The sequence below is a fragment of the Panicum virgatum genome, chromosome 1K (genome assembly GCF_016808335.1).
Source record: "Panicum virgatum strain AP13 chromosome 1K, P.virgatum_v5, whole genome shotgun sequence".
Lineage (NCBI taxonomy): Eukaryota > Viridiplantae > Streptophyta > Magnoliopsida > Poales > Poaceae > Panicum > Panicum virgatum.
This window is the reverse complement of record NC_053136.1, coordinates 40690923-40828914: the sequence shown is the minus strand read 5'-3', so window position 1 is coordinate 40828914 and position 137992 is coordinate 40690923. Positions and strand designations below refer to the sequence as shown.

Genomic DNA, 137992 nt, shown 5'->3' with positions numbered 1-137992 from the left:
GGAAGCTGCAGGAGGACCAGCGCATGGGGGGCCAGTGAATCATCTACTGGGCGAGCGAAGCAAGCTCAGCTCTGGTGCCACTTGGAATGAGTCCAATCCAAGTGGCGGAGCCGCTAGCTTCAATTGCTAACGCCCTCCCAGTGCTGAACTCTGCTTCAGATAGACACCAGCGCCTAGAGACGATCCTCACTGGCCACCTTGAAGCCGAGGGCCGTGAGCTGTGCCGGATGGTGGCGGACTACATTTTGACCTGCCTCCGGAGCCATGACCCTGCCATCTCGCTAGCCCCCGTCGTCGATGGTCCAGTGGCGGAGATGGAGGCCTCCGCTCGGGAAAGCGTGCGGGAGGTCGTCGACTTTGTAGCTGCTTATTTCTACTGGGAGCCTGCAGATTCCTGAGCTGGACCATCACAACAGTAGAACTTTTGTTTTTTGTGTTATGTAAAAACATTGTACTTGTTGAAATTTTAATAGAAGAAATTTCAACTTAGCTGTTTGTCTATTGCTCTAGTTTACAGTATGCAGCACCCCGGCGCCCTGGCCCCCTGGTAGATAGGTTCAGTTGTTAGAACCTATCTGCCATCCGACCCGAGAAGACGCTTCGGACCCCGCTATGAGGTTGAACAAGTGTTCTTGGGCATAGGTGTAGCACAGATTGTAAGTTGAACGAGCAATTTATTCCCTGAATAGCAGAAAAAACTACAGAGAGGAAAATCAAACTCGCTGGGATGGTAGTAATGATACTGCAACTTAGCTGTTTGACGCATACAGAATCGATCATTGGTGTCTGGCTCAAAGCGAACGCTCCGGGCCCCCTGGGAGACAGGCTCAGTTGTTTTGAGTCTTTCTACCACTGAGACTGGACCTCGATCTGCATGAAGCCTTAAAACGGATGCATGGGCCCACTGGTAGGTAGGCTTAATGGTTTGAGGCTAGCTACCACCAGTCAAGGATTAATCTGCATACCACTCAAAGTCAAAGCTTAGTAGCAGGCCCGCGGGACCTATTCTGAACCGGCCCCCAAGCTAGTATGAGGTCCGGAGCTCCGGATACGCAGGTCCAGGCAGCACGATGCTTGTTATAGAGTGGTGGAGTGTGTAGGCTTAGGGTATGGAACCAGCCTAAGCCGCTGCACAGGGCTCCGGACCACTCCAGGAAACAAGCACAACTTTACCAGACCTGGCTCTGACGTTCCGCACCCCTCCCTGGCAGTGGGTGAGGCCATTCTGTCGTACTCGATCCTTTGAGATATGGAGCTCGACCTGCCGTGTAGGACTTTGGAAGCCAACCCTTGAGCTGAACGAGGTTCGGGCCCCTAATTACCCAGCTCCTGGTACTAGAGCACTCGTTACAGGGTGGTGGAGCGTGTAGGCTTTGGGTACGGAACCGGCTAAGCGGCTACACAGGACTTCGGACCACCCCAGGAAATAAGCATCCCCTCTCCAGAGCAGGTCCCTAGGGGTCCAGACTCCTCTCTCAGCAGCAAGGGGGTCTGGACCTTTACGGCAGTCCGGCAACTCAATACAGCTCTTAGCTGTAGCGACAAGAGTGGAAGTCCGCACGGGGGTTAGAAAGGTAAAAGCTCGGGAATCGAAATGTGAAATAAGATTTTGACATGAAGACAGAACTGAGAGCAAATCTTTCCTTTGCAACTTGATATACATGACTTGCGTGATGGATGCCAGAGGCCGGGTTTATGAGGGCAGACCTCTACTGCTCTGGACCGCGCGTTAATGCTAGCCGATGGTTCGATGGATGCCAGAGGCCGGGTTTACGAGGACGGACACCCACCGCTCTGGACCACACGCTAATTCTATCTTATGACAAAAGATAAATGCATTTCCTGCTCTGTCTAAGTGTAAAACTTACGCAGATGCTCTATGTTCCATGGGTTGGGTAGCGGCACCCCTTCTTCTGTGGCAAAGCGAACGCATCCGGGCCGGCATACTTCTGTAACCTTGAAGGGACCCTCCCAGCTGGGTAGAGTTTGTGGAGCCCCGCTCAGTTCAGGATCTGCCTTAGGACGAGGTCCCCAGCTCGGAGCTCCCTACTATGCACAAACCGTTGATGATAACGCCTGAGCGCCTGGCTGTAGCGTGCATTTTGGATTGCTACTCGCCACCTTCATTCGTCAACGAAGTCCACATCGTCACGCCGCAGTTATTCCTGCATGGATTCGTTAAAAGCCTGGACCCGTGGTGAGCCCAGGAGAATTTGCGGGGGAAGGCACGCTTCAGCCCCGTAGACCAGGAAGAATAGGGTCTCCCCGGTGGCTCGGCTAGGTGTGGTCCGGTTGCCCCATAGTACGCACGGAAGCTCATCAACCCATTTTGCACCATGCTTCTTCAAGCAGTTATAGGTGCGGGTCTTGAGTCCTCTAAGGACCTCTACATTCGCTCTCTCGACCTGTCCATTGCTGCAGGGATGTGCCATGGACGCAAAGCATAGCTGGATGCCGATGTCCTCGCAGTACTCTCGGAAGAGTCTGCTTTTGAATTGGGTCCCGTTGTCCGCGATGATGCGGCTTGGGACGCCAAATCTGCACACAATGGACTTGAGGAATGCGACTGTTGAGTTTTTGGTGATGTTCACCACAGGGGTAACCTCCGGTCATTTTGTGAATTTGTCAATGGCGATGTAGAGGAACCGGTACCCGCCGACGGCCCGGGGGAACGGCCCCCAGGATATCCACGCCCCATACGGCAAATGGCCATGAGGGCGGGATCATTTGCAGAGTTTGAGTCGGTGTGTGTATTTGCTTTGCATGGAGCTGGCATGCTTTGCAGGACCTTACCAACTCAGCTGCATCCTGGAGTGCTGTCGGCCAGTAGAAGCCATGCCGAAAGGCCTTACCAGCAAGCGTGCGAGATGAGGAATGACTTCCACACTCGCCTCCATTGATCTCCACGAGCAACTCGCGGCCCTCTTCCTGGAAAATGCACCGCATGAGGATACCATTGGCGCCACGGTGGTAGAGATCCCCTTCTACCACCGCGTAGCGTTTAGCCAATCGTACTATGCGCTCAGCGGACACATCGTCATCAGAAAAGATATTGTCTTTCAGGTAGTCCCGGATCTCGGAGATCCATGCATCGGGACCTCCCTGAGAAGTTGGCAGTGGCTCTATGAGGTCTCCAGGATCCTCAACAGCGCACACAACCCTGGGGGGCACCACGGATGGAATGCCGCCGGGACCGCTAGCTTCGAGGTGCTAGCTTGATCTCCTTCACCCAGTTCGGCAGGCTGGGCGGTAGGTCTCAGCAACCGTCTTTCGAAGATGCCCTCGGGCACGGGTGCCCAGGTAGATGCTCTCGCGGAGAGATCATCTGCTGCTGAGTTGAATTCGCGGGGAACATGTTGCAGTTCCAAGGCGTCGAAGTCCTTCTCGAGCTTCCTCACATGAATGAGATATGCCACGAGCTGGGAATTGTTGCAGCTGCAATCCCCCTGGACCTGCTTGATGATCAGCTGAGAATCTCCCTTCACCAGGAGCTGCCGGACCCCCAGAGACAGGGCTTGTGTCAGGCCAAAGATCAAAGCTTCGTACTCCGCCATGTTGTTGGTGGCCTTGAACTCAAGGTGCACCATGTACTACAGCTGATCTCCGTTTGGGTCGATGAGGACCACACCAGCTCCAGCCCACTATTTGCGAATGGACCCATCGAAGAAGAGTGTCCAGTGGGGCTCGGTGAAGACTGGTGTCCTGACTTCCGGCTCCGGGGGTCCAGCGTTGAGGTCCGGACCCCCAGAATTGCTTGGGGAAGGAGTCCATTCTGCTATGAAATCAGCCAGGATTTGGCTTTTGACTGCATGACGGGGCTAAAAGTCCAGCTGGAACTCAGCCAACTCTGCTGCCCACTTGGCGATGTTGCCCATGGCGTTGGAGTTGTGCAGGATCGCTCTCAGTGGATAAGAGGTCACTACGACAACTCTGTGTGCTTGAAATTAGTGGCACAGTTTCTTGGACACAATAAGTATGGCATAAATAAGCTTATGCGTCTCAAGATACCTGGCCTTTGCCTCGTGGAGGACTTCGCTGACGTAGTAGACTGGCTTCTGGATGGTCCGGACCCTGGCCACCGGGTCTGGCTCTCCCTTGTCCACCACGTCAGGTCTTTGGGCCCCCAGCAGTTTTGTGTTCCCACTGGGTCGAGGCTCCTCCGGAACCCCTTGTCCGGGGTCCGGACCTTCAGACAGAGGAGTGGTTGCCGGACCCCCCCTGTCCGTGATCCGGCTCACCATCCTTGGCCGGGGAGACCCTGGTGTCCCCCTGGCGAGCTTGCTCCATCCTCTCGGCCACCAGCACCATGCTGACCACCTCTGCAGACGCAGCAATATACAAAAACAACATCTCACCTGGCCCTGGAGCCACCAATACTGGTAGTGAGGTGATGTGTTGCTTTAGTTCCTGGAAGGCTCGTTCAGCCTCTTCAGTCCAAGTGAATGGACCGGACCTCCTCAATAGCTTGAAGAAGGGGAGGGCCCTCTCAGCCAGCCTCGAAATGAAGAGGCTAAGAGCGGCCAGAGATCCAGTAAGCTTCTGGACGTCCTTGATGCGGCCAGGAGGCCTCATCGCCTCGATCGCCTTGATCTTGGCTGGGTTTGCCTCGATGTGAGACAAGGAAACCTAGCAGCTTCCCTGCCGAGACGCCGAAAACGCACTTCTAGGGATTCAGCTTCATGTGCGTGGCGCGAAGTCGGTCGAAGACGAGAGACAGGTCTTCAACTAGTGTTGACCCTACCTTAGTCTTGACTACAATGTCATTGACATACTCCTCAACTATATCTCTAATTAGATTACAGAAAGTTTTGTTCATAGCTCGCACAAACGTGGATAAGATATTCTGCAGACCATATGGCATGACAATATAGCAATAAAGTCCATCCACTGTTACAAAAGCAGTATGTTTCCTATCCTCTCTAGACATCTAAATCTGGTGGAAACCAGAGTATGCATCTAGGAAAGACAAAAGGTCACACCCGGAGGTGGAGTCCACAATCTGATCGATACGTGGAAGAGGATATGGGTCTCTAGGACATGCCTTGTTGAGGCTGGTGTAGTCGATGCACATTCGAAGCTTCCCATTGGCCTTTAGGACGACGACCGGGTTGGCCAACCAATCGGGGTGGTGGACCTCCTCGATGAAGCCAGCGTGTAGCAGCTTGCAGACTTCTTCACGGATGAAGTTCTGCCACTCCACGGACTGCTTTTGAGGTTTCTGCCATACCGGCGTGGCGTCAGGGTAGATCCTCAGATGGTGCTCGATCACTTCCCTGGGGATCCAGGGCATCTGTGACGGTTCCCAGGCGAACACGTCCATATTTGCCCTAAGGAAAGTGATGAGCGTGTCTTCCTATTTCTCCTCCATGTTTCCCGCGATGCGGGTGGTCCTGGAGGAGTCCGCTCCGATCTGCACGGTCTTCACGGGAATATTGTCCGGGTCGGACGGTTGAACCTTATGTGCCCTGGCAGGCACCTTGGCTCGCGAGGTGGATGGGTCCTCCTCGGAACGTGCAGCCTCTGCCGCCAGAGCATGCAGTTTCTCAACTATAGTGACGACAGCTGTGCGGTCACCCTGCACGGTGAGGACACCGGCAGGGGAAGGCATCTTCAGGACCAAATACCCGTAATGGGCAATGGCCATGTGAAAGGATCGGGTGCTCTATCCTAAGAGAGGGAGGGGGTGAATTAGGCACTAATAAAAATTTAGACCTATGGCTCCAACTAATTTGCACAAAACTTAAACTAAAACAATCTATCTAGATGTGCAACTAGGTTGTTCTAGTGTGAAACCCCTATCCCAAAAGAGTTTAGCAACCTATAGCATTTCCTATCAAGAAACTATTCTATGAAAGTAAAGGCACACAAATTGCTAGTATGAAATGCGGAAGCTTAATGAGCGGGATAGGAGATAGCAAACTCTTGACGCGGGTGTTTATCCCGTGGTTTGGTTAGCCACAAAGGCACACCTACATCCACGTTGTTGTAGCACTCACTAAGAGTATTGCTACTCGGCCACCAAGTCTCTTCCGTGAATACAATCACGGTCACCTTGGCCCGGGTTCCACTAAGGAGCTTCTCCACAAAGGATGGGGGTCTCCACGTCCCCTGCACAAACTATCGTCGCCGCTCCACACCAAGTCGGAGGGTCGATGACGTTGCCGGCGAGCTTCAAAGCTCCAAGGTGCCGGCGCACCAAGCTCTTGTTTTGGTTCACTAGAGAACCACAGCACAAAGGCTCAAGGCCTTGCAATCACACTCACTAAGAGCTAATCCTTTACACAACACTCTCAAAGTGTGCTAAGGGCTAAGGATATGATCTTGATGCTCTTGTATGGCTTGAAGGTGTTCTAGAGTATTGTGGGAAGTCCAGCAACTCCAGCAATCTTCAAATGGCCGGGGTGAGGCGTATATATAGGCCACCAAGTCTTGTAGCCGTTGCTCCAAGGGTCAGTAGAAAATCTGTGTATCATCGGATGAACCGATGCCTCTGGCTGGGGTAGAGTCGGTTCATCCGGTCACTCTAAGACTCGAAGTAGCCGTTGAACTCCTGACAGCTGACACAGTGACCACCGGTTGAACCGATGCTTAGCCGTCGGTTAAACCGGTCACTCACAGCACTCAACTAGCCGTAGGCCCTCTTCTCTTCTGCTGACGTCATTAGACCGACGTTATGCACCGATGCTTCACCGGTTCAACCGGTGCTGAAGACATGGCTCTTGCGCGACTTGCATCGTCTCTGGAACACAGTACGTCCAATGCACCGATGCCTCTGACATGCCGCCGTCGGTTCAACCGGTGCTTATATGATCTTTACTTGATCTTCAGACGCGCATAGACTCGTGTCAGAGCCGGACCGTCGGATCATCTGACAACCATCGGATGCACCGATGCAGGGGGCGTCGGTTCATCCGGTGCTACAGTTTTCTGCAGAACTCGTCCATTTCTGCGTTTCTTTGAGTTCATTCTTCGTGTTTTGCTTTGCATGGCCTTTATACTTCATCCCTGGGATCTAGAAATGTTCACTTAATAAAACCATTAGTCCCATTGATTGCGTTGTCATTCGATCACCAAAATCACACGAAATGGCATAAATGGTGCCATGTTCGTTACATCATGAAGCGGTAGAGAGCCGGCCTGCCAATGATGGCATTGAACGGGAGGTTCACCTCCGCAACATCGAACTGGACGCTCTCTGTGCGGAAGTTCTCCTCGGTCCCGAACGTGACCGGCAGAGTGATGCTCCCCAGAGGGAACACCGGATGTGGGCCCACTCCGGAGAATGGGCGAGAGGGAGTCAGCTTGGACTCCGGGATCTGCAGCTGCTTGAACGCTGCATAGCTGATGACGTTGAGGCCAGCCCCACCGTCAATCAGCACGTGATAGTGCCTGATGTTGGCTATGACAGGGGCGGTGACTAGAGGTAGTACACCAGCCCCGGCCATGTTCTCCGGACAGTCAGATGGCTCGAAAGAGATGGTGGTGTTCCTCCACCCGTGGTGCGGCGCCGCCTTCGGGGCCCCGGCTTCGCCGAAAGGACCTCTCGGCGAAGGGTCTTCACGTCCCGCCGGGAGACAAGCTCCCAGGTTCCACCGTACATTACGTACAGCTTCTTGCGGCGCTCCTCGTTGTCAGAGTCGGAGTTGTCGTGGCTGTAAACGCCCTTCAGCTCCCGAGCGGGGGATTGGTACCCCAGCTCCTTCTCCCCGGCAGCGGTCTCACTGTCGGAGGCTTTCTCCTTGCCAGACCGCTAGAGAGGAGGGGGTGAGCCATCCTTGGAGGACTGCTCATGACGCCCACTGACCTGCTTCACGAGTTTCTGGATATCGCGGCAGTCAGCGGCGCTGTGGCGAGCGGTGGGATGAACTAGGCATGAACCTCCGTTGCCACCTTGCGGGCGCGGACGCTTGCCATGTGCATTCTGGCCCCCAGCCGCTGCCGCAGCAGCTGGTGCCGCTGCTGCAGCGACCGGACCGCCGGCTTGTGGCTCCCCGCGACCCCGGTTCTTGTTCTTCTTTTTCTTGCCACCGCCCCGGATGGTAACTCCGGAGCCACCAGCCATGGCGTCTCTGTCTTGGGGGGCTGAGTGCCATGCGTGGCCCTCAGCGGCCCTGGCACACCTGTCAGCTAGGGAGAAAAGCGTGGTAACGCTTTCCACCTCGTGCGTCGCCAGTTTCTCGAGCATCTTCTCATCACGTACCCCCTGACGGAAAGCAGTAATGATAGATGCGTCAGAGATACGAGGAATGGTACCCTGTACCTTGGTGAAGCGCGAGATGAATGCCGGAGCGTCTCTCCGGGTTTCTGCCTCACGGCGTGGTGGGGGAGCCTCCACACCATGCTACTAGTACGCACTGGCGAAGTTCGCAGTGAACCTCACACAGAGCTCCTCCCAGGACTGAATCGTCCCAGGAGTGAGGTTCATGAGCCAAGTCCGGGCTGGCCTAGTCAAGGCTACATGAAAGTAGCTCGCCATGACAGCATCGTTGCCACCAACTGCTGTGATGGAGGTAACGTACACCTGCAGGAATTCCGACGGATTAGTGGTACCGTCGTACTTCTCCGGCAGGTGCGGGCGGAACTTGGACGGCCATGCCACCGCGCGGACGTGATCCGCCAGCGCAGCGCAACCCACCCCAGCCACCAGGGTGCCCGCCTGTATCCGGGCATTTCCCGGAGGCTTGAGTGCCGCTACATCCAAGTCGGCGTTGAGGTTGCGGCCCTCGATGTTGAGGCGGCGATCTCACGCCCTTTCCACGGAAATGCGGGTGTCCTCACCCACGCGCTTGCAGTTGAGCTCCGCCCGCAGGTCTTCTGTTCGTGCACCCCTCACCGTGGGGGAGCGCACGGACGCCGACGCACCGCCTTGGCGCCGGTGGTAGGGTACCACCGCATTGCCAGGCGGAGGTCGTTGCCCAGTTCTTGTAGAACTGGGAGAGGCCTGAGCCAGATGGAGGAGACGGTCAACATCGTCCCGCCACTGCCTCAGGGTGTCTGGTGAGGCTGCAACAGCCGGAGGGTTGCGAAGCAACTCCCTAGCTGCCACCAGCACTCTGCTGCTCGCAGCTTGTGAGGGGGCCCTTGAAGGGCACCCTGACTCTTGCCGATGTGCAGCACGCGCCGCTGCTGACGGTGGCTGCTCCACGGGCACGGTTGTCCCTGGCGCAGGAAAGCGAGAGGCGTGTGGCGCGGATGACGCCACACCCTCCGTCATCTCCACGTCGTGGTGGTGGTGGGAGTGCTCAACCACCCGAACCATGGATATGAGCAAGAGATGAACTAAGACCAGCTAAAGCACCCCTACCTGGTGCGCCAAATGTTGTGGTGTGCAAACCCACAGCCGGCTGGCGTAGTGCACCCGCCTAAACCCAGAGGGTGTGTACTTGGGGGTAGCTAGGATTAGCTCAATCTAGATGCAAGAACACGATGAACACAGCAGGTTTAGAGTGGTTCGGGCCGCCGGAGCGTAATACCCTACGTCCACTGTGTGTTGTATTGCTTGTGCTCTCAAGAGGTTGAGAACGGGATTGTTCGGAGTGAATCCGAGCTTGTGTTTTGAGAGTGTCGAGAGAGTCTTCAGAGAGTCCAGAGTGACCTTCATGTGCAGCGAGCGCCTCCCCTTTATATCTCAAGGGAGGCGCGTACATAGCCGTTGAGTCCCCGATAGGTGGGCCCAACGATATTGTATTTAATACGAATGGCCTAGCGCTATTATGGTGCTACGCCTGGGAAAGATCTTATTCCGGGATTTTCTTGCTTTGCCCGTGGGAATCTTCTGTACAGCATTGCCATGCCCTGTCTTGTCGAAACGGCGCCAAGGCGTAGCTTGCGGCGTAGCCTACCGCGTAGCTGAACAGGCCGTATAGCTTGCGGCGTAGGCGGTATGATGAAAGGGTGTCGTGCCATCGTATCCATTTAATACGGCAAATGGGCTCTGAGCGGGTGCGGCGCATGCGGCTGCACTGTGTACCTCGATAATATGCGTCTACAGCGAGACCTCACAAAAGCTGCTCCACGTGCCGCGGCGGCAGAGCATGCCTCAACCACCCGCATTGAATGTGGTTAGTGGGCGAGTCTTCCAGCGGAAGACTCGCGCCCGCGCCTACACCTGCGGGACACGTGGTGCCCCCGGACCCCGCCCCGGCGGTATATTGGTTCTACGCGCGTGGGAGGTCCGGACGGACGCGGGGAGGTCCCGGACCCATATGGGGGGTCCGGGCCCTCGTCTGTTGGCGCGGAGCTTCCTCTCCTCAGGGACACATGGCGCCACCGGACCCGTCCCAGAGCAGGGAGCGGGTCCGGGGCCGTTGGCCCGGTGAGGTAAGAGCCTGACCCCTGTGGCCCGGCTGCTCCACCCCTTAGCGCGTAGTTATGGATGACCACGTGAGTCCTGCCTTGCTGCAGTAGGAGTGGGTATCCCTGCTACAGGGTACCGACAATCAATATGTTAGATCTACCAAACATCAGCGCTGGTACGTAGTCGATCACTAAGGATTTGTTTGAACGTGGAAAGATTAAAATATATGGACGGTCCTCGAACTTGTCTTGAGATGTCATCTAAGTCCCTAATCTCTCAAAATATATTTTTAAACTCATAAACTTATCCGAAGTTGTATTTGGGTCCCTAAACTCTCAAGATGCATCTTCAAGTCCCCAAACTTGTCTCAATATGTCATTTTGGTTCCTAAACTCTCAAAGTAAATTTTCGTATCTCTAAAAGTTGCCATTAATTAATTATATTCAAAATGGACTGTTTATAGCCGATTCATTAAGAAATCTTACCACTAAGGCCGTTTTAATTCTAAATTAGGTGCCTATTAACTGTACACTATGGGTTAGTCTAGATCGTTTGATATCAATGATAGATATTAGTGCTAACATGGATATCTCGTTTAACATGGAGATATCAATGCTAATTCTGAATATTTTCTAATAATATTTATATTTGAGTTAAATACACCAGCGGTCCTCGAACTTGTCCCTAGGTGCCACTTAGGTCCACAAACTCGCAAAATCAAAATCTGGCACCCTAAACTTGTTAAGATGTGCCACTTAGGTCCATAACCCTTCAAGGGATATGAATATATGCAAAAAAAGCCCTGGAGTTTTATCATCTTCACCGTCCGTACCCCTGCTCCTCCGTGCTCCCACGCGTGCCGCTCCGGCTGCGCGCCGCCCGCTTTGCCCGCCTGCGAATAGGCCATGGCCGCGCCGTGTGCAGGCCCCGACCACCGCCGTGTCGCTCGAGGTGGGGCGGCGGCGACGAGGGGGCCGGTGGAGGTTGAGGCGAGGGGGCCGGTGAAGCTCTAGGCGAGGGGGCCGGGAAGGTCGTGTACGGCCCTTGTCGCCCGTATTCAACGCCGGAGAGGAGGGAGGCGTGCGCAGATCAGCATGCCGGCCGCCGCTCCCGCCGCGTGCTGCCGCCACCCGCGCGGATCCGGCGTGGTGTGGCCGCGTGCGGGGTCGGCAGATGGCAACGAGCGGCGGAGCAGAGCCGGATCTGGCCGCCGCTGTCGTGAGAGAGAGAGAGAGAGGAGGGAGCGAGGCCCCGCCGCTGCTCCGCGCAGGGTACCGAGCAAGGGAAGGAGGAGGAGTGCGCGGTGGGGGAGAGGGAGCGTGGAGGGCCGGCGCGGCGAGGCGGGGAGGAGGGGTGCGCGCCAGCCGCTCGCCGGCAGTGGGGCGGAGGGGGCGCACCGGCGTGTGGCCAATGAGGGAGGGGGCGTGGTGAGTGGAGGGAAAAAAAGAAGGGCTTTTTTGCATATATTCATACCCTTTGAAGGGTTATGGATCTAAATGGCACAACTTAACAAGTTCATGGTACCAGATTTTGATTTTGCGAGTTCGTGGACCTAAGTGGCACTTGAGTACAAGTTCGAGGGCTGCTGGTGTATTTAACTCTTTATATTTTGTATGTGCTTTGTATAAATTTGTTAAGATAATGTGCTCCCATTCTCAATAAAAATCAAAATAGCAATTTTATTAATTTAAAAGTAGCTAAATAATTTTTCATTAATTTAAGTAGCAAAACAATATTTATATTAGATTAAAAATAGCATCTTGAGAGTTTAGGGACCTACACGACACCGCATGACAAGTTTATGGACCTAAAAATGTATTTTGAGAGATTAGTGACCTATGTGCCACCTTGAAACAAATTTAGGAATATAAAAAAATATATTTTAAGAATTTATGGACCTAGAAAACACACCATAATAAGTTTATGGACTGCTAGCGTACTTTACTCATCTGCAAAATACACCCTCTCTCTCCGAAAATCTAAGGAGCCCTGCGTTTTGAAATCCGATCGAACTCTTTACTCTTAATGTTTGATAAACAATTAAGCATCTATGGAGTACAAAGAGAAGAAATGTGACAGCACTATATACGTATTCTAGTTTAGATTCAAAAGATTATGATTGTTTAACCAGCAGTAGTACGTACGTTATAAGAGAAATTTATTGTCGAGGTTCAACTTAGAGGACTGAGTCACATCAAACTACACACCTTGAATTTATTACGGATGAAGTAGTACTGTTTCCATGTGACATGTATTTGGAGGTCAAAGCTTATTATGAAGTTTGATTGTCACTATAAAAAAGTACTTGAGAACTTACTACGGTAGAAATTGTGTACAGATAGAGACATCCAGTTTGTCATGATAGGGCTTGGGAGATCCCCATAGAGGGCAAAGAAACGATTGGGTATTACTTGCTCCGATCCAATGCTAGCACCGCCAAAATCATCGCTCGGCTACCAGAGCAGCATTTTGATCCGCAGATGAAGTCCTACCTCATCTGTGCATGCACGTTACCTCACCAATATTTTTTTCTATTCAGGGAGTGTCGTCGTCCTACCTTAAAGAACACGATCTTCATAAGATCGATCGGCAGCTGTCAAGGGCGCGTGAGCGTGATGTTACAAAAAGCTTCGAAACAAAAAAAAAAAGTAAGCAACTTTAGTACAATACCAGGTCATCATCAGTAGCACTTTTTATCTATCCTGATTGACGAAATTTTTAATCAGCAATGGCAAGTTCTCCGATCAAATTAAACCATAAATTATGACATCGCCGCTGGATTAAACTAGTGGTTTAGCGAGGCTCGGCCAATCCCTGGTCGACAGCTAGGTCCACGGGCTTCGGCCGTGTTCTTTCCTCGAAGCAGCGGGCTTATCTTCTAGGGCAGTACGACATGTGTGGGTCGTACAAGATCGCAGCAGCGTACACAGTATGGCAGTGTGTCCTTTTGTGCGCTCCGAATATGGAGGCATGTGATGCTCGATCGCCATTAGCAACAAACCAAAAAAGGGAAAGCCTAGAGGAAGGGGACGGGTGGGCTTGCCTATTAAGGCTAGCTACTCGAGAGCTGTCAGCTGTGCTCTTGGAAAATTCTGGAGCCACTCGGCCGGCTGTACACTTGTACCAAACAGCGCGTGGATCAAACAGTAGACCATGCTGTAGAGAGTAACTGGCTCGTAATTAGAGCAAACTGTTGGTGGGGTACCCTATTTGAAATTATAAGACATAATTTGTTTGTTGATCAACAATAATAATTTTAAACGGAGTAAGAGTAGTAAGAAGTAAACTATTATTTTGGAAATTGATGTGATTAAAGTAGTAGTAAGTATTTAAGTTGAGCATCCATATGAACATGTACAAATAAAGCAAAGTTACTTATCACAAAAAAATATAGCAAAGTTACAACATTTTGAAACATAATTCATTTTAATATTTTGAGAACTTACGTTTGAAGGCAAATCTAGCCATTAAATCAAAATACTCCAAGAGATATTGGCATTTAAATTTTAAATATATTAATTGTATATGTAACGTAACACACGGCAATTAATTGTGGTTGGAGAGAGAGAGAGAGAGAGAGTAAAAAAGAGTTATATATTAACATAATTCAATGGATAAACTTGGCAAAAGGAATTATATCTTAACATAATTCAAGGGATAAACTCATGATATATGGACCGCTGCATCAAGTTTGAGGTGATTCCCCCATCCAAACTACTCATTAATTTAAATTTATCATCTAGGACGTGCTCCCTCAGTTTATTTTTCTAAGGCATGCATGCATTTTAAAATTCAAACATCATAATTTTCGACCAACAATTAACTTTACAAATAAACTATTATTATATTCCAAGATTTCCCATGACACATCTTATGTCGTTATATGCGTGTTAAAAAAAATTCTTATAGTATGTTTTTTTTTGCATTACACAGATAGACTATTAACAAAGTAATTGTTAGTCAAAGTTTTGTTATAATAAAATGAAGCATGACTGTGTGGTCGTTGGCATCCCCCAATTTGCGACCTACCGTAGGATTTGACAAGTAGTGCATTGATTAGAGAATAGAATATAATGTTTTAGGGAAAATAAGGCCACTCTCATCTCAATGGTCAATTTCATTTTCACTACTTTTAAAATTTTCACATCATCAACAGCGCTGTTTTATCTTGGGGTTCATGGTTTACCACAGCTAGAATTTAATGTTGTAGATGCTGGATGTATCTTTTTCTATAAACTAAGTCAAAATTAGGGAAATACAGTGCCAAAGTGCTAACTAATTTAGAATAATGGACTACCACTTCACAACTTCTGTGGAAGATGGTAAATAACCTCGCATTATTATTTGGCAGCCAGGTTGTACAATCCCACATGTACTAGTACGGAGTACCACCGCACTACAACACCACATGCATCATGCATGTATTAATTTCAGTATAGTGGTATATATACTGTATAAACTTCCTACTTCTTCTCCAATGGCCGTATCACAAGGACCCTGCTCGCTGCCTATAGGAGTACACATGTGGTGCTCAGCATCTCATTTCCACGGCTGTACTAGCTCTCCTCCACTTGGCGCGGACCCGAAGATAAGGGCGGACATTTGTACGAGCCGTGTCAGCTGGCCCGCCCGGGTCACAGCTTTAAGCCCCGGCCGAGACCTCGTCACGCGGCCAGAAAAGGCCACCGCGCGCGCCAGACGGCCGCGAGCATGCGGCAGGATGGAGCAAACAAGTGTGGAGCGGACCCTGGCGCGACGCCTCCACGTTGCCAGGATCACCTGACACGCCACCACCAGCTGCTGCTGCGGCTCGGACGACGCTTGGACGACGACGGCGACCACACCAACCCCCCAGCTTGCCAGGACTGCTACCCCAGTTGCGATGGTCGCAAGAAACCAAGGGGGTGTATGCAGGGGGGCGAGGCGAGATCGATCTCTGGCAGCAAGGGAAGGGAGTCGCGCGTGATGAGAGGGACGGGGCGCCCGGGCTCGCCTCGTGTCGCGCCGGGAGCGAGGGGGCCACTGCCACTGGCATGGCATGGCACCGTACCGGCGCGGCGCGGCGCGGCGCGGTGCGGCTTTAATGCGCGCGGCGTATCGCTTGCCCCTTGCGGGAGAGGACGGGGAGGAGCCCGAGCCCGGCCGGCCGCGGAGGGAGGAGTCGAGTTACCCCCAGCTATAGCCCAACCCACGCATGCCCGATTTTAGAAAGAGCCGAAAATTCTAGCTAGCTAGGGGCCGGGCCGGGGGCCACGCGCGCGCCTGCTGCTGCTGCCCGGTGGGTGGATGGCCGGCGGGGCGGGCGAGCGCGCGAGCGCCTCCCCCTCGATCTGGCACAGCGCAGCGGCGCCGTACCGCATCATTGCACACCGTAGCCCTAGCCAAGCTGCCAGCCCGCCGCGCCCCGCTGCCCTGCCGCCTATATAGCCGGCCCGGCCGGAGCCCCGATCCCTGCGACGACGCCCGCCCATCTCGCCATGGCGCGCCTCCTCGATCGGCTAGCTGCGCTGCTAGCTGCCAGCAGCTCGCGAGACGCGTGCGGTGATCGCGGCGGCGGCGGGGATGCTGCGGGCGGGCGCGGCCGGCTGCCGATCGGCGGGCGGCGCGCGCGGGCGGTGACAGAAGAGAGTGAGCACCCGGCCGGGCGGAACGGCACCGGCGGGATGTGCCGTCGCGGCCGCGTGCTCACTGCTCTATCTGTCATCCTCCACTCTCTCCCCCGCGCCCGCCTTGCCGATCGGAGCTAGCTAGCCGTCGTGGCGCCTCTCCGCAGAAACACTCGCGCCGCCGTCGCGATCACCGCACCGGCGGGAACGCGCGGCGAGCGCGGCCGCCCCCGGCCGGTGATCTCTCCATCTCCTTGCCCGTGTGTCATTGTATGCCGCGGAATTGCCACCACTGCGTCGTGAATTGTCATTGTATGCCGCACGCCAATCACGATTATTGACGATCCCTTGCTTGTTCCCAATAATAGTCTGATTTGGTTTTCATGGGGCGTCGCTTCTCCATCAACGGCAGATTCAGTTCTGGAGTTTCTTCGATTCTGGGCTTCCTTCGGCGTAGGAAGAAGGTAGAGAGAGAGAGAGAGAGGAGGTCAGATCCCTTCTTCTTCTTTTTTATTTCAGGCATCTGGACCACTATACGACACAGTTGCTGACTTTGATTCACACAGGAATTGCATCTTGTCCCGTGCTGTACCTTCTCCGCGCTTATTATTTCGTTAATTAATTGAGCCAATTCATACGGGGATTTAGGAATAATTCTGTTGGGGCCGCACTGCCACTGAAACAGGTACTTAATTATGCTGCGTTAATGGTTGGTATTTTTGTTTTAATTTGCTGTATCAGCCCTACCCCCTACTTATATTGTGGTGTGTAGTACACTACAGTTCATATCATTCTGTATAGGTTTGCTTTCTCGTCTATTCTTGCCATGCACAGCACATCAGGCTCTCAGCATTAATTTGCCAAAATCATCATGTTTGCAATTTCGGGGGAACGGTGAGAATCCGAGGGTGACTCTCTTTATCTGATCAATCAAGCGAAGTCAAGCAGGAAGAAAGGCCGCTTCTTGGGTGTGAGCAATGCCATATATAGGGTGAGAATCTGGGCTAGGGGATGCTTGAAGTGTCATGGTTTTATTTTATTTACAGCTTGTTGGACTGTACCCTTTGGGTTATAGATGTACTAGTTCCTAATCATCACCTTTTATCACTAATTTTGTTTGGCTTATCAATTACATACCAATTTACCGTGCAGTAATGGATGGGTTTGCAACCTCTGCTGGGAGCTTGTGAGCTCGTTTAGATCATGAGCTGTAGTATATATGACTGTATGAGGTAAGTCAAGTCTGTCTTAATGGTGCTGCGGACCCGGACTATGTGATTTAGTGCCAGTGGCCATTATGCTGTCATCGCGATGCGCTTGCAGCACGTTGGAGGTATGGGCAAGTTCCTTTGACCTGAGGTTGCAATGAATCCTGGCATCTGGACTGATGATTCTGTTTATTTATTTTTTTATGAGTGCTTTTCGCAGTGTTTCGTGCGGTTGAGTGCAGTGCATACCGCTGAAATATCAAGCAGCTGCCACCTTGACATTGGTACGTCATTTTTCATCATTTGGTATGTTTGGACGATCCCAACCCCCCTATATGAGACCTGTCCATGGGGGCTGGGCCATGCTGTGCCGTATATGTATGTGATCTGGACTATTTTCATGGTACAAGTGGAAGATTTGCACCATTTATTTGGTACTTGCTTTCTTTACCTTGGGTAGTCGGTTTTTTAGTGGCTCATTAGGTGCTTCCTCCATTCCAAATTATAGATCGTTTTGGCAAATCTAGATGCATAATTTTTACTATGTATCTAGATATAGTATTTGTCTAGTGCATAACAAAATCTATGTATCTAGATTTGCCAAAACGACCTATAATAATTTGAAACGGAGAGATTAGCAGGGGTTAATGTACTCACATCGCTAGAAGTGTACTGTAGTGTGTAGTTTTATCTTTCCAGCATCCCAACTCACAGTCAGATGGACGCTCGCTCTAATAGCCACCCACTCTGTTTTTGGTTAAATTTAACGTATACGTTAGTTAGGCAAATGTTAGATTGGAGCATTGCACTTTCAAACACTTCTATTGCATTTTACTCTCTCACATAAGCATCTTCGATTGGCAGTTTGGTATTGTGTGTCATGTGTTCCCCCCTTTATCACATTTTCGATCATTAACCCAATGCCCCAATCTAGTTGTACCACTTATTGTGTGTGCGTTCATAGAGAAAATGCTCCATGATTTAACTTTGGGCACTTTTGGTTACTAGCTATCTGCTGCCAACCAACTGTATCTAGGTTGTGCATCGTTAATCAGTTCGCATTGTGGCAGCAGGTATCCAGTTTGACGCGACGCTCGTTTGCCGGTCCTGTAACGTGCCGATAGTTCAGAAGAGTTTGATTCCGATTCAACAGGGTAGAGTATGTATGCATGGCGTGCTGGAAACTGGATCATGTTTGTATATGAAGAAGAAATTGAACTGGTGTAATTCTCGGCCATGTTTTTGACTTTGGAAAGTAAGCAACATGTACATCGTACATTCCTATTCATCTTATGGGGTTTCCTCGCACAGGCTCCACACTGATGTTACTTAATCAGCGCGGTACCCGTATGCTGATGATGATGCCTCTCGATTTGATGATTGGCCAGATGGTATATGTGGACTCAGCAAATTGTAACCTTTTGCTCTTCATTTTTACACGTGCAAGCACATTTGTAGCTCCAGCCTTCCAGAGAACGGTAGGGACTAGGTTGCTGTACAAGTGTAGAGACACACTGTTCCATTCATGGTGTCTCGTACTTATCTCTTCAATGAGATATTCCCTATACTTATCTTCAGAGTTCTTCATCTGTGTGTGAACGCTCTTGATAGTTAATAGCTATGTTGTGCAGAAAGTATGTGTTTCACCTCTTAGTTGTGTCTGTATTTTGAACCTTCCATTCCATAGTGCCATTTCCAGGTTCCGTATATCTTCCTTTTCCTTTTTCAAATGGATTCCGGGTTTGCTACGACATTATGAATAGTTATCTGATTCTTCATTGCTGATTAGAGAATTTGATTATGGTGATGTTTGGACATGAAAATATTAACAGTAATCCAGTTGCACTGCATTACCCTCATCACAAGGATTATTTGATTGTTCAAGAGATGGTGTTGTATTTTTTTAGTAGTTAGAACAAGACAGCTGTTGATTAGTTAAGCCGTCATACATACAAGTCAACGCGTATGAAAATTAATGTGATTTATCCTATGTTGTCTTTCTTCCTTGACAAAAAATCTTTGAACTGCAATTCTACCATACATCCATGGAACAAGATAAAGGGTGTCCACTTGGAAGGTGGAGAGTCCTCAATTCGATTTGAACTAATCATGGTTTTCAAGATTAAATTTATCTCTATACAAACATGCCTTAAACTAAATTCTGCACTATGATCAAGTACTTGTTCATTTTTTACCATCTTTTGTTTTTTTTGGGGGGGGGGGGGGGTACGGTGTTGTCATATATGATATTGTATGACTTGTTACTCCAATTCACTTTTAAGGTTCATCAATCTAATGATATATGAATGGCTTCAGCTAACAAACATCAATTTATTTTACATAAAAATCATAATCTGCCATACAAAAGTGTGATATGTCAGCATATAATGTACGTGTATAGCAATTTTCAAAAGTTACATCCATGAATGAATGATTGTCATACCTACTTTTTTGTAGCAGCTTTAACATATAGGCTACATCACTCACTTAAAAATAATTTTGTTGCTTAATCTTTATTGCCTAATAATTCAAACATAAAAATATGATGATTTAGTGCAATTATTTTTTCCTTCGTGTGAATAATGCATTATTGTAAAACTGCACATACATATGCTCGTAGCTGCTAGTATACTAGTTTGATACCACTTCTTGGCCTTCTGTTCATACTAGAGAAGGTGCAAAACTTGACATTAACCTTCCTTTAGATGACTATAAGCCGCACACTCAATAACACCATTCTCTTCCAAATCACAAACATAAAATGAGTAGTTGGTGTATTTGATGCATGTAACACACTTAGAAGTGGCATATGCATTTGAGATAATTAGAGATGAACATAGTGCTCCATGTCAGAATTTAGGATCACCAGTGAATAGATCATTTGGGGTTTCTGTACAACTTTTCTCTTCACGAGTTACAATTGGTCCTAATCTAGGAAAACAAAAACACAGAGAGAGGGACAGAAAAGAAACCCTCGCTGCCACTGGAGCTCGATCCGGCATCTCTGGTTCGGTGGTGAGGATCCGCTCTTTGGCGGCGACGGTCGGTGCAGTGGCGACGGTGAGCCAGTGGCGCTTCCCGTCGCTGCAGCCTCCCTCTCTGATCGGGTTAGGGTTTTGAGGTGAGGAATTGCGGCAACAGGCGAACCTCTTGTCACGAGCCGTCAGTCCCCACCTCCTCTTTATAGGCTGCGCGACGGGGGCCCACCAGCCTCGTCTTGGGCTGGGCCCCCGATCAGGGCGCAAGGTCAAAGGGCCAATTGGCCGTTGGGCCAACTGGTGGAGATCAATTCCAACATTCTCCCCCTTGATCTCCTCTTATACTTTCACCTTCATATCTTTTACTTCTTTTTATATTTCATCACAGATTAATTCATAGAGCAGTTTCATCGTCACAGTCGGTTGCCGATAGATTCAACAGCTACAATACATGTCTTTGTACACACTGGGCGGCAAGCCTTTAATAAGTGGATCCACAAACACATGTTTGTCATTCTTTTACTCAATGCATTTCAACATAATTCCGGACTTTCTCCTTTACAACGTATAACTTTGTGTCAATGTGTTTGGCACCACACTTGACTCGTTGTCATAGGAGCAAACTACTTAAATGGTTATCGCTATTGTCAACCATTATCAAAACTCCGGGTACATGTTCCTTTAACCATTTTGCCTGTCCCTCGGCCTCGTATCATGCTATACTATATCTTTGCATCATATTGATCATAATTGCTTTGTTTTGGAGCTTTTCCACACAAAACCTCCAAATGTGAAAGTTAGCGACAATTGTGGATTTCGCTACACATTTCACAAGCTCTACTTTTGTACTCACAACCTTTTGAGAGTACTTGTTCTTTCCAACTTAGCATGAGGCCGACATTCTCAATTTCATTTCAGTGATCTATATCTGGATTGAACTTTTGCCAAAAGAACCCGGATACACAAAACTATGTCAGGGTAAATTCTTTACTTGCGCGCCTATAAAACTTCCAACAGTTGAAGCATATGGATTCCTGGAACATTAAGGTTCCCAAAATCATTACCCTTGGCGATAGGAACAGGCATAGGTTAACTCCTTTGCATACTTCATTTCTTTAGAATCTTTTCTGAGTATGCCTTTGTGATAATCATAATACCCCTTTCTTTTATCTCAATGAGTCTCAATTCTTAGAACGAAAACCAACCACCGAGATCAAAAACTTGAGGACAAGAATCCTTTATCTATAATGTCAGATTAACACCACCACTAATAAGTAGGGTGTTATCTTCATTTAAGTTGTTGAAATCAAATTCCCCATTTTTTTTTTAACTTCACTTAAAAAACTATTGTCCTCCTTAATCCCTTTAAAAACCCAAACTTTCTCACCATTTCAATGAACTTTAGATACCACTGTCTCAAGGCTTATTTCAATCCATAAATGGATTTCCTTTTGTGGTATCCTGTATATATTCTTTTCTTTTCATGACAAAACGTTAGGTAGTGTCATGTAAACATTTCAGCTATCTGATATAATTCCAAAACATAATGCGCGACCAACGTCATTATGATTCTTAGAATCCTTTGCATGAGACTGGAAAAGTTCTCATCAACTTATTCCCTCTGGAGTCACATTTCTCTTTGTAGGTCCATTACAACCTACTGTGGTGACTCTTTTAGGAATTATTTTCCTTTTCCACGGACTTAGCCCATAGAATTCTCGTGATTTCTTCAAATGAGGTGGAATCAACCTCCATTTCTTTTCTTGGTACATTGTTTTCTATATGGGGCTGTTGTTGCTCTTTGCCAAAAGCAATAGACTCTATAGGCTCTTGCATAACAAGACCCTTCTTTACATTATTCATTTTCTATAACTTATTGCTCCTGAATCATCGAAGTGGACACGCATTTCTACTTCTCTTCAAGGCTTAGGTCTCTACATACCATGCTCCCCCAGATTATTCCATCTTCTGTAAAGATGGCATATCAGTAAATTTCTTGTTTGGGTTCAATCTGTTAAAACTTTATATCTATTAAAAACTTTATATGTGCTCTGTAAGCACCATCTTACTCTCTTGGAGAGTCGTCCAGCATGAATGCCGGAATTTAGCCATTTCTTTACATAGGGGTATCACTATAGTGACCGTTGTACTCCCCCTGACGGTCACATTCATTCTTTAATAGATCATCTTTTGCTTTCAATGCACATTACAGGGGAGTACCTTTCTTAACTGTCTCATATTTCTCCCCCTCGAAATGTGGCTTGAACTTTTCTGCCACAATTTCGAAAACTATTCACAACTTTGTGAATGAGAAACTTTATTACTTCATCCACATGATTATGTCATGCAGAACAAAGTATTTTCTTAATTCGTATGGGAGTACCTTTTATTCACTTTATTTTGATAACTCATTAGAGTCCTTTATTCGATATGACAGTACTTTTTCCTCATTTCACTTCACGAACTCAACAGAGTTTATTACCGGTACTTTAGCAAGTCACGCTCGCAAAACTTTCTTATCTTGAGGTTCATATGTAACTTTCCATTCTTCATTAAACTCAATGAGTGCTTAATCTCTGTGACACAATAGAAGTGCCCGTTCAATTCTAGAATAGCAAAGCTACTCCAAACTTTTCTCCCAGTGTGGGATAAACCAGTACATGAGTCATCACAACTTTCTCTCGACATGCAGGATTAGCACTATGCCAACTTTATCCCGTCATGCGGGTTATTTCATACTTATCCAAACAAAAATGTCAGGATCGGTTCAAATCAAATTCAGAAATAAATCTGAATATTCCATGACACACATACTTAATCCGATGTTGATCAAATTAAACATGTATAACTTATCACAACTTTGAATGAACTCATAATGAATTCTACTTGATAGAGAGTACATAAGAGACATTTCTCAAAACGAACTCTTATTGCTTTATTTACTCTTCTTGGATAAATATCCTGAGTACTTTTCCTGTCAAGCCGTTCTTTACAGAGAATATATTCTCTTATGTAATGACCTTCTTTCTTTCTGAGTCACAAGTACCCAGTTCAATGTATTTAGTCCTTCAAGGACAACATAGAACTCTTTGTCTGAAAAGTCAATAATCAATACTTTAAGTTCTATTCTATATCACCGTTGGGCAGAAATAGAATAATCTTTTACATTAATTCTGTATCACCGTTGGGCAGAAATGGAATTAATGTATGAAAAACTCAATAAACTTTAAAACCATATATCTGCTCCTCAAAATTAAATTCTCCCGTTGGTTCGAATTTAATTAGAGGATAATCAACTTTATTGCAGCGCAAACTAGAAAATACATTTCTCTAGTTTGAGAGCAGTTCTTTAGCTATTCTCTGAAAAATGGTCACTTTGATTCAACATTTACCAGAGACTTTAAACTTTAAGATATGAATCATAAAAACTATAATATTGTTATCATCAACGTTGGTCAGAAAATAACAATACTATAATTAATTTTAAATTTCTCTTCCATGAGAAATATCTTTGTGATTCCCGTAATGCTCAACTTTGAGACTTCAAATGGTAGAATAATGCCAAAAATCAACTTTTACTTTAAACAGCGGAAGCTTTTCTGTCTTTTACCCACAGACAAATCATTTAAGACTTTTCGACTATTCTTCTAATTAAATCTTCTTGTTGGTTCCAACTCAATTGAAAGATAGCATCATTGTAGCAGCGGAAAATCTTTCTTTCTTTTCAGAAACAGTACAATGTACTCATTTTCTCTCTAAACAATTTATCTCGTTGGTTCAAAATTGAATAGAGATAAAACTGTACAAAACTTACTCAAAGTAAGTTCTTTAAAACTGTACAAACCTGTACAAAACTTTCTCTCTAAACAAGATACACGTTGGTGTAAAATTGAACAGAAATTAAATTCATTAAGATGGCCTCTGAATATTGAGAAATTTACTCTTTCTTTACTGTGCATGCGGCCCAGTTCTGGAATTCGGCCCGTGGCCTGCTCAGCAGCGTGGGCTGCTGGCCCAGTAGCAGCCCAAACGGCCCGACGCGCAGTGCCAGCTCCTTGGCTTGGTCGGCCCGGTGGCTTGGCGGCCCAGTAGCCGGCGCACGGCCCGATTAGGGTCGATCGCCCTTGGCCGTTGGATCGAATCCGACGGCCGAGCGCCCTTCTCGCGGAACAAAACCGCCCGACGGCGGTGCTCCCCAAACCCTAGCCTCATTTCTGTCTTCCTCCTCCCCGTTTTTCTCGGTCGAGAGGGAGGCGGCGGCGCCACCGGCGGCTGTCGCCGGCGCGCACGCTCGGTTAGGCCACCGTCGGGCCAGCGACCGCCACGCCATGGTCGCGCGCCGTGCCGTCCTGAGACCTTCTCTGTTCTTTTCTTCCTTCTCCCCGGTCAGAGCCAGCGGCGCCCTCTCGCCGGTGCGGTCGCGAGCTCCGGCCGCCGGCCCCATGACCTGTGACCGCCGAGCATCCATTCTTTCTTTCTCATCTTCTCTGTCTCACAACGCCGCGCAGAGGCGAGCGCCAGAGCGATTGCCGCCCGTGATGGTCGGAGATGCTGACGGCGCAGCCGTAGTGCCTCTCGCCGGCGCGATTGTTCGCCCGTGGGTGAGCGCGCCGCCGTCGAGTGGTCGCACGGTGGTGCTCGAGCTCTCTTTCCCTTTTTCTTTTGGCAACGGATCCGAGCAGCTTACGCGGCCGCCATCGCCTGCGCCCTTGCGGGCCTCCTCGCCGGCACCGCGTGCGGCCAAGTCGTGCACGCGGTCCCATCGAGGAGCTTCGCTGGGGTGCTCTCACGGCGGTCCAAGATGGACGGTGCACAGGTGAGGCTCGCGGCCCTTTCTTTTGCTAGGTTTAGGTTCTCTTTCTTTGTTTGATCCGAGATCAAATTTCCTCTTTTCTTTTGTACTCTTCCCCATCCGATCCTGTTAGGGTTAGAGATTGCTTTCAATATCAACTTCGATTCGAGATCGAGTTGCATCTTGTTCTGTCTCTTTTTCTGTCGATTCGCAAACGAATCCTTCCCCAAAACAAGATCCACTCGCGAGCAAGGCAACTGATACCATTGTCAGAATTTAGGATCACCAGTGAATAGATCATTTGGGGTTTCTGTACAACTTTTCTCTTCACGAGTTACAATTGGTCCTAATCTAGGAAAACAAAAACACAGAGAGAGGGACAGAAAAGAAACCCTCGCTGCCACTGGAGCTCGATCCGGCATCTCTGGTTCGGTGGTGAGGATCCGCTCTTTGGCGGCGACGGTCGGTGCAGTGGCGACGGTGAGCCAGTGGCGCTTCCCGTCGCTGCAGCCTCCCTCTCTGATCGGGTTAGGGTTTTGAGGTGGGGAATTGCGGCAACAGGCGAACCTCTTGTCACGAGCCGTCAGTCCCCACCTCCTCTTTATAGACTGCGCGACGGGGGCCCACCAGCCTCGTCTTGGGCTGGGCCCCCGATCAGGGCGCAAGGTCAAAGGGCCAATTGGCCGTTGGGCCAACTGGTGGAGATCAATTCCAACACTCCAAGGATCCAACTAATAGCTAAGGTTTGTTGACGATCCCTAGCTTCAATCCCAGGAACATCATAAATAGTACATGTGACTCCTACTTTGCACATATTGTTTTGTGTCTATTACAGATTAGAGAGGTATATATCCTAAATTCCCCCTTCGCTACATTCATGGTCCCGCTAATAATGCAGTAATAATTATGGTGGTATATATATAGCCGATGCTTAATATCAATATTAATATATTATGTTGCTTGCATATGTATTTATTGCCCACAACACTTGAGTTGGAGATCGACTTTTGATATTCTCTCTGATCTTTGTTTTTGTTCATATGGTAATGAATATTTGTTGGAGTCTTTGGATATGTTTCTTCATTTTGACTCTAAATAAAAAGTTAGTTACCAATTATTCTTACTTTCATAATGACAGAAAGGTTGTTTATACTTAAAATAAAATATTATACAGTTTTTGTGTACATGTTCGAATGCAACGTGGCTCATGCATCAACAGCTTGCACATATGGCTTTATGTGGGATGTCATGACTGCGAACCATGTAATTTTACATTTTGCAAGCAGAGTAGAATGTGGATTGTACACTAGAATCAGTGTAATATATATGTAACAAGCATAAATGTTACAAATAAAGTTATGTTCTATTGTTGACATACTTCCTGGTAGTTGCATTCAACTGATTGAGATTTTTAACAATTGTTGCAAGATACAGACACTATACTGGTGCCATGAAAAATTCAATACCATCTTGTTTATTTTCTATACGCTCCATGGTAGGATTTACCAAAATGATTTACTTAAAACATTGTTTCAAATTCATGAAATAGTTTAACGGAGAGGGGTTGATAGAATCAAATAATCAAAGACGATGGGAGACTAAAACTGCACAAACAGCAAGCTTCTAACTCCGACAATATCCGTTGCCTATTCCGATGAAAATTGCTCAACCAATTTCACGATGTCGATTTTAATGTGCCTGCATTAAAAGCTTTTAGATCCTTATTGATTCACCTTGGCATGAAGGCTTCTCTCTCTACTTCCATGCTACTACCTTAACGAATGACGTCTTTGCAAACTTGCCTCTATGTCCGCCACTTATGCTGGCCAGTTTGTTGTCACGACCATTCCTTAATGTTCACTGACAACCAACTCCAATATAACGAGCCACAATCTAATTAGAGCTTTTTATTTGATGTGTATTTTCAAATATTAAGCTTTAATATTCGGTTCACCTGTATTAGAGATATCATTCCAATGTATTTTATCTCTTTTCACTTAATTTATTATAACATCTAGCATATTTTTCATACTCTTGCGGTTATGGGTGGACAGAATGCCCGAAACCCGAAACCCATAAAACCCCAGCTCGAAAAGCCCGAACCCTAATTTGGGCTTCAACCTACGGTACCCGAAATTAGTACAGATAATTCGAATATTAGAGACGGTACCCAAAATACCCGAACAACCTAAAAAAACAGCCCAACACAAATATATTTATTCATTGCAGCCCAGTCCACCAAACCAAACCCCTTGACCCTAACACTTAACCAGCCCAACGCCACACCCCCCCTCCCTGGCTCCCCACTCCCCAGCCACCGCCGCCACTACCCCACTGCGCTGTCGCCCGTCGGGACTCGCCCACCGCGCCACCGCCCAGGCGTCCACCGCCTGCCGCCAGTCCGCCACCACTCAGGCGTCCGTCCCCCGCCGCCAGTCTGCCACCGCCAGAGCCCCCTGGGCCATGTTTGGATACATGTCAAATCAAGTTTGCACAAAATGACAAACATCCGCATGGAGTACTAAATGAAGTCTATTTGCAAAACTTTTTCAGCGATGAGTGTAACTTTTCGAGACGAATCTAATGACTCAAGTTTCATCATGATTGGCTACAGTGATGCTACAGTAACCACGCTCAATTATTCACTAATCGTACGGTCAGAGGCCTCATTAGTTAGAGCAACTGCTACAGTACCATAATTGTGGAGTTAATTTTGTAATTAGACTTTATTTAATACTCTTAATTAGTGGTCAAAGTACCAAAAAATTTTCCTCAAAACTTTTTCACACCTCATCCAAACATGGCACTGGCCCCTGGGTAAATTTTAACCCCTACTTTTTACCCCTCTTCTCTGCTCTCTCCAGGTCTCTCCCTCCCGTTGTCCCGACGCTGCCGTGTGGGCCGTGTCTCGTTCCGTTCGCAATTCGCAAAATCGCAAAAAATTCCCCACCTCCGGCCCTTTTCAGTCGAGCGAGCGAACCTAGCACGGCGGCCGCCGCCCCGCTTCCTCCCAATGGCGTCCCTCTTCAAGGTACGGATCCCCGAAACCCTAACTCCTCTCGGACCCGGTTCCCCTCGCGCCGCCGTGCTCACGCGGCTTCCTGCAGGACCCGAGCAAGCTGTCGGCGTACAGGGACCGGCGGTTCCCGGGGACGCAGGAGGAGTACGAGGCGGCGCTGCAGGCGTCGACGACGGTGTACATCGGGAACATGTCCTTCTACACCACGGAGGAGCAGGCCTACGAGCTCTTCTCCCGCGCCGGCGAGATCAAGAAGATCATCATGGGGCTCGAAAAGAACTCCAAGACCCCCTGCGGCTTCTGCTTCGTACTGTGCGCGCCTCTCCCCCCTTCCTTCATACCTTGCGTTTCATTTCCTCTCTGTTCCTGTGCTGGAGCCTGCATGATTGGTTTCGCTGCTATACTGCAATTTAGGGGCCGAAGACCTCGCCCTAGTTTAATTAGAACTGAAGATTGCCTTATGTAATAATCTGAGCTGCTCACTGATGAGTGGTTATAGGACAGTGCCTTATGGAATTTTAGTGCTCTCAGGAACGTGCAAGATGCCCTAGAACTGGAGTAGAGAAGTGCCCTATCTCAGTCTGCTATACCACAGGGTGTTGCAATAGGTTTAATGGAGCTCAGGTGTAGCTCGTCTGCTGGGTACAATATTGCGTGCTTGGTTCTCGGTGACATATTTTCCTATATACAATTGTGTCAAAAAAAATCGTTAATTACCTGTTAATTGTCTGCTTGTTTTGATGTACTCTGTTTTAGTGCAGCGTCAACTTATGCATTGTGTAGGTACAGTGTGATTTACTTTATTAATTTTTATGCGGGTTGGAATTTAGACATATGTTGTGCAGAACTAATGACTTTCGGTGGCTATTTGATATGTATACTGGTGTTTGTTTGTGTCACAGCTATTTTCTTTGCTGGGATGTCAGTTCATGTTCACTGATACATAGCTAGATTTGTTCCCTGTAAGTGGTTGTTGCAAACTTGCAATGGTGTTTGATGGCTTAGTGTGAGGTAACAAGGGTTATGACAAGGAATATGGCATTATGTATATTGAAATCTTGTTAGACTGCTCATATTCTGTATGTGGTTAACATTTTTTTTCTCTGTTGCAAAGTATATCTTTTTTGTTTCCATGCTAGTTTGATGTTGTCGATGAGTGTCATTCTATATTGCTAGGATGAAATTATGCATTTGTCTTTAATTGAAGCCTAGTTTATTGAACATACAATGAGAACTGTAATGTCTTCAGTCTGCCTTGTTCTGGATAAACTAACTGCCCTGTTTGGTTCCTAGAAGTAACATGTTATCAACCATCGTCCATTAATTTGACATTGTATATGCATGTATTCATATCTATGCTCTTCAAGTGATCTGTTTGGAATACCACATTTGTCTAGTTTGATTGTTTAAGTTATATTGGTTATGGTCATGCTTATCCTATACATTTTCATCCTCGGTTTCCAGGTACTACTCCAGGGAGGATGCTGAAGATGCTGTCAAATATATTAGCGGAACAATGCTTGACGATCGTCCAATCCGTGTTGATTTTGATTGGGGCTTTGAAGAAGGCAGGCAGTGGGGCCGTGGACGGAGTGGCGGTCAAGTATTGCCTTGATCTTATTAGTAACAAAATGTATATATGACCTTCTACGTGCTTTATGCTGATATTGTTTCTTTCTTTCATAGGTCAGAGATGAGTACCGTACAGATTATGATCCAGATATCCTTTGATACTATTCAATTACATCTTACTCCATTCTTATTTGACCTATATTATGTCATATTGATACCAGTAGATTTACCCCTTGATTTTTCCCTAAATTTAGCCATAAAACTACACATTGTGCAGTACCTTTTTCTTTTTCTTACTTTTTCAATATGGTGTACCTTTACATGTTCCCTTTTTCTCAACAACTTCACTCTAGTATTCCCAAGCTTCCTTAACGAATCAAACGAAGAGGTGGTTATGGTAAGATGGTTCAGAAGGAGCTAGAAGCACAAAGAGAATTAGTTGACTATGGTGGATCATTTCAACCAAATGCACCACCTCCATGTAAGTCTGGTGGAATTTCTGAAACAGTCTTACTGCTTTTGCTTGATTCGACATGGAATGTTTGCTGGAATATATGAAATAATTTTACTTATTCTGTTACACCATCTTACTGTTGCATAGCATTTTTTACATGGTCCAATCTCTCTCTTTTATTGTAGTGACATCCACTAGCTGGCTACTTTAACTTTTTTTATGTTATGTATTGCTCGTTTACGAAGAAATGTGATATGTTGTATGCTTTCGCATGCTGGGGTGTTTGGTTTCTTGCTATCGGGAGCATGCGTGATGATTCAATCCTCTCTGGATGTTCCCCAATAGTTTTGATCCTTAGTTGGCTAGTCATGGCAATCTAAGTAGATTTTCGCACTGTATTCCAATTTGTAAATAGAGTTTAACCTGATAAATTTGACATTTTTTGTTTCAATGTCAGATGAGAGAGGTGAACGCAAGAGAGGATATGGAGACTCGTACAGGAATGACAGAGGAGGTAACAAATCAAACTTATTCTCATGTTTGTGTATTGTTTTCAACCTAACTTACGACCGTCACCAGATTACCAACGGAAACACTACCGGAATGATGAACGGTCTGCGGCCGAGGGGTCCAGGAGAGCTGACTCAGATCAAGCGGTACTAGCAATGCTGCTGCTCGTTTTTATCATCCAATGCCCTGTTTTTATCATCCAATGCCCTACCCCCTTGGTATGCATCGTGGACCTGAGATTACTGATAAAGCACTCTGCGTTTCTTTTGCAGGAGAAGAATCCTAGGTTCCGAGAGAAAGGCGACTCTGATGAGGAAGAAGACAACTATGACAAGAGGCGCCGTCGCTGAACCTGTGTAACAATTGTTGCTTGCATGCAGTTATTCTGATGCCCGGTTACTGCAGAAGAATCCACAAAATGCAGCATTATCTGTTTCACCTTGCTGTACAACAGACTATGACTTATCCTTGTTGGGCCGGTCCTCTGTCTCGTGCCTGTCATCTGTTAATCAGCATTTGCATGGGATGATGCTGATTTGAGTACGAGATTCTGTGCTAACCGCTTAATGCACTGGAACGGAATGATGTTAGCACTAATTTTTTTACTGAACCCTTTGAATTGTTGCCTCCGTGATGCATCGCCTCTGTGATGCACTAATTTTTTTACTGGAACGTGATGCATCGTCGGCGATCCAGGAGGACAGAGTGCACGAGCAAGTGAAGCGGCACTGCCTCCGCCGTCAGGGTCATGGAAGTAATAAATAAAAAAAAATGAGAACACGAAAACCATATGCCTAGGCTTGAACTCTGAACGGCAGAGGGCCCGTGGTAGTACAATGACACATACTACATGGTTTGTTGCTGTTGGTATCAAAAAGGAATTTACATCATGAGAAACATTTGATTCGAGTGAAATTACACCGGAATTTAAAACTACGAGCTGCAGTTTCGAATTCATTCTTAATTTCCCGTGATCTAAGCGGCATCTCCTCCACTGAAACTACACGCTGAAGAACGAGGCCCGTGCTTCGACCACGTTATGACGCATAGGCTGGCTGATGAGAGCCCCAGACGGCGGCGGCGTCCGCGCTCGGGGCCTCGTCGCCGTAATCCTCGGTGTAGGTGTCGCCTTCCTCCTCCTCGCCGCACCAGTAGTCGTCGTACACCACCGGCACCGGCGCGCGGCAGTAGGGGCACGACCGCCTCACGGACGTCCAGCGGTCGAGGCAGCGGCGGTGGAACGTGTGGCCGCACGGCGGGGTCACGGACGTGGCGGCGCCCACCAAGTACTCCGCGTAGCAGATGGCGCACTCCCCGGTGGCCGCGCCGTCCGGCACCTCCTCGCCCTCGCCCTCGCCCTCGCCCTCGTCCTCGTCCTCGCCCTCATCGTACTCGTCCACCGCGCCGGCGATGCTCCCGGGCGCGACAGCCTCCACGGTGATCGCCACCGCCTTGAAGAAGCTGTTGGTGGCGCTGCGGGCGGACAGTCCGACGAAGTCGTACACGCTGGGCGCGCACTCCGGTGGCAGCCCCGCGGCCGCCACCATCTCCGCCACCCGCCGGAGCTGGTTGAAGAGGACGAAGTCGCCGCTGTCGCACTGGAAGCGCCCGGCCAGCTGGGGAACGCCGCCACCGCCCGCCGCCGCCGGCAGGCTCGTGAGGAAGTCGATCGTGACCGGCGGCATGCGGTCCTCGCCCGGGCGGCAGTCGATGACGGTGTTGAGGAGGAGCGCCACGCCGGGGCACGGCAGCGCGACCTGCGAGATGTGCTGGGAGTAGGCGCCGCCGTCGGCGCGGGCGATGGCGTAGCGAGGAGACATGGCGTCTCGGGTTTTTGCTACGCGGGCGCACCACGCACGATGTCGACGGAGCAGTATGGGGCGGAAACAAAGGAGTTCCACGTCATATAGACCGCCGGGTAGGCGATTCCAATCCGGAGTCCTGGTCCGATTCCGATGAGAAGTCGAATCCGAGGTGTTTGCTGCCCGTGCTCCGGCTCCGGCTCGGGGCACGCAGCCTGCCTGGTGTTGCTCGACCCGCGGCTCGCCACGGAGGTGCTGGGCACGCGGAGGGCAAACGGCATGCCGGCATCACGGAAGATCCTGCTCATCACAGTTCAGGCGTCAACTAACCTCTCTAGCAGTGGAGCGTAGACAGGTAGATCGCGTCCTAGACGGTCTATGGTGTCCAGTGCTTCGGTACCCTGTATTTATAGCCAGCGAGATGCAAGCACAAGGATGATCAGAGGTCGAGGTAAAACCGTAAAAGCAAGCAAACCAGGGGAGCTGCGGAGCGCTTCTAATCTAAGGTTGTTTATTAGTGCATGAGTAATCTCTTTTCCTAATCTTGTGTAAGGATTGACTTTCTTTCGAGACTCGGGGGACAGGGCCGGTGGTTCTAACCCCCGATGGCCGGTGGCGGAGCTAGCCACGAAACCAAGGAGGCTCATTTTCTCCTCCCCTCTCCTTCGTCATCTCCTTTCCTTTCTTTTTTTCCCCCTCCCCTTCTACTTTCTCCTTTATCCTCAAAAATAGTGGGGCGATCCATTATTTGTGAGGATCTAGAACGGCTTGAGGCTTGAGCATCCCTACACCCCCGCTAGATCTGCCCGTGCCGATGGCACATGCCGCGGTAGTGTGTTGTTGTCTTGTAAATTTTTTCCTTCTATTTCAATGCAATAATACATAGCTCTCCAGCATATTCGATGAAGAAAAAAAGCAAGCAAGCCTAGCCTATCCAATGCTCTCTACTACACAGGCCGACCTAATTGGATCAACCTCGTTCCTTTTCGAAGGTCTAATAAACTTTAGCCCTATAACATCAAAAAAAATCTTATTATTTTAAAGTATTAAATAAAGTCTAATTACAAAATTAACTGTAGAACTCCTAGGCTAATTCGCAAGACGAACTTAATGAGGGTAACTAATCCATAATTAGTGGATGCTTACCGTAGTATCACTGTAGCAAATCAAGAATTAACTCATTAGATTCGTCTCACAAATTAGCACCCACATATGCAAAAAGGATTAAATTAGATTTTATTTACTCCTAAATAATAAGATTCCTTTTTATATGACAGAGCTAAAGTTTATTCAAAAATTTAAAATGGGTTTAGTTGCTTAAATTACAAAAGTGAATCAAAAAATTTCATTATCTAGTTATTAGTTAAAAAATATTTATTAAAATACAAAAAAGATTAGTTTACTTTCTATTCATTTTTATTTTTCTTTCTCTTAAAATAAAGGGGCTCTCTTGTTTCGTAATTGATTGATTAATTAAATTCCAACGAAAACCTATATCTATAGTACAGGAAATTCTCGAATATTGTTTACTTCATATAAAATAGAAATTCTAATGACTAGAATTCTCTAAGTTTTAGAATCTTTTAATAGGGATAAACTTTAACCCTGTCACATCAAAAAAAATCTTACTATTTAAAATTCTCTAAGTTTTATTTAATACTTATAAAATTTATTTATTCCTCCAGAGAACAACAGCCATGTCAGTTACCCCAGTCGCATTGGCAACCGTCCCGCAGCAGACGGAGAAGTTCCAGATCTCCCCCTGAATGGAGATCCAGATCCAGCGGGCGAGAGAAGAGAGAATGACATGTGGGTTCCACATCTCAGTGGAACAAGTCCTTTAGACATCAGAGCTTGGAGGAACACCAACAACAAACTAAGCACCCCAAATCAAAAATTCGCACAGGAGCGATAATCTCGTTACTCAAGATCAGATCAGGGTGCCACAGTACTTCGATATAAGGTATAGAAAATGACTGCACATCGCTTCAGGCATCGTCGCTGCCTCACTGGGGGCTCCCAGGGAAGTATCAGCTCAGCTGTGCAACAGCTAAGTGATCAGGAGAGCAGCTTCGCACGGGTGGCAGGGTCTTCCTTGTGCTCGACCCACATCATGAAGACGTAACCAAGACACCACAGCAGCACGTACTGGAGCGGGACCCAACACAGGAGCGCGACGAGGCTGAGCATGCTCCCGACATACTGCGGGTCCTTGATGTAGCCAAAGGGAAACTCTGTCACCCACGGGATCTTCTTCCCGAATCGATTGCCGTAGTAGGTGCCAGACTCGCCAAGCAGCTGGTACACCCTGAAAAACAAACAAAAGGCCTCAGGGGGGCAAGAGCAATTGACCATGCATCCTTTGTATAATGATGAGGTAATGGATTAACATTGAGTACACTGTTGGACTGGTTACTAACAACTCCAGCAAGAACTGGTTGCTTGGTAACCAGATAATGCAACACATTTGGTGGCCAATCTGAGAACATAGCAGAACATACCACATATGTAAATCAGAATGCACTGTGAACTCTCACACGTCCTCACACTATTATAGAATAGAGCAGGCCAACAACCACACTGCTATCCTCATGTGGTACAGTTATATCGAAGATGACAAAAATAATGTGTATAAAGTGAACAGGATATTCTTTGTGGTAATTCAAACAGCAAGATTTTCTGCTACTTGGTTACCATTATGTAACTAATCATACGGTTGGATTCATCTTTGTTACCATCAGCCAGCCACCTATTCTACAAGTTCTGTGACCATGATGGCCGGACCTACGAACTTTGCAAGCACAAACATCTACTAGGGCCTAATCCATGGTGCTATCCACCTCCGACCTAATCATTTAATCGTTCACTTCGGCACCGCCTCACACTCTCACCATCATCCAGCTTGTGTGTGCTCAATACAGCATAGTACGAGATTTCATCTGCATTCTATCCAAAAAAAAATCATCTTCCTAGTCAGCAGTGGCAATTTAAACTTCAGGCCAGGGATTTCCACATGTACTGAATCACCAAGCGACGAATCCAACTGATATTACACAGGCCAGGGATACCCTAATAAATCCACTCATACTTTATAAGGAGTTAGGGCTTGTGCCGCCACACAATTCTACTAGTTCTGTGACCTGAGTGGCGGATCGTTGGCCTCCGCACTACAAGCAGAAGATGTGATCCTGCTGGTATTCTAATCATTTCTATTCAAATCAGCAGTGACAATGAAACTTCAGGGCAAGGATTTTCACATGTACGGAAATCACTGAGCAATGAATTTACTTGATGTTACATGTACAGCATGCCCTGCTAAATCTACTCGCACCTTAAACTGTTAGGATTTCTTCCAGTATTAGGATTGGTTGGCATTAACCTCCTTGTTGGAAAAAGATACAATGAGGCCATTCATATGCACTCAAAGACCAAAATTTCTTATCATCTGTTACAACAATTAATTGCCAAGTCCCACATCTTAGAGCATGTTCTTACAACATTTTCAAGGCTTATCAACCACTTAACAAAGACAAATTTTATAACAAGAACCTGACAACGCAGACAGCACCATGTCACATGCGATTAGTAATAATACTAAGACAAGGAGAATTTCATGAGATGGGATTCCATTAATCTACATTTGTTGAAATTCCTCTTGCATCATTCAAAGAGCATGAAAACATCATTTCACATGCTTACTATGGACTTAGTTGCTGTTTTTACCGGTACACCTAAACCCATAACTGGTAAAAGGGAGCACATGATGGTCGTTTGCCTAATCCACTTACTTATTGATTCATTTGTGGTTAGTTTCAAAATCATACATACCAGTGTTGGATCACCCGATGAAATTCTCTGGTACAAAATTGAGAGATTAATGGTTGCAAGCCCAGACCGAAGTAATAAATAATACCCCCTAAACCAGTGACCTCCAACTCCTACAACTAAAAATCATAGAACAGACTACACCAACAAAGTTCAGCTCTGATCTATCATTCTGAACTTCTTGATAGCCACCAGCTCCCTTCACATCATCTACTATCTAGTAGTCCCAACAGTTCGTAATTTAGTCAACGCAGATGACAATGTAGTGTGATTCCGAAACTGTTGCAAGGCAGCAGCAGGAGAGGGGCCCAACCGGTTACTCACTTGAAGTTGAGGTACTGGCCGACGGCGAGGAGGACGGGGCAGTAGAGCGGCGGGGGCCAGGAGAAGGAGGCCACGGAGGCGAGGGCCAGGAGCTGGAGCGCCTTGAGGGCGTGGGAGACCTGCGCCATGCGGCGGCACGGGTCGGCGCCGCGGCCGCACAGGTCCACCCACCGCTGCGGGTGGGTCCACAGCGCGTAGTAGAAGGGGAACGGCAGCAGCACGCCCACTGCCGCCGCCGCCGCCGCCGCCGCCGCCGCCATGGAGGCCATCTCGCTGGGGGCGCAGCGACGGGGGTCAGGGATTGAGGAGCGTGGGCTTAAGCAGGCAAGGTGCTCGACGGTTTTGCCCGAAGGGGAGGGGCTTTGCAGTGTAAAGTACTTTTCTATTTGCAGTACGTACGGGGAGAGGCGATCCGGAGATGGGCTATGTTTTTATTTAGAGTAAATTGCACCTATCGTACAACAACTTGTCATGCGAGTGCAAATTGGTCCAATAACTTATAAAATGCTCAATTTAGTATAATAACTTGATAGCTGGGTGCAGATTGAGCCAACAACTTAGAAAATGCTTAATTTAATGCAATAACTTGGTAAATTGGTGCATTCAAAGTTCAAACATTACACGAAAATATAATTGCTAACGTCAAGTCACAATAAAGAGTATATTCACGTCGGAACGTATTATTTGACTGTAGATTTAGTTTCGCAATGGACACCAACAATTTTATTCCCAGAATAAATTAATTATGGTTTTATTAAAAATAATATATTATTTAACCACCATTACAACAACAACATATTAAGCAAAGTAGATGAACGTCAATAATTCTTAAATTTTACAAATGGAAATTATTGACGGTGATCCGGTTGTTGCTTTTCAACTATGTACAATGTTTTATTAGTTCAAATGCAAACAAATTTTAGAATTACACCATTAGCATCACTCAAACACTGAAGTCGATAAGAGAGACCCTAAAACCTTAGGTTTCTTCTGCGCTTCTCCTCATGTATTTAACAATGCTCATGTTTGTTTCTGTTTATTTAGCTCATTTTTCCTTTCTAATGAATATATGAGGCTATAAATATATATGAACCAAGCTCCTAAAAGGTATCAATAGCAACATATTGGCTTTTTTAGTTTAACAGTGCATATAATCAAACATATCGGAAACTGTGAGGGTGAATTTTTTAATATTGAATATCAATTTAAATAGTTTTAATTAAAATTAAATTACTATACAAAAATAATTAATGTAAGACATAACATTAATTTCTAAATAGTGAGGGTTTTTATCCTGGCCCAATACATTGCCACATAGGCACGGCACAAAAAATCAATGGTCAAATAATATTTAATAATTTGTTCTAATGGGAATATACTTTTTATTAAGACTTTGCGTTAGTTACATTGTCGTGTAATGTTTGGACTGTAAATGCACACATTTGCCAAGTTATTGCATTAAGTTGGGCATTTTATAAGTTGTTGGACCGATCTGCACCCACCTATCTAGTTATTGCACTAAATTGAGCATTTTACAAATTGTTGGACTAATTTGCACCCACCTGACAAGTTGTTGTATTGTGGGTGCGATTTACTCTTTGATTTATATCATGAAAAAAATTTCACAAAAAAACGAATGTGTGCATGGAGTACTAAACGAAGTTTATTTGCGAAACTTTTTTATGGATGTGTATAATTTTTCGAGATGAATCTAATGAGCCAAGTTTCATCATGATTGGCTACAGTGATGCTACAGTAACTGCGCCTAATAATCCCCTAAACGTACGGTCAAAGGCATCATTAGCTACAGTAGTGCTACAATACCATAGTTTTGGAGGTGATTCGGTAATTAGATTTTATTTAATACCTCTAATTAATGGTCAAAGCTACGAAAAGTTTTCATGAAAATTTTTTCACCCCCTAACCAAACATGGCCATGGATGCGTTCGGCAATGGGCAATGTCCCTGCAGTAGGCATGTAGAGATGGAGATATTTGTGTGGACGAAGCGAGAACTAAGATGAATGGCAACATTTTAGTGGATGTTACATAAGTTTTTTCTTTGTCCGAGAAACAGATGTTGCATAAGAATTAGTGAGAGATTAAGGGGGGCCGGATACGAGAGAGCGAGTGATGGTGCAAGCAGTAGCTAGGGAACCGGCGGCTAGGGAACTAGGCAACAATTTTACAACAAAACATGAAATCAAATTAGAGACATAATTTAGCAAAATCATCTCTGCGAGAACTACAATCGTCAATGTTTAGATGCTGGTAGTCCCAAAAGTAACGGGAATTGCAAGAGAAGAAAAGGGCCTATCATCATCAGAAAATAAAAGGGCAAGCAAAATTATTGTAGTGACCAGGGCAGCAAGCCATGAGGGAACATGGTGGGTTGTGGTAAAATAAATTAGCAGAACCTAAGCTCAAACTCTTTTTCTTGCCATGGATTATAAACACAAAACCACTTAACAGTCGGGAGTTTGAACTGACTTTTGCTTGATTTGACCATGATAAAATACCAGTAGCCTCATATCGCAATAACCACTAACATCCAACAACAAAATTAAAATGCAGAACATTGCAAATTTCCATCATCAGTACCAGTTCACAGGCTTAGCTATGCAGTTCTGTCCAAACAGATACAAGACCTAGCACACAAAAACTCTGAAACTGCAACACGCTGGCACACAAAACTACAAAATTTAGATGATGCCGATCTTGTTGGCCACATCAAGAGCGTCATAGTCTGGTGTAAGCTTCACGTAAGCCTTCTTCTTGCCATCGGGCCTATGAAACAAGTAATGGATCAGATTATCAGTAAAGAAACATCAACTGAAAAAATAACTTGACCTGCGGGGGCAGGGGGGGGGGGTGAGACCGCCCCCACGGCATTTTTTGAGAGGTAGAATGACCTTCTCACAGCAGGCCAAGAAAACCCCCGAACCCCTGCCCCACCCGTACACGGGGGCCGTCGCCTTGTGAGTTAGGCCGGGCTCCACAGTGCTTTGGACGTGGGACAAGCGAGGGAGTTTTTTTAACCCCAGAGCTGAAATTCGCCCCCGAGGGGGATCGAACCCAGGACCTCTGGGGAGTGCCTCCAGCGGTGCTACCACTACGATAAATTACCTTTGGCAAGAAACATCAACTGGGAATTTTGCAAAAGATGCAAGACAGATAAATTACCTGATCAGAGTGTTGACCTTCTTCGCCTGGATGTCATACATCTTCTTAACGGCTGCCTTGATCTTCTTCTTGTCCGCCTTGAGGTCAACGATGAAGACAAGGGTGTTGTTGTCTTCAATCTTCTTCATCGCAGACTCAGTCGTAAGGGGGTATTTGAGGATTTGGTACTGATCAAGCTTGTTCCTCCCAGGTGCACTGATTCTTGGGTACTTGGGGTCCCTTGGCTTCTTGAGGGTCTTGGGCCGGTGAAACGTTACAGATGTGCGGATCTTCTTGGCCTTCCTCTTGGTGGTTCCAGACTTAACAGCCTTGGCAACCTTCAAGGCTTGAGCCTTGCTATCAGCCTTCTTAGGGGGAGCTACACAATTTTTTTTGTAAAAAAAAAAGATGAGATGTTTCAGATTAGAAGAGTAGGTGCATCTCCTAGTAATAAGCAAAGCAATTCAGCAAACAAAGAAAAATAGAGTGCACTATTCCAAGCACATTACCAGAAGCATAAAATAAACAGTAAAGTATATGCTTTTATATCAGTAGTAAGAACTTAGAAAAAGTAGTAAGTACTTAGAAAAAGTAGGGTGACAATGAACTTATGCTAGTGACCACCAAATTTAAATTGCCACTACAAGATTAGTTTAAGATAGCAGATCATTTTTAAGTAAAAATGTGACAAACTGATATGTAGAAATAAGAACACAAAGACAGAACATTAAGTTCAGAAAATAACAAAGGCCAAAACAAATTCTCTACCTTTAGGCGCCATTGCAGTTTCTCAACAGGGCAGGCTGCTCAACCTGCACAAGGGGGAAACCAGGGAGAACATTGGTAAACAAAAACAGGCAAAGGATTGCACCACTAAATTATTAGCAGATGAGGAATTTGAAGTTTTGAACTAACGAAACTAATAAAAACAGGTTTCTATAATAATGCCTATTCGACAAAAACTTTGCTCGTACGTATAAAAGATCATTACACCCACCAGTAAATGATGTAAAAAAGACGGAACGAACTAAATTTCAGGTCAGCTTATACTAATCTGTGTGCAATTAAATCAAGGACGAAACAAATTATCCTACCTTGCAGTCTGCAAATGCAACGGCTAACAAAACTTATATGTACTATAAACAGACGCATGCACTTGCCTACCGAACAACTTAAGGGAAGGCAGAAGATTAGCCACTAGTCCATTCGCAAATGAATGATGGTGAGTAGGTCCTAGAATTGTGGAAAAAAATAATACCACCGCAAGTGTAGCGATCAAGTAACCAGTTGCGAATAGCAGAAATTCCCACGGTCAACTGAAAGAAATAAGGGAACTCTCTAGGCAACACAGTCAATATGAGATTCAGCTAAACAGAAACAGGACCACGCAGAGATCTAGCAGCAAACTGCAAGCACAAACGCATAATCTCTAACAGAGACGGGCAATAAATCCACGGAGACCATGAATACACTATTCCTGCTAAGATTTCGCAGATCAATGCGAAGGAAGACGTGGAATGTGACGATGAGGGAGACGGGGAACCGGAGGAGGAGGCGGACGGGGGGAGTACCTGCTGCGGGATGCGGAGCGACGCCGGCGGACTAGAGAAACCCTAGCGGCTGCTGTTTTGCCTTTATAGAGAAGTGTGGTGGGCGAGTGGCGCGGGCGAGCCGGGCTGAGCCGATATGGGTTTTAGGCCCACTATGGGGACGGCTGGCATTCTTCGTGGGCTGAGCTGGTTTTACGCACACAGCTTAGAATTGACATTGGTGAGACCACTGACCATATTTCCGTAATTCCGTTCATTCACTCCACTTCCCAAAAAGGGAGAAAAAAAATCCCATGTGCCCTGTGCTGTGTCTTGCTAAGGCATAGGCGATCAAATCGGTCAAAATATGAAGCGTGTTTCTTGGTTTGAAAAATGAGAGCTTATAGCTGTGTCCGATTTTCGTTCAAACTTCTCGTGCTGCTCATTCAGACACGGACATTACAGCGGGGTACACAAACTAAACCTTGCGCGAGTAATGAAACGTTGCAAAAAATATCTTGGAATTCAGATATTGCAAGATCCATCACAAATGTGAGCTAATTTACTCCTTAAAACATCATGTTTTTGCATCAATGAATCAAGAAAGTTCCTCTGTAAGAACACAACATCGAGTCATCAACCACGGCCGGTGGAAACACAAATTTGTGGCAATACCAACACCTCATGTCAGCAGCAGTAAGGAACAGCACATGGGCCTAACTCTAGCTTGAACAAATTGGTACTATCATATTGCTTGCTTGGTACAATCCAGAAAAGCATCAAAATTCCTGGACCTGTTCTTCTTGTTCCACAGATTAACCACCACTACTCCGCATCACCATCGTCCCCAGAATCTTCAACCTTTTGAGGTGCCACACTATCTTCAACCTCTGTAGGGTCATCATCCCCAGACTTTTCAGGGCCTGGTCCTGCAGACACCTTTACCATTGCCGGACGAAGTAGTCTTTCCCCAAGTTTGAAACCCTTACGGAATTCCTGGAGGATGATGCCCTCTTCGTACTCTGTTGATTCTTCTCTCATGATAGCCTCGTGAAGCTGAAATGCAAGAAGCAAAAGAAATCATCTTTAAGGATAATTTGTATTTGGAAATCATCCGATGGACAAAGAAGCCTATAAATATTTAGCATTTATGTTGCAGATGTCAAATAGTCAATAGACTCTACCACTTGATTATGCTCAACTATTATCGAAGTGTAATATGGTTTTAAATGGGATATGCCAATGTTAGGATTTTATCTAGAGGCTGTGTTGCTAAGACTAACTTACCATTGGATCAAATGGTTTGCCAACAGTTTCGACGTCTTCAACACCCAACGAATTCAGAATCTCAATAAATTGCTTATAAATGCTCTGGTAGCTATTATTTATTTTCTCCTCCCCCTCTGTTTCCACCTTTATTTGTGATTTTGCTCTTTCAAAGTTGTCAAGAACAGGCAAAAAGCTCTCTATAAGTTCCCCTTGCACATTTGACATCATGTTAAGCTTCTCATTTTCAGTCCTTTTCCTGAAATTGTCGAAATCAGCACTAATCCTTAAGATACGTTCCCGTTGAGTTGCCAGTTCTGCATCTAAAACAGTGATTTTGTTCATAAGGGAGTTTTTCTCATCCTCAATAGAAAGTAAAAAGGCCTCCATCTCAGCAACTTTTGCTTCATCGTCATTAATCAGAGCTTCTTTGTATGACTGCAAGGCTGTCATAATAATAGATGAAGTTTCATCTGTGCTCCCAGCACCATCATCTGCAGCACTATCTCCAGTAACTTCAGTTTCTGAATCCTCCTGCACCATCAAAAATAGTCAAACTATCAGTGCATGGATGTGGATATAATTGCAATAAAAGCAACTTCTTTAGCTTGTATAAAAGCATTCACAGTAAAATCAATTGCACTAATGTCATCTTTGGAGAATTTTCCAACCTAACATAAGAAAAGGTTTTCTTTTCAATTATGTAACATCCACAAAAGAGTAATTGCATTGAAAGTTTGCATCCCTGCACTACAGTACAGTCTGCAATTTAATTATTGTACAACACATTAAGCAAATCAGTACCTTACTGTGTTAAAAGCTAGAATGAAGGCTTTGATCTGTAAAGTTTGAATTCAAAAACCCTCTAACAGAATTGCAAGATAAAAAATTGGTAACGTATTTAGTGAAATTCAACAAATCAATGTACTCAAGCAACTAAATTGTGTATTTTGCTATACCCAAAGGACCAAACAGGACACTAGCAGCTTGATGAATAAGTACGAGTGCATGGGCATCCAGGTGGGTGCGGCTATTGCCATTACACCATTAAAGTGGCTGCACTACTTACTGAATCTCAATATTGATCGAACTTTATAATTTACATTGTAGGTTGCAGTGAGTATGAATTTAGAAGCCTATGGGCTTATGTGGAATATGAATGATAAATTGACATAACACGGATCTTATTATGTCTACAAAAAAAAAAGCTGATGTGGAAAACAAGACTATTTAATTTAAGTATCACAACTGTGCTACATTGCCAAATCAGGATTTTATTGAGGGCCGCATAGCACATAATAGTGGAATCTGACCTTCTAATCACTGATCATTTGATCAAGACTAGCCAAGATCTAGTAGTGGTCGTGAAAGAAGGCAAAATGGAAATGTTCAGACCACAAAAATAATCTATCAAATAGCATGTGTCGACAGGCTTCCGACTGGACATAAAACAATTCAGGAAGGAAGGCTCCACCCAATCTCCCTAATCACAGTGCCTATGTAGACGTAGTTATGTATCTCCTGTTACAAATCAAAACATAGGGGGAGAAACGGACAGCTTGAATACAAATTGCATGAACAGGCTAGGTACCTAAGCAGTTGCTGATTATATAATTGCTAGACAGATAAGATGCAAACATTGGGTGCCCACCGAATGAACAATACGTTGTTCAAATTCATATTTCCTAGTTCAATTCCATACAGGAGGCTAACGATATCCGAAATCTAACAGCTATCCTTCACAACTAAACTAACCGTCCGTTCATCGGATACACAGGGGAACGACGGAGGTTACAGCAGCTACAGGCCGGAACACATCCCCTCACCTGCGTCGCCGTCTGGGCCGCCTCATCTGCCTCGGTGGCGCCCAGGCGCCGGAGCCGGGCCCCGGCGCGACCGAGGACGTGCGGAGCCTGCAGCAGCCGCGCCCGGAGCGGCCGTGCCGGGGCGCGGCGGGAGCAGGCGAGCGACAGGCACCGCCCGCGCGGCTCCCGCGCGGAAAGAGGCGACGAAGGCGGGGGCGCGAGGGCGGCGGCCGTGCGGAGGAGGGCAGCCATGGGCGCGCGGTGCCGGGGGGCGAGCGCGGGTGAGCCGGGGGAGAGGGGTTTTGCTCGCGCGAGCTATCGGATGCGGGGGTGGAGAACGGCGGGGCAGGCACGAGATAACTCTCGCCTGCGGACGGATGGAAGGATCGAGACGGCTGGTTTGTGTTTGCTGGAAGTGAAGTGGAGACTATGGGCCTCTGCCCCGAGCCCAAGGAACTCGAGACAAACTGCACGTGAAATTGACTCACGACAAAAACTGCACGTGAAATTGAAATTTTCAAATAGAAACGGGATTCAACAATCCGCAGCAGGTCGAGTGGGAAAAACCGATGCAGAGTCTGTTAAGGCTCCGTTTAGTTGGTGAAAAGTTGTTGGTTTTGGCACTGTATTACATTTCGTTGTTACTTGACAAATAATGTCCAATTATAGACTAATTAGACTTAAAAGATTCATCTCGTGCTAATCAGTTAGACTGTGTAATTAATTATTTTTTTAACTACATTTAATGGTCCATGCGTATCTCCGAGCATTCAATGTGACGGGTACTATAGAAATTTTTTTAGAACTAAATAGGGCTTAGTGGTTTGGCTGTGATATAGACCAGCCCGACACAAATTTAAAGCGCGGCTAGAAGTTACTTTTTACTTTTTAGAGTATTGGGATTAGACCTCGCTTGGTTGGATCATGCTTATAAACGGGGTTAGTCAGCTAACTCGAGTTTTATGTAGATCCTTTTTTGCTATGGTGAACTAAACTCAATCACATTAGTCATGTACCTTTTCTCCCTAGTCCCTATGATGAGAAGCATCAAACTGTAGGACGCGTTTGGTTAAGGAGCAGCGTGGGATGGAACCATCTAGTCCCGCATTTGCTTCACGAGGGGTCGGAGCCGAGCGATTCCTTCGAGCAAATATTTGCTCTGGATTCGGGATGAACTTGCTCGGCAAAAAACACCGGACGAGCTCGCTCCCGCTCCATGCCGTCTCTTTCCGTCCTTGTGCTCCCTTCGTGACACTGAGAAGTGCTTGCATTTAGGGGGCCGACCTCGGGTGGGGGTTGAGGCCGGTGTGGAGGCGGAGCTCGGGTCGACGCGGAGGCCGATGCGGAAGCGAAGCTCGGGCCCGTGCAGAGGCCGACGCGGAGGGGGAGGCGGAGCTTGGGCCGGGCGGAGGCTGGCGCGAAGACGGAGGCGAAGGCGGTGGAAGTGAAGCGTGGGCCAGGCCACCAGAGGCGCAGAACGGCGTGAAGGTGAAGCATCGGCGTCGCTGGAGCAGAGCTCGGGTGGGAGCTCGCGGAGGGCGGGGACGGAACCCCAGCAGGAGCGCACGCGCCGCTGGGGTGAAGCTCGGGTGGCGCTGGGGCAGGATGAAGGGCAGGGCCGTGCGGCACGAGGGAGGGAGGCCAGCGGTGTAAAGAGGAGTCGTGGCCGAGGCAACTAGGAAGAGAGGAAGAAGAAGATTGGGCTATTGACAAGCAAGACCCACATAACCGTGCTTGATACAGTAATGACATTTTCACAGTTGTTCCTCCAACCAATGAAGAAATGGAGCCGTTCCATGCCTTACACATGTAGTATACAATCATCTCATCCTAAAATCCGGAATGAAATGGTTCCAGCCTACATCGCTCTCCAACCAAACCCTACCTTAGTCTGTTATGGCCTCCTCACATTTCAAAACTACAAGCACTAGACTCGTTGTACAACCTTCGATGGATCATAATCAATCTATATCTAACCTCTCCTTTTTAGGACAAAATATAGCAGCACATGCCAACTAAATGCTCCTAGAACAGCGAAAGAGCCTGTAACCTAATAGTTATAAGAGTCTCGGTAGCACTTGAGGTCCTGGTTTTTTACTCTCTATAGGAGCGAATATTCTGAGATTTAACGGCGTTGTGCATTAAATGGTAGGCGACGTTCCCATTGACAGCGAGACGTCTGTGGTGACTTCGTCAATCTCGAGGATTTGCCGGTTCAGTCTTCGAAGATACTCATAGGGGTAGGATTTGCGTACATGTGTTCATAGGGGTGTGAGTGTCTGAGTTGTACTGGGTAATCTCGAAAAAAATGCTCCTAGAACAGTTCCATCGTACTCTCTTCGTGTTGTTCCACCAAACTCTCTCCGTGTTGGTAAAGGAAGTATTTTTTTAGTTTGTTTTAAATCAAACATTTTAAATTTTGACTATAAATAAATTCTTTTGGTAGGTTGAGTTTGAAAATATGAAAGCGGTGTAAATAGATTCATCTTGAAATGTAGTTTCATAAAAATGTATATTACTATATTTTCTAATTTTTTATAAAAAAAGATAGTGGTCAAAGTTGTTTTGAGACCGTGTCAATGTCAAAATGATTTCCTTTATCAATCTAGAGGGAGTATGAGTTTTGGGGTGTTTCATAAAGTATCAGCGAAATATGCTAGCTTAACTCGACTGCGTCGGCAACATCCGGGTCCACAACCACAATGGACGGCCGAGATAAGCCTAGTGTCCGCAAGGCCATGTGGGTACACATTTCCGAAATATCCTCAATTGCTTACGTTCGAGAGTGGGGCGCGGTACAAAGCACCATCTTAGTTTGCGAGCTAGATTTTGCATCGAATGCTTCAAATAAAATGATATTATCTATCCTTCAATTGTTGCAAATAGTTGCCTTAGCTACGAGAAAAGTTAGGCTGGAACGATTTTTGAGTCAGCATGCTTAGCTACACGCTGGAGGACTTCGCTCGGGATGGAACCAAATACGTGTGTCCACCTTCATCAATTTTGAATTGAATATACGCTGTACTTATAGAAATCATGAAGCAACCCATGTTTAGAACACGAGGAGAACATGTTGCTTTCCAAATCTGCCCTTAGCCCCTTATTACATGGGTGGGTTAGGCACCATGCCATTATTAACGGCGGATAAAAGCAACCCATATAAGGTGGGTTCTGGCAGTGTGGCCCTTTAAATCCATCCCACCAAAAGGATTTGTCTCCAAACCCAGAAACGCCGAAGCTTGACACGCTGGCTGGCCGGAAAGGCATCAACTTATGATGGATACGACGCGAGCTGGATGAACGTCGTGGCCAGGTGCATTTCCAACCTTCGTGTCCGCCGCCGCGCTCGGAGTTCGATTTTACTGTAGCACCGTTAATCACGCGAGCCATCATGCGGACCAATTAAAAAGTTTGGATAGCTTTATCTAGAGAGTAGTAGTGACCCACCCACGTGTGCACCGTGAGGGTGTGGGTTTGGTGGCCACCCACCCAGGTAACCCACCAACCGAGTAGGCACCCGAGTGACCCCCGAGGGCATGTACAAAGATCCACACAGTTGTTCTCTATTTATCACACACAAATAGTTTGTACAATAAGTTGTCTATTTAGCTGTCTGCTAAATATTTAATTTATTATTTGACATATTGTAACAGCCCAGGGATTGTTAGGCTGGGCCAATTTGGTCTGTTACTGTAGTAGCGGGAGTGGGTTTCGGGTACTGTAGCAGCAGGGGCACTGTAGCTGCGCGGGATTGATCCCATACTGGTTACGGAAGGGAGTGCTGCCCAACTTAAATACCAGCCCAGGGAGAGTTAGTTAATTCCGGATCGATCTTTTTGCGCGAATCGAGGACGAAAGCGCAAGAGAATTAATTAGCAGGTGTGGTTTACTCAACGTGTAGAGTAAATTTTAGCCGTTCTTCCGGGCCAGGTCGTTATAGTGGTATCAGAGCCGACTCTTGCGGTTTCACGCCACATACGGGCAGAAGTGCGCGGGCATGAGCACGAGCGTGTGGTCGGGCGCGTGTGGGCACAGATGCGCCGGCACTGGACGCACGGACGTGGCACAGGGACCGTTGGCACTGAACGCACGGACGTGGTACGTGGTACATGGGAACGTTAGCACTAGACGTATGGGACGTGGCCAAGAGAGGATATCCTGTTATTTAGGTTGGTCTAGTACTCGACGGGGACGTCGAGTCCTAGGGGGTGATTGTAACAGCCCAGGGCTTGTTGGGCTGGGCCAATTTGGTCTGTTACTGTAGCAGCAAGGGGTTTCGGGCACTGTAGCTACGCGGGATTGATCCATACTAGTTACGAAAGGGAGTGCTGCCCAACTTAAATACCAGCCCGGGGAGAGTTAGTTAATTCCGGATCGATCCTTTTGCGCGAAGCGAGAACAAAAGCGCAAGAGAATTAATTAGTAAGTGTGGTTTACTCAATGTGTAGAGTAAATCTTAGCCGTTCTCCCGGACCGGGTCGTTACACATATGAATTATGATGATCTAGTGCATAATTTGATCTAAGAATACACAATATATAAAATGAAATTTTATGTTGTTAATGTGTGCTTGTTAAGGAAGACAAAAATTGTTATGAAACTGTGCCTCCAAAAATTTTATTCAAATACTAGATTTCAAAAGTTGAATTTAAACATTTTTGCAGAATTTTTTAACATTTGACACGAAGCATAAAATTCTTGAAATATTCAAAAACTCTTATTTTGTTCTTTTTGCTGTGACCAATGTACAAAAGTTTTTTTGAGCGTTTGTTATTGCAAAATAATCTTTGTGATTTTATCCTTCTTCTATTAAAATTTGATGATTTTTGGAGCCCGATAAGACCCTGTTTTCGAATTTTAAATTGCAACCGGTATTTTACCCCTTCCCCTCGCCCGGACCCGCATGTCAGCCTCCCCCCTCCTTTCAGACCTGCAGGCCGCTGGTTGGGCAGCAGGGGCGACGGCACCACACCGTCGACCACCGCTGATTCAGTTCGTGGTCTCCGGTGAGCTCTTCTCAAATCCCTCGCAATTGAAGCTTCTTCACACTCCCCGCAACCCGTTCCGGCCATAATCCCTCTTCTCCAACCTTGCAAGTTTCCCGGCAAGCTGCTCCGCCCGCCACCGCCTACTTCCGCAGGTCTTGTGCCGCCTCTGCCGCCGCCAAACTCTTGCATATCCTTGTAGCCGCCAAAATGCACGCTCCTGCCCGCACATCGGATCCTTATGGCCATCGACGCCTCGCCGACATGTCGCCTCTGCTCCTACAACGGCCTATCGGGGCCGTCAACTTCCATCTGAGCACGTGACTCCGCAGTCAACGAAGGAGGCGACGACGCTCACCGTTGTACATGCCCTGAACTGACCATGAGTCAACGTAACGTGGACTCTTGGTAGTGGCCAATCGCCGTTCGGCCTCCTCGTGGAGCCCACCGGTGCTACCACCTGCTTGCAACCAGCTAGGCAGCCAGCAAGGTCACCAGACGCCCACCAATCATCCACCGACCAAACACTCGAGCAGCTTGCGCGTTCTGTGTTTTCACTAAAGTTTTTGAGTTTTAGCTAACTTTAATCCATTCTATTATTTCTGTTTAAATACAGAAGTGTTAAAATAGAATTTGAGTAAGGCCTCTTTGATTTTCTAAGTTTCTATCACATTTCATATTCGAATGTCAATTCGAATGTTCAGATGTCAATTTAATATAAAACTAATTATGTAAATTTTAATTAAGGCTCCAGGCGAATCTATTAAATATAATTAATGCACAATTAGCGGATGATTATGGTAGCAATTAGTGGTCAAATTATGGACTAATTAGATTTAATATATTCGTCTCGCGATTAAGTCGCGATTTATAAAATTAGTTTTGTAATAAATTTATGTTTAGCACTCCTAAATAGAATCCGAGCAAGGTTTGGCCGTTTGATGGGATGGTGAGCGACATGTACTGTATCCCTCGAGCAGATCTTGCTCAGCCGATGCATCAATGCAATCTCACCAAATCCTCTTCTCCTTACTCTCAAAAAAAAATCCTCTTCTCCTCCTTGACGCCTTGCCCACGCAATGGGGTCCCGGGGTCATAAATAAGAGGGAACTTCCATCGCTGCAACTGCTCGTGGAAGAAGACGAAGCTCCGGGAGAAGGATAGGAGAGCGCGTTGCAGTCTGCAGAGCTCTATCCAGTGCCGTGCCCTTTGTCATGTACAGTTCTTCCCCATCCAAACTATTCAGCAGGGCCGTTTGAATGCAGCAATTCGTCAACTGCTTTGGAAAGAAGGTTCAATTCTGTGCAGGTTTGATAAGGATTGGTTCAGACTGTACCTTCAGGTCCAACCTTACATGTGTAAACATAAAACAAGAACAGAGTTCCTCTCAAGCAGATCGATTCATCTGGAACTCTCAGAATTGTACCGCCGTCTTGCAATCCTGCACATTATTTTTTCTAAAAAAACTAAAAAGCTCAGGAGATAAATCAATTGACCTTATTAACCTGTATCACTCAGAACGGATTAAATTGTTCATATTACAATTTGTTCAGGCCGTTCAGGCCCGTGAATCATACGGCACAAGTATACATCCCGCCCGAAAGGGGGCAGGCAGGAACGGAAAAAAAATTAAGTGTGCAGGAACTATGTGTGCAATCAAAGAATTTTGCTGCAACCTAGTAAGATCACCCTCCCTGTCCTGTGCTGTGCATCTGCCTAGCGCTTCTCTGCTTGCTTCTACCGCGCCTGCGCTCGTCGATGACTTGGGTGTCGAGGCGATCAGAAGTCGTAGATGAACTTCCGGAACTTCTCCATGTGCTCGGCCTGCAGCGAGATGGCCACGGACAGGCTGCCGTCGCGGTTGGAGCTGGGGAGCACGAACGCAAGCCCCTCGTACGCGATGCCGCCGGGGCCCATGAACACGGGCCGCCCCCACCCGAAGTCCGCGTCGTGGATGGGCAGCCGCACCCAGCTAGTGAGCCCCAGGTTGGGGCACCGGAACGTGTGCGCGCCGCGGACCAGCGCCGACAGGTCCGGCTGCAGCTCCAGGTAGTCCAGCGCCGACCGGCAGTACCCGTCGTCCATCCGGTCCAGCGCCGCCTGGATCACGGCCGCGCCCTCCGCCACCCCGGCCGTCACCGTGCCGGCGTCCGCCAGCGGTGTAGCAGTGAAGATCACGTTGCCGAAGTAGCCCTCGGGGAGCGGCGGCTGCAGCCGCTGCCGCCCGTCCGTGGCGCAGTACAGCTTGGTGGGCTGGTCCGCGGGGAGGCCGCGCGCCAGGGACGCGCACCGCCACACGTGCGCCGCCAGGACCGCGTACGTGCTGAACCGCGGCGCGCCCTCGCGCGCGGGGATCTGCGAGCGGAGGCGGCCAAGGTCGGCGCGGCTGAGCCTGAAGATGGCCACAGCGGTGGGCGGCGTCGCCGGCTTGGCCGTGAGGGGCGCCTGCGGCGGCTCGGACAGCATGGCGGGCGCCGGCTGGTACTCGATGTGTGGGTACACTGGGGTCGGCGGGTCGCGCGCGCGGAGGAGGGAGCGGTCAATGTAGGGCATGACGGCGATCGGGATGCCGCGGCAGAGGTCCGCCCACGAGTTGATGAAGTGCAGGCCGGAGAAGCCATCGGCGACGTGATGCTGCATGCCCACGCCGATCGCCACGCCACCGCATTTGAAGTGTGTCACCTGGAGAAAAAGGCGCGCGCCAACCTCGGTTAGTGGCAGAAATAATAGCTTCATAGTTTTTGAACTATAGGCAAAAGCAAGTCTTTGACTTGTGTCAAATTAAGAACACAAGGAGAGACTGAAAATCCATGTCTGCTCGATAGATGCCGGTAGGTAACTGAATGGGATAGGGGGCCGGTGGTCAATCTTTTCTCTAGTAGAAAAGAAGATGGGAGCCTGAATGGCTAACAACAACTTAGCAGTGACACAGGACGCGATCATCGACTACTGTCATTAAATATTGTTATTTACTTCTGTTTCTTTTTATGGTAGAACAGTCGTCTTAGAAAGATACATCAAACTACCACATGACCATCATCGTACCAAACTGAATGGACCAGCAGATGCACTCATTTTTGGCATCTTGCAGCTCCAATCCAGTGTAACCACGAGGACACCAGTTTCCATCAAAGTGCAGTTAAGGACTTCACATTGAATACCAATGCTGGCTTACTGCATCCCCCACCGTACCCCAACCGTTCTAGTAGAATATCTAAGTTTTCCTTAGCCAATCTGAATGTTCCATGTACGGCGCCGTGGTGTATTAATATTACTCCCTCCATTTTTATTTACATGTCATATTAGTATTAGAATTGTCTTAAGTCAAACTTAACTAATTTTGACCAAATCTATAGAAAAATATAGCAACAACTATAATATCCAACATATGCATTATCAACGTATACTTTATGGTGGATACAATGAAACAAATTTGGTATTGTAAATGTTATTATTTATTTCTGTAAGTTTGGTCAAAGTTTGCTAAGTTTGAATTAGAACAACCTAATACAACGTGTAAATAAAAACAAGGGGTATCATGCTAATTGGTGCCAGCCATGTAATCATGGGTATACAGCTAAGTATGACCAAACACGATAGCTAAGCAATATACAGGCCAAGAGAGCTGCAGATCAGAACAGAAGAAGCCACCAAATGTTGCTTGCTGTCCCAAGAAAATTCTAATAAAAGCCTCGTCTTTTTGGCGTTCCAGTTAGGCTATCATTTTCATTGAATGATCAATCATGCAGGTGGTGCATCCTAAGCAAAGAACACCCAGCACGCAACCGGCCAACCACACTTTTCGCTGTTCGGCGACGACGAAAGGAGCACAGCCCACGCTGCTCATCGGCAAGGCGCAAAGCTGCCCCTGATGAGTACAGAAGGTTCCATCATGGCATCATGTGCCCGGGTTATAAAAAGTAGTTTGGTGCCAGGTTTTGCGTCTTCCGGCTGAAGGAAAGCGAAAATCTACGAAATGGCAATTTGGTGGTGCCGGACCTGCCGGGATTGCCGTGAACGCAAAGCAGATAGCTGACCATAGTATGCATATACTCGAAATGGACCTGTCACAATTGTTTCTTCGCGAAGGCAAAAGGACATCATATTTCGGCCTAACGACACCAACCATGAAATGCAAGCTATGAAGCTACGTAATCTATATATCCTATAAAGATAGTACCCACTAACTATTTCTCTCTTCATGCAAGGTGTCCACCTCACTCTCCACTAAGTGTCCCACTAACTTTCAACTACCTTATTAATTACAAAAAAATGTTCATGTTGTCATCTCTACAATATGCAATACATTTAATCTTTAATTAACTAAAGTAAAATCATATACATACGCTATTTTTTCATCACCTATTCTTCTATAATGTGATCAATATTCTATTGGTGTTTCTTCTTTTAGATTATCGATTTTTACGAGATTCAATAAACAAGAAAATATCCATATGACCTCTACTATGTGCAATACTTTTAATCTTTAAACTATTAACATAAAGTCATATACATACTCTATTTTTGCAATGCTTTCAATCTATTAACGTAAAGACTCATATGCATACTCTATTTCTTTGAGCACCTATTCTTTTATAATGTGATCAAATATTCTATTGATGTTACTTCCGTTAGTTTATCGATTTCTACCAGATCCTGATAAAAAATAACATGCAAGTAAAATTCATATCATCTATATAGCATATATAGATGACATCCACTAAAGTCATTAACTCTATTTTTCTTAACATGCAAGTTATCCGCATCATATAGGAACCCATTATATCAAATGCCACATCAACGTCCATTAGGGCTATCTATTTATGTTTTCCATCGATTTTTTTGTGAATGTTGCCATGCAATCATCTTAATTTTTTTACTTTCAAATTTCACGTTAAAATTTTATTTAAAAAATCCCGCAGCAACACGCGGGGTATCACCTAGTGTTAGAAATAATCATCTGATCAACTTATTGCCGTTTTCATACTACCCTCAGTCAACCTACACAAAACTCAACCATTTGTACCCTCGTTGCACAATATCTCTGCAAAAAAAAACCTACGAAAAGCAAGCTAATCTCTAGATTATAACGTCCCCAAACACGAAACGATAAATTCAAGTTTCCCAAGAACATGTTGTTAACGGCACGTTTTCGCTCTGCCAGCAATGTTTCCCAACACTATAGTCACGATGACATTCTACAAAAGGTGGAAAATCAATTTTCTAGTAATATTCCAAGAGTGACGAGTCCGAGAGTGTTGCTGCGGGCAAAACAAGAAGTTCTTGTCCTCATCAGTCATCACCGACAGATTCGCATATTAATTAATGTGGCACGTCGCGCGTGATTCAACGCCCCATTTGGCTCTGATTTTTTTTTTCCGCAGCGCGCGACTTGCTAACGTGATCCTTACTGCAGGCTGCACTTGCTTCAGACTGCTCTGGTTGCATTTTTAGTGTGCATTTTAAGTTCAAGAATCCGGCGCAAGTGTTGGATTCTTTTCGCGGATGTGTCGCCAGCAAGGTTTGGCTCGCCCAGCATCTTCCGGTGTTCCCCGCAGTACAACTGGCAGTACGGTGACGGCAGGCACGGCCGCCACGCACAGCCAGAGCAGCGTTAGCTCCACGCGTTCGGATGAGCGTCGGCGCCCGCCGAACGCGCACATGCCCCCGAGGCAGCCAGGCAAGACCGCAAGAGGGAAGCACCCAGCAAGGCAACAACAATATGCGACGCGTGTGCCTACGTTGACCGAGACGTCGTGGGGTACTGCGCACTTGCGGCGAACTCACCACTCACCAGATAATAACCTCGATCCCCTCACGCAACCGCACCGCGGCAACCAGCGCTCTTGCTAGACGACAATCCTAGGGAAATGTTGCAACAACCGAGGAGGAGTTGGGTTGATGGATCGAGTCGATCGGTTCGGTACCTGGAGCACGAGGAGCGGGAAGGCGGAGATGTCGTCGGTGTACTCGACGGTGGGGATGAGGCGCTTGAGCTCCATAGTGGGCGCGAAGTCGCCGAAGTCGTCGACGGTGGCGTCGGGCGCGTCCGCCTCCTGGAACAGCACCCCGCCGGCGTTGCAGTCGATCTCCACGCGCCCGTCCTCGTCGCGCGCCAGCCGCCCCGCCATCGGGTAGAAGGGCACCAGCGCCTCCGCCAGCGCGCGCCGCATCCGGGCGCCGTCGAAGAAGCTCCCGTCCGCGGCCGCCAGGTCGTTGCCCTCGCTGTCCCTGCGGCGGAAGAAGTAGACGCTGGGCGTGTGGAACCGCGGCACCACCAGGTCCGGGCCCGAGTTCCACAGCCGCCGCCGCGGCGTCTCCGCCGCCGGGTACACCATCTCCGACCCCCGCACCGTGATCTTCATCTGCACGCGAACCCAACAACCCCCCGCACGCGTCATCACCCACCCGATTCCTCCCCCGAAAACCCCGCACGACGAACCAGAGCAAACGGAGGGAACAAGAGTCGAATCCGGGGCCACCTACCTTGCTCGAGCGACCAGTCGAAGAGCTCGGCGGATCTGGGACGCAACCCAACGCGGCGGCGGCGGCGCGGGACGCGGTGTAAACTGTAAAGCAGGCGGGGGGCGTTAGGTGCTGGTGGGGCGGGCGGCGGCGGGTATACTGGTATTAGCTCTTGGTGGAGAGCTGGTGAGCTCGCGGGGGGTGGAGCGGCTTTTATAGCCGGGGATCCCGTGCGCGCAGCCCGCCCGCCCGCCGTCCGCCATGACACCCCTTGTGGCCCCCCGCGCGTTTGGTGGGATGGATGACCAGCCAAGGTGGGGGTGGGTTGATTCGGCGGGGCGGGGGTCTGGTTGGCGTGGCAGGAGAGGAGAGGGCTCGCTCCTCTGCTCCTCGTCCTCGCCTCCTCGGTGGGCGCGGTCCACCCCACCGGACCCTGGACGCGCAGGGGCAGGTGATCTGCCCCATTCCGAGAATTCCCATGGGATCCCCACCGCATCAGCAGTGACACGGTGATGACAGCGTCCAAGGCTGGCCCCGCAGGGGCGCCTGCCGCTCGCGCGCTCCGCTCGGGGCAGTGCGCGCACTTGGAACTTGGAAGATGGGAGGAAGGGGGACGAAGGAGGGCGAGTGGGCGACCGCGGACGCGGCGGCTCGGGCGTCGGCGCGCGGCGCGACCGGGTCCAGTTCGTGAGCGTGGGAGATGCCTGGGTTGAGATATAGTAAATCTCGATGGATTTTTCCGCTGACATTTCTGATGAGATGAATTGCGTCTGGGAGGACCGACGGCTTCAATGGCGTGCATGGGCATGCGAATTCAGGCGATCGAGATCGTTGCAAATTGCAATGTAGTAGTTCTTATCTATACTATAAATATCGATGGAGGTGGTGTGTTAGACCCGGCGGCTTGAGGTAATCTTCGCAGCCTCGCGCTCGCAGGTTCCTACCATTGTTTACTTGGTTTTAATACCATCAGAACTTGTCATGATGAACTGATGATCGATGTTTGCCACAGCCCTACCACGATCATTAGTCGCTCTGCACCTTTTCGGAGTAAGGCCCTGTTTAGTTTCTAAAAAAATTCTAAAGTATCCGTCACATCAAATATTTAGATATATTCATAGAACATTAAATACAATTAAAAATAACTAATTATACCGTCTAACTAATTAGCACGAGATAATTTTTTAAACCTAATTAGTTCATGATTGGTTATTATTTGTCAAATAACAACAAAATGTGTTACAGTACCAAATCAATAATTTTTCACCAACTAAACATGACTTAACACGTTTTCTGATTGCGTGATTGCTGGTGAATCCGCCCACCATGACACCGTCGCTGCTCGCTGTTCGCGCCTCCCCCGCGTCCGGCCGCCAAGGCGCCAACGACTTCTGGCGCCGCAACTGTCACCTGACAGGCTGAGCTCCAGCTCCTTACACAAGCACCTTGGCCCTGTCTGGTCTGTGTACCAAAGAGTACTAAAAAAACTTTGACCACTAATTACGATACCAAATAAAATCATCTCTATTTCTACTACTAAAAAAAAGCTAAGTAAGACTTTTTTTTTGGCAAAATTTGCTGCAAGACAGCGTTAAATGGTGCTCTTTGCTCATGACCACTAAAAAAGTTTGTCTTTACTCAAAGACACTAAAAAACTATGTACATTTGCTGAGGGACATTGTACGCACTATTTTATTCTATTTAATTACAGAGTGACGTTGAATGACAAATTTACCCCTAGTGCTTATCCTCTCCTACATCACTGTTCGCCTCTCAAACTAGTTGCAGTGCGCCGTGCGTCTTGGCCGGAGCTCCCTGCACAAGGGAAAGGCAGACGCGGACAGGCCGGCGGCCTGCTCTCCCAGCACAGCACGCAAGGGAGGGGTGGACGCGGACGGGCCAGTCGCCCGCGCTCCCAGCGCGGCAGGCGAGGAAGGTGCCCATGGGCCGGCCGCCTGGCGGCGCTCCCATCACGACGCGCGAGGAAGGGGCGGACGGGCCGGCAGTGCTCCAGCACGGTGCGAGGTAGGAGACGGGCAAGGACAAGAAGGGAAATTCCTGTAGCTTTCTATTAAAATCTAATATTATAACGGGTTCAGTGTTCTCTAGCAAATTATCACTCTTGAGCAATGTCTTTCAACAAAAACATTATTTTTTAGTGGCTTGTGGCAAAAAAACCAATTTTGAACTGTGTCCGCTGGCCAATTTTGCTTTTTTTTTTTTTGGTTCGTCGTTCGCTTGGTTTCGTTTCGTCCCCTCCACCCCGTCTACGTCGCCCCCAACCCACCGAGATTCAAAACACCGGTAACTCGGCCCCCCTTTCCTCCGCCTGCCGATCGTCGCGCCGGTAAAACCGCTCCTCGCCACTCGCCATTCCGACGGTGCTCGCGCTCTGTTCTCGCCTCCCCTCGCGCCGCCATCTCCTCCCCCTCACGCTTGCCCCGCCGCCGCTCTGGCCTCCCCATAAGCCGCTACCGAGGACGCGGTCACCTTCACCCTCCACGACCCGCGCCCGATCCCCCTCGATCCCCGCCCCAGGCAGGCGCCAGCCCATCGGCATTGCGTGCCGGCCGCCTCAGCCAGATCTGGGGCGCCGCCTCGGCCGCAATATCCCGCCGCCCCCACGCCTAGCGGTTCCGGCGCCGGATGCCAACTTGGCGCCCAGAAGCCGTCCAGTGCGACGTACGCCGCCGCGGGGACTCCGGGGACGCGGTCATGGCGCGGTGGCTGCAGTCTGTGCGGCTGCAGCACCTCGCGGCGTCCTCGGCCGCGGGCGGGGTCGGGACAGGCGGCTTCTGCGGCGGCGGCCTCGCATATCCTCCTCGACGAGAACCTCACGCCCAAGCTCTCCGACTTCGGGCTCGCGCAGCTCAGCCAAGCGGGCGGCAACATGCCGGTGGCCTCGCCCATGATGGGCTCCTTCTGTACAACTGGAGCGGGCAGGCCACCGTGAAGTCCGATGTGCACAGCTTCTGGGTGGTGCTCCTGCAGCTTATCTCCGGGAGGAGGCCGTCGACACCAGCAAGCTTGTGACCAAGCAGAACGTGGTCACCTTGGTAACTGAACTACGCACTTCGATCTGTTGGCATTATATATACAGATTCTCTATGACGCGGTAGTAGTTACTGAAACTCTGATTATTTTTCAGTTTGCTGATATTTTCCAACTTTCTTTTCCGCCGACGGAGAACATTAGGATGCCATTACGCCACCAACCAAGGGACTAAAGTTATCCTCTATCTTTTCTCATTGTGCTCCATGCCTCCCGTTCCACGGGAGCTGCTTTGGATTGAGCCTGTTTATGGTGTTAAAGTTGTAGGTCTTACTTTTACGATAAATTTCAATTCACCGGATCTCTCAACCGTGAAGACGTGAAGAAAATATGAGGAGAAAATGTCCCCTGTGGATATCATTCCCAGAATATGAACAGGTGAAATGCTACTTGAACAGTTGAACTGATGCTCTTTTGAAGTGTTGATATAGCTAATCATGACATGTAAATGCGAACGTTATAGCGGGTACAATATTATTGTGTACATTTTACCAATTCCTCTCCCAGTCAGTTTGTTGCAATTGATGGATAAAGTTGGAAAATGAAACATCCACTACTCCATTGCTTGCAGTTGCTTCTCCTAGAGCTAAGCCCCCTTGATTTGTTGCTTCCATGCTTACCTTGACACAGATTTTGGTTTTGTTTTCAGGTCAAATGGCTCAACAAACAATTGATCAAGCTTTGGCCCTTTGTTGAAACGGGATACTTCCATGTTAAGATACAGGCAGATCTGACCAATTTGCTATTTCAATTGGCCATTTTCCTGTCAAGAACTGTCATGATTTGCATCTGATTACAGGCAACAACCATGGCATCAGGGATTCTGTGGAACCACTACTTGATGAATATCAACCGCCAGGGATATCCTCACTAAAGTTCAGCAGACTCTCCCTTGGGACTGTTCCATCAGAAATAGAAGGTTGCTGAGACAAAATGGTGTCAAATTCACAGTTATGTGCTCTCACACAAACTCTCTATGACATGCGTTTTTCTGTGTTCAGGCATTTGGATTCAGAGTTTTAAGAAAGGGCTAGACAGCAAGTCGCTGCAGGTAATTTACCTTTCAGGGAAACAGCCATTTACATTGAGAAATTATATATTGGTAACCAAACAGAGGTAATTACTTGCAGTATATGTTTGTAGTCACATGTAAGTGAGTATGTAACTAAATTTAGCTCTGATCATGTCTGAATATACCATGTTGGTAACAATGTATAGTCAAACTATTTTGCTAATATATTGCCAACTGGCTCTGTTCATGTCGGAATATACCATGTTCGTAATGATGCATAGTCAAATTATTTTGCTATTTTATTGTCATGGTTAATATATTTGGTCTACTGTTGCAGGGCTTAACTTTAGTAACTCAGGAATTTGGATCGTGATGAACACATTCTCCAGGCAGCTTAGTTTAATTCATACGGAATACAAAACATAGATTGGGATGAAGTCCAGCTAATCCCTGCCGATATAGGGGTATTTCCGCGTCAGTATGATAGGGTGATATCTGATATAGAGTTCTCATGTGGCCCTAACAAAGTATAGCTGAATATGCTAATATTACCTGTAACCCAGGCAGCTGACTGATTTGCCGTATTCATTTGCTCCAACCTTGGACTCCATGAATATAAATTCAAGTTCTGAAGTTTGAATTTAATTTGTACGGAACTTGTAACTGTGTTTGGAAATAATTCCGGATTATCCCTACCGATATAGAAGTATTTATGCATCTATTTTGATATGGTGATATCTGATATATAGTTCTCAGTTGGCCCTACTGTAGCAAAGCTCGACATAGGGTTTAGCGTTGTTACAAAACAATGATGGATTGCATATATTTTTTGGCTCATGTTTGATCCTTATTTATAATTTTTCCTAATCAAGTATTATGTGTCTTGTGCTATGAATCTTTTTGCTGCCCGTAGCAACGCACGGGTATTAGCCTAGTTTTATAAAAACAAATTTCAGAACCCTTGTGCTAGGAATCTCTACTGTAGCATTATTGTAGTTAATCATGAATTAATTACCATCATTAGATTCGTCACGAAAAATTACTCACATCTCTAAAATTTTTTTGCAAATAGACTTCTTCATGATTTTTTTTCGGAGAACGCGCGTGCTACGCATGTCAATTGTCCGCCGTCTCAGGCCCCAACCAACATGCTTGTTTGCTGCTGCTGCTGCTGCTGCTACCTGACCTGCAAGATTCTTGTTTGCCGTAGCGGTTTGCTGCGGGAACCAACCAAAGTCGGTACACATTAGTAGTTGATTGGTACGAGCCAGCAACGCAGACGCAAAGCGGGAAATGGCAAAAATCAAGCAATCAGCCTGCAGCCCTGGTGATTTGAGCTCGTGCTCATCTCCTCTCAATCCAAACCGTCGGGCTCACCGGGAGCGAGCGAGCGCGGCGCGTAGGGGTTTTACGAGTGCAGTGTGCAGACAAAGCAAGCAGCCATGACATGCACAGGCATAGCACAGCTCTGGTTTTCCTCGTGCTCTCCGCTTCGAGGACACGGCGGTAAACCTGAGAGCGTTTGGTGAGGGCCGAGAAATGGCAAGATAGTGCGCGTGCGGTGGGTCCGCGGGCCAGTGCGAGGCGCAATCACCAGCAACAGCCGTCGCACGTTTAGTCGTTTATCATAAGGCTGTGTGTTTAGTTTGCGAAAAGTTTTAGTTTTGGTACTATAGCACATTTCGTTGTTACTTGACAAATAATATCTAATTATAGACTAATTATGTTTAAAAAATTCATCTCGTGCTAATCAGTTAGACTGTGTAATTAGTTATTTTTTAACTGAATTTAATGCTTCATACGTGTGTCTAAAAATTCGATGTGACGGGTACTGTAAATTTTTTTTAGGAACTTAAACCAATCCTCGGATGAGGACAGTGTGTGTTTTTTTTTCACACGAAAAAAGGCCGGACGGATCGGCGGGCGTGCCAGCAAGAAGTCAGGCGCCCCCTCCGCCGACCTCTCGCGTAGCTACAAGCTACTCTTACTAGTACGTTGGATCCGAGTCAGGGTGAGGTCACCGGCCTCGTACCGTCACGCACACGGTCATGTACTTATGGCGGTTGGTGGTAGCGGGCAGCACTGGGGAAAAAAATGGCGTCCTTGATGCAGTAGGTGGTAGCGGGCAGCACTGGGGGAAAATGGCGTCCTTCCTGCAGCAGAAGAGGTGTGTTGCCAGATGCGTGCGAGGAGCTCGCGTCGCTTTTAATGGAACGGCGGAAGAGAACGGCCGGCCGGTTCTGTTGTCCGTTGACTGGTGCCGCGCCCGTGCTGCGTGGCGGCTGCTGCGGTCGCCGACGGTGGACTGGTGGAGTGGACGGAGCGGCGGCCCGGCTCGCCAGGCGGGAACGCACCCCCTGCCGGCCGTGGCCGTTCGCCCACGCTTTGAACACTGCTCAGGCGCAGGATCAGGCTTCGGAACCCGTGGACCTAGCTAGGGTCGTCTTGCGCTGGAACGCCTGGCCTGGAAGCTGGAACTGGCACATGATGGGAACGCCGCCGGGTCGGCGCGTCGGGGCCGTGATGCACAAATCCTGCTCGCGTTTCCTAACTGCGCACCGACACGCGTTTTATTTCCGTTTCCTCTTTCCTGTGCCACGCGACGCGAGTACTTTACAGGACACGGCTCATGCCGATGGAACCATTGCTCCAAAGCTCATCGTGAAAAAGGGAGAATGCTTCGAACAGCGGGGAAAGAGATTTGGATTGATACGCTTAATTGTACAATTTGGCATATAGTGCTGCCCTTTTCTGCTTTCTCTTCCGGTACGGCATCACACATTTTTGTTATGATATTTCTTTTTTCGGTTCTCCTAAAGTTTTTTCTAATAGGCAGTCGACGTCGACAAGGAGTAACAACGCGCCAAGCCAAAAATGTTGCCAGGTACGGAGTACATTTTAGAGCAGTCGTGGTGGAAGCTATACTCACTCTGTTCTGTTGGCAACCAGCAACAGTGTTTTTCTCTCACACCAAATTAGCACCAGCCACAAATCAGACAGCAGTACTTTTCTCTCACAGCAAATCAGTACCAGCCACCAACCGTTTTTCTCTCACACCAAATTAGCACCAGCCACAAATCAGACAGCAGTACTTTTCTCTCACAGCAAATCAGTACCAGCCACCAACCACAACCAGCTAGTAGCTCATACTCCCCCCTTCCTCGTTTATAAGGCATAGTAGAACATGGCACGGTCTTCCAAACGATACTTTGACCATTTATTTATTATATATTCTATCACTTATGATTATATATTTATAATCACTGTAAACTATATTTGACTACGAATCTAATCATATAAAATTTACATTATAAAATAAAAAATTAATAGTCATATTATTGGTCAAAGATAGAAAGGTTTGAATCTTGATATGTGTGTATACCTTATAAACGAGGAAGGAGGGAGTAGTTGAGTTCAGGTACTATATTAAAAAATACCTGATCAATACATCACTTGAATACGTGCATGTAATAAAATTCTAAGGAATGCAATTTGTAGCACACCACAAATTCCCTACCAATCAGTACAGTAGATAAGTCTCAGCGCATTCACACACACAAAAAAAAAAGATAGATAACGTCTCACCTGGGCCGCTGTCGGAAAGCCCAACGCTGCCTTTGTCCCCATAACCGCATTGGTCGCCAGCCCACCACACCAAATTACCGGATACCACATTTCCTATTAAAAAAAAGGATATCATACCACAAGCCCTAATAGCGTCTTCCGCGATAAACCCCAGAGTCGGCCGCGCAGCCTCCTCTTCCGTCCGCCTCTCCTCGCCGATAGAGAGAGGCAGAGGTAGGGCACCCAGCTCACCAGGAGCTTCGATTCCATCCGCTCTCGTGCGCGGATTCGCACCCCGGGCTCGGCTGTCGATTTTCAACCGGAGCAGCGGCGCAACCATGACGACGGACCAGCCGGTGATCAGCCTGCGCCCGGGCGGCGGCGGCGGCGGCATCGGCCTGCGCGCCCCCCGCCTCTTCCCAACCGCGTTCGCCGCCGCCGCCACCGGAGCTGGAGACTTCCTCCGGCCGCACGGCGGGTCCTCGACCGGCTTTGCCGCCAAGGTGACCGCAGTACCACACGATCTGGAGTTGGGGGCGGGGCGAGGTGGGGGCGTGCAGTGTTCTAGGTTTTTTGTTGGGGTTTGCGCTTGCTTTTGCTCCTTGGTCGAGATAGGGAGGATGTCTGAATTTTTGCCATCCGCGTCATATTGCTACCGGTGTCGGATTGGTAATTAAAGCTCGTAGAACTTAATTTACAGTTGGGCTGTTTTTAGAGGCGATGGCATTGAGCATATACGCAGGAGACACATTGGTGCTGAGACATGTTAGGCACTTGTATTGGGTTATTACTCTGGCTAGGCGTACCATTTTGTGGGTTGGAGTGCTCCCTGTGGCATTGCAATGACTTTGATGGTTTGATTGTTCCTTGATAGAGCTGGACCTTTTGACAGAGCAGAAGCAGTTTTAGGCTTTTAGCTTTCGTTATTTATGCACATAGCTTTCTGCATGTCCTATGTGATTTATAAAGCGTAGCGCCATAGCATATTGTGTTGGTAGAGGCATTTCTTCGATTTGCAACTTTAGTAGTATAGCTATTGTAGCTGTCATACTTGATTTGGAAGCTGCTTTTCATGGAGTTTCATTATTGCCAAATTCGACACCTTGGAAAATGATGAATAAAGTATATTTTAGTTTTGGCTGAGCTTCAGATAGTACTACCAGCTCAATTAGTTACAAGGATGGCAGCTTTGTACTCACTAGAAGGTCAAGTGACTTGGACAGCACCATTTACTGAGTTGTAGAATCCTGGTTCGTATGAGCTACAGTGATCTCATATTTTCATACGCACACTGTCCAAAAGAGTTCGTAGGCATGCATGTTTACGTGGGTAAGGATTATTTCTTAAAAATTATGATTATGATGGTAACTGATAACTGTATTTAGAAATGTCTGCCCCTGTTTATTCAATAAAATCTTAACTAAGACTGAAAGAGAGCAAAGACAAACACCATTTGCACTCAGAGCAATGTCATATTATCAGTTCTTGATTTTTGTTTACTAGTCGATATATAGTTTGTCATATGCTGGTATAATTGTTTCCATGGTTGTGCTCTTCTTTAGCGGAGTTGTAAGACCAGGTGTTTCCAAAAGATGAGTTAAGATCTGCTTTTATTAGGAGACACCGGAAAAAAAGACACGCTAAACTGCACGATCACCATTACATGCCTACGTAGGGCTCTAACCATGGAAATGGTCCTCTACCCTACTCAATTTTCCTTGTCTAACTTGTGCTGGCATTTCCAAATGCATGTTTTTGATGTGTGCTCTGTTTAAAAAAGAGGTGCCTGGCGCTAGGCGTTGCAGCACCGTTTCGCCTAGCACCTAGGTATTTGGCGGAGCCTGACTGCCTGCCTAGCGCCTAACACTTTTTGAAACCTTGGGGGGGTGTGTGTATGTGTGTGTCCAGCTACAACAAAAAAAAAATTGATGTATCCATGTCTTGCTTTTCTGACTAGTGTAATAATGCGCTGCAGCTTGGAGATTCACGTTTTGAGCCTCTTGAGCGGGTTCGCTACACAAGAGGTCAACTCCTTGAAATGCGTGAGGTACTTATTCATTCTGTTCATCTAGCTGCTTATCTCATTATGTGAAAGTAACTCCTGACACACCACTCTTATATGACCAGACATCCACCTCATAGCATACCAAGTTGAAATCATTTGCCTGTTCTGAGAAATAGGATGTGGAAACAAGACGATGTTGAAATCATTCTTTATCAGCAAACGGCTCTTTGTTTTTTCTGTTTTTTCCTAATTAAATCTGAAAGGCAGGACAACAAAATCTATGGGTAATTCAGGGAGGTGGCCATTAGAAGTCGAAAATTTGGAAGTGAGGCAATGGATTCTATTTATCTAAACTTTACTTCTGATATCCTATGACCGCTTTCAACTGTTTTTATGTCAACCAAATGATGGCACTGCTTGAACTATCTGTATTGTATATCGTAAAAAGGAAAATAGAGGTGATATTCTTTGTTCATCATCTTTCACGTCAGTTAAACAACCTTTTGCTTTTTAATGTTGGGTTTTATCTCTACCCTGCCCCAACTTGCTTGTGACTTTTGGCTTTGTTGTTGCTGTTGTGGTTGTTAATACTACTATTATTACTATTACTGCTATCTCCTTTTTTAAGCTCTTCCTGCGGTAATTAATGGGTTCCATATAGCCTACCCACTTGGTTGAGACTAAAAGGTTCTGTTGTTGTATCTACTTCATGCATTCATGGAAGAGTACCATTCTGGGTTTCCAAGACACTGTTTTCACTGCTAATTTCTGTTATTTTATATTTATAAACTAGTAATTTTATAATATTTGGGAATACATTTTGAGACAACCTTTTATATAAAAAGGATCCAAAATGTCACTCTTTTGTGAGTTTATGTCAGTACATCTTAGGAAAACTGTGCACGTTTTGTTTCAGTGACATCCTAACCTTCATAAAGAAGCAGTCTTGGCCAATGTGTAGGTTCTTGTACAGGGTAGTGTGATGTTAATAACAATTATTGTATTCACCACCAAATGTTTTCTTACATTGGTGAAAGTGTTCCACTCCTGAGTATAGTATTCTTATCAGTCCATGTTTTGGTTAAAATGATTTTGCAGATTGTTGATATAGCTAAGGAAATCTTGAAACTACAGCAAGATATTAGTGTAGTAATCCTTGATGAGGAACACGAGGATCAAAGTTGGCTTCACAATGACTCAAATGTGAGAACTCTTACTTTTACTTTTCAGATGGCAGCTTTGGTTACTTCCTTCATACTGCTCTAATTTCCTGCAGTGTTGCAAAGTGTTGTTACAGTAAGATTGGGTGCTTTATGATGTGTTATAGGTACAAACTCAGTCACATAACCGCTATACCGAGACTGACAGTCGCGACTGGCGTTCACGTTCTCAAACTTCCCCGGTTGCTAGTGAAGAGAAGTCTTGGGATAAAATCCGTGAAGCTAAAGAATCTCGTGTTTCAAGTGGAAAGCAAGAGCAATTAAGCTCCCAGTTTGCTGCTAAAGCTCAGGTATCTTGAAACAGAGTAACATCTGTGCTACCATTGTTTCTTCAGTGAAATTTGCTAGTGTTTATCTGGGCTGAGATCTGTTGTTCTGTTTGTGTATGACTATGTTGCCATATCTTGTTTTTTTTAAACTATTACGCTGAACTGCTCCACTTAAGTTTGTGTGTATTCCTTTTGTAGAATTTTTTTAGATGCAGGAAAAAGTTTCTTTTGCATTCACATCAAATGCCTAGTTGCAAGCAATGATTTATTTTTGAGCAATTCGGGAATTGTTGCATAAATAAACATATACAATGTAAATACTGATGCAATGGTCGTATAGATTTAATTGAATCGAAACCTTAGAAATACTACCCACATGCTAAATGTTCTAGTGTTGAGATAGATCAGCTCAAATTCGCGTAATATTTTAAAAGTGTGAGCTTATTAGTGCAAAAATGTTGCCTCATCACATTTCAAGCACTTAATCAACAACCACAGATATTTGGATGCTATACAAGTAACGCTACTTCAAAACTATTGTATGACCATCCAACCATTTACATGTGAAACCTAAATGAATTTTCTAAGATTCCTGATTTATTTTACATCAGACTGGTCCCACCCCTACTCTTGTCAAGGCCAAAGTCCCATGGTCAGTCCGGAGAGGAAATCTCTCTGAGAAAGAGAAAGTTCTGAAAGCCGTGAAAGGGTATTATTTGATTTCAGAGCTTTTTTCCTTCTCGTTCTGTTACCTCTGGCAACAATCTTTTTGTCTATAATATTGTATTTCGGAAGTCAATTGTTTTGCTTTCTTTTAAATTGTATTTGTTCATTGCCAGAATACTGAACAAATTAACTCCAGAGAAGTTTGACCTTCTGAAGGGCCAATTGATAGAAGCAGGAATTACTACAGCTGATATTTTGAAGGTTTGTTTATTCCTTTTTTCTTTATTCTGCTGCCTTTGGCGTTATCATTTCCTTGTGATTGACCTCTTTTCTCCTGTCAATTCAGGATGTTATTACTCTCATATTTGAGAAGGCTGTATTTGAGCCCACATTCTGTCAGATGTATGCTCAGCTGTGCTTTGAACTCAATGAAAGCCTCCCATCATTCCCTCCTGAAGAGCCTGGTGATAGAGAGATTACATTCAAACGTGTACTGTTGAACAATTGTCAAGAAGCATTTGAAGGTGCTGGCAACCTACGGGCCGAGGTGGAGAAATTGACTGGTCCAGACCAGGAGGCGGAGAGACGTGATAAAGAAAGGCTTGTGAAGCTTCGAACACTGGGAAACATTCGCCTTATTGGTGAACTGCTGAAGCAAAAAATGGTGACAGAGAAGATAGTACATCACATTGTTCAGGTACATATGTATGTATTTCTTCATACTCTTCAGCTTGGTAGTTTCAGCAAATATGAAACCATAGGATAAGATTTTGAAATGGGCTGAACTGTAAATGGGTGATCTGGCATGATCTTTTTTTCTTTTTCTTTTCCATCAGTGGGCATAGACTTCTCTAGACTCAAGCACTTATCTCCTCATGCATTATGTTCTTTCCCTGTGAAATATTTTCAAACTCATTTGCTGTAAACAGGAGTTGCTGGGTTCTGATAGCAACTCATGCCCTGCTGAGGAAAATGTTGAGGCCATCTGCCAGTTCTTCAACACAATTGGTAAACAGTTGGATGAGAACCCAAAGTCTCGTCGATTTAATGATGTCTACTTCAACCGCATGAAGGAGCTTACAGCTAATACTCAGTTGGCACCACGTTTGAGGTTCATGGCACGTGATATCCTTGATCTCCGTTCAAACAACTGGGTGCCTCGACGTGAGGAGGTATATGTCTCTCAGCTCCATCTTGAAATGTATTTGCATAAGTGTTCTGCGTGTACTGTACAGCCAGCGGATCTTGTAAAATCAGGGGAATAAAACACATATTGTAAGTTGGAGATGTATATGTTTTGCATGCTGATAGTTGACAAGGCACTTACTTCAATGCAATACACCTCTTCATAGACTGACACTTGCTATTCTTGTGCACAAACTGGGTTGAATTTCTAGTTTTCACTGACTTTGATATGTTGTTATTTCTTTCTTAGATAAAAGCCAAGAAAATCAGTGAAATTCATACAGAGGCCGAAATGAAACTTGGATTGCGACCTGGGTCCACTGCAAACATAAGGAATGGACGGACCGGTACTGGAGGGCCACTCTCACCTGGAGCTTTTCCATTGAATGGACCTGGAACTGGTGGCATGATGCCTGGCATGCCTGGAGCGAGAAAGATGCCTGGAATGCCTGGGTTAGATAGTGATAATTGGGAAGTTCCACGTTCTAAATCCAGAGCTGATCCACTCCGCAGCCACACCCAGCTGATGAATAAGCCACCGTCTGTCAATTCTAGACTGCTTCCTCAAGGCAGTGGAGCACTAACTAGTGGCAGGACAAGTGCGCTTTTGGGCAGTTGGGGTCCAATATCTCGTCCTTCAAGTTATTCTCCTGGACTCGATGTTGCACCAGCTCCATCTGCAGCTCCTGTAGCTGAGAAGCCAGCTGCTGCTCCCAAGCCAAACTCTGCTAGTCTTCAAAAGAAGACTGTCTCTCTTCTTGAGGAGTATTTCCACGTTTGTATATTAGATGAAGCACAACAGTGCATTGAGGAGCTCAAAAGTCCTGATTACTACCCAGAAGTCGTTAAAGAAGCCATCAATCTTGCCCTTGACAAAGGTACCAATTCCATCGATCCTCTTGTGAGGCTACTGGAACACCTCCACAGCAAGAATATTATCAAGGCAGTAGACTTGGAAACTGGATTCTTGCTTTATGGTTCTCTTCTGGATGATCTTGCTATTGACCTTCCGAAAGCTCCAGCACATTTTGGTGAAGTTATTGGGCGGCTGATCTTGTCACACTGTCTGGACATTCGAGTTGTTGAGGATACCCTGAAGAAAATGGAGGATACCTCCTTCCGCTCAGCGGTTTTCAAAGCTGCAACGAATGCCATAGAAGCATATGCGTCGGGGCAGGCTATCTTGAGCTCGCATGTTTCTGAAATTGATGCTTGCAACAATCTTTTATCCTCCAAATAAATAGCTTAGAAGTGTCTCCAGTTTTGCCCTCGACTTGAGAAATTATAAAGCTGCAGTAGTGAGAAACAACCATTTGCTAGCTGTATATTTTCTTTTTGAGAAGCCATATGAGTGCTTATTGTTTGGACAGTGACGAAATGAAAGGATGAAAGCCACAAATTTTGCTCTTGTAACGTTAGGTTAATTTTCTGTACTTCTAGCCTGAGATGAACAAGGCAAGCCCTTAACGTGACCCTATTTGTCGTATCTAATGTAACTTCTACTGTGTTTTGGCACGTATTCTTTGCGGGTACAACCGTGCTCTAAAAGTAGGTTAGTACATATTACACCTCTGATGATCTGATGGCCCTTCGCGATTTAGGGTTTGCAGGTTTGGGGAAGTAGATGCTCGTGACTTATACACGGCTAAAACGAGTATAGCAGCATGTCAAATTCCCCAGGGGTAACAGTAAGCTGGAGTTCTGTTTTGATGAGCCATACGATGAAGTTTTGGGAGAGGGTTATCGAGTATCATCTAAGAAGAGTGACAAGTGTGACCCAAAACTAATTTGGGTTCATGCCTGGAAGGTCAACCATGGAGGCGATTTTCTTAATACGACAATTGATGGAGAGATATAGGGAGCAGAAGAAGGACTTTACATGGTCTTCATTGACCTTGAGAAGACATATGACAAAGTACCGAGAAGTGTCATGTGGTGGGCCTTGGAGAAGCACAAAGTCCCAACTAAGTACATTACCTTCATTAAGGATATGTACAAGGATGCAACGACGTTTGTCCGGACATGTGATGGCAACACCACTGACTTTCCTATTAACATAGGCCTACACCAGGGGTCAGCATTGAGCCCTTATTTATTTGCTTTAGTGATGGATGAGGTCACAAGGGATATACAAGGTGAGATCCCTTGGTGTATGCTCTTTGCTGATGATGTGGTGCTAGTTGACGAGAGTAGGGCAGGGGTTAATAGGAAGTTAGAGCTGTGGAGACGCACGTTAGAGTCGAAAGGGTTCAGACTTAGTAGGACCAAGAGTCCAAGACCGATTACATGATGTGCGATTTCAACACGACTAGGCATGAGGGGGGAGACGTTAGTCTAGATGGGCAAGTGGTGGTCCAGAATGATACTTTTCGGTATTTAGGATCGGTGCTACAAAAAGATGGCGACATTGATGAAGATGTTAGGCATAGAATTTCAGCTGTCTGGTTGAAATGGCGGCAAGCTTCTGGCATCCTTTGTGACAAGAGGGTGCCACAAAAGCTAAAAGGTAAATTTTATAGGACAGCAATTCGTCCGACGATGTTATACGGTACTGAATGTTGGCCTACAAAAAGGCGATATGTCCAGCAACTGAGTGTAGCAGAGATGCGGATGTTGCGGTGGTTTTGCGGGCACACAAGGAGGGATAGAGCCCGGAACGAAGTTATTCGGGATAGGGTCGGGGTGGCACCAATTGAGGAGAAACTTACCCAGCATCGGCTGAGATGGTTTGGACATGTCCAACGAAGGCCTCCTGAGGCGCCGGTGCGTAATGGAGTTCTTGAACGGGTCGATAATGTAAAGAGGGGTAGAGGGAGACCTAAACTGACGTGGGATGAGTCGGTTAAAAGAGACCTTAAGGATTGGAATATGTCTAAAGAGACTAGCTATCAATGTACCTGAACCTTGAACTTATTTTTTTCGGGTTTCATCTCTAGCCTACCCCAACTTACTTGGGAAAAAAGGATATGTTGTTGTTGTTTGTTGTTGTGTGTTAGTATGACATGAACTCTATTGAAAGCTTTGGCCCTGCTTATTCCACTTATAAGCGACTTATATAGGTGAAAAAAGGGGAATTTTACCCAACTGCTTTGCTTATTTAGTTATTTTCGCTTACCCAGAAGCCGCTTTGCATAGTACTGTGGGAAAATAACATGCGTCCCGCTTATCTCCTAAGCGGATCAAGCACGTGTTTCTTATAAGGGAAGATGATTGGGTCTAGGATTGTCAAGCACATATCTATATCTATTGCTAAATCGAGTAAAGTTTCCATTCAAATTTTTTATTTAGGATTGGTCCGTTTGTGTTATTGACAGGTGGATTAGTCCATCCTATGTGAGTCGGAACAACCATCTCTGTTCATGACTCGATAACATAGATCCCTATAAATTTACGCACGAGCGCCAATACATATCCAATACTTATTATACCAACTTTGTTCGTAGCAACGCACGGACATAATTGTTTAGTTAAGATAATTAAAATTGTCAAGCAGTTATCTTATTAAGGCAGTGGATTCTCCACACAACATATAATCAGAAAATCCAACTTCTCATATAAACGAGTTTCAGAAAAAACAGAACCAAATATAACCTTAGATACAATTCTTGATGGAGTGTTAAAAGTCTCCAATACTCTAGCATGTGAGCTGATCATAGCATCTCCAACGAATTACTCATCCCTCTCCCCAATACTAAAAAATTGATGTTTTGATAATTTGAGGTCCTCCAACAGATTATCAATCCAATTCTCAGTACCTAAATTTTTTTCGTAATCATCAAAACACACCTCTCTCTCTCCTTAATGAAGGAGATTTTTTCTCTACTCTATTTTTGATAATTTACTGTAGCAACCATTACCAAAAACACAAAAATAGCTTTTGGTAATGGAGAGAGAGTATATTTTGGGTACGGGTATGTGTAACCTATTGGTGATTACTCTGGCCGCTTAGCCACATACTCTGGTCACCATCAATAACTAAGGTAAAATATGATATTTTTTTATAGGTTTGAGTGACAGCGTTTTTCATGGGTCGGAATCTAATCTATAACAAATTAAAAGTTTAATCTCCAATCTTCGATCACATTATGTCCCCATAAGCGGTTTCCGCCACCACCAAATCTGTCATTGTCCTGCTAACCTTGTATATTACTAATTTACTATACTAGCCGATTCAAAAAAGAAAAAGAAAAATACTATACTAGCGATCTTCGCTGCTCATAAAATAGCCCTCCTTGAATTCTTTTAAAAAAATAGCCCTCCTTTTACAGTTTTACCACCGCCTACCATCTGGCAATTGAGATGGGATATCTCGTTTTTACGCGTTCACAGTAAAATATCTGCTGCTCTAGAGGCACAGAAATTCCGATGTTCTTGCGAAGAATCCAATGTGGCATCCAAACAAGCATCCAAGCTCCAACCAAAACCGTTGTTTTCTTCTTTTCCCTTCTTTTCTTTAGAGCAGAAACAGGTGACAGACAGGTCCCACTACCCTTTCCCCCCGCAGAAACGCGCAGATACCCCCAATCGCCGCCGCCTCCTCGACTCTTCGCCGCTCCGCTCCCCTCCCCCCGCGACCTCGCTGCCGGCTTCGCCAAATCGCCGCCTCCCCGACTCTCGCCGCTCCCGCCGGCTCCATCCCGCCCGCGAGTCGCCGCCGGCTTCGGGTCGCCCCGCTCCCCTCCATGGTGAGCTTCTCTGCACAATCCTCTTCTACTCTGGGGTTTCCGGGACGAGCCGCGGGGCGGGGATTTCGGTACCCCGCGGCCCGCGGTTCCAGTATTAGTAGCGGCAGGTTATGATTGGGAATAGGATTTGTGCCTATGACCGATGGGATCGTAAAAGCCGGCACCGGGTAGGCCAGTGACGACGCGACGGTCGCAGATATTTGTATTTTGCTTTTCTTCCTTTGGCCGTGTTTGGTCAGGCGCGGTACTGTAGCATCACTGTAGCCAATCATGGTGGAACTTTCATTAGATTCGTCTCGAAAAGTTACACTCATCCGTGAAAAGGTTTCGCAAATAAACTTCGTTTAGTACTCTATGCATGCATTCGTCTTTTTGTGAATTTTTTTTCACCTTATGAACCAAACATGGCCTTTGTCTCCGGCACCCGTGGTCAGTTGGTTAGCTGAATCGGAGTAGCTCGATGTGTTTCTATCATAGCTTGTACAGTACAGTGTTCGCCGAGTAATCTGCTATTACTATTATTTCTTTTGTTGACTTGTTTGGGCAGGGTTTCAATGCGAGTTTTGTGAATGTGGTGATATCTATATAGCATGGCGTGAACAGTCTGATCCATACTTCTTCCGACTCAGCGTGTTCGGCTGCCCAGCAAACCAGCCAGCTGCCTGCTGGCTGCGGCTGCCGTTCGGACAGCTGCAGCGCAGCCACCAATGGAGCAGCCAAACACTGTTCCCTTCTGCATTCTATTGAAAATATTTGTTCTAAACTCATGATCTTGATCCTAGAATGACTTTGCTTCTATGTTATGGTAGTTTGTTTGTAAGGTTATAGACTTTCTGTAAATAGTAGGAAAATGCTACAGTGTGTCATCTGCTAACTAAACTTTGTTTACCAAACTTCATGTTCTTAAGAACATGAAATTAGGTGGTCTGAAAGTTCAACTTGTAATTTATGAAACTGCTGTTTAATGGTCAATTTATAATTTGTGAAACTGCTGTCTTCTACTTAGACAGTTATGTGTTTTAACTTCAAGATTAGATAGTTGTTCTTTTAGGGCACCTTTCAAGATTCGACAAAAAATTGGAAATACTGCAATGCTGAAGCTCATATCTTAGAACACCATAGTGGCAGTTATGATTATTAGATAACAAAGTTTGCAGAACAAGGGTTTCTCACTAATGGGTAATATGTGGTTTGGAGAAATCTACTGTCTTGCAACATGAAAACGTCATGGCCTTAATGCTTTGTAAATAAGAAAAAAGTAGTGCCAACGTAGCCCATACTGACCCCGTATCATGCCACTGTGTCAATTCCCTTAATTTCATTGCTCTTACCCTAGCTCTGATGTTCCCAATTGCTCGCCATTTGCCATACTGTCAGGTCACACATTGCAGCTTGCTTGGTTATAATTTATTGCTGGCAAATGGATATGTCTAGGTTTCCAATAATGCTTTGGTCTTTATTGGCTAGGAAATGGCGCAGTTTGTATCGTCAGATTTGCAACCTTGTCTTGCCTATTATGAGTATATGGTGGGACTCTATATATCTGCGTACCAAGGAACTCGCTGTCTCCATCTGCAGTTTTGAGCCACTGATTTTATCCTTTCTGGCCTCTTATTTAACATTTTAAAGTTCAAATAAGTTTGATCATAGTGTATTCTGTATCTTCTGTTAGTTTAAATATATTGTGTTATTTGATGTGATTCAAGAATTGTTTCTTCATAGATTGGTGACATGTTAGAGGTTTTCTGTCATAACTTATTTACATTGAGTGTGAGCTTCTAGTATATGAGAACAATTAATTATTTGTTGTATATGTTTTCTCCTACAGCATGTTTCATTCACATAGATGTGTACTAGGAATTTGGAAACGGAAATATCATATAGCCCCAGATTTGGATAGTGGGTTCTTCTTGTAGGAAAGTATGATGCATATAATGTGGTCGATGTAGATGCGTATAATGTGGTTGATGTATTGCATTGAGCCCTTTGGGTGGTATATATAAGAGTACATGGCTTGGAGGGCAAGTAGCCTCTCCTAGAGATAAGAAAGTTTATCTCGGGATTACAATCAATCCTAAACTAACCATATCCGGAGTTGCCTAATATACTCTAACATCCCCCCGCAGTCGTAGTGGTAGCAACACGAACGGTCAAATTGGAGAACAATGGAGACGTATCCCCCCTGCAGTCGGAATGCCGGTGCGAAAGCTTTGACTGTAGACTCATGCAGATGATAGCCCTTTAGTGTCGTAGTAGCCGAGGTCGAGGTGGACGTGGTCGAAGCCGTGGAGGGGGCGCGGGTCGAAGCGTCGTCGAGGTGCTCGAGTACGCAAACTCAGCAGCTTCTTGCCGAAGACAGCAGCAGGACGGTGCGGCGGATGACGATGATAGACGGCGCGGTTTGCGACTTAGGTCACGCTCAGGTCAGGGGTGGCGACGGCGCAGGTTGCAGCAAGTGTCGCGCTCAGATTAGGGGTGGCGACGACGTCTTCCTTCAGGAACATCGGCGGCGATGTCCGCGCGAGAACGGTTGGAGGCGCGGAGGCGGATCGAGCGCCTGCTTGACGAAGACCGGAGGCGAGTGGCACCACTACCTGAAAAGGCGACGACACCGGTAGGGTGAACGACAACGAACGGCAGGGCGACGCAAACCGATCTTAGATCGGGAAAAGAAAAATAGCAGCAGCAAGGGGACCATGGGTACATCTCAGGTGCACCTAGCAATTAGCCCCACCCTCACCCTCATCCTTATCTCCCCACGCAAGAGAGAGAAGGGCAGAGCAGGGTAGAGCAAACTAGCGGCACCCGATGGCGGCCACCCACGCGGAAGCAGTGCCCCCCCACGGCGGCGCCCGGCAGCCTCGTCGACGCCTGGTGGCCCCATGGGAGCGGCCCTGGACGTAGGCGGCGCCCATCCGCGCGGAGGGGGCGGCCCTCATCCACGCGCTCGGCGGCAGCCACCTGCGCGGAGGGGGCAGCCCTTCGGCGGTAGCCACCCGCGAGGAGGCAAGGCCCCCACGACGGCGCCTGGCGGTCCCTATCCTCACGCTCGGCGGCAGCCACCCGCGCGGAGGTGACGGCGGCGACGAATCCTAGCGGCGAGGTAGGTCTCCTTGCTGTGCTCGACGACGACAGGCACAGCGGATCAGAGGGATCCGCCGGGCATCCTACGAGGGCGTTGCCCCCGGCGGAGATCGATCTCCCCGGGGGCGGCGCAGCGGCTGCTGCGGAAGCGGAAGCCTAGGTCGAAACCCTAACTCGTGATACCATGTAGGAAAGTAGGATGCGTATAATGTGGTCGATGTATTGCATTGAGTCCTTTGGGCGGCATATATAGGAGTACATGGCTTGGAGGGCAAGTAGCCTCTCCTAGAGATAAGGAAGGTTATCCCGGGATTACAATCAATCCTAAACTAACCATATCCGGAGTTGCCTAGTATACTCTAACACTTCTTATCAACCCGCATAAAGTTCTAGAGCTCTTCTGTATAAAGAACAGAAAATATAAAGGTTCTCCCTTGAAATTAGAATACCGTAAATATTATTCAGTATAAAATAAAATTTTGAAAGAGAAGCTATGGTGTTTGCATGCAGAAGTACAAGAACACTATTGATATTGCTAGGCACTGTGTTAGGTTGGGTTTGTTTTATTCCCAGAGTATTGACGTCTCTTAAAATCAGAAGCTTTTGGATGCCATATTTGCGCATCCTGTCCAAAGCCAACTTGATGATGACTAGACCAATATTATTATTGCTTCTTGACATGAAGGAATCTTGCTAGGGAATGAAAGTGCCTTTATTGGGTTTTTACTAATAAATGGTTTGTCTAGCAAATCTTTGCTTTTGTGATATGGCACCTTTTATGAATACTCTAATAGTAGTGGCTCCACAGGAAATATTTTCTCTATTTAGGAACCTTGTTTAAGGCTAGTGGGCATGGGCATGCCAGTAATTTCCTTAGCATCCATAAAGTCTGATACTTTGCACTCTGGAAGAAGTACTACAGTTATGCATTGATACCCATGGCACTTGACACATGTTGATGTGTGGATCTGATTGATTGCTCTTTGCAGGCTGGGAGACACACCATTATCCTGATGCAACCATCCCAAAATAGGGCTTCTAGGACATTTATGGATTATAATTCAATTAACCATGCATTGGATGGTACGTATGGTTTGACCTGCTGCTGAAAAGTTCAAATAGTAGTTTGCTTTATTTATATCACTATGGTGGTTTTCATGTGATCCTACAGCTGTATGAAGTTGGTTTTCTGATTTGCATCTGCAGCATCATATTAATGTCTTATAGTTTATTAAGTGTTTCCCCTCATGCATTTGCTGACCAGAAAAAAAATACAGTGATATTTAAATCTAAGAAGAAACATTATAGCACATCTTAGATGTTTCATCAACGTTCATGGATCAAGTCCTCTTTCTTTGAACTTTTGTTGGCGGACCTGATAGCGCCCCCCACTAATGGGCTAGTTTAGCATGTATTCATCTTATGATCTACCCCTCCAAAATCAGATTTGCACTTTTTCAGTTCTTCTTGATTTATTTCCCTTCTAAAAGTTTATAAATTACCTAATACAACTCTACTGAAATGGCAGGAATCTGTGGGCTTTATGAAAGGAAAATTAGGGATATCAACCCCATGGCCCCCATAACCTATGATATCAGTGACCTTTATAATTTCATTGATGGCCTAGCTGACATAAGTGCACTGGTGTGAGTACAAGAACCTTTTAATATCTTCGAAGTCACTCGAAGCATTTGTACATGTTTGTGTTCAAAGTTAAGAAGAACCTAACAACTTGGTATTTTAACATCCACAGTTATGATCACTCAATTCAGGCATTTCTGCCATATGATCGACAGTGGATCAAGCAAAAGTTGCTCCAACACCTGAAGAAGCTGGCTCAGCGGTAGCATGACTGTTTGTTTGCTCCGGTGCCTTGTCACCAACAAGCAAGCATGTGTGGTGATGGGTGTCCAGTGAGTGTATCGGGCGGTGTTTCTTGTAAAATTATGAAATGTTACACTTACATTGCAGATTGCACCCTTGTGCTGTGGATGTTGGACTCGGTTATTAGCGGATTGCCTGTGGCACCCTATATATTTGATAAACTTGTCTGGTTGTTTTTGAGTGTTGTGAATCAGAGAACCCTCTCGCTGTAGATAATTTCCATCTATTATTGTTCTGAAATAATTTCTGCTTTGGTTTTGCTAGGCTCTGGGTCTAGAATTCTGAAGGCCACACAACATCGACAGCTCTACCATATTTCAATATGCTTGTCGATTGCGTTGTTGTTGTAACGGATATGCAGGACAGCAGTAGTTACAACAAGCGGGGCAATGGTGGCGTGTCTGAAGAATTTTCTGCAGTTATGTGTGGTCAGAGCGGGGTTTTGCTGAGATTTTGGTGCAAAGATCTTTGCAGCTGCATGGCGTCTGTACCTTTGCTGCCGACATGGCCATGGCCCATGACCGAGGCCTGAGGGTTCTGATCATTGTCATCTGAAAGAATTTGCAAACACGAAATGCTTTATCGTTTTGCTATCTTGTCGACTGGTGAAATAACTCGGTGGTGAACCGCAACCTCCATTTTTTTTAAAATCTGATCAAGATAATGACAACATAATGAAACGAGGCGATAAAAAGAAAGGGATGAAGTTTGACTCAGCCAGCGCCAAGAGAGTTTTGAGATAGCGATGAGTTTCATCATGATGAAATTTATCTGGCTCGGTTACCAAATTCTCAATATTGTAATTATGCTATAAATTATGCACTGAGACTCGTCCTCTACCAGAGTAAAAAAAAAACATTTTTCTTACCAGAGTCCTAAACGCATCGGATAGAATGAATGAACCTTGGTGGCAAGTGGGATCGGAAAAAGGCACACGAACCCCAAGCTGCTTCACTGCTTACTTCAGCGCAAGGTAGCTTGCCGACGGGAACTTCAGGCTTCAGCGCGAGATAGGCTGCCGACGGGAGAGGAGGAAAATGACGAGAGGCAGGGCTAGCGCAGCGTGGAAGGGGCTGCAGCCTGCAGGAGAAGTCGAAGGCGGGAGGGGTGGTGCCATGTAGACTTGTAGTACAGTAGTAGTGGACTAGTGGTCGATCGAGACGATGCGGACGCCCCGACTGCGACTAGGGACCTGTCGAGTGGCGACTGAGACTTCGCCGCCGGGCGCCTGCGCGGGAAACAGCCGGGTGCGCGTGGGGAGACGCCAGCGGTTTTGGGCTGGTTTGTGGGCCGTGGCTCCTTCAGCCCCTGGGCTTTAAGCCTTCAAGGGCGCAAGCTAAAGCCCACACAGCGCAATCAGATATCGGGCCAGCAGGACACATACATGGAAGAGAGGACCCATACAAGATATCGAGTAACGTATGGAAAGATTAAAAAAAGAGTAAAGATTTACTGAACGGAGTGAATACACTACTGAATCACGGGTCACAGATGCGAATTCTGGTCAACTATTATTAACTTACTGTTAGAATAAATGGGCCAAAAGCCTATTAAAAATGATCAATAAATCCCAAGTCACATGATTTTAGGGTAGTTACAATTGTAACAGCACCACATTGGAAGTTGAGAAGGGTGTTGTTATTTTAGATCACCATTTGATGACTATTAACTGACCCGTGGTTAGTGACTAGTAACGGACATTTCAATGGCATGGAGTTACTAGTTTTCAAGGTATTAAGCTAGGCAGCCAAAGGTTCTTCACGGTGCCTTTCATGGCATTAAACTAGGCAGCCAAAGGCTTTTCATGGTGCCTTTTGATGGCATTAACTCGGGCAGCCAAAGTTCACGCCTGGGGCCTATAAAGAGGCATCCTTTCTCTGTCTTCCATATGTACACGACACAAAGCTTCACTGTTGTGCTGCGTTCCTGCTGCCCCGTTCCGGTTCTTGCACGCACGAGCACCGGAAGAGTAGGCCTCCGAAACGCTGTTGTCCGTGAGTTCGCCTGCTCGGGTGAGGACGGCAATCACGTTTTTTGGGAGTGTCGGCGGCGACACAACTACTCGCTTTTGTTCCCGGCGGCGACGTCATCTCCTTCCTGTTTGGCGACGGCGCGGCACGACTTCTTCCCGGCGCTAGGCGAATGAGCGTGATCGTCACTGCAACATCTCTGCAACACCGTTGAGACTGAAGCTGCAACTTCTGGTATGGTAAATTTTTAACTTTTGCATTTTCAGTTTTTTATTCACCTAATTGGTGAGTTGATACCGGTGCAAATATTTATGTGTGTGCTGATTTTTCCTTATTTTCTTTTTACCAGGCCGGGTGGGCTGCCTCTTTGCTGATGGAGAATGGAGCGCGTGCAGCTGTTTATGGTGTTGGTATGGTCAATCTGAAGCTTACTTCGCGAAAGATCATACAGCTCAAGAACGTGCATTATGTCCCCTCAATAAAGAAGAACTTGATTAGTGGCTCCTTACTCTGTCGTGATGGTTATAAACTAGTATTTGAATCCAATAAATGTGTTGTTTCTAAGTATGGAACTTTTGTTGGAAAAGGCTATGAGAGCAGAGGTTTGTTCTGCTTGTCTTTGGTTAATACTTGTTTTAAATCTGTGAACAATGTAGTTAATAATGTTGAGACTAATATTTGGCATTCGAGATTATGTCATGTCAATGTTGGTTGCATGTCTCGCTTAGCTAGTTTGAATTTAATTCCTAAATTTGATGTGATCAAAAATTCAAAGTGTCATGTGTGTGTTGAAGCAAAACAACCTCGCAAGCCTCACAAGGCTGCTGCGGCGAGAGAGTTGGCACCACTTGAATTAATTCATTCAGATATTTGTGAGATGAATGGAATATTGACCAAAGGTGGCAAGAAATATTTCATGACGCTTATAGATGATTGCACTAGATTTTCCTATGTGTATCTGTTAAAAACAAAGGATGAAGCGTTGCGTTATTTTAAAATCTATAAGGCTGAGGTGGAAAACCAACTTGAAAAGAAAATTAAACGGGTGCGTTCTGATCGCGGTGGAGAATATTTCTCAAATGAGTTTTCTGAGTTTTGCGCGGAGCATGAAATTATTCATGAGAGGACACCGCCATACTCACCACAATCCAATGGGATTACTGAGAGGAAGAACCGTACTCTAACTGATTTGGTTAACGCCATGTTAGAAACTGCGGGGCTACCTAAGGTATGGTGGGGTGAGGCGATTTTGACAGCGTATCATGTCCTGAATAGGGTGCCCACAAAGAACAAAAAAATTACACCATTCGAGGAATGGGAGAAAAAGAGATTAAATCTCTCCTATCTGCAAACATGGGGTTGTTTGGCAAAGGTGCATGTGCCAATTAACAAGAAGCAAAACTTTGGACCCAAAACCGTTGACTGTGTCTTTCTTGGTTATGCTATACACAGCGTGGGTTATAGATTTTTTATAATAAATTCTAAAGTACCAGATATGTATGAGGGTACTGTCATGGAATTGAGAGACGCAACATTTTTTTAAGATGAATTTCCCATGAAAAATACACCTAGTATTTCTAGTCATGATTCTATTTCTTCTGAGGATGTCCATGAACCGATAAATAATGATGTTTTTGAAACTCATGTGGAAACTCCTGAGGAGGATAATAATACAGTCACTCGAAAGAGCAAGAGACAAATGGCTGCAAAATCCTTTGGTGAGGTCTTTATTATGTGCCTCACGGAAGACACTCCCACAACAATTGCTGAGGCATATTCATCTATTGATGCTGACTTATGGAAGGAAACAGTGCAAAGTGGGATGGATTCTATTATGTCTAATGGGACTTGAGAAGTGATTGATCGTCCTTATGGATGTAAACCTGTGGGGTGTAAATAGGTGTTCAAAAAGAAAATGAGGCCTGATGGTACTGTTGAGAAGTACAAGGCAAGACTAGTTGCTAAAGGCTATACACAAAAGGAAGGATATGATTATTTTGACACTTATTCACCAGTTGCTCGACTGACCACCATACGTGTGCTAATATCCTTGGCTGCCTCACACGGTCTTCTCATTCATCAGATGGATGTTAAGACAGCTTTCTTGAATGGAGAGTTTGAGGAAGAGAACTATATGGATCAACCTGATGGATTTGTGGCAAAAGGTCAAGAGGGTAAGGTGTGTAAGCTGCAAAAATCATTGTATGGCCTAAAGCAAACACCAAAGCAGTGGCATGAGAAATTTGATAAAACTTTAACATCAGCCGGCTTTGTGGTGAATGAAGCTGATAAATGTGTATATTATCGGTTCAGTGGAGGCAATGGTGTCATTTTGTGCTTATATGTGGATGATATTTTAATATTCAGAAATAATGTTGAAGTGATCAAAGAAGTGAAGAATTTTCTGTCGTTTTGAGATGAAAGACTTGAGTGAGGCTGATGTTATTCTTAACATTAAGATTTTGAGAGAAGAAGGAAATGGTGGGGTTACTCTTGTGCAGTCCCACTATGTGGAAAAGGTACTAAATCGTTTTGGGTACGATGACTGTGTAGCAGCTCCAACTCCTTATGACCCAAGCGTGATTTTGAGAAAAAATCGGAAAATTGCAAGAGACCAATTAAGATATTCACATATAATTGGTTCTCTCATGTATTTGGCTAGTGCGACCAGGCCTGATATCTCGTTTGCTGTGAGCAAGCTAAGCCGGTTTGTGTCAAATCCGGGAGATATTCACTGGGGTGCTCTCGAGAGAGTACTACGCTATCTAAAAGGTACAATGAGTTATGACATTCACTTTACCGGGTATCCAAAGGTACTGGAAGGTTATTGTGATGCTAATTGGATTTCTGATGCTGATGAGATGTATGCCACAAGCGGATATGCGTTCCTGCTTGAAGGTGGCGCTATTTCCTGAAAGTCTTGCAAGCAGACTATCTTAACGAAGTCTACAATGGAAGCAGAACTGACAGCATTGGATACTGCTGGCGCTGAAGCCGAGTGGCTACGTGAGCTCCTTATGGATTTGCCGATTGTTGAGAAACCTATACCGGCTATATCCATGAACCGTGACAACCAAACTGTGATAACAAATGTGAACAGTTCTAAGGATAATATGAAATCTACAAGGCATGTGAAAAGGCGCCTGAAGACTGTCAGAAAATTGAGAAACTCCGGAGTAATATCATTGGACTATGTCCATACATCTAATAATCTGGCAGATCAGTTTACTAAGGGTCTATCACGCAATGTGATAGGAGGTGCATCGAGGGAGTTGGGCTTGAGACCCACTTGAAGTCATTCCATAGTGGTAACATGTCCTTTGTGATCGGAGATCCTGTGAATTAGGATGGCGAAACAAGCTAGTGGATGGCTGAGGGAGAGACTCCTTAGAATAAGGTCTAGCTCATTTGAGATACACCGTCTCTCCAATACTGTTAGGGAGGTTGATTAAACTCTTAATGTGATCTGAGTGGCTTGGTAAAGCAAAGATGTTGTCCTACAGGACATCCTAAAATAAACACACCTATATGAGTTCGACTGCTAGTCACAGTCTATGAGATCGGGTAATCTCTAGAGACTCATGAAAGGCACGGGAGTACGACTTATATGCTCCAAATAGAGGGGATGCAGTTTGCAGCCTAGTATCGGTTAAGGGCTTGAGTGAAACTTGTTCGCACAAAACTGTCAATTCAAGGCATAATCCATTGTTCAGTTGTGATCAAGTATAGCTTATGCTCTAGGTGGATGTTTAATCCTAACCAGGTCTCCATCGAAACACCGGTATATTAAAACAACGATGAAACTAAACATGTGCCTTGGAATTTGATGGGGATTGTTAGAATAAATGGGCCAAAATCCTATTAAAAATGATCAATAAATCCCAAGGCACATGATTTTGGGGTAGTTACAATTGTAACAGCACCGCATTGGAAGTTGAGAAGGGTGTTGTCATTTTGGATCACCATTTAATGACTATTAACTGACCTGTGGTTAGTGACTTGTATGGACATTTCAATGGCAGGGAGTTACTAGTTTTCATGGCATTAAGCTAGGCAGCCAAAGGTCCTTCACGGTGTCTTTCATGGTGCCTTTCATGGCATTAAGCTAGGCAGCCCAGCCAAAGGTCTTTCATGGTGCCTTTTGATGGCATTAACTCGAGCAGCCAAAGGTCACGCCTGGGGCCTATAAAGAGGCATCCTTTCTCTGTCTTCCATATGTACACGACACAAAGCTTCACCGTTGTGCTGTGTTCCTGCTGCCCCGTTCCGGTTCTTGCGCGCACGAGCACCGGAAGAGTGTGATCATCACTACTACATCTCTGCACTGCATCGAGCGGGACGACTACAACAACAAAACACCATGTCGCTTTGGGGTGCTTCCGGCTCTGCTGCTGGGTATGCTAATCTTATTCTCAAAGTTGCAATCTTTGTGATTAGCGTAAACAATGTGATTGACATGCTTTATTTGAGAGTTTTCGCATGTCATGCTTTGCTGGTTAGCACTAGTTTCATATCCATGATAACTTTGATGATGAATTTCTTTTATAAGCACGTATATGATATCATGATCATGCATTTCTTGTTTGCGTCATATTTATGGAATAAATTAAACATGAAATTGCCTAGATTTGTAACACTTACATCATGGTATGTCTATCTGGAAGCTGAAAAGGCATTACAATCACTAAAAACTTCATCAAATACAATTGCAAATTCTGATCGCATGAAACAACAAAATCACGAGACGGGCACCTATCCACTTTGTATTATAAGTCTGTGGAAGCATTTTCATGCCTAATGGATAAAAAAAAAATTCAGCCAACCTCTCTTTCAAGTTTTGTCGACTTGGTTGTGCCGTCGTCAGTGCTACCTCAATGTTTCTCAGACCAGAATCACTGCCAGCATGCAAGCCCTAACCTCAATGCCTACCAGTGGGGCGAGGCCCACCCCTCATCCTTATACTGGCCTTAACACCGACCTCGATTGTTTCTGATGGTTCAAAGCCACATGATTTCATCATTTTGTAGTATTTGTTTGCCTCCTCTGAGAATCCACCGTCCAGAAGGCCCCCTATAATCCTCTCGAACTGATCAGCCTTCAATTGTTTCTTCTTCTCTTCCAAGATCTTGAGGGATCTACGGGCTTTCTCTTCCTGGCGTGACTTTGCATACATATCGGCAAGGAACACATGGACTTCTATGGGTTCTTCACCCAGCTGTTTTATCTTCTGCACGAGCTGTTCAGCCTCCAGAACTAGCTGCAACATAGACAGCCAATCCAGCAACACAAGGTTCGTCTTGATGCCAAGTTTAAGTCCTTCCTTCTCTAGACCCAACAGCCAGTGCAAAGCCTGATCTAATTGGTTGTTCTTCATGTACGCAGACACCACACCAGCAATGGAACTATCATCCGGTTCGTGTCCATACCTCCTCATTTGTTGAAACAATGCACATGCCTTATCAGTATCACCAATGCGTCCATATGCCTCTATATTAATTGCGAACAACTCTTGCGTAGACTCAATTCCAGCAATGTCCATCGACCTATGAACGTTCTGGGCACTATCCACCATGCCTTGCTGAGCATATGCCCGTATGACATCTGTGTACATTTCTCTGGTGGCTTTGATATCCTTGTCCTTCATATACCTTAGCAAACTATCTGCTTGTCCTGGTTCCCCATGGCTGATATAACATTTCATCATCGAACTGAAGAGTTTCAGATCTGGTTTGAAACCCTCATTCCGAATAAAGTCAAAAGCATCCTTGGCTCGATCTAGATTGCCTGCCTTGCTATACATGTGGACTAATGTGATGGATGTGAGGATATCCGGCGCAACACCTTTCTCTTTCATTTTACCAAGTATTATCTCTGCACCTTTCACATTATTTGCTTTAGCATGAAGATCAATTAACTTTGAGTAATCTCGGATGTTTGCCTCAAAAGATTCTTCAGCTAACAGAATTTCAGCAACCTGTAGATCCAAACATGGAGCATATGTTAAAAAAAAAGTCAAGCGGTGCAATGACAGTGGTTTTAAGGCAATTGCTCAATTGATGTACTCCCTCCGTTTTTATTTACATGTCGTATAAGGTTTGTCTTAAGTCAAACTTGGTTAACTTTGACCAATTTTATAGAAAAATATAGCAACAACTATACTATCCAACATATGCACTATCAACGTATACTTCACGGTGGATTCAATAAAACAAATTTGGTATTGTATTATTATTTCTTTCTATAAGTTTGGTCAAAGTTTGCAAAGTTTGACTTAGGACAAACCTAATATGACATGTAAATAAAAACTGAGGGAGTAACATATCGAATCATCCCTAAGAACCTTGGGAAAATTAAATGTAATCACATATTGAAATGCCTATGCCTAAATCAAACATTGTTTTTTGTGTGTGTGTGAGTGAAGATATTAAATTAAACTACCCAATGCTTGAGTCTATCCAGTTACTGAAGGATTAATATGAACTCCTGCCAAGTGTTTGTCAAATGGTAAGCGCCTTCTTGGAGAGTGATTGTGAGAACTATTTATAGAAGTCTTCAAAAGTTCTAGTGTTATAAAAAGATTATGTATATGTGAATGGGCATAATGATTCCTGAAAATTCATGACCAAACTTGATTGCATTTGATAGACATGATAAGCAGCAGCAGCTCAACGGAGTATTAGAGACCAACAGAAATCACTATGCAGATGTCAACTTTGTCATTCTTTTTCGCTCAAGCGCGATCAAGTTTGGCATGAAATATTACAGCATACTGTATCATCCATTTCCAGTAAGTCCACAAAACATTTCAGAAAATTTGAAGATTAAATAGGCTTAGTTTCACTAGGTTCAAGCTTCAAAGACCGAAATGGTTCTTACTATATACTCCATCTGTTCAGATATTTTGGACATATTTCTCTCCAGCCATTGTCGAGACTTGTCAGGCATGTTGTGCTTCCCCATGCAAATTCTTGCGCTCTTGGTCACAACTTGCCTCTCTATACTTAAATGCGCATGCAACAAAGAGCAGCCAGATAGTGATGAAGAAGCATGCCAATACATTAAAGGCTACTTAAGGGACTAAATAGGGGAGTTTGAGCCAATTTAAGCAAAGCGTTGGTACCAGTGCTGAGGAAAACCCGCCTAACATATCTGGACGAAGGGAGTACACCATAAGTCCCTAAGTCCCTAAAATATAGTTTCAGAGAATGCTTATCATGATAAAATGTCCCTTTTACCAAGAAATGAAATAAATTATAGAACTGCATTCACAAAGTCCTTGGAACAGTGGTTCAGGTCAAGCTATCAACGCCCTGTGATAACCAAAAGAAGCTCCACTCTTCACCCAGTGAAAAACATAATTACATAAGAGATCATTTGGGCAAGACAATTGTTGATGAATGAAGCATGGTACATGCAAAAAACTACCAAACTAACATCGCAGCATGATGCACACAAGCTTTTATGATTACCAAAGATCTCACCTTGAGGTACAACTCAACATTGCGTGCCTTAACCCGCTCGAGCAGCGCCATCCAGTCAACACGCTTTGGCCTGAGCTCCTCCTTCCACTCCTCCATGGCAGGCACCGGATCTCCTTTCCTCGGATCAACCGACAGCAGCCGCTCCTCAGCCTTCTTCGCTTTCCCTTCTACAGGCTTGGCTTCCTGGGGCACAAAATGTGCCTCAGCCTCGGCCGTCCGCTCCGCAACCTCAGCCCACTTCGGGTCAGACATGTCCAACCCGTACATTGTGAACTTCACCTCCCCCTTCCTCTTCGGCAAAGCAGTCAGCCTCCTCACCGGCGCAGGGGCCGGATCAGCGGCAGCTTCGGCCTCAGCGCGCATGCCATCGAGGCCGCGGTAGAACTCGACCTCCTCCAGCTTCTCGCGGGCCCACTTGAAACGGAGCTCACGGAGCATGGAGCCGCGGATGCCAACGTCGACGGCGAACCGCGTCATCTCCTTGACCTCGTCGCAATGGAGGTAGTGGCGGAGGTCGGCGCGGACCTGGTCCCGGCGCATGGCCTCCTGCACCGAGCCGCTGACCTTCCACACGGCGGCCCAGAGGTCGTCGCTGAGCTCGGCGGCGTCGGGCCCCGGGTCGGCCCCGGTGAGGCGGCACATCACGGCGTCCGCGACGAGGCGGAGCATCTCGTCGACCACGGCGCGGTCGTGTTCGGGGAAGGCCGCCTCAAGTTCCGGGCGAAAGGCGGCCACGAAGCGCGCGAGGAACTCATCGAGGAACGGGTCGAGTGCCGGCTCCGCGTCGGCGCTCGGGGTCAGGCTCGGCTCCGATTCGAGGATGCGGGAGACGAAGGGCGGCGGGTCCTGAGGAGGCGGCGGCGGAGGGGCGTCGGCATGGATGTGCCGGAGGAGGAGCGGTCCTGGGGCCCTAACGGTGGCGAGAGAGGCGGGAATCCGGCGCGCGAGCCGGGAGAGGGAGACGAGGGCTCTCATGGCGGCCGTCGCCGTGCGGCGGCTGCGGTGCAGGTGACTCTGGTGAGAGAAGTGAGGGGGAAAACCCTACGGCGAGGGGAAGATGATGGCTGTCGAGTGTCGAGAGAACCGCGTCAAGATCTGTACCGTTGGTCGCCTGATCTGACGGCTGATTTTGCATGCTGCCCCCTAGCTTGGAAGTTGGATCATCGACTTGAACTGTGGCAGGAGTTAAAAATGTGTTCAAACCCGAGTGTTCCAATTTCATACGGATTTATTAAGTTCAGCAACCATGTCTCGCGATTTCCACTTTTCCATGTGGGTTAAAAATTTGGGGTTGTAACTGTTTCAAAAAATTCAAATAGGGTCCAAGCAAAAAATGTGGAACCAAAAATAAATAGAGTTTCATATCATTTTCAATCATCAAGTGGATAAAAAAATTTATTCAATAGAAAATATATAGTTGCTTTAATGAGAATAATCTTTAAAGTTTCAAACATCTTAGCCTTGCGATTAGGAACTCTCTTAGCTGAAAATCAATATAGCCGGTGCGCCCAACAAGGTAAGGATTTTGGTCCGAGCACTTGGCCATGTTGAACCAATATGTACTTCAGCTTACTTAAAATTCGCATTTAACTTAGACTACATGTCTCGGCGGATCAAGTAAAATACAGGTGCTAATGCATTCCTACACTTCAAGTCCAACATTTTGCACTGTACCTGCACTTGTATGATGAGATAGAACTCACTGTGTTCTTTTCTGTACATTTCACTCCCTTAATCTTGTTAAAGACTTAAAGACACTCTGCCAGTTTGCAATCAGCTTTTTAGTCTTTGAGCAATGAGCAGTGCCATGCATATTCATAATTACAGGGCGCGGAGCTACGTGTTAACGTCGCTGTCTATTGACAACGGCGAATTCCTCCAAAACCAATGAGAAAACACTGTTCCGCACTGTTCATTCACTATGCTGACATCAATCTCTAACCAAGCTGACACCAGTGGCTCGAGCGTCTTTAAATACTATAGGATTTATATTTAATAGCTTTACAGTTCTATCACCGTTATAGACAATGCTCCAAGTTGTTTGTTCCTCCAAGAGTAAGGGACTGAAAAAGAGAGAGAGAGTACAAAATGTGGTGGCTAACCAACTCCTTCAGTCCCAAGCAAGCTGGGTTCGGCAAAAGATAAAACCCAAAGACAGCTAGAAAGAGAATATGAAATGTATTGTATGGAAAATTGGATGGCGACAAGGATCTAGGGGTTCTAGCTTCCCATTTAGCTAAAATACGACTAATACAGCATGCTGCATTTAAGAAACAACATCTAATAAGATTATATAGTACAAAACGTTAAAGAAAACCTTGCAAAACTTCAAGATCGAATTCATCTTTTATATCATGATTCAAGAACACCCAGGGTTCTGTTAACTCAGGATGAACAATACCAGATCGATTGCTTGTCTGTTATGTTTATTGACGTCTAGGAGAAGTATTTGCCATTCATTCTTTGCAGGTTAGCAATTAACTTCACTGTAATCTGTATGTGCAATACATACATGATTTCTTTTTGACAATTTTTGAAACATGGCAAGACGCTGAATTTGTTAATGGAGACTATCTTATAAACACGAATCCCACATTCATTTTATATTGTGTGGGGACAAGATTTCTACTACTGCATTACTCACTGTTTTCATTCCACACCTGGAATGTGATACTCCCTCCGTTCCAAACTATAATTCGTTTGATCTTTTTTATCTCAAGTTTGACTACTCGTCTTATTCAAAAATTTGTGCAGAACACACTTCTCTTGCTGTGGCTTGCCTTATCAATCCAAGGTCTTCAAGAATAATTTAAATTTGACAATGTTTGCACAAATTTTTTGAATAAGACGAGTGGTCAAATTTAGGGTGAAAAAAAAATCAAACGAACTACAATTCGGAACGGAGGTTACATCGGGCTATCAGTTAAAGTTTGCAACTGCAGGTCATTAATCCTGAATTACTCCCTCCAGTCATAAAGTGATGAGCATGTAACTAAAAGACCTTTGTCCAGATCAAAGGAAGAAATATCCTGGAGACACAAGGTTACAGCAGAGATGGCTTGCCTCGAGGAGACCGGGCCAGTTCATCCGGAGTCCCGAAGCGCACAAGCTAACGTGAGCAAACAAGAAGCGAATCAAGGAGAAGATTACTCAATGTCAAGATGCCTGGATGTGCTTTATATGCCATGGATGATGTGCCAGATGAGATCAAGATCCTCGCCTCTGATGTTTTCAGGAATGCGACGAATGGGAGATGTTTCCGTGTTATGCACCGAGGCCTCGTGGAGTCGTGGTCTGTGGGTGAAGAAGGAAGCTGACAAGCTTCACAGTTCACGCCCGGTTAGCTGACTCTGCGTCTGTTGTTTTGTGTAACCGTTGAATTTCACTCTGATTGTAAAACCGTGAAAATGATGTTATATCGGTTTGTGGATAGAGATAGCTTAGTTGGAGTATTATTCGGTATACATTTGTATCGTGTTCAGGCTTCAGAGTCTGCTTTTGATGTGCCTGCATTCTGTGTTAGCAAGATGTGCACAATCGTGACTCATCAGGTGTCAGTGCTGCGTTGGTGCAAACTTCGGCCTTGTTTAGTTCCCAAAAAAATTTCTACAGTACTCGTCACATCGAATGTTCGGACATATGCATGGATCATTAAATGTAGCTGAATAAATAATCAATTACACAGTCTAACTGATTAGCACGAGAAGAATCTTTTAAGCATAATTAGTCTATAATTGGATATTATTTGTTAAGTAACAACGAAATATACTACAGTATCAAAACCAACAATTTTTCACCAACTAAACAGGGTTGATCGGGCTCGAGATGTGTTCTTTAATTAGCTTTGAAAATTGTTGTTCAGCTTGGGTGTAAAAAAAACTCGTTATCTACTTCCACTTAATCCTGAAAGTGAAAGGCTTTGTTACCCTTAAAAAGAACTCGTTATCTACTTCCACTTAATCCTGAAAGTGAAAGGCTTTGTTAACATGAAAGATGATTTACATCTAGCCGAATTACTACTGTTCAGCCTGCACAGGATTGGCTGACCCACTTGGTTTCCTAAATCTACAGATTTATCAAGACAAAATTGCCCGGGAGATGCGATTGGCAAATCCAATGTGTGCTCATGATGTTGTCACCCTCTCGCAGTCTCGCGGCCTCGCCAACGGATGCTCGTCGCCTTTTTCGCCTCTCATCGTCAGCAGAGAGAATGAGAGAAGAGCAGAGGTAGAAGAACACCTCGTACTCGTACCGGCCGGGGGCGGAAAATTCTAACGGGTGCGGCGCCCGCTGACGCAGATCAGATGTGGCGCGAGGCGCGGGATCCGCGTGCGCCTGCGTCTTCTTGCTTCCGGTTGCATCGTCGCTGCACATGGAGCCAGTACGTTTTTTTTTTTGAGGAGGTCATGTAGCCAGTACGTGTGCCGTGTGCGTACATCCTGGGCCCATTTGCCATTTGGTGCGGCCGCGCTAGCTTTTCCGTTCTTAAACGCGCTGCTCTCGCTAGCAGGCTGGTTTTCCCGCGCAGCCGCGCGCTTCTCCGTGGCCCACTCTTGCGACTTTTTCTCGACTTGCATCATTGCAAGGCCCATGGGGTATTTCATGATTAGTAATAATTCGGCAAGGCAGTGAGGCACCCGATCTTTCCGTAGGAATTGAAAACAAAAAAATAAAGATTTAATAATTCGATAGATCACCTAGAGCTGCATTTTTTCCTCGTGTATTTACCATTTATATTGAATAAATGAGCCCTTTTATTGAGTAGATCAAGTGGATATTCTAGGATACAATTTTTTTTTGCAAAAAAAAATCTATGATTCAACCCTTTTATGTTGAAGTTAATATTTTGAACCAAATTTAAGCTCGATACTATCTCTTTTCTTAAATCTAAGACATTTAGAACAAACAAGTTGGTTTAAAAATAAACTATTTTACTTGTACTAAGCATCATATATTTAAAAACAGAGGTATTAGAACTTAGCAAACCATAGGTAAATATAAATTTAAACTTGACATATGGCATCTTGTTTGGTTAATATTTTAGCTTTTCTGAAGGAGGCATAAATGGTGTTGATATGTTGCAGCTTAGTACTATCTCCTTCTCAAATTATAAATATTTTTGCTTTTCTAGATACATAGTTATATATATATATATATATATATAGATATATATCATATTTAGATACCAAAGGGTATTACGCTATCATATTTAAAATCTTTGCTTGTGATGCATGAGTTCAGGTCCTAATCATTGATAGATAGACATTTTTTTTTAAATTACCATTGTGTCAACAACACGCGGTTTGTAGTCTTTCGATTTTGATTCAGCTTTTCGCACGAGGCATTTGTTATATGTAGAACCAGAAGAATACGATAAACGGATCCAGAAGTCGCATGGAGTACTATTGTAAGCTCGATTTCAGTTCACCAACTGGTAATTATTTACTGCCTCCGAAGTAAAAAGGTGAGAAATCCCTATAATTCATCGGACACCAAATGTCCTTTTCATAACAAGAAAATAATCGCAGCAGTTGAAGCAAAAACGATTTCGCTACTCATATTCAAAGCGAAAGCGACGATCAAGCAAAAGTGTGAGAAAAAGTTAATAAAATTTTTGGAAAAGTTTGATTTCTTTGGCACTTTGGCTCCCAAATCTAGCGAGACAGGGGAGTCCTCTTCTTCCCCAGTTCACGTCTACGGTCCCGTCCATTTCCACGGCTCCGACCAACCCCCCAATGCCCTCCAAACCCTAACCCACAGTCCCTGCCCCCTGGTGGCGATGCCGGATCTGAGCACCGTCTACCTCCCTCCTTCCCCGGAACTTCCTGTCGACGCCGCGGGGGACCTCGCCGACGACCACGCCGGGGATGCCGCCGCCGCATCGATCGACGCGGCGCCCGCGTCTTCATCTGCCTCTGTGGAGGACGGCGGCGGCGGCCCCCTCATGCTCCCAGTGGAATGCCGGTGGAGCGGCCGTGTCCGCACCTTCGACATGTCGGGCGCGGGCGGTGCGGCCGCCTGCCCCGCCGCGCGGCGCGGCGGCGGCGGGGGGAAGAAGCCGCCCTTTGCTCCGTCACCCGGGCCGTCACGGGCGCAGGATCCAGCGCCGGGTAAGACGCTCGAGGAACGCGTGAGCGAGTGGGCAGCTAGGAAGGCAGCGGCCGGCATCCCTGCCCACCACTGCGTGCTGCCTTTCCTCACTGGCGCGCCAAAGGCGGTAAGGTTTTTTTTTCCCCTTGAAGTGCTCGCGTTGATGGACCAATGTCTGCTTCAGCTCACTTTGAATTCACATTTAACTCAGACGCTATGTCTGGGCGGATCAAGCAAAATGCAGCTAGAATGCTTTGCTTCAGCTGGTAATCCGTTCTTGCAATTCAAGGTCCATCTTGGAAATTCTTTAGCATTGTGCCAACAATTGTACCTACCCTGAGCCTTGATAATATATACTCATCGTGCTGCACATTTCATTCCCTTAGTCACTTAATGTTGAGGCTTCCCTAGACAATTTGTAATCAGTTTTTTTTTAAAAAAAAACTTTGAACGTTGATATACTTTTAATTATGTACATTGGTCACATCAGAATGGTGCTAACATATTTTTCACTAAAATTATCGCATATTTATACTTAATAGCTTTACAGCTGTGTCGCCACAAGAGCTAATACTCAAAGTTTTCTCCAAGAATAATGGACTCTGAAAAGCCACAGACCTCATAGAGTTTTGGCCAGGTGGTGTAAAATGTGGTGGGTCAACATTGCGTTAGCCCCGAGCAAGCTGGGATAGGCTAAAGATGAAACCCAATGATAGCCTAAAGGATAATATGTTTGCGTAAAAATGTATCAAGAATATGTTGGTGACCAGGGATCTAGTGTCCCCCCTAAGAGAAAAATACTATTAATGCAACATGTTATGATTTTTTTAAAAAAAATCTAAAAACACAATGTACTTAGTACATGAATTTAAAGAAACCTGCAAAAATTCAATTTCAGATTCATCTGCGATTTCTTGGTTAAAGAAACACAAGTGGTACTGTTAGCACATGATGAACAATATTTGTCTTTTTGTTTATTGACATCTAGGATGGATTAGACATTTATTTTTCTTTCAAGTTATGATCTGTCTGTCAATACATATATGGTTTTTATTTAAAATTTTGAAACAGCATGCTGAATCCTTTAATGGAAATGATCCCCCTAGATACAAAGCCCTGACCATTTTATACAGATTTCTACCTCCTAATTGCTTATTGTCTTCCTTCCATAACATAAAACTCATCTTACTTAGTATGCCTGTCTATCAGTTAAAGCTTGAAAGTGGCAAACTGCCATTCATTAATCCTGAAGTTATCCTTCCTGTCATATAAGTCATTTAGGACACTGACGTGCTCTATAATGTGAAACTTTCATAAGCAATTTCTACTAAAAATATAATAAGTAAAATAAAAAATAGGATTACATGTTATGAAAATACTTTTCTTGATGAATCTACTGATAATGTTTTAAATAGCGGGCTATAGGATTTAGCAGCAGTGTCCTCAAAATGTTATTAGCGCCACTATAGCCTGCTATAGCGCGCTATTTTGTATTGCAGTGATCATAGCGGCATCTCCGCGAAAACCGCTATAGCGCCGCTATAGTACCTTTATAGCCCGCTATTTAAAACACTGACTGATATCAATCTTACATTGTTAACTATTACATTGATGGTCAAAAGTTGAAAACATTTGATTGTTAGGAATCCTAAATTAATTATAATTGTGATCATGTGGGAGTAATTAGTCTTTTGTTGACTTAGGATCCAATTTTGTTCCTTCCATCTTCATAGCATCTCATACCTTTTTTGTTTGTGCAAAGGTCGAATGCTGTTTGTGCTCCAGGATTATTTATGCTGGAGAAAAAATAAATTGTTCAGTTAGTCGCTGTCAAGAGGTCTTCCATCTTAACTGTGCTGCGAAAGGCACTTCAAACTTCACCGCGGAAAGCTTCAGGTGCCCTAAACATGTAAGTTTCCAATTTTATGGCATGAGATGCTTTTCAATTTGTGTTACTTTGTATTAGGAAAAATGTAACATTTCACCAAATATACAAGTCAGAACAATAAATACAATATTAAATTTTGAACTTTTCTGATCATGAAATTGGGTTTATAAATCGTAACTGCAACAAGAATATAAAGATTTATCTGCAATAAATTTGGGTTTTGTTATTGCAGACTTGCAGTAGATATAGTCAATGTGGTAGACATAAACCTGTATTTGTTTTTCAAATTATGTTTTATTTCACATCATGTCTTTGGATTGGTTACATTACTTGATCATTAGGGACATCTGTTTAACTTTCTGGCTCCTATTAGGCCTGTATGGTTTGTAAGCAAAAGATGTTCTTTTGGCGCTGTGGGCGTTGTACAGTTGCAGCACATACAAAATGTGCACCATGGCCAGTGATTCATCTAAAAGATGATCAAGGAAGTGCAATTTGCTGGAGGCATCCTTCTGACTGGCTTCTGCAAAATGAGGTCTATCCTTTTTTCCTTAAAATTTGTCACTTCATGTTGCATATATGAAATAAATAACAACAGCTTATACAATCTAATTTGATAAATAAGTAAGAGAAAAACTTAAAAATTATGTGCATCTAGTCATTGTATTTTCTCCAAGCTCAGTGCTAATTCCTCCATTCATTTCAAATCTTATTGTTCCATCTCTGGATTCTTGGAAGTTGGAAGATTAATATCGAACAAGAATAAGTTACCTTTGAGGTTTACCTTGGACAATATTATCACAATTTACAATGCATCCCACACGCCCTTTTGTTAATATTTGTAATGGTTAAGGTGGCTGACAGGAATACTTTGTTTGCTGGTGACAGAATACTGACTTTACCAACAGCATAGAGGTGAGTGCATGCATGAGACATAACTCTACCTTTGCTATGTTTTCTTCTATGATTATTTCATCATGTAAACTGTGCATGGTTTTCTTGAACAAACCATTTTCAGAGCTTCTTTAGCAGCTTGCTGGTTAGGTTTCAGAATTTGTTTTTACTACTTTTAAAGCCAAAAAAATAGTTGACCGAAAGTAATGTTTTAGGACTTCTATCATCTTTTGTTTACATGATTGACCACTAATATGTGTTAGAAGGTCGCATGGAAAATGGTATTAGTAGATATGATTACCATATCTGGTTTCAATCTTTGCTACTTTGTTTTTATAAAAAAATGGTCATGTTGCATCTTGGGGACTGGGAAGTTGAAAACACCACATTTTAGATTTGATGTGCTATTTTTCATTTGTACGTGACTAGTTTTTAGTTCTTGGTGATGTGACTAGAATGCATGGTAAAACAAAGATTTTATGAGGAACATGGTTAGGTTTCTAATGATGTAAAGCCTCAGGAAAAGGAAACTCAGTGACTTATCTTCCTTTTTCTATTACAACTTTACAAGTGCTACTGTCTCCTCATGACGAAGTGCGCTTCCTACGCAATATTTATTCATGATGACTCTTAACATGCTTATTTGATAGGAAGTGTTTCACCGGTTACCACTTCCATATGTTAATGAAGACTTCAATATTGATTCGACCATTAGGGATTTTGCTGAGGCTGTTTACAAGCCACCCCCCTATACATCCATCAGGCGCAGTATCCTAAATGGAGATTTCTATGTTTCTGGAGCTGTGTACTTAGATGAGCTTTCCATTTGTCTGCTTTTCATTCCTACCACCAGTAAATCATGGTTATTTCCTTAATCTGTAAAAGATGTATATTTGATAAAAAAGAAGCGCATTGGTGTTCGTGCGGATACTGGGTGCACGAACTGCCGAGCTGATTCTACATGCAAAGAAGACTGTGAATGCAGGTATTCATTCTTGCTATATTGAGGCATGCCAAATATATGTGAATATTTGTGTGAAACTTTTTTTAAATATTATGTGTTCTAAATATGGAACCAGAGTTATTTTAGCAAAGAGAAGGCATAAACAGTGACTCTATTGTTGTCTTTCCTTAAAATGCACTTATATCGTTTAGCTTGCGTCTACAGGTTGCAAGAAATTTCCTCAAAATCCACTTGTCACCACAAATAAAAAACTCTGTTATTGTATGCTATTTGGTACTATGCGTTTTGTGGAAAGTCTTGATTGACATATAAACTGTTTAGCACTTCAGAACATGTTCACTCCCATGCGACACTGCTGTTTGGACTATGCTAAGGCTGTTTGAAACATCAAGATGTTCACTGGCAAATGTAGGATTTCCCATTCCATATAAATGAGCACTATTTGAGCGCTCGAAACATCATAATGACAGAATTTCAGTATATAGGATTCCTTTCTCTTTGATTTTGGCGGAATTCTACAGTAATCTGATCCTTCATTCAAACCTCATTGCCTATATTGTTGACGTAAGGTAAGGCTGCGTCAATATATCCTGTTGCCCACAATTTTTATGTGGTTTTAATTCTATGGTTTTCACTACACATGGACTCCTATAATATTCCTGCATTTTAACTTTGGCTGAAGATTAAACGTTTGAACACCTACTTAGCAATTATTCAAATTGAATTCTGCATCATAAGCTAAGCAGATTCAGTACCATATTCACTGAACATCGACACTGGTACTTGTCGTATTATGGATGTTTGCACTTGTATGTTACTAACATTTGATGAATTGTTAGCACAATCATTTATAAAGTTCTGTATGATGTATATAGAATCTATACATGTTTACTTTCCTCTATGTGGTTGCATAAATTTGATTTGACTTATCAGGGGTCTTTCGATGAGTTGTTCCAAGAATTGCCGCTGCTCAGATCTCTGTACCAACAGGCCATTCCGTAAGGATAAGAAAATTAAAATTGTGAAGGTACTTGATTTTCTAGGAACTTTTGTCACTAATTTATTCACTCCTCATTTCTGCTCAGCACATAATAGCGTTGCATAATGTTATGTACAGTTTCCAAAAATTTTAAGTTTGTAAGTTTATTCTTTCTCAAGAGTTAGTGCATCAAAGTGATAGGTGGGTGACACATAATCTTTGAAACACTGATTTATTTAGGAGTAGCATTAAAGGTCATGTGATCTGCAGTGTTACTTTTACCATAGTGTCAGACTTTTAGTTAGAGCAAGTTACTAAAAATATCCAACATACTTTTATAAATGTCAGTAAGTGGACCAAGGATAGGGGTGTGTCGGTCGATACAAACCTTAGGATTATGTTCACATTCCCTCACTTGACAGGTCCTTAGGTTTCTTACCATCTACTGCTGCCAAAGTAAACCCTGTATATTCAAACCTGAATATCCCCTTGTATTTGTTTTTGGATGCAAAACATGTGCCAATGAGAGGGTTCTCAGTGCTTTGTGAAATTGACCTGCCATCATGTATAATAGAGGTCACTTGGTTTGATTAATAGAAAAATCAGACACACCTGTATGTTTGCACCTCCACATGGGCCATAGAGGTCACTTAGTTCTATGAAAAAGTAACAGACACCTGCATGTTTGCTCCTACATACGCGCAATAGAGGTGACTTGCTTTAGTGCTGCAAGAGTGATTATTTTCTGAGTGTTTACTTGCTCAAAGATGGCATTAGTTTTTATTTCATTATGACTGTAGCAACATGTTCCCTTTACAGACAGAGCGTTGTGGATGGGGTGCTGTTGCATTGGAGCCATTGGAGAAAGGTGATTTTGTAATTGAGTATGTTGGTGAAGGTAAAGTTTGTTTTTGTGTTATTATTTTAGTTGAAAATAGAAGCGGCAGAAATAGCAAGCTCTTGGTAGATGACCTTCCGCGTAACATTTGTTGTGGTGGCTCTAAAAAAAAACATTTGTTGTGGTGGGGTCACATTTTGCTATGTTCTCAAAGGTGCAGTAGTCCATGCAAATTTTAATTTGCTTTGTGTCTCCAAAATGATTTCTCAAACTTTCCATTATCAGTGGTCCATGTACCCTTAATAAGCTAGTACTTCCTCTGTCCATTAACATAAGGCATTCTTTTTTTTATAAGAATGGATGAAACTCTTCTGAAGTACTCCCTCCGTTCCAAATTGTAGGTCGTTTTTGGCAAATTTAGATACACAGAGATGATTTGCAAAGGTAATTTCGCAAGTTATAGAGAGCTACACAGAGATACCACAGCTAACCTAAAAGGACATGCTGCTTAATGGCTTGATGCTTTTGCTCAACTGGGGACTTGTCGTTGTTTTTATAAGTTCAACTATATAGTCTAATAGTTGGATACTGAAGGAAAATTTTGAGCCAATAGTCATAAACATATATAACATAGCTACATCTAAAAACAGGGACACTTATTCATTATTTGTGCCGCATAGTCTTCTTTGTATTACCCGTATTGGAGGGTTTGAGAGGATTTGTTACATACTGTATAATACTATACATTGTGTTCAAGTGTTTCTCTTATCATTCCATTTCTGTTTATGGTTCAGGTATTTCTTTCTGACATTGCAAGGTACCATCATATTGGGACCATTTGGTTAATGGAGAAATCAGTTTGCTTAAACTTTGCTGCTTTGTTTCTGATTGAAGAGCTAATTTTTGTGAAGCCTATTGTATTGCGCAATTTTGCCTCATGTATATTTTTTCACTCCTTTTGTTTTAAACGTTGTTTCAGTCATTGATGACGCAATATGTGAACGAAGGCTTTGGGATATAAGAGATCGCGGTGACAAAAACTTCTACATGTGCGAAATCAGCAAAGATTTTACAATAGATGCAACATTTAAAGGAAATGCATCACGTTTTCTAAACCACAGTTGTGAGCCCAACTGTAAACTCGAAAAATGGTAATACTGTGTTCTTGAATCAAGAAAAAGAAATCTTGTTATATCATGTTCCTGATTGTTTCTATGACTTTGCCAGGCAGGTTGACGGTGAGACAAGAGTTGGTGTGTTCGCCTCTCGTTCCATCAAAGTTGGAGAGCCCTTAACTTATGACTACAGGTATTTCAAACAATCATTTTCTTTTATTGCACTTACGATGAGGACATACATTCTTAATTTAGAAGGCTAATATATATTTTCTTGCAATGTATATTTGGTTACAAGAAAACACCTCCCTGCAGTTTGTTTGTTGCAGTGACACCCAACGAAAATTTTGAAATCTCGTTTGGGCAGGTGGCACTGGAGTGATCAAACTAGCATCTGCGCCCCTCGTAGTGTTTTCATGTGATCATTGATTAGCCACTCTAGAATCTCTGGTCTTAGAACCATTTCTTTACCTTTCTGTGTGGTGGATCACAAGTGCAAACTTAGGGTGCATTTGGCTGAGCTCCCAGAGCTATTCTCAGCTGAATCCAGCAGGAGCTCTGTCAAACAGTTTTTCAGAGAGAAGTGATTCTCTGCTGATTCTGTGAAATGAACTAAGAGGCTAGGAGCTGAAAATAAAGTAGCTTTTCCTGATTCTGTGAGGTGATTCTCCATCCTGATTTTAAGAGTTTATGCTAGAGAATCAAAGAGAATCACTTTGAGCCACAGAATCACTTCTCTCAAAGAATCAGCTCCCATAGAGAATCAGATGGAACTCTACCAAACAGGTCCTTAGTACCTAAGACTGATGCTTATTTTGTTAGCTTCTGGTCCTTTGTTCTATGACTTGCATGCATCTTGAAGCCTATTTTGCAATGGTTTGATCATATGAAATTGTGAATAAAGCTTACAATTTTGAAGTGCTTTTATGCTTTTCAAAGATGCTAGACAGCCCATTTGACGTGGCTAAATGGTTGCTGCAGATGTTGCCATGTTTTTTCCCCTTTAAATCGACATAACTATTTTGTTGGTTTCTGGTCTCAAGTCTCAACTACTGCCCTTGGTTCGCTAACCCAGACATAGGCACACTTCTCCTGTGTTTTTGATAGACCAGGAATATAGGGACAACTGAACTTTGTATATCCACTTTGCTTTGAGCAACAATAATTTTACTTGTCTTTTTGATAGGTTTGTGCATTTTGGAGAGAAAGTGGAGTGCCACTGTGAGGCACCAAACTGCCAGGGATACCTGGGCAACCAAATAAAGAACCCAACTCAGAACGCTCTTGCAATTAAAGAAGAGCAAGAAAAGTCATCTGAACATTCGCCCATACAACACGGCAGCTCTGCTTCAATATTACACTCAATGACTCATTTGTTACCTTGGACCAACCCCAACTGTATAGAGGTCTCTTTTAACCTGAGAAGCAAAAGCAAAATAACCCGGATATGCTGGGTCGGCAAGAGGAAGAGAACATCCCTCGTGGCATCTTACAACAAGCATGCCAACGTTGGTGAGTGAAGTTCCTGCTGCGGATATCTGATTGCCAATCCCTTGGAGCTCCTGCTGAAACAGCAGGCATAGGCTTGCCTGTACAATAATTGGTACATTCTTTATGTGCAATTGGTTGGAAACAATTCTTTCACATTGCTCTATGTGTTGTTACCTGCAACATTCTTTCTTCAATCTCATAGGGAATTCAGTCTGTTCACAGTTGTCAGTTTGCTGAAACCATGTACTCAGATTTTTTTCATGCAACTTATTGTGGTTGTGGCTCGCTATCCTTGTATATGAGATGATGTTGCAAAACTTGAAACCCTTTGAGGATGTTACAAGTAGCATGCAACATTAGCCGAATGTTTATTTTAAGGAGAATGTGTTAACCTTTCAAGAAGGAAAATATCAAAATTCCCATCAGCCTATATGCACGACAGAGCTGAATCATCAGTTTGTTGCAAAAATAATAAACCCTGTACAACCAGAAAGCTTACTATTTGAAACAAGGGAACAAAAGGTAATCCCAGCAAAGATGACCTAGCTAAATCCTAACATCAGTCAACTTACATTCCTTCTCTGACCCCCAACATGGACAAGTTCCTGTCCTCGTTTGTTTGCATCACTGCCTGCATCGGTTCCATGCTAATAATTACGCAAAATTCCAGATGTCACTTGTAGATCTCGTGGAGAGGACTGGAGCACAGAGAAGATCGCGTTGCCCGGCACCACCACGTGCCTCACGTCTCGGCTCAGACAGATGCTCCACGTACCTCACGCCCCCGAAGAGAAGTCGCATTTGGCAATACCATTCTTGGTTGGCATCAGAATTTCTGGCGTAATCCAGGCAACTTCGCCGGACCAGTTGCCGGTTGCCCCCGATCTCCAGCAACCGCGATAAGTGGCCATCTCAATCAAGGATCGGATTCTAGCAAGCCAGTGGCTACGCGATCAGATGCCAACGTCCCATTGTCCCAGCCACCTCCAGCGGCCACGGCTGAGTTCGATCCCAAGATGTCGTCAGGCAGCCGTAACACGCGCAGGCATCCATTACACGGCACGAAAGAAGAAATATGCGAGTGTTGATATGCCCATTTGAGTCGGCCATTAACATACAAGCGCGTGCAAGTGCAAATCTCAGAAAAAAAAAATCAAGTGTCAAGTCCAGTCAAATTTAGTATCTTTATTTTCATGATTAATGAGGTAAAACACTGTATACCCAATAACGAAAGTTTCATAAAGGGACTGGAGCAATCACATAAAAACACTTCATTCAGATTGTCATCAAACAGAGACTTTATTTCGATTCATACAGTTCCATACACAAAACAGGTACATCGGCTCATTGTGGCAGACAAAGCTAGCCACCTAGAGCCATTTTATTCAGAATAAGCATGCGCTTTCGCAGCACAATATTACGCAGGCTATGAAGCATAAATAATCTGGCTTGGCTGCTTCACAAGATAACCAAGGGCAGCAACTATAAATCATAATAGAGTTAACTCGCAGGACTTCTATTCGGTCTTCAGCATAGCAAAATCAGCATCAGCACTTCATCTTCTTTACCTCCCTTTCCTCAGTCTCATCATCCACAGCATCCACCTCCCAGCACAAAGGAGTGTCGAGCTCACCACTCTCAGCACTGTTCCCAGCAAAGCCATGCAGGACAGACTTCGGCGATCCAGTGGTGGCTTCATCAGTAGCAGTGAAGCTCTGATAAATGAGCAAGCCACCAGCAGGCAGCTCCTGCTCAACCATGTTGCTGCAAGCATAGGATTCGGCATTCAGCTTCTTCCCCCAGGACTTCGCATTGTCACGCCCACCAGAGATGGTCACGGCAACAGAGAACTCAGACGGGCTGAAGCACCGCAGCACCCTCTTAACCAGATCGCCATAAGCAAAGGAGGACGGGTTCAAGCCCATGACCTCGTAGCTTGCATAGCTGAAGCCATCCTCGGGGGTCACATGGATGGTCGAGAAAGCAGGGCCATGGATGGCGTTCATGGAGTAGCCGCAGGGCTCAAAGTCAAAGTCACAGATCTCCATCTCCGGGATGATGTCCGAGATACCAGAAAGCTTGGTCATCTCCTTAGCACGGGAGGTGTGGCCATCTGCGGAGGTCTTGAAGAAGACGGAAGCTTTCTTCTTGTCCAGCCCAGTCATGCACATCTCCAGAGTAACAACAGGCTCCTCAGCATGCTCAGTGGCATAGTAGATGTGCCACTTCTGCCCAGGCTTTGCAGGATCTCCAATCACATAAGCATTGCCACCGGACTTGAGACCGCCAAAGTAGCGGTTCAGGAGGGCAACTTCATCAGCAAAGTTCTTGTGTGGGGATGGCTGTGCATCAGGGAATATGAATGTCCCACGTGAGTATTTAACAGCAGCAAGCGGCAGTGAGAGCTCCTCAGCAAGCTCAAGAATCCTCGGAATGGCAAGCAGAAGCTTGGTAGTCCCGCAGGTCTTGATCACAACCTTGTAGGGGTACACAAACAGGCTTGACTCAGATAAGACATAAGAGTCAAAGTCCTCGTTTGAGAGCTCAGACACTATGGTGCACCGTGCAAGGTCAAGGACAGAGTCAATCTGGGCACGCGGGAGAGCACGCAGTCCCCTTCCATTGGGATCAGCGAAGACAGATGCCTCAGAGAAGCTGATCTCAAGGCGCTTCTCATATCCCTCAAACCCAATTGCAGAGACCGGGGGAGGGGCAGCAGCAGCACCTTGCAGGACTGCCATTGTTCCAGAGCAAGATGACAGACAACCAAGGAAGACAGGAGGCAGTTTCTTGAAATCTGGTCACCAGAAAGCAGCTAGCCAGAGAGATTTAGGAAGATCAAAATGAAATTGCAGGTGGTTTCTAAGCTACTAGGATGGATCGACGAGATGGCTATCAGGATGGCTTCCTCGTGCACTGCAAGAGATGAGATAATTGACAATGTAAGCACCAAATCATGAACAAGAGTGGCAAGTATAGACAAAAGGAAGGCAGATAACCCAGTACATACGTTCGAGTAAGCAGCGGAAAACTTCTTGATGCCGCCTGCAGGGCGGAGGTCCTCAATGCTGTAGCCGAGGGGAGCTTCGTACATCAGGGAGGAACGACTACTGCTAGACTTCTTTTTGCCACCCTTGGACTCCATTAGCACAACAAATTTTCACTGCAGAGGAGAACCAAATAGCTGATGAGAAACTGCAGAGATATGTATATGTAATAGATAAGGGATAGCAAGCAATGAACAATTTCACTGATTCCTTTGATGAATATACTCCGTGATCATATTCTACTTATAGTTCAAAATTATCCACATCCTGGGAATTTAGTAGCATACCAGAACATATTTGCTACTCACAAAATTGATTTCGAATTTGAATTCAGATAATCTAAAACCTAGACATAATTCGAACAGGTGTAATCTCTTTGTTTCCAATATGGCCTATTATTTCCGAACTGCTGTAAAAACAACCTTCTTGAGCGGCAATTTGTATTGCTCTCCTTCGCAATCAATCAGGTGGGGATAAATTTTCCCCTCCGTTTTTCAGACAAAAAATTAAAATATATATAGAGAGAGAGAGCCAAAATCTACCCAAATTTCTGAGCCGAACAGAGACTTTGATATCGCCGCATGCATGGGATCAAAAAACCAGAACCCCATGTCTAAAGCCTAGATGCCAGAGAGCTATCCGAAAATTAAACGCGGCGATATTATCCCGCGAATGATTCAGACAAATTGATGATCCTAACTTCGCAGCAAAGAAAGATATCGAAAAAAATATATAATCCCCATCATCTATCTAATTCTTCGTCACAAGGTGAATAAAAATTTCCTAACCTATCAACAAATACAGAAGGAAGAGGGTTCCTCAGAGAACCCAGCAGGATCAAAGAACAGATCAACCGAACAGCATATAATAACAGATCGAAAAGCAGGAACAGACGAGGGGAAAAGATCCTTACAATCCCCCGAAGGCCCGAAACCTCGCTGCAACCAGCGGCCTGGACAATCAGAAATCCCGATCCGGTGGGTGGGGAACCGGGCGGGGGGGGGGGGGATCCTCTTCTCCTCCCTCCTAGAAAGCAGGCAGAGGCAGGCAGGCTTCTCGGTTTCTCTCGCACCGAAAAGATGGGGGGCAGCAGCGAAAGCAAGGGATCGATTCCTAGCCAGCAAACGCGGTGGGCCTGTGTGAGATGAGAACGGAGGAGACGGGCCTGGCCGGGTATTTATAGCTGCCCCCACCCGATCCGGGTGGCGTGGGGGAGGCGGCACCTGGTCCACTGGACCGCTGGCCCCGGGGGGTGGGGGGCGAGACGATTCGGCGCGGCACCGGCCGCGGAAGCGGTGGACCGCGCCTACGCAGTGCCGATCGCCTCGCCGGCTTTTTCGTTCCGGGCTGGCTGCCACCACGAGAGGCTGACACCCGGGCCCCACGCGGCTCCGCGTCTCGCTTCGCCTCTGCGTTGCCCGCGCGGGTGTGTGTGTGGGTGGGGGGGGGGTGCCATGCCATGCCAGGTGGGGTTGTTGGGGCCGCCCGTCTCGCCCCTCCCGGACGAAACGAACGCCGACGTGGGGGCGAGGCAGCGACTGGTGGCTTCGGCTCGGCCGCGCAAGCTGGACGGTGGCGAGACGTGCGCGCGCACCGTGATGCCGCCACGTCCTTATCCTTTCGCCTCTGCGCCCGCCGCCGCCGCCCAAGGTCAAAAAGGGACGACTGGATTCCGCTTTCCTGTTGAAAGCGGCTTTTGTTTTCTTGCTCTACTCGTGCGGTCGTGCCTGGTGCCAGATGGGCCGCGACATTTTCGGCTGCACCTGGTGGGCTCGGTCGCGTCTCTTCTCTCCTTCGGTTCCGCCCGGCTCGCAGAAGCCATCGAGGTTGACCCGACCGAAAGCCAAGTGGTGCCACCGCCTGACCTCCCCCCTCCCTCCACCGCGCGACGACGACGGGAACCCGCCGCCATCTCCAGCCCCAGCCCCCCTCCGCGCCACGATGGCCGAGGTGAGATCGCGATTCCTTTCGGCCCCCTTCCGCTCCAATCCGCCGGATCTCGTTTCGCCTGGTCCGATCCGAAGCAAGCTCCGCGTGCCCGCCGTTAGGTCGCCGCCGGTAGGCTCCCGTGATCCGCTCGGACGAATGGGTAGTGGCGACGCGTGGGCGGGGAATCGTAGGATCGTGCGGGATCGATGGTGATGGCTTCTGATCCCCCTGACCGGTTCGGAGATGCGAGGCTGCATCTCCTCGTCCGCGGTCACAGATTCAGCGGGTGTCTGGGTAGGTTTGACGACGCATTCCGGGGGGTTCATCGAGAGATTTTGCACTAGTGGCCTGGATTCAGAGTGTCGGTTACGTATTTAGGGCTTTCTTCAATTTTGAAACACTGATACTATGTCAAAACATTTCATCGACATCAGAGCTGGATCAGTGGAAGGGAACAAATGAGCTTAGGTAAATAAGAAAAGTAGAGGAAAGTCAATGTTTAATTTGCATCGGGTTTCTGACATCAGAGCTGTACAAGCACGGTCATCAATTTGGTACATTTCAGAATGAAATAATGATATTTCCAATCTTTACGTCATCCTTGGCCTAGCACTGTTGCCGAAAGATGGTATTACAGCCGTGCTATATGTATTCTCTAATATGCATGTGTTTTCTTTTCTAAACTGCGTTTTGTCACTGCCTTGCTGGCTTCCACAATATGTTACTCTACAATTTTTTTTGTTGTTGTGGTCTATTGATGACTGTAATTTATAATAGTTTGGTCTCCACATAATTGTTGCTGAATTACCCATTTCATCATTTTGCATCTACAGGCTTTCCTGCACACTTCACATTGATGAAAAACTAATCTTTCCTATGCTGCCATGCTTCATGAAAAGTCCAGTTTATGTTTTCGAGATAATCTGACATTCGGACATTTCAGTTTTCTTATGCAAATAGGCTGATATTGTCAATCTTAACTTTCATCATGTTTCTTTGCTTTTTTACCCTTTCATTTTATTCCAGCCTCCATAGAAGTGTTTTCTGTGTTGTTCAGTGTCTGTCACAAGTTTATTCATTTTCTTTTACATGCCAGATTGAGATAAAAACAGCACCTGCGGACTTCCGTTTCCCTACGACAAACCAGACAAGGCATTGTTTTACTCGCTACGTTGAGTACCACAGGTATAATCATATACTCAGCAACTTTTATAGATTGTCAGCATTTTATTCTTTAACTTTCTAGGCAGTACACGATCATATTTTTGTTACTAGTTCATCCAGCTTTCATGGAATTCAGGTGTGTGAACGCCAAAGGGGACGATGCTGGTGACTGTGACAAATTCGCCAAGTACTACAGGTCCCTTTGCCCTGGAGAATGGGTGAGTGCATTCTCCTTTGCAGCTTCCATTGTTAACTACTCTCCTGGGGAATGTATCCTTTTGAGTAAAGAACATACAGATGATAAATTGGGTTTGACACCACAATTTTTTTTCTGTTTTTTGGGCCTGAAAATCATGAAATTATCATCATGCTTCAGTGGATGTATTGCTATGCCATTTGTGATTTATCTAGCTACATCAAAGTCCTTGCCTTTGAATAATATTTTGTTCAATAATAAATCTTCATTCAGCTATGTAACCTGAGTTAAGAGTTGCCTTAGTTCAGTATCCTGACTCAGCCAGTGGTCTGTTGTGAACCGACTCTTCTTGTGATGGCTTTTCAATAACATTCTCGCTCCTGCCTTCTCAGTGACTGTAACCTTTAGTTGTCAATTAGTAGGCCGTACATATGGCCGCTGATGTGCTTGCGCATGCAGATAGTGGCATGTGCTTGCAAATTTGCACATCACAAGTATGAGCTTGCACATTTACCCTCACTTGCTTTGTTTTCAAATGAATATCATGAGATGTTCTCACATTTACCTTGACTTGTTTTAAAATCAAATTCACATCAAGAGGAGGTGTTACACATTTATCTCATCCCCATTATAAGATGCATGCAAGAACTCATTATGTCCCTTCTTTGATGATAAACAGTTGCTGTTTGTACACAAATGGTTCTTTTCTGTATTTTGAAGGATTCTTACTTTGCTTCCTTGAATCAAGTAGACGATGGACATTGGAATGATAAAAGCGAATTAGTTATTGTTGGTGCCTCAATGGAATGTCATTATAGCATAACATGTGCTGTTTCTTGATGACGGAGGATGAAAGTATCTGTGCCAGCTAAACAACATTTTACCTCAAAATTAGTTTAGGAAGGATAGTATTTACTTAATTACTTCACCTTCTTGTACTGAAGCTTTTATGTAATATTCGTCAGAGAGTTACTATTGTTTTTGTTACTGCTGGTCAATCCTTCAATTGGCACATCAGATATGTTATAGTTACCTTTCAGAAGATAGCATAGATTTGAGTTCTCCATAGATTTGCCCCCACACTTAGGCCATACTGAAGCATTCATACTTTGTCCATGTTGGAAGCCAGTTTATATGATACTATATACATACTGAATATCAGAATGTTTTAAACACACCGTATTGTCTCTGATCAAGCGTTTACCATTAATTTTCCTAGTGTTCCTTCTACCTTCCAGCCCAATAATGCAACCCATAATATCTTCTTGTGCTTGCTTATTAACACTATTACGTTGTCATAACACTATATTACGTTGTCATTTGTCAATTAGAACTGTCATGTTTGCTTTCTTTGAAATCATCACCCAGCTGACTGTTTGCTGAAACAGGTTGAGAAATGGAACGAGCAGAGGGAGAACGGGACCTTTCCAGGACCTCTTTGAATCTACTGCCTGAGACCTGCCCGGACTAGTCAACACGTTGGCCAGTCGCACTGTTCCATTCTGAATTTCTGCTTTCAGAATCGTCAATGCCTTTGTCCTTGCTCTTCAACCAGTCTCTACAAAACTGTTAGTGATGCTCTCCTTATGCCGTTCTAATAATTGGCTACAGTGGCCTCACATGCTGCCTTGTGCTGTGTGGACCTCATTTTATTCGCGTATAAACCTCTGAATTGGAACTTGCATTCTTTCGTGCCTGCGACTGTACCGCACTGTACTGCGCCGTTTGTGTCTTCAATATGCTGGAATTGAGTTCAAAAAAAAAATGCTGGAATTGTAGTAGTGGCTGGGAATCAGGGTAGGACAATGATTACATACTGCCTATGAATGTGAGTGTACGGTGTACCTTTCCCGGGGTAAGATTTTGAAATGAAAGTTTTTTTTCTTTTACCTTCTGAAGTCCTTTTTTTTTGGGGGGGGGGGGGTGCTGGGGTTAGTGGGTGTGTGGGGCGCATTGGCAGGAAAGTGTAGGAGTAGCCCATGTCAATGAGAATTTTAGTTTAGGCAGTTCTTGCCTCGGGTAGTAACCAGTTTTCGTCTAGACTAGACTAGATAGTAAATGTTCCTATATGTTAGTATATCGGTAGCAGTAGCGGTGGTTTCAAAATAAAAACACTGAACGGTAGCCTCTTCCTCTTTACATTACCCTTTGAATTGAAAGCTGTTGAATTTAGAAGCTCAGTGTAGGCCCTGTACATTGCAACTGGACTCCAAAGTTTAAGTGGTCTTTCAAGTTGACGGTAGCTGCTATTTGCCACCCGGTTTTTGTGATTGTCCTGATTGTTCAGCTGTGCCGTGCTGGGCTTACGGAGGAACGCTATTCCAACGCTGCGCCCTGTAAACCGCAGGCGAGCACAGGAAACCTAATTTGACCGAGGGGTGAAGCGCCAGACTCGCCCTGTTCGCCTCCTCGCTTGCTGCCGAGCTGCATTTACTGGCCACAGATGCTCCGGTGTCCGGTTGTTTCAAAATCCATGCGATCCGCTGCCCGTCGCTTGAGAACCGTGTATGATACCGACACCTCCGTTGCCACTGGCTGATACAGTCCGGGCAGCAACGGAGCTGTTGGTGAACAGTCCAACGCGCTGTCTTTGTTCCTCCTCTCACCTTGCTCCGCTCGTCCAGATTGCACACAACTAAAAGAAAAGAAAAAAAAGGAAACACCAAGTTCTTTTCATCTGCAAACGATGCACAGTGGAGCTGTCACGTAGGGAACGCTTGGCTGACTGTTCCTGCATTTACCCCTGACTGCCGTTCTTGGCGACTCGACGTGAAGGCTCGCTCAGGCGCTGCTGCCGGCCGGGGTGTGGGTTCAGCCTCAGCGAGCGTGCACAGTCACGCGTACAGAATGCCCGGCCTCGACTCGCCTCAATCATCCCTTCTGCCCACCGCTGGCGCTGCGACGGATCGGACGACGGCACAGGCGCCATTCAATTCGATCCCGTGTAGGCCCTCCACCTCCACGATGCCCGCGCCATGCCGGCCAGCATTCTCCGATGAGCCCGCGAGCAGCGCGGCGCGCCGCGGCCATGCCCGCGCCGCCGTTCGTGGCATGCGTCGTCGGCCGGCCGGGCACCAGCATGGGTCGGCGCCGTCGCAGCCGCATGCATCGGTCACGCAGCACGACCCCCCCGTCGCGGCGAAGGCACGTGCGCCATGCATTCAGAGCTGGCATTAATGGGCGGGCACGCCGTGCCTGCCCCGATCCGTCTACCGGCAGGGGACGCCGATCGAGCGATCGGGACGGCGCCCCCGGCGGTCGGAGCATCGCATTCAGAGCGAGTTATTGCGTGGCATGGCAAGGGAGGTGGATGGAGGGGAGGCGCCTGGTGCTCGGATCGGAGGCGCGCGCGCGGTGAGCGTCCGTGCCGCGGCCGGCGGCTGCCGCTGGCTCCAAGCGACCTGCGCGGCCGGATCGTCCGCGTCCGAAGCTGAGGTTGCCGGCCGGGCGGCCGGTTCTCCGCGGTGCTGCCCGACCAGCGACAACACAGGGCGCTGGGGGACACGGTAAATGCATGCGATGGATGGCTCGATCTCGATCGGGCGCCGCCTGCGCTGTGAGGAGACGACACGTAACGTTCGTGTGCGTGCCAGTGAGCCTGTCCCATTGGACGCAGTATACACGAGGGCACGCACGGTGCACAAGAGAGTATAGTAGGAGTACGTTTCTGAACGCCCGGCTGCGCCATTGCTCGCCGCTTCTCTCCTCGGTTTCGCATGTAGTGTTATTACTAGCGTGAACACATAAACTAACAGCACAAATAAATCTCAGCTGGGCGATGCCGCGACAGCCATCAGCTGTGCTCCTCCCCAGCTGAGTTGGGTCGAGAGAAGACATCAGCAGAAGAGCCGAAGAGGCATGCATATATGCAGAAACGACCAAGGCAATGCATGACAATGACACAGGAGTACATCAGGAACTAAGCTTCCATTACACCCAGTAGCAAAGTTCATGCTAAAGTACACTAGCTGCAAGGAAATACACGAGTAGGGAATACATCAGAAAACCAAGTTTGTTACACACCGAATAGCAGAGACCATACGGGATCACGTAGCTGCAGAAAGGCAACAATGCACCGCCGCACTGAACGGCAGGGTTCACATGAGAGCAGTATAGCTGGCTAGCTGCAAGTGTCCAAGCTCAAGAGGGATAGACGGGGACAAGAAGGATGGGAGGATTGATAGGTGCGAGATGGGGAGAGGCGTGCACGAAGGAGGAATGAAGTGCCCGTAGAAATTCATCTTTAACCGAAAAGTCTTGCAAGGTCAAGAAGACCGTTACTTGGCTTCTCGCTAGACGGTGAATCGAGCAAAGAGCAAAAAAAAAATGTGGAGAAGAGCGGTGGGAAAGAAAATCGTAGAAAAAGCTCGGTGAGGATAGCACCGGTCACAGAACAGCAGCGCCGCTGCACTCGCAGCTGGGGCTGAAGCAGCGCTCGCGGCTGGGGAGAGGCTTCAGCCGCTTCCGCTTCTTCCCAGCCACCCGCAGGCGCCCCGTGGAGGATGCAGCAGCCGGGGACGTATCTCGAGCAGCCGAGACGACGAAGCTTGAGCAGCAGACCGGGAGGAAGCGGCAGTGGTGGTTGGGGCTAGGCATTTTGTGGTTAGATGGGTGGAGAGACGAGAGGGGAGGGAGAGGTGTGGCAAGAACGATGAAGAAGAAGGGGGCTGGCCTCCCTTTATATAGTGGGAAAGACCGAAGAGAGGAAATGGTGGTGCTGGAGGAGTTATGGCCGGGGAGGCAGGGAGGGAGGCAAAAGGGATGAAGCAGGCGTCCGGTTAAAAAATGCCCTACGCCTCACTGCTCTAGTTCTCTCTGTCTTTTTCTTGAATGAAAAAAAAGAGAGGAGAAATGCTCCACTGCACTGGCCTACAACAAAATTTCAGGACAGGTAAAAGAATCGCGTGATTCTTCAGTCTTCACTGTGCTGCCATCCCGTGGAGGATGCCACACTATTACTGTGTTAACAACCCATAGTTTCACCCTAAAAGTGCGTAGAAAATTCTATTAAAATCAGAGATTCATATGATGCATGTTACCATCCACCACCAAGCAAATTCTGAACTCGAACAAATATCTGCGCGAGAACTTAAAAAAAAGAAAAACAGGAACATGCATGATAGAAAACAGACCAACTTAGAGGTCCTAATTAACAGCTCGATTGTGCGAATGTTGTAGCACTAGCAATGTGAAACAGAGCTGCATTGCATTGGGAGGTTAGCAAGGAGCCAACAACAAGACCATCAGTGCTTGCATGCATATTGTATGGTCAATCATGTACATGTTCATATCCTCCATTCAGCTACAAAGGGACAGAACGTCAAGCTGCTGCATGCATCGGCAAAGACAGCCCTCACGTGGATCGCGTAAAGGTGAAACAGAGCGGCCTGCCAGGATGAAGCAGCGAGCGGCGCAGTGCCCTCTTTATGGACACGGCAACAAAACGCCTTTCCTCCGGGCTCCGGCCGGCCGCGGCCGGCGCCGGACGGCGAGCCGCAGCGGGCGCTCCGATCCGCTGGGCCCGGTGATGACAAGCCCGCTCGCTTGGACTCCTCCTCGCCGTCACCGTACCAGCCGGATCGGAGGAGGATGGAATAGCGTGACTGTACCGGCCGGCACACTACTGCGCGTTCGAGTTATGGCGAATCAAAGAGGCCGGCCAGCGCGCATGCATGCAATGTCTCGCGCCAGATGAGAGCGAGGCCGCGGTCGGGAAGGGCGACGCGATGCGAGCGTTTCAACTCGTGGGGTCCCAGGCTCCACCAGGTCCGTCGTCCCTGTTGCGGATGCTCTCCGGCCGGCCGTGTTTTACATGCCACGATGCAACGGCCGAGTCTGCAGCGCGTGTTCTTCGATCGAATCCTCCTCATCTTCTTGCTTCATTCTCCGTGACTTTTTGTGCGTTGTTGCATTACTGAATAAAGGGTGGAGCGGATAACGTTGGTTGCATGCACACCAACATGCCCAACGGCCGCCGCCGCGCACCACAGCTTGTTTGGGCTGCCATGATGAGATCTCGCCGGTTACGGAGTGGACATCCACGCGCCGTTTCTGGCAGTATTAGAAAAGTCTAGCTGGCTCGCTAGCGGTGTCCGGCGGCCACGAATTGTTGCTGTACATGGCACCCAAACCGCTCCCGAGTGGTGGTTGCCAAATCGGCCATGCCTGACGCGGAACTCTAGTCTGTGCAGGGGACCTCCTGCCGATAGCTTGCTTCTCTTCTAGGAGTACATGTAGACGTAGCCCGGGCGGCCGTATGCATGCATGTATGTAGTACGAAGTTGATACTAACTAGCTAAATCAACGTTTCATTAGTATAGAATAAATTTTGACCATACGATGTTTACATACGAATTCTTTTCAAATGGGAATATAGAGTAGTATTGTACATCATAAAAAGAGCTCTACATTAAATTATTAACAGCATATGATCTAATCATTGCATTGTCGTAACTTGTAAGTGCATAGCTGTACGTACGCTTCTCTGCTGGCTGTAGCCTGAAGAACTTCTGGAAGAAGGGTGTGAGCCGATATGGTGCAGTGTTTGTACTCGTGCGAAAGGAAACAGCCGGCCATGCATATGGCGAATTGGCGATGGAGCAAGGTTAAAGAAAAGAATTGTCTCTCTGGTGCTGGGACTCGTGACTCTTCAGGGGTTTGAACCTTGAATCAGTGTGGTTTCATGCAGCAGCTAGAGTCCTGTAAAGCCTGCAGTCGTATATGCATGCATGGTCACACGTCAGGCCACCAGGATCGGAGCTATAGGATGCTGCCTGCCTCTGCCTGCCACCCTGTAGGAAGCTAGCTCGATCTCTACTCTCTCCGTCCCAGAATATAAATATTTATTGATTTTTGTTGATTACATTTGACCATTCGTCTTATTTAAAAAAATTATAAAAATATAAAAATAATTATGATATACTTAAAATATATACGATAATAAAATATGTCATAACAAAATAAATAATATCATCACAATTTTTTTAAATAAGACGAATGATCAAACGTGAATCACGAAAGTCGATAAATGCTTATATTTTGAGACGGAGGGAGTACCATTCAGATCAGCTACACTACTCTACCGGCTAGTGCGCACATACTAGTTGGTGCATCACATCACATCTATTTGCTACAAACTCACGCAACTACAGCAACCAGCAGAGCAGGCAGAGGAGAGAGATTCCTCAGAGAGATCAGATCCAGATCCGTGCTGCGACCGTCTCGTGCATGCATGTCAGCGACCGCAGTGTTTGGCGATGGCCCGTGGCCGGGAGAGAGAATCGAGCGTCGATCGATGAGCAAATGATCGCCTGCATTTTGACTTGCACCTTTCCGGCAGCGCGCGCGCAGCCTAGGGTGCACATCCACACAGCAGCAAGAGTAAATGCGGCCGACGATGGCGCCATCGGGTAGCTATGATGAGAGCACTGCGGCCCGCCTTCAATGCGTGCCCCTCCCTCCTCTTTGCACGCCCTGTGGGCGGCGCTGCCTTGCATTTACGCGCTCGCTGCTGGTCTGTCTCATGCGCACTCACAGACTCGCACAGGGCAATAGGGCAGGCCATTGCCCCGTTCCAAGCTCGCCCTCTCTCTCCCAGCAGTCAGACACACACACACACACACATACACATGGACGCACAGAGGTAGCTAGGCATGCGCAGGCACAGCCATCCGTCCGTCCGTCCAACGAGGTGCAGCGTGACTCTCTCATTGCTTGCCTCTGCTGCCGCGTTTAATTTCCTTGGGCTCTCAATGCAAAACTGGGACCCACCTGCTGGCGGCAGAGTTAGGACACAGTAACAGACAGCCAGCTAGCGCGAGCGTTGCAAACAACGACGCCGATCGCGATCTGCCGGCCTGCCCAATTGAATGCCCGGCCCTATCGACGCACAGAAGGGTTGGCATGAGATTACCGGTGACTGCTGCATGCATATGCATAGCAGCTAGTCCGTGGACCGTGTGGTCGATTTCTCCATTTTTCCAGACCGTACGTGAATGGCGTTTACTGAACACTACTTGCCGTACCAAGCTGGGCTGCTGGTCTCATGCACGCGTGAGTGAGTGCTAATTAATAACTGTGACCGACACCGATCGAGCCGAATGCCCGATCCTGCGTGGGCTTGATGAGCAGTACGTGCGTGGTACATGATAGGGCTCAGGTCATCGATCATCTGGAGCTAGTGAGCTACTAGTTGTAGCTTAAGGCCGGCTTTTATGGAAAGTTTCCCGGCCATTATGCTCCAATCATGCATGTTGTTTTTGCAGAGAAAGACATACTCCGAACGTACGCATACATGATGCCGCAGGGCCAATGTGGGCGGTCATGCATGCATGTGCTTGAGTGCTCATCAGCCACGCTGATGCTGCTGGGTCCTGGGCAGGCGGGCTAATGAGCCTAAGGACCATACCGTCCGTACTTGCCAGTGCAGAGCTAATTTAGGGTTTTGTTTAGATGCCTCTTGTAAAGTTTTTGAAAGAAATTTTTTGCACATTTAAAATATTAATATAAATTAATTATAAAACTAATTATAAACTTGTATGTAAACTACTAGAACGATCAGAGCTCTTTGTCTTGTCTGCGTATGATCTTTGTCTTGTCTGCGTATGATCTGATGAGAGCTCCACGCAGGGGCGACGTATGTACGGGCCGGGCCGGGCCGCCGCCGCCGCTGCCGTGCTCCGATCGATCATCCTAGGCATTGTCGCGTCGCGTGCGTGCATGCAGCATTGTTCGTGCCATGCATCTACGCGCTCGTGGAAGGAATAGACCCACGTAGCCACGCACATACAGGTCAGGCGGTCAGGCCGTCTCAGCTGTGCGATCTCCATAGGCCCGTAGCTATAGCTGCGACTCCCTAGGATCGATCCCTGCTGGCTTGCTGCTGCGAAGCTCATCCCTGATGGCTCAGGCCGCAGCAGCATGCATGAGCAGTACTACCTCCTGCACTAGTCGGTCGATGGCACGTACTATAGTACGTACCACTGTGCATCGCACTTCCTTCCTCTTGCTGACACGGACAAAACGAGCGATCGTCCATGTGGGCCCGCACCACCTGGGACCCTTCAGCAGAGAGCTAGTATCGATGCTCTCCTTTGCCTTCTCCTCCTCTCACATCGCATCGCCGCTGCACGCACCAGCACCCCATGCACACGCTTCGCCGTACGCACACGCCGGCGCGGCGCGGCCACCGGCCGGCCGCCCCGCCTTTCGGCTTCCGCGCAGGCAGAAAAGCCGGCGTGGCTTCTTCCCGGCCGGCTACGCTGCGCGCGCCGGCCACCGCCGGCCACGAGGTGACAGCACGCGAGACGCCCGGCCACCGTACCCATGCATGCATGCGCTGCATCGATCGATCTGCATGGACGCGCCCCTGACGACGGACGGATGGATTGGATGCTTCATGCATGCATGCACGGATCGGATCGGATGCTTCTTCGATCGATTCGGCGCGACGCGGCAGCCAAGGAGGATCTCGCGCTCCGGATCGGCGCAAAGGCCACCGCCACCGCCAGCTCCAGAACCAGATCGAAGCGCCTCCTTTCTCCGCGCTAGCTCGCTGCATGCCCTAGCTAGTACTACTAGTAGGCTTCCTTCTTGTGCTTGCGCCGCCGTACACCGCCAGGGGCGGAGCTAGGATGGGAATTTTTTCATTGTTAGGGGGGCCAACCATACAAATTTATATAAAAATTTAATTAAAATTTGAATTTATAGTGCAAATTTGGGGATCATAAGGGGGGCCATGCCCCTGCCCGCCCCCCTGTCTCCGCCCCTGACACCGCCATGCGTGCAGGTGCATGCGCGGCAGCGCCGCGGCACGTGCACGCATGCGCGTCTCGATCGGGCCGCGCACGCGTGCGCTTCGCTCCCTGCAAAGCTACGGCTGCTCACCCTGCGGCGCGATTCAACCTGCTAATGGTTTGGATTAAAACCGGTTGTGGTGGTTTGGATTTTGTATTGGGTCCACTTCAATTTGATGGGAAATGATTTCTCTAGCAATCAATTCGGTTTGGTTTGGTTTCACAAGAGAAACGGTTTGCTTTGGTTTTAGTCATTAATAACACCGAGTGACTGCTCTCTTAACGTAGGGTCCGCGAGTAGGTCTAACTACACTATTTTGCACATAGTAGCTATCAGTTATACTGAGTCGTCTCAAAAAAATTTCAGTCGATTTCGATAAAATTTTATAGTGTGAACGCGATGTTTTATTTTCGGGGTCCGGCTCTTGACGTGGGGTCCACGTGTAGTTTTAGCCACACATACTGAGTCATCTCCAAAAATTTCAATCAATTTCGATAAAAATTTGTAGTGTGAACGTGAGGTTTTATTTTCAGGATCCGGCTCTTGATATATGGTGTGGTTTGGTTTGGTTTTTACCTAGTATAGATTGGTTTGGAGTGGTTTATGTGAATATATTTAATAAAAATAGTTTGGTACGGTTTTGGTTTGGATCCTAAACCATTAGCACCTTGAGGCGCGATCGGGAAGTGGTTGCGCCTCATTACCTCATCACGTGCGTACGCACGCGCCGCTTCGCGAGCAGCTCGCTGGGCAGGCAGCAGATCGCTCATGCAGCTTTGCCAAACCTCAAACAGGCATGATGCATGCACGCACGCAAGCATAGCCAGTCAAGTTGGCAAATGCTAGAGGAAAGAAATTTGCGGTCGGTATACACTTGGAAACCAAGTTTTAATTTCAAGTTTACTGGTGGTCAAATAAATGGGTGAGTTTATTGGTCAAGATAATCTATTAAATTTGGCTAGTGTCCTTCCTTGGGGAAGAGCGCTAGCTGACCATCTGGTTCCTCACGTTTGTTTAGCTTGGGTATTTATGGGTACCTTACTGTCAGTGGCGGATGCAGGATGAGAAGCAAAGGGGGCTGAAATAATAGAGATGTTGATTTGTGTGAAAATTTAATGGTGATTTGATGCTTTTGCTACAGTGTTTTACGTGTAATTAGGGGGGCTGGAGCCCCCCTAGCCCCCTGCTGGATCCGCCGCTGCTTACTGTAGCGTCCACACCATTTTTTTATAATCTATTGAATTCAAGTTCGGTTTGACTTTCAGTTTTACTAAAAGCTTCTAAATTGCTTTATAATTATTTTATATTGAATTATCATTGTGGGAAGGCCGAGATATATATGAGAGAAAAAACTACTAAAGCCCACGATATGTTTTTCCACCGCTTGATTTTTTTTTTACGGAGCAGGAATAAAAACCTTGATCATAATAAAAACTATGAGTATTCGTACCAAGACAGTTTCTAATTTTGTGTGTGAGCCTGGATGTTTTCTTTTAATTAATTAACTCTACTCTGCTGAGATGAACAGATAATAGCTAGTTTGGACCTGTTTAGTTGCTAGTTGCTACCCTTTTCGTGATCAGTCATGATGCACGAGATGGCTGATGGCCTTTTGTGTGGTCTTGAGCATGGCACCGGATCTAGTAGCAGAGTGTGCCCGTGCTAATTTGGCGCATGCCTGATGCCTGCGGCCTTTGCCATCACCGACCCACTGGTAAACGAATCGAGAGGAGGAAGGCCGCCCCAGGCCACCTCGCCGCACGCACGGTCCGGCAACAAAAGTAACTGGGCCGACACGACGCTGCGTAGGATTATGGAGAAATTGGAAAAACTAATTATATGGTGAAATTAAGCAATAAGATTTTAGTTATGATTAAAAAACAAAATATATTATTTCAAATATAAAAAATAACAAGCTAAACACTATGAAAATTACATCATTTATTAATGATGGGAATTGGGCAATCAGTAATGGTGGAAATTAATCTAAATATCCAAAATATTATATTAATGCTGGAAATTACTCATTCGATCAGTAAAAGACAATAAGATAGCCCGACATAGTGGTAAGTGGGTTGTAGTTTCAAACATAATTTAATATATACAATTCTAAAGCAAGCAATGATTTCACGGTCTATCAATCGGAATTCTAATCGGAATCTAGATAAATCAATTGGATTCTAATCCCTTAATTGTAGTGCTGGTCTGTCGATTTAGAACCGCGAGATGAGCAGCTGTATGGCGGCAGCTGCATCTGTCAACTAGCTCCTGACGTTCACCGTTTCTGATGCATGATGGGTGCTTGATTAAGTTACCATAATACCATTACACATATGTTGTCTGAAATGCTTTTGTCTACTGTATGTTTTCTCCGATTTTCTGCATTCTCAATATTCTGAATCGGCAATAATCATATCTCACTCTCGCGTTGCATTGAAATTATTTTATTTACAAATTGATTTAATGAATTGGCTGGACACCATTCAGTTCAAGGATGCTGCAATGCAAGCGACAGGTCAGTTATGCAATCCGTAAGCTGCTGTAGACGCCGCACAGCCTGCTAGCTTCTTGTGCCAAGGCCCAGCAGAGCAAAGCGGCAAAGTTTGGTAACAACACTGGCAAGTTCGAGGACCAAAATGGCTCATCCACACAGCAGTGACACAATTTAAAGATTGTACTTAAAAAATCTGGACACACGACAAACTTCTTTATTGACAGCACACGATAAACTTGACATAACTTATCCGTTCACACAGCATAAAAATAGACTATAAAAGATAGATGCTTCCTATAGGCCACAGCATGAAAGCAAGACGTACAGGAGCCTTTCTCGTGGAACCATTTAGACGGATGCAAAATGGTTGGTCGGGAAGACAACAACCATGAAGTTGGCGGGAACAGACTCATTCCATATGCTTCCTCTTCCTCCTGCAATAAAATAAAACACTGTGGCGGATTAAAAATGATCTAGATGGATGATGTTTCAAATTAAACTTTGCTTCTGCACTGCGACCAAGAGAAGGCTTAGCATGCAAGGTCGGTGATTCGTAAAGTAGTTGTTTACTTAGGAAAGAATTGCCAAGAACAGACAACACTTGAAGGTAAAAAGTAGTAGTATACTTGAGTTCTAACTGCTAGCAATTTCCAACAGCATATAACAGAAGGTACATATTGGCAGCTCTTATGTTCCAATCATAAGCTTCAAGGCTCAAATGCTTAGTAGGCAGCAGCAATATTACGTACCTTGATGAATTGAGGAACTTGGGGAACTCACAAGGGGTGAGAAGGGCGCGGCAGCCATGGACCTATATTCGATCAAGTCAGCGTCGTCAGTTTCAAGGCCCTCATTCCCATTGATATGCAGAGAAACTGACTCCACGGTCTTGGTGCTCATGTCGATGGAGACCACCCACATCTTCTTGTTGGCGTATCCAAACTCGACGGAAAGGAAGTGCGCTACGTGTGGCCTGTCGATGTCGACTTGAGGGAACATGAGGATGCGGCGCTGGAGGCGCTCGGGAGTGTTGGCCTCCCAGAGCTCGCCGGAGGTGACCGTGTAGTCCTCCTTCCACGCTATGCTGCCGCCGGCGCCGCCTAACACGAGGGTGTGGCAGGTGACGGTGAAGCCGGTGCCCGGTTTGAGTGCTGCAAAGGGGACGGCGTCGTCACGGGTGATATTGACAACTGCGCGCTCCGCTGCGCTGTGAAGGGCCACGTGAAACCATGCATAATTATTTTGCTTATATAATTATTTGACATTTCTTACATGGGTCATTTAAATATATATTGATAACCTGTTGATATGCGATTTGTTTGAAGCAATCACACAACACAGAATAATAGAATCAAGGCACAAAACTATGGCAGCAGGCCATGCAGAAAATCAGCTACAAAGAGTTTTCTTTATTGCAAATACCCATAGAGTAATTCCGAAAGAAAAATTACAAAGGTAGAAATTAGTAGCAGATCATCAAAACAATGCATAGGGAAAATCACCCTAATCTGCTCATTTCTACACTTCAGTCCTCCAATAAGACATAGTAGAAGAAAATCAAGATATTTTTCATAAAAGATCTGAAGCGCTGCTATGTTATCTGGTGAGAGAAATACCAATTTGTATTTTAGGCGCCATGAAGAGATATAACCCTCTTTAGAGCAATAGGAATAGGATCATCGAAATTATATCATATACCCATATGCAATTAGAGGCCACATGCAAGATGAATTGCATAGTCCAAATACCCAGCTGCCTTCAAGGAGAGATCAAAAGTGGCTTGGCTGCACACAACAAAATCTGAACATGAACATTATGTTGCACTGATCATCTACCTATGTTGCACTGATCATGTACTTATAATTGATTACAATACCTTATATAACTGCATATGCATTAGAAAGGCGAATTGGAGATTACACATAGTATATTGTCGACCCTGACACCCCTGTTTGGAAGGCTGCAAATATCTTAATTCATGACCAGATCCTATTTATACAGAAGTACCCCAAATGTTTCAGCCATTACCATAGCCAAGAGATCTTATCGTTAGTCACTTAGTCTGATGAGCTCCCATGTGCTTCCATTTGGGTTGTACACATGCACATCCATTTTAAACAAATGAGAATATGGTATGAAAATATTTAGTTTTAAGAAAGAGGCGTACATTAGGGGAAGAGATGAACCATGAATTATCTAAAAAATTTGGCTGTGAAAAGAGCAAACATGTACGTGACCTTTATATCTGTTGTGCTTGATAGGACCATATTCTTTTTTCAATAGAATAAACAATGTCACTCAAAATCAATGGCACCAACACTGCATGTTCCTTCCTCTAGGCAAACCGATGCCATAGCACTTATTTCGTTCCAAAACACAATTTTATTGATTTCTGAAGTATCTAAAGAAATGAGAAATAATGTGTATACAGATACTACTTTACAAATATGGAAAGGGAACCAGTAGAGTAGACGATGAGTTAAAGGTAAAGAATTCCTGGTTATGACATAGGTACTAAGTATATAACATATACATTCATCACAAGGTACTACTATTATTGTCTCATCTTATTCATCAGTAGTATATAAATATATATATATGATATATAGAATTATCATTACATTACACATTCAGCCTAATACTGATAACACTTTTGGTTATTAGAGAATCTAAAATGTGCCTAAAGATCAATATAGTTATACCTGTGCAACCATCCTTGGAACAATGATACCCTGTTCCATTAAACATTGATCTTGAGCTGGAAAAAGTGCAAGTTGGATACCAACTATATGTGTCTTGTGCTAACTGAAGTATTACCAATCTGAACTCAAAATTTATGCCCTGGAAACGACAGAAAAGAAATTATCAAAAGAGGCAAACAGATGTAATGCAACAACAAATAGGAAATTGGCCACAAATCCTTGTTGCTTACCATGTCATCGGCTACCTCAGCATACATGGATGTTCAGTTTGTTCTTCCTTCAAAACCACTACCAGGGAAGGCAAAGCTATCCTCTTTGTCACATATTTTCTGGAAAAAAAAGATGTGATGTCTCCATCTTTGTCCATGTCACAACAATTCTTTAATCTTCAGTTTGTTGAATTGCACATTAACAATCCTATAGGGCCACATGGATATATGATTTTCATTTTGTCGAATTACATCATAACAGTAACAATCCTATAGGACTACATGGATATATTCCTAGTTCCTAATCAGTGAATTGAGTAATTACCTTGCTTGTTGTAGTTGCCTAGGCCCTTCCGTCCTTGGTGGCCTACTACTGAACATGGCTGCAACAATGCTGTCGGGCTGCTGCTAGAAGTGCTGACATTGCATAGCAGCGTTGTGGGTGCTGCTCCACTGCTGCATCGCTGCCATACGCCCGTCCCCCTGGCCACCACGGCACCACATAGAGCTGCTGCAGATCGAGTCACATGTCAACAGGGCCATCACGCAAGGCCGCACTCCTCCCCTCTTGCTACAGCCAGGTGCCCAGGTGACCGGTGGAGGCTTGGGCCAGGGAATAGGGGAGGAGAGGAAGGCATGAATGGGCTGGTTGGTAGACAGAGGAGGACGGCCATGGATCTGACTGTAGCTAGCCGCAACCATCAGCGACATGCACCATCTCCGTCGACCCACCCGAAGCATCCACACCGATGCCATCTAGTGATTCCGCCACCAGATCCAAGGCCCTCGGCCTCATCACAATGACCTCTTCGTCGTAGAGGGACCGCATGCCCACGGGAATGGAGGAGACAGCGACAGACTCACCAGCAGAAGGCATCAGCGACCACCACGAGCCGAGTAGTTGTGCCCTCCATCCGAACTCCGCCGCCCACTCCACCACTGAGCTCCGCCGCCTGCCCCTTTTGCCCCAGCCGCGGCTTCCAGCTGAGCTCCACTGCCTGCCCCTTTCCTCAGACCATCGACACAAGAGGAACCAATCCCACAATAGAAACAAATTACAACACAGATGAATCAGCAACAGAGATCAAGATGAGGACCGTGATTTGTGTACTGGGCGGAGGGTGGCTTCACCAACGGAAGAGAAAAACAGTGGTGGCGCCACGTACAGAGACGGCGGGAGCAGAGGATCGACGGTCCACACGGTCGGGAGCAGCCGCAGGGGCCTGCAGGTGAGCTCTGCTCGCACCCCAACTTCGCGGCCGCAACGGAGCCCTGCCGCTGCGAAGTGCGAACGCCAGCGACGCCTGCAGTGGAGCTCCGCCGCCGCCGCGCCCGCGCCCGCCTCGCCCGCGCTCCATCGCCCGGCCTCAGGCCTAGATGCGCCGGCCGCCGCCGCCACACTCGCGCCCGTGTTCCTTGGCCTGATAGCACGTTCGGATCCGTCGGTCGTCCCTCATCTCCAACCCTAACCCGGCGGTGGGGCGGAGTAGACGACGGGGTCGGAGGGGCGGCGGAGGCGGGTCGAGAGGTGGAGAGCCCGGGAGGGGGGCGCGGCCGAGGGCGGCGACCGGTGGTGGGGGGGGAGGGCAGCGGGGCGGCAGCGCGGGGCACGCTAGGGTTAGGTTTAGCCGTTTAGGGGAGGGGCGGGGAGGCCAGGAGAGGGTGCGCGTGGGGGTGGGGGGCGTGGTGGTGCGGCGCGTGGCTGCGGGGAAAGGACAGAATGCCAAATCCACGGCCCGCGTCAGGCGTCCTCTCCGAGACACGTGTCAAGCCGGCGTGCACCGATGCCTCTTGGGGATCCCTTCCCACGACGGATAGTAATAAGAGTATAAGTATACTTGAGCGCACGGCCGCGGTCGACGACGGACACGGAACGGTAGCAACAGGTGGATGTGCCCTTGCGGATGCCGTAGATAGGCAACTTGTCCAGAGGGAACCGGATGAGGGAGACAATGGGTGGGTTGGGAAGTTTGGACATGTCGCACAAGAGGATGCCTCGGTGGTAGTCGATCCAGCACAGCCATTTGTCGAAGGGGATGACGGCCTCGGTGTACCACCAGCAGATTTGAAAGAGATCAGCATCACCAGGATCGTTGGTGGACAGGAATTCCACACGCATGGACTCCCATGTGGCGCCAAGTTGATCTCCACCTGAGCGCAACAAGCAGATGTCAGCGAAGACCTTGTCGCGGTTGATGGGTTTGAAAAGAGTCAGCTCCGCCACCACAAACTGTTCGCCTCGGCACCAGAAGCCCAAGTTAAAGACATTTAGCAGGCGGGGAGTAGCATCAGGAACACGAAGAAGACGACAATGACGACGAGGTACCCGGCCACTATCGCGGGTATTGGTAAAGTCAAAGGCGGGCTCGGTACAAGGGGGGAGCGCTTTGAGCGAGGAGGAAGGATGCTCGGCGTCGAAGATGAAGAAGTTCTGCACCGTAAGCATTCTAGGCGTCCGGGTGGCGACGCGAATTAGGGCGAGATGGCGGTGGGTCACCACGATGCTTAAGGGAGTCGCCACCGTGCGATCAAGAAATCAAGGCACCGGCAGCTGCGCGTAGAGGCGGGAGACGTGCGGTGGCTCGGCGAGGGAGAAGGCGATACGGAAGCGGACGCCCCAGGAGGTGGTGCCGGTCGCCCTGATGGGCGCCTTGCTCTCGTCCGGGAAGGTTTCTTCGTCGTCCCTGCGGAAGGACTGATCCGTAATAAGGGAGAATAGGGGGGCTTCTTTGAAAAAGATCTAAAGTGGAAAGGGTTCATAAAAGAAAAGAAAGAAGGGCAGGGGCCTAAAGGCAAAACTGCCTTTCTTCCTCCCCTCGTCACCGAGAACAGAGGAGGGGGGGATTGGGGCGCCGGCGGTCCTATGGCCGGCGTCTTGGGCCACGGCGGCGGCTGGGGAAAAGGGGAAAAGGGCTAGGGGAACGCGAGGGTTCGATCCCCTTCCTCAATTTCAGGAAAGAGGGCCCACGGGGAGGGGTGCGACGGCCATGGTGGTGGAGGTGGGCGGCGGCCATGGGCAGCGCGAGCAGGGGCGGCCAGAGGCGAGTTCTCGTGGGGAAAAGGGAGAGGGAGAGCCCGGGCACCTACCTCGGCCCTTGGCTCGAGCAGGGAGGTGGCGGAGCGGGCCGGCCACAGGAGGAGGAGGGCTCGCGGCGGTGGCACTGCTGCGCAGAGGAGGAGGGCGCGCGGTGGTGGAGGTGGTTGTGGAGCTGGGGAAGCGGCGTGGGGGCCTCTTTATAGGCCGAGTACGGCGGTGGGGAGAGCCGTGGGGCGGTGGCCGCGGTGTGGTCAGCCGGCGAGCTTCGCGGGCACCATTTATGACGTTTGGCCGCTTGCGAGCGTCGCGGAGCGGCGCACGGACGGCGAGGCCGGCTCAGGACGACAAGACGGCTCGGGCAAGCGCATGGGGAAGGGCCGGCCACTGTGCACGAGCAGTGCGGCTCGGCGGCGAGGCGGGGTGCCTTACTCGGCTCTGTCCTCGGCGGCGCGAGCAGCGAGGCGGCACAGGAAGGCGGTGGTGGTGCACCGGTCGACGGGCGGCACGGCGAGCGGCGCAGTCGCGTGGAACGCGTGCTGCGCTCGAGCTCGCGCGCGTGCGTTGCGTGGATGCGATGGGACGAGTCGGCGGCGGGCGCGTTCGGCGCGTCGTGCGTGCGTAGGGGCGCGCGCGTGGGCAGCAGGCGTGTGCCGCGCGTGGAGGGGGAAAGGCGGTGCTGAGTAGGCACGAGCGCGCGTGGTCGGGAGGGCGACAGTGAGCTGCTCGGCGGCGTGTGGCGCGCGGCAGAGAAGAGATGGAGGAAGGGGAGGAGAAGGAGGGAAAAGAAAATGGAAAAGAAAAAGAAAAGAAAAAGAAAAGGAGAGAAAGAGAGAAAGAGAGAAAGAGAGAGAGAGGGAAAGAGCGAGCGCACGCCGGCGAGATTCGGGGTCGGCGGTCACGCGTGGGCGACAGGCAGCCAAGCGGCGCGGGATGGGACGGTGGCGAGGAAAAAGAGGGAGGGGTACGGTCAGCGGAAAGAGGAGAAGAGAAGATGGAACGACAAATGAAGTCGGGTGTAGGGACGGCGAAAATTTCCGGGAGGGAATTAGGGTTTAGGGTTAATTGAGCTCAACGATGAAAAAATTTTGAAAATTATTTTTTAGCGCGTGATTTATTTTTGTAAATTTCCGTAATGTCACAAGCCTACCCCACTTAAAATGAATCTCGTCCTCGAGATTCGGCTGGCTCCTAAACAGATGGGGAAACTCTTTCTTCAGGGCAACTTCATGCTCCCATGTAGCTTCTACTCCGTGTCTACTCCAATGAACTCTGCAAATCCGTACTTCGGATTTTTTTGTCCTCCTAGTGACAGTGTCCAAAATCTTGACAGGTACTTCCTGGTACCGAAGGTCTGTTTGTAGATCTATCTCTTCTTTTGGCACATGCTCTTTCTCCGGTACTCTCAAACATCTCCTTAGCTGGGACGCATGGAACACCGGGTGTATATCCGACATTCCTTCTGGTAGCTCCAGTCGGTATGCTACGGCTCCGACTTTCTTCAGAACTTGGTATGGTCCAATGTACTGAGGGGCTAACTTTCCTTGTACCTGAAATCTTCGAGTTCCCCGAATAGGTGAAACCTTAAGGTAGACGAACTCTCTCGGGTTGAAGCTTATTTCTTGTCTCTTTTTGTCTGCGTAGCTCTTTTTCGAGACTGGGCTGCTTTCAACCTTTCGCGGATTTCTGCTACTCTTTCTTCTGCTTCCTTTATGAGTGCGGGTCCAACTAGGGCACGTTCTCCAACTTCTGACCACATCAGAGGAGTTCTGCATTTTCTCCCATAAAGAGCTTCAAATGGTGACATGCCTAAACTCGCTTTATAACCGTTGTTGTATGAAAATTCCACATAGGGTAAACTCTGCTCCTAATCCTTGCCATAGGTAAGGACACATGCTCTCAACATATCCTCCATAATCTGATTCACCATTTCTGTCTGGCCATCCGTTTGTGGGTGATAAACGGAGCTGAAATCCAATTTGGTGCCCATGGCTTTATGCAAGCTTTTCCAAAACCTAGAGGTGAATTGGGTCCCTCTATCTGAAACAATTCAGCTAGGTACACCATGCAATTTTACTATATTTTCCACATAAAGCTTAGCTAGCTTTTCCCCACCGTAATTGGTCCGCACGGGTATGAAATGAGTCGCTTTAGTGAGTCGGTCCAGTATTACCCAAATGGAGTCGTGTCCTTTCTGTGTTCTGGGCAAACCCACTACAAAGTCCATTCCTATCTCATCTCATTTCCAAAACGGAATGGGTAGGGGTTGCAACAATCCTGCTGGCTTCTGATGTTCGGCCTTGATCCTTTGGCAAGTATCACAATGGGCGACAAATCGTGCAATATCCGCCTTCATTCCTTTCCACCAATATTTTTGTTTTAAATCCATATACATCTTGGTGGATCCTGGGTGGATGGAGTAGGCCGAGTTATGGGCTTCATCCATGATTATTTGCCAGAAGTCTCCTTCTTGGGGCACACAAATCCTATTTTTATATCATAAAGTCCCCTCGTTATCCACTCTAAAGTCCGGTGCCTTATTTTCTCCAGTCTGCATTCGGATTTCCATCAAGTCCTTGTCCGAACTTTTGGCCTTTCTGATTTTATCCTCTAGAGTGGGTTGAATGCTCATCCTGCGAATGGAACCTTGAGGGACAATGTGTACATTCAACCGTGCTATTTCTTCCTGCAGATGGGCATCCTTGGGTCCATAAGATTTCCGACTTAAGGCATCAGCTACCACATTAGCTTTGCCAGGGTGGTAATGAATTTCCACATTATAATCTTTAACCAGTTCTAACCATCTTCTTTGCCTTAAGTTCAAATCTGGCTGGGAAAAAATATACTTTAAACTCTTACAGTCGGTATAGATCTCGCACTTATTTCCAATTAGATAATGCCTCCAAATCTTGAGGGCATGCACTACGGCTGCAAACTCCAGATCATGTGTTGGGTAATTCTGCTCATGAAGCCTGAGTTGGCGAGAAGCATATGCAACAACTTTCCCGTCTTGTATGAGTACACACTCTAATCCTTGTCGGGATGCATCATAATAAATAATAAAATCCCGATGAATATCCGGTAGGGTCAGCACTGGGGCGGTTGTCAATCTTCTCTTCAATTCTTGAAAACTTCTTTCACATGACTCTGTCCAGTTGAATTTATTGTCCTTCTTGAACAGCTCTGTCATGGGCCGGGCTATCTTGGAAAATCCTTCAATGAATCTCCGATAATACCCAGCTAATCCAAGAAAGCTCCTGATTTCACTAACATTGGTTGGTTGCTGCCAGTTGGAGACTACTTCGACCTTCTCAGGGTCCACAGCTACTCCTTCTGCGGTCAGAATATGACCAAGAAAAGCTACTTTCTCAAGCCAGAATTCACACTTGCTGAATTTGGCATATAACTTGTGTGCTCTCAGCTTTTTCAATACCACCCGCAGATGTTGCTCGTGTTCCTGGACACTCTTGGAGTAAATAAGTATGTCATCGATAAAGACTATGACAAACTTATCTAACTCGTCCATAAATACTTTGTTCATGAGGTTCATGAAATAAGCAGGTGCATTAGTTAGTCCAAAAGACATCACGATGAACTCAAACTGCCTGTAACGGGTGACAAAAGCTGTCTTTGGGATGTCGCTTTCTCTAATCTTGAGCTGAAAATATCCTGACCTCAGATCAATCTTGGAGAAGTATTTGGCCCCTTTTAGTTGATTGAAAAGGTCATCAATCCTGGGGAGGGGGTACTTATTCTTTATGGTAACCTCGTTCAGTGCCAGATAATCTACACATAACCTCATGCTCCCATCCTTCTTCTTGACAAATAGGACTGGGGCTCCCCAAGGCGACGAGCTTGGTTTGATGAAGCCAATTCGTTGTAGTTCTTCCAGTTGCTTCTTTAGTTCTGCCAATTTAGAGGCTGCCATCCTATAGGGTCTCTTGGCTATAGGAGAGGTTCTAGGGACAAGATTGATGACAACTCTATATCCCTATCTGGTGGCATTCCGGAAAGTTCTTCAGGGAAAACATCTGGGTATTCGTTTACTACCGGGACTTCTTCCAAGGACTTGGCTTCCATGCTAAACACCATTGGGTCAGATCCACTTCCCCGGGTATGGCAGGTCACTCGTACTTCTTCTGGGTTTGTTAGGTGTACCACTTTGTTAGTACAACCTATGAGACCATTGTGTCGGCCTAACCAGTCCATTCCAAGGATCACGTCTATACCCTTAGACTTAAGTACTACTAGGTCTGCTAGAAATTCTACCCCACTTAAATTGATCCTTACCCGTAGACAACCTAGTTGACACTTGATGTCACCTCCAGGCGTCCGGGTTAATAGGGGTGTTTTTAGTAGTACTGTAGGTATATTGTGCTTTTCCACAAAACTTGAGGATATAAACGAGTGTGATGCTCCAGAATCAAATAATACCGTTGCAAGAGCTGAGCTGACTAGGTACTCACCTAGCACTACGCCCCGAGGGGTGGTGGTGGTGGCATGTAACACCCCTGGTGTTAATCTTGTACATTAGCCGCTAAGCATCGCTCAATCATGATCATTAGTTTAAGCTTTGTCATTAGTGGTAATTGTGCATGCATAATTATATTTTGAATTCATGTCATCACATGCATTCAACTTTAATTATGTTTGCGCAATTTCTGCTAATTACAAACCAGCAGTCAAAATCCAGTCCAATATCTGTCTGAACCCCTCTTTGCGCTGAGTCTAAAATTAGTTTTGATCTTCTTTTGACCCAATTTTATCTCACAAATCGTTGATCAAAACAACTTTTATCCAATACCAATGTTGTAGATCTCTTCTTCCTCTACAACTTTTATTTTGGCCAAATTTCAAGTTGCTGTGCGAAAATTTTAGTTTTGGGCGCTCCAAATTTGAATCTGTTTTGCCCCAGAACCGGAAGTTCCGGGTTTGGAAACCGGAAGTTCCGATTTTGCTCTGTTTCACCTACTCCGCCGCTTAAGCTCTTTACGACATTGCACTGGCCAACTCTGTTTTGGCTTCGTCGTTCTCCTTCCTCGCGCCGCGAGCAGAACCAAGCAAACCCTAGCGCCGCCGCTCACCGCGCCGGCCGTCCCGCCGCCGTTCTTCGAGCCCGAGCCCTCCTCGAGCCGCTCCACCTCACCCCGCACCTCCACCGCACCATCCTGAGCTCGGCCGAGCCCTATCCCGGCCGAATCGGCCCTTCCTCCGTCAACCCGCCATTGCCGTCCCCGTCGAAGCTCCGCCCCTCACGCCGACGACCCCTCTCTGGCAGTCCTCCGCCCGATTCGAACCCGTGGTGAGCTTTCGCGCGAGCCCCTCATCCTCCCCGACCCTTTTCCCCTTCGATCCGGGCACCGTCGGCGTCGGAACGCCGCCGTGGCCGCCGAGCTGTGCCGCCGGCGCACACCGCGGGCTGTTCTTGCGCAGGCCCGGCCGCCACCGCCGCAAGCCCCGGGGCCACAGGGCTCCCCTGGCCGCGGGCCAGCCCCGCCCGCTGGCCGGCCTCGCCGCCGGCGAGGGCGACGTGCCACGCGCCAGCCATGGCCTTGGCCTGGCTGTCCCCTGTTTTTGCCCCAAAACCGGAACTTCGGGTTTTGGAACCCGGAGGTTCCGGTTTCCAGTTAAATTCTAGTTTCAGTTTTGTGTACTGATCTTCTAAAATGCATAGTAAATAGCAAAAAATGTGAAAAATGCAAACTAAATTTTATTAGGTTTATAAAATCAATATCTTCAGAGGAAAAATAGTCATGCATGTGAAATGGCAATTTTGCCCCTGCTAAAGTTTTGGTTTGTGCTTAAGCTAGTTTATTTTGTATCTATTTTTCTGTTGGTCTAAAAATCATGAAATTTTTGTGGTAGACTACTCCTTGCATGTGTAGTTCACTGAATGAGCATAGCCTATTTACAAGTTTATAGATCTAATATTGCTTGATTTTCATTCTAGGGCTAAAATAAATGTTTTCAGCCATCAATAAATGTTGGTAAATTTTTGTTGCATGTTCTTTCGATATCTTGTCTTGCTGGTAATTTTTGGGTGGTTTGTTTAGGGCTGCAAGCTATGTTTTTGTAGTTATTTTGTTCCTAACTGCGACGTTCTTTTTAGTGGCTGCTAAATAAAGTATTTTCTGCGGTGTATCTTTTTAATAATGGTTTGGTTTTAGTTTAATCTTGTGTTCTTGCTTTCGAATCAAAATAGGCTGCACTTGAAAATAATTAGATTCTATTTGCTTGCCAATAAATAAAATCTCTAGTTGGTTTTGCTTACCAATTTTTATCTTCTTTTAATCGCTTTGCATTGCATCATGAACACTTTTATTATTTCATTGCACCGTTTTAACTTTTGCATGGCATCCTTTTTCATACGTGTAGACGCCGCGAACGAAGCCGTCTATGAGCTAGTTGCTGAGCCGGTCCAGGAACCGCAAGCAGAAGAGCAGGAGGAGGAAACCGTTGAGCACGCTTCAGAAGAAGTTGCTAACCCCGCTGACCTGCAAGGCAAGCCCCGGAGCATAATCCTTACTTTAAATCTATAAAGTGTTATTAAAGTATGTACTTGTGCATTAAGTTTCTAGGAGTTGTATGGAACCATAGATGCATAATCCCTAGATTACTCCGGTGTCTCTACTAGTATGTGCAGGACGATAGTACTGCTACGCGTAAAGAAGATTCCATAGAAGACGGGAGATTTCTAGTCACCCGCGAGATATAGGGTCGTTATTTTAGAAGGTTATGGGAAAAGAGTACTGTATGAGAGAAAGTGGAGACCGGGTGAAGGAAAGTTGGACATGACTATGGAATAAAGGAAAAACCGAGACTCCACCTGTGTCGATTGAGGACCGTACCGTTGTTGGCACTATTGATCGAGGATTGAACAGTACGAAACACATACCGGAAGTAGGAGGTAGTCGAAACCGGTAAGCTAATTACCTAAATTGCGTTGGAATCTGATTCTCGACCCGTGGTGCTGGGCAAGGGTTGACGGATGGTGAAGTCGTCCATGGGTTCACTGTGTGTTCGCACGTGCGGGGCTCATCATCCGGGTGTTTGCGGGCTTGACTCAGGCTTCGGGGTAATCATGGGAACAGTTGCTCGGTGTGACTCGCTGGGGTCGCACTTGGCGTGTGAGTTAGGTCCACCTTGCAAGGTTAAATCGGATCGATTCGCCGTGACTCGCGGATATGAGAACCTTGATCTCTCTGTCACATCATAGTAAAGAAGTGGAATGAGACTGGAATGGAAATGTTAAGTTGTATGTTACTAAAAGATAATATGATCAACCATGTATGCTCTAGAAAAATAGGCGAACCTAGTTTGTAGCTGTCAATTCAATTAGAGCTAAAATATTGAAAGTAAGGACTCAGTATTAGTAGCTTTTCCGCAAAACAACTCCAGAGCCAAAGAGCTTTGCATGTCTAGGTAATGGGCTAAGTATACCCATAGTCGGGTAAGCCTTGCTGAGTATTAGAGTACTCAGAGTTTTAGTTGCAACCCTTCTGAGCAGGCTGTGTTCCGGAAGATTTTAAGGAGATCTGTGCGTCTTGGAGTGGTCAGCCTCTTCCTCCGGGTTGGACTGTCGAGTGGGTTCCGCCTTCTCCATGAAGGACGGGCAGATTGGCCTCACATCAGTGGGCAAGATGTGAAGCTCGTCTTTCGTCATCGATGGCAGTTATCGTATTGTATTTTGGGCCTCTTTTTCAAACTCGGTTTTACTTCCGCTGTGTTGAACTCTGAGATTTGGATTGTAAACCCTGGATTGTAAAACTTTGTTGTAAATTATTTCTGAAGCTTGTGTTAAACTCTGTTTCTAAATTAATTTGAACTCTGCTTTTGCTCGTAATCACCTGTGCTCATCTTTTGGCGAGAGTTCCTGTGTAATCGATCCTGGTTACAGCAGGCAGTATGGGTGTACTGGTTAAGTGCAATAACTGAGGATTAAGCTTAAATGGTGGATTAGCGCACTTGATCGGTATTATTTGGACTGTTCTGTGATATGGCAGTGGCACTTCTCCTTGATTTTCTCCTCTGTTCTGGCTCACTACCTGTTCTTCCTGAGGAGGGTTCTGCCCATTAGGTTGTACTCCTGCATCAGTGGTTGCAGGTGTCCGGTTGCGGGAGGCCCTCGTACCGCTTCGGGAAGCCATCTGTAGATCGAGTAGAGTCTTTGTGAGATTGGGATTAAGATTATGTGATATTTAAGTTGTTAATTCGTATTTTTGAAAAGACAGAATCTACCTTCTGCCGGAGGGTACAACACGGGGCAAGGCTAAACGCGTACTACACGGCCGGGTACAGGGTCACATTTAAGGGTATAACTTAAGCCAGAAGGGCTGGGAGGGTACAACACTAGGGTGGCGTCGGGCATTCTACTCGCGGAGCGAGCCTTCTTCCGGGGCAGAGTGTGCGAGTAGTCCTTGCTCGCCATCCTCTAGGTTTCCATTTTCCCGGGGTTGTGCAGCAGCCTCTCTTTCAACGGCGGCAGTAGACCCTTCAGGGTTCTCAGGTGGGGGGCTTGTGGGGTTCTCAAGAGTGGTCCCCATCCTATGACGGGCGTCCCGAGTAGAACATGGTCTTCCCCGATTGCCGAAACTGGCGTCCCACTTCTGGTCCATTCTTGCATACGCCGGTCCCGAGCCTGCCTGAGGCTCTGCTGGCAACCGCTTCTCTGCTGACCGCGGCTATGTCTCTTGCCTCGGCTTGGGCTGCCCGTATCTGTTACAGTCTCACCGCGAGCTCTGCTTGTTCGGCTCGATGGGTCTGCTCCCTCAGGATGCTGGCTTGCTCGTCAGAGAGCTGATCCAAGAAGTTTAGGTAGGTAGCCACTTGGTACAGGAGGTCTTCTTCATGGCAGCGCCGTTCCAGACTTCTCATACGAGCTTCCCAAACTGGGGTTCTGATGGCCGGCGGGAAGAACCTCATTGGGGGCGAGGTGTCTTTCAAAAATCCGGCATAGATAACGGAGCACCTTCCTGATGGCCAAGGGATAGGTGTCTTGGTGCCTAAACCCTGTGGTGGTCACTCGCCATGGCTGGATGTCGGGGTAGCGGTCACTTCTGGCGATGACCAGGATCACCCTGCAGCGGAGGGTACCATGGTTCTCGTACTCTCTGCTGTAGTACCTTGGGCGTTCCATAACGCCAAGGCTTTCCAGGGCATTGATCAAGAGGGTGGGGAAGCCAGGTGCTGCTTGGCAATTGCCCTGGGTCCATTCTTCCTCAGCCATATGAAATCAAAGATAGAGTGAACAAATTTTGCACAAGTATTTGGATACAAAGGGGACAATGGTACTTATTATTACAACATGGAGGGGTACAGTTTCCATGGATACATGATTATTAGAATAGGGTTCTAGCTTGGAGTGCTACTCCTATCATGGAGACTCTTTCTCGATCCGGATAGGGCGCTTCTTTGGTGGAAGACACTGATCCATCACATCATCTTCGGTCTGAGTACCTCTATCCCAATGGGTTTCTTCGGGTTCTTCCTCTATCCACCCACCTATTCCTCTGTGAGGCTCGTATTCTTGCCATTGGGCTTAGAGAGCGGCTAGGGAATACTCGGCTCGTACGGCTCTTGTCTGTTGTTCCTCCATTTCTTGGATTGCCTTTTCTGCCCTGTGGACTTGTTGCTTCAGTTGTACCACCTGTTCGCGGTAGAGCTCATCCAGGCCGGTGAGGTAGATGGATAGGTGGGAGACTGTATCTTCTAGGTCTTCTTCTTCTCTTCCAAGCCCTCTCATCCGGGCAATCCATGAGCATCCTCTTTCTCCAGTAAGAGGGAAAAATCCCATAGGAGTCCGCTGAAGGTGATGCTTGTAGACCACACGCAGACATCGCAGGGCTTTACGGGCGGCCTTTCGGTAGGTGTCAGGGAAGCGAAAGCCAGCGGTGGAGATGAACCAGGGGTACACGTCAGGGTAGCGGGTGCTCTTTCCCACGAAAATCATCATGTCGCACCGAAGAGTGCCCCTGTAGTCGTACTCCCGGTAGACGTACTCTGGTGAGTCCACCACTCCGATGCGTTTCAGTCTGAGTATCAAAAACTTAGGAAGGCCGGGCTCTGCGTGGCAGATTCCGCCGCTCTATCCATTGTCAGCCATCTGGAACAGGGCAAGAGTTAATGATGAGTGTATGAGTGGACAAAAGATTAAGCAAGGAAAGTCCTAATGTGGAACAGCTCGAAAAAAGGGTCTCGATCTTAGAGTCACATCCTACGGCCAATGTTGACGCTCCTTAGCGCCCCAATTTATATACCGCAAGCGCACGGGATCGTGTAGCTTTTCCCTTAGAGTATTCCCCCAAGGTTTATCAATCCACGGAACCAAAGATACAAGAAACAATCTACTAACATAGAAAATCCTTTGTGTTGAGGTGGTGTAAAACGAATCTAATCTACTAAAAACAGCAAACACCGAAGGTAGCAAGAGAAAGTTAGAGATAACCAATCTAGATCACCTAGATCTTGCATATGTTGTAGTTCAAGCCAGATGTAGTGAAGCAAGTCAGATGTGAATCTCAATGAAAAGCATCTTTAAACCCAAAATCTCCAATCCAATCCTTCGATACCCCATCTACTAAAGCAACGCCCTGTCACGATGCCCCCCTTTGGACGAAAGCACCCAGAAGCAAGTCGAACCCCCTTTGGTAGTTCCGCCATGAACCTCTAGCCACCATGACTACGAGATCATGCTAAGCGATCTATCTCGATAATAGATCTAGGATGAAGCAAACCCAAAGAAAAGAACGAAATCGAAAGAGAGAACATGGTCGCTAAAAATTCGGAATCACAAGTAACTTCACCATGAATGATTGTACATCACAAGATCACAACCGGGGCCCTACTTTGATCTTGATGATCCTAGCTCCAGAACTCCGACGTGGTCTTCCTTGCAAGGTTCCCACATCGGTTAGGGAAGCCCGTAGACAACTAGCACGACCCTCGGCTCTCCGAGAGGTGTCCCTCTATCTTCTCTGCTCCTTGGCGTCGTCTCCCGAATTGATCTCCTACGTGAGCCTGGGGGGTCTTTAAATAGCCTCAGGAAACCCTAGGTCGAAGGGGAGGCCAAGACTCCCTGAAAAGGGCCTGGGCCGGCCGGCTCAATGGGCCCAGGCCGGCCGGCCTGGCCCATTTTCTCGCCGCCTCGCGTCCTCCTTTCTCCCCAAGTCTTCTAGAGTTTATACCTTTCACGATTGCACCCCGTTGGACGTCGTTATCTTCGAGATTTCTTCGAGGGAAAGCATAGGACGGAGAATCCTTCCTTAAATCTCTATTTGCTTTGCTTAGCCCCGAAGTATCTCGATCTCATCTTGTGGGCTTTGTCCTTTGGGCTTCATTGGAGGGTGGATGTGCATGAACGAGCTTCTAGTCGTCATGGCCTTTGGTCCTTTGTTTGGGCTTTGGCCTTCGTCTTTCTTCGTGTTATTGCGTGATCAAGGGCCTCGTCATTTCATGCTCCAAAATTGGTCAAAAACCTGCAAAAACGAAGT

At 46.5% G+C, this 137992-nt stretch overlaps 14 protein-coding genes and 2 long non-coding RNA genes across 27 annotated transcripts; 7 read left to right on the top strand and 9 right to left on the bottom strand.

The window, feature by feature from the left end:
• Window positions 1–15441: 15441 nt before the first annotated feature.
• On the top strand, window positions 15442–18812 carry LOC120708265. Its single transcript, XR_005689310.1, has 5 exons — window positions 15442–16390; window positions 16470–16894; window positions 17056–17236; window positions 17332–17395; window positions 18185–18812. It is a non-coding gene; the product is annotated as an uncharacterized LOC120708265 (long non-coding RNA).
• An 8885-nt stretch (window positions 18813–27697) lies between these two features.
• LOC120708246 (nuclear cap-binding protein subunit 2-like) lies at window positions 27698–31055 on the top strand. 2 transcript variants are annotated; one of them, XM_039993437.1, is made up of 8 exons: window positions 27698–27912; window positions 27989–28212; window positions 29365–29503; window positions 29587–29620; window positions 29855–29953; window positions 30378–30440; window positions 30506–30582; window positions 30709–31055. In XM_039993437.1, the coding sequence occupies exons 1-8, from the start codon at window positions 27895–27897 to the stop codon at window positions 30784–30786; spliced, it is 732 nt and encodes a 243-aa protein (XP_039849371.1). In that variant the 5' UTR covers window positions 27698–27894; the 3' UTR covers window positions 30787–31055. The 2 variants fall into 2 exon arrangements, with proteins under 2 accessions (XP_039849371.1, XP_039849379.1); XM_039993445.1 differs by having other exon boundaries at window positions 27703–27912; window positions 30384–30440.
• A 177-nt stretch (window positions 31056–31232) lies between these two features.
• Window positions 31233–32277, bottom strand: LOC120708258 (E3 ubiquitin-protein ligase Os06g0535400-like). The gene is made up of 2 exons (XM_039993451.1): window positions 31864–32277; window positions 31233–31800 (listed from the first exon to the last, which is right to left on the bottom strand). The coding sequence occupies exons 1-2, from the start codon at window positions 32254–32256 to the stop codon at window positions 31474–31476; spliced, it is 720 nt and encodes a 239-aa protein (XP_039849385.1). The 5' UTR covers window positions 32257–32277; the 3' UTR covers window positions 31233–31473.
• A 1750-nt stretch (window positions 32278–34027) lies between these two features.
• Window positions 34028–36777, bottom strand: LOC120708244 (phosphatidyl-N-methylethanolamine N-methyltransferase-like). The gene is made up of 2 exons (XM_039993424.1): window positions 36388–36777; window positions 34028–34546 (listed from the first exon to the last, which is right to left on the bottom strand). Exons 1-2 carry the CDS (start codon window positions 36654–36656, stop codon window positions 34297–34299), a joined length of 519 nt encoding a protein of 172 aa, XP_039849358.1. The 5' UTR covers window positions 36657–36777; the 3' UTR covers window positions 34028–34296.
• Window positions 36778–38862: 2085 nt separating this feature from the next.
• On the bottom strand, window positions 38863–41229 carry LOC120708243 (60S ribosomal protein L23A-like). Of its 2 annotated transcripts, none has more exons than XM_039993397.1 (4): window positions 41120–41229; window positions 40317–40360; window positions 39570–39927; window positions 38863–39173 (listed from the first exon to the last, which is right to left on the bottom strand). In XM_039993397.1, exons 2-4 carry the CDS (start codon window positions 40327–40329, stop codon window positions 39089–39091), a joined length of 456 nt encoding a protein of 151 aa, XP_039849331.1. In that variant the 5' UTR covers window positions 40330–40360; window positions 41120–41229; the 3' UTR covers window positions 38863–39088. The 2 variants fall into 2 exon arrangements, with proteins under 2 accessions (XP_039849331.1, XP_039849342.1); XM_039993408.1 differs by lacking the exon at window positions 41120–41229 and adding an exon at window positions 40807–40859.
• A 364-nt stretch (window positions 41230–41593) lies between these two features.
• LOC120708237 (protein GrpE-like) lies at window positions 41594–44579 on the bottom strand. The gene is made up of 3 exons (XM_039993383.1): window positions 44170–44579; window positions 42365–42877; window positions 41594–42133 (listed from the first exon to the last, which is right to left on the bottom strand). The coding sequence occupies exons 1-3, from the start codon at window positions 44398–44400 to the stop codon at window positions 41903–41905; spliced, it is 975 nt and encodes a 324-aa protein (XP_039849317.1). The 5' UTR covers window positions 44401–44579; the 3' UTR covers window positions 41594–41902.
• Window positions 44580–50616: 6037 nt separating this feature from the next.
• Window positions 50617–55931, bottom strand: LOC120708231 (hydroxycinnamoyltransferase 2). Its single transcript, XM_039993371.1, has 3 exons — window positions 55620–55931; window positions 55061–55498; window positions 50617–51815 (listed from the first exon to the last, which is right to left on the bottom strand). The coding sequence occupies exons 2-3, from the start codon at window positions 55496–55498 to the stop codon at window positions 50913–50915; spliced, it is 1341 nt and encodes a 446-aa protein (XP_039849305.1). The 5' UTR covers window positions 55620–55931; the 3' UTR covers window positions 50617–50912.
• Window positions 55932–57876: 1945 nt separating this feature from the next.
• Window positions 57877–60390, top strand: LOC120708223. 3 transcript variants are annotated; one of them, XR_005689282.1, is made up of 6 exons: window positions 57877–58654; window positions 58747–58825; window positions 58911–59027; window positions 59299–59568; window positions 59651–59700; window positions 59999–60390. It is a non-coding gene; the product is annotated as an uncharacterized LOC120708223 (long non-coding RNA). The 3 variants fall into 3 exon arrangements; XR_005689281.1 differs by having other exon boundaries at window positions 57878–58654; window positions 58747–59027; window positions 59651–59765; XR_005689279.1 differs by having other exon boundaries at window positions 57879–58654; window positions 58747–59027; window positions 59999–60356.
• Window positions 60391–63379: 2989 nt separating this feature from the next.
• Window positions 63380–70085, top strand: LOC120708213 (eukaryotic translation initiation factor-like). Its single transcript, XM_039993345.1, has 9 exons — window positions 63380–63728; window positions 65201–65272; window positions 66329–66433; window positions 66558–66740; window positions 67331–67428; window positions 67559–67646; window positions 67732–68082; window positions 68315–68557; window positions 68821–70085. Exons 1-9 carry the CDS (start codon window positions 63564–63566, stop codon window positions 69808–69810), a joined length of 2295 nt encoding a protein of 764 aa, XP_039849279.1. The 5' UTR covers window positions 63380–63563; the 3' UTR covers window positions 69811–70085.
• A 2984-nt stretch (window positions 70086–73069) lies between these two features.
• Window positions 73070–78460, top strand: LOC120708205 (enhancer of rudimentary homolog). Its single transcript, XM_039993334.1, has 4 exons — window positions 73070–73255; window positions 77329–77422; window positions 77868–77985; window positions 78093–78460. Exons 1-4 carry the CDS (start codon window positions 73253–73255, stop codon window positions 78184–78186), a joined length of 309 nt encoding a protein of 102 aa, XP_039849268.1. The 5' UTR covers window positions 73070–73252; the 3' UTR covers window positions 78187–78460.
• A 6326-nt stretch (window positions 78461–84786) lies between these two features.
• Window positions 84787–88712, bottom strand: LOC120708196 (pentatricopeptide repeat-containing protein At1g01970-like). The gene is made up of 2 exons (XM_039993328.1): window positions 87675–88712; window positions 84787–86167 (listed from the first exon to the last, which is right to left on the bottom strand). The coding sequence occupies exons 1-2, from the start codon at window positions 88647–88649 to the stop codon at window positions 85112–85114; spliced, it is 2031 nt and encodes a 676-aa protein (XP_039849262.1). The 5' UTR covers window positions 88650–88712; the 3' UTR covers window positions 84787–85111.
• Window positions 88713–93314: 4602 nt separating this feature from the next.
• Window positions 93315–102298, top strand: LOC120708172 (histone-lysine N-methyltransferase ASHR3-like). 2 transcript variants are annotated; one of them, XM_039993300.1, is made up of 12 exons: window positions 93315–93891; window positions 95527–95673; window positions 96026–96187; window positions 96541–96567; window positions 97197–97314; window positions 97432–97531; window positions 97996–98079; window positions 98444–98537; window positions 99309–99387; window positions 100307–100478; window positions 100555–100635; window positions 101629–102298. In XM_039993300.1, exons 1-12 carry the CDS (start codon window positions 93454–93456, stop codon window positions 101960–101962), a joined length of 1836 nt encoding a protein of 611 aa, XP_039849234.1. In that variant the 5' UTR covers window positions 93315–93453; the 3' UTR covers window positions 101963–102298. The 2 variants fall into 2 exon arrangements, with proteins under 2 accessions (XP_039849234.1, XP_039849241.1); XM_039993307.1 differs by lacking the exon at window positions 97996–98079 and having other exon boundaries at window positions 93321–93891.
• An 883-nt stretch (window positions 102299–103181) lies between these two features.
• Window positions 103182–106143, bottom strand: LOC120708186 (S-adenosylmethionine decarboxylase proenzyme-like). The gene is made up of 3 exons (XM_039993318.1): window positions 105894–106143; window positions 104944–105096; window positions 103182–104849 (listed from the first exon to the last, which is right to left on the bottom strand). The coding sequence occupies exon 3, from the start codon at window positions 104672–104674 to the stop codon at window positions 103481–103483; it is 1194 nt and encodes a 397-aa protein (XP_039849252.1). The 5' UTR covers window positions 104675–104849; window positions 104944–105096; window positions 105894–106143; the 3' UTR covers window positions 103182–103480.
• Window positions 106144–106640: 497 nt separating this feature from the next.
• Window positions 106641–109965, top strand: LOC120708161 (cytochrome c oxidase subunit 6b-3-like). Of its 2 annotated transcripts, none has more exons than XM_039993294.1 (4): window positions 106641–106930; window positions 108006–108094; window positions 108210–108291; window positions 109658–109965. In XM_039993294.1, exons 1-4 carry the CDS (start codon window positions 106718–106720, stop codon window positions 109709–109711), a joined length of 438 nt encoding a protein of 145 aa, XP_039849228.1. In that variant the 5' UTR covers window positions 106641–106717; the 3' UTR covers window positions 109712–109965. The 2 variants fall into 2 exon arrangements, with proteins under 2 accessions (XP_039849228.1, XP_039849220.1); XM_039993286.1 differs by lacking the exon at window positions 109658–109965 and adding an exon at window positions 109021–109444 and having other exon boundaries at window positions 108210–108343.
• A 10758-nt stretch (window positions 109966–120723) lies between these two features.
• Window positions 120724–125002, bottom strand: LOC120708150. 6 transcript variants are annotated; one of them, XR_005689237.1, is made up of 8 exons: window positions 124334–125002; window positions 123795–123980; window positions 123491–123677; window positions 122435–123399; window positions 122175–122342; window positions 121478–121709; window positions 121308–121369; window positions 120753–120992 (listed from the first exon to the last, which is right to left on the bottom strand). XR_005689237.1 is itself a non-coding variant. In XM_039993268.1 (6 exons), the coding sequence occupies exons 4-6, from the start codon at window positions 122194–122196 to the stop codon at window positions 120907–120909; spliced, it is 510 nt and encodes a 169-aa protein (XP_039849202.1). In that variant the 5' UTR covers window positions 122197–122342; window positions 122435–123399; window positions 123491–123677; window positions 123795–124315; the 3' UTR covers window positions 120724–120906. The 6 variants fall into 6 exon arrangements, 1 of the variants encoding a protein (XP_039849202.1); XM_039993268.1 differs by lacking the exon at window positions 124334–125002 and having other exon boundaries at window positions 120724–120992; window positions 121308–121709; window positions 123795–124315; XR_005689236.1 differs by lacking the exons at window positions 120753–120992; window positions 121308–121369; window positions 121478–121709 and having other exon boundaries at window positions 121944–122342; window positions 124334–124473; window positions 124601–124832.
• A 208-nt stretch (window positions 125003–125210) lies between these two features.
• On the bottom strand, window positions 125211–126233 carry LOC120655317. Its single transcript, XM_039933077.1, has one exon. It carries the CDS (start codon window positions 125913–125915, stop codon window positions 125211–125213), a length of 705 nt encoding a protein of 234 aa, XP_039789011.1. The 5' UTR covers window positions 125916–126233.
• Window positions 126234–137992: the final 11759 nt, after the last annotated feature.

Coding starts and splice junctions, on each gene's coding strand:
- LOC120708237 (XM_039993383.1), bottom strand. CDS start 44,400: ATGGCTGCCCTCCTCCGCACGGCCGCCGCCCTCGCGCCCCCGCCTTCG. Junction 42,878..44,169: donor CGGCCCAGACGGCGACGCAG/GTGAGGGGATGT, acceptor TTGATGGTGCAG/GAGGATTCAGAAACTGAAGT. Junction 42,134..42,364: donor GCAAACCATTTGATCCAATG/GTAAGTTAGTCT, acceptor CTTGCATTTCAG/CTTCACGAGGCTATCATGAG.
- LOC120655317 (XM_039933077.1), bottom strand. CDS start 125,915: ATGCTTACGGTGCAGAACTTCTTCATCTTCGACGCCGAGCATCCTTCC.
- LOC120708243 (XM_039993397.1), bottom strand. Junction 39,174..39,569: donor AAGGTCAACACTCTGATCAG/GTAATTTATCTG, acceptor CTTGTTTCATAG/GCCCGATGGCAAGAAGAAGG.
- LOC120708244 (XM_039993424.1), bottom strand. CDS start 36,656: ATGGCCTCCATGGCGGCGGCGGCGGCGGCGGCGGCGGCGGCAGTGGGC. Junction 34,547..36,387: donor GGCCAGTACCTCAACTTCAA/GTGAGTAACCGG, acceptor TTTGTTTTTCAG/GGTGTACCAGCTGCTTGGCG.
- LOC120708213 (XM_039993345.1), top strand. CDS start 63,564: ATGACGACGGACCAGCCGGTGATCAGCCTGCGCCCGGGCGGCGGCGGC. Junction 66,434..66,557: donor GGCTTCACAATGACTCAAAT/GTGAGAACTCTT, acceptor GATGTGTTATAG/GTACAAACTCAGTCACATAA. Junction 68,558..68,820: donor GGGTGCCTCGACGTGAGGAG/GTATATGTCTCT, acceptor TTTCTTTCTTAG/ATAAAAGCCAAGAAAATCAG.
- LOC120708258 (XM_039993451.1), bottom strand. CDS start 32,256: ATGTCTCCTCGCTACGCCATCGCCCGCGCCGACGGCGGCGCCTACTCC. Junction 31,801..31,863: donor TGGCGATCACCGTGGAGGCT/GTCGCGCCCGGG, acceptor GACGAGGACGAG/GGCGAGGGCGAGGGCGAGGG.
- LOC120708161 (XM_039993286.1), top strand. CDS start 106,718: ATGGGCCGCGACATTTTCGGCTGCACCTGGTGGGCTCGGTCGCGTCTC. Junction 108,095..108,209: donor CGCTACGTTGAGTACCACAG/GTATAATCATAT, acceptor CATGGAATTCAG/GTGTGTGAACGCCAAAGGGG. Junction 108,344..109,020: donor TAACTACTCTCCTGGGGAAT/GTATCCTTTTGA, acceptor TGAATCAAGTAG/ACGATGGACATTGGAATGAT.
- LOC120708205 (XM_039993334.1), top strand. Junction 77,423..77,867: donor AATTAACCATGCATTGGATG/GTACGTATGGTT, acceptor CTGAAATGGCAG/GAATCTGTGGGCTTTATGAA. Junction 77,986..78,092: donor GCTGACATAAGTGCACTGGT/GTGAGTACAAGA, acceptor TAACATCCACAG/TTATGATCACTCAATTCAGG.
- LOC120708172 (XM_039993300.1), top strand. CDS start 93,454: ATGCCGGATCTGAGCACCGTCTACCTCCCTCCTTCCCCGGAACTTCCT. Junction 95,674..96,025: donor GCTTCAGGTGCCCTAAACAT/GTAAGTTTCCAA, acceptor GGCTCCTATTAG/GCCTGTATGGTTTGTAAGCA. Junction 100,479..100,554: donor AACTGTAAACTCGAAAAATG/GTAATACTGTGT, acceptor TGACTTTGCCAG/GCAGGTTGACGGTGAGACAA.
- LOC120708196 (XM_039993328.1), bottom strand. CDS start 88,649: ATGAGAGCCCTCGTCTCCCTCTCCCGGCTCGCGCGCCGGATTCCCGCC. Junction 86,168..87,674: donor ATGTTGAGTTGTACCTCAAG/GTGAGATCTTTG, acceptor TTGGATCTACAG/GTTGCTGAAATTCTGTTAGC.
- LOC120708150 (XM_039993268.1), bottom strand. CDS start 122,196: ATGGCGCCTAAAATACAAATTG. Junction 121,710..122,174: donor GGCGCCTAAAATACAAATTG/GTATTTCTCTCA, acceptor TCCCCTTTGCAG/CACTCAAACCGGGCACCGGC. Junction 120,993..121,307: donor AAGTTCCTCAATTCATCAAG/GTACGTAATATT, acceptor ATTTTATTGCAG/GAGGAAGAGGAAGCATATGG.
- LOC120708231 (XM_039993371.1), bottom strand. CDS start 55,498: ATGAAGATCACGGTGCGGGGGTCGGAGATGGTGTACCCGGCGGCGGAG. Junction 51,816..55,060: donor TCCCGCTCCTCGTGCTCCAG/GTACCGAACCGA, acceptor CTTTTTCTCCAG/GTGACACACTTCAAATGCGG.
- LOC120708246 (XM_039993437.1), top strand. Junction 29,954..30,377: donor ACCAAATGCACCACCTCCAT/GTAAGTCTGGTG, acceptor TTTTTGTTTCAA/TGTCAGATGAGAGAGGTGAA. Junction 30,583..30,708: donor GAGCTGACTCAGATCAAGCG/GTACTAGCAATG, acceptor TTTCTTTTGCAG/GAGAAGAATCCTAGGTTCCG.
- LOC120708186 (XM_039993318.1), bottom strand. CDS start 104,674: ATGGCAGTCCTGCAAGGTGCTGCTGCTGCCCCTCCCCCGGTCTCTGCA.